The sequence below is a fragment of the Phacochoerus africanus genome, chromosome X, assembly GCF_016906955.1.
Source record: "Phacochoerus africanus isolate WHEZ1 chromosome X, ROS_Pafr_v1, whole genome shotgun sequence".
Classification (NCBI taxonomy): Eukaryota; Metazoa; Chordata; class Mammalia; order Artiodactyla; family Suidae; genus Phacochoerus; species Phacochoerus africanus.
In genome coordinates this window covers 89,289,022-89,433,200 of record NC_062560.1, presented here as the reverse complement: position 1 = coordinate 89,433,200, position 144,179 = coordinate 89,289,022, and positions in this window count along the sequence as shown.

Below are 144,179 nucleotides of genomic sequence, written 5' to 3'. Positions count from 1 at the left end.
TTCTGTGGGTTCATGAAGTTATATAAGAGGTTGAAACAGTACATTATGATGAGCTGAGAAAAAAAGCCTAGATGTCATTGAACTATGAGGAAAGCTAGTTAAGGGTATGTAAATCTACATAGGAAAAGAATATTAACATACCAAATCTCTATTGATGTACTCCTAGAGTCATTCATCTCTACAAAACATCTGTGCTGTCCATGGGAAAAAATGCATTTGGAGTCTTTTTTCCCCAGGAAGGGATTACATAGAAGCATCTACTCTTATTCCCTGTAGCTTCCACAGTAACTGACTGGCAATAAAGATATAACATAGAGCAAGGGTCTGGAGTACGGCCTATTTGTGGAGACACTAGCTGGTTTCTAGAAGGAATAGTTCCAACTTGCCTCTTGGCTTCCCAAACGTTATAGGTCTAACCAAGTGACCGACCCAGCCTGTCCATTTAGTTCCAAAAGTGGCAGAAAACCAGAGGCTTTCTTTTACCCTTGAGGAGCTCACGCCTCCAGCTAAATACCTGTTCATCCTTTTGGCCTCTCCATCTTTAGTCTCAGGACCATGCTAGAGGAGAAAACATTATTGCAATGGAATCTGCCTTGATCTCAAACTCCCTTTCTGTGGAGAAGCTCCTAGTTTGCTCTCTCCAGTTCTACTGCCAGATTGTAAACTAGTAAATCTCAGCACAAGCAGCTGAAGGCCACATAGGCCCAGCTGCCCTGGGTTGGCCACGAGAGAATCATTTTTCATGTGTTACATACCAGGGGCTTGAATTACAGTGTGCAGTGCTGAGAAGGAACCATTTATAAAAAGGAGGTGTTTTTTTTTTCCCCAAAAAGTATCTCCTGTTAACTCTGATACCATCTATACCTAAAAGTGGAATCTTTTCTTCCCTTGGTGGGAAGAGGGTGATAAGCAGACAGGGTCCAGTGAACGCACCTGCCAGAATGCCGCCATTATACAGAATGCTGACAAGGTAAATCGTGGTGCAAACCCAAGTAGGTTCAGTCAGGTTTTCCAGTTGTCAGTGGCTTAATGAAATCATTAGTGAATTCCCTCAACACCCCAGAATGCAGTCATCTGGGCCTGTTGATTGGTATATATTTCAAGTTTGTTCACTTGCCTGCATGTTTTATCAATTGCTATTGTTTGGATTTTTCTTACTGCCTAAATGTCTCCACTTTGTTTTTTCCTAAAGAATATAAATGTATACAACAGAAAAAAATATATATATACCATATATATATATATAATAGAAATTCTATTATATATAATAGAATATAATAATAGAATACAATTTGTATTGTATCATATATATACAACAGAAATGTATTATTTATGTATATGTGTGTACACATTTATACACTCATACACATACATATATGTGGTTAAGTGTTGTAATTGCATGTGTGTATAGTATTTATAGCTACTTTCAGGAGAGTTGCTATTTAAAGATCTAATCTCCCTCAAGCACAAATACCCTAAACAAGACCTTTACAATTGATTCAGTCCACATTGCAATGTCCATGTTTTTCTGCGCAAATCAACTCCCTCTTTACTGTTCCAGCAGCCTCAAGGTTTAGAGAGCGTGCAGTTTGGGGTAGAAAATGCTTTAGGGCAGTAGTTCTCAAGCTTCTCCATCAAAATCCCCTGAAGAGTTTGTTAAAACACAGATTGCCAAGTACATACATTCCAGTTTGATTAAGTAGGTCTAGTGGGGAGGAGGGTGTTAAGAGTTTGCATTTCTAACAAATTTCCATGTGACACTGATGCTGTTGGTCCAGGGACTGCATTTTGAAAAACAGTGCTTTGGGATCTCTGGTGAAGAGGCTTGGACACTTGCTGATGTAAGCCTGCCTTACTCTGACTCCATAGATAAAAAATGGCTCCCATGGCCAGTAGGCACATGAAAAGATGCTCAGCATCGCTCATTATTAGAGAAATGCAAATCAAAACTACAATGAGGTACCACTTCACACTGGTCAGAATGGCCATCATTAATAAGACTACAAATAATAAATGCTGGAGAGAGTGTGGAGAAAAGGGAATCCTCCTACACTGTTGGTGGGAATGTAAATTGGTGCAGTCATTACGGAGAACAGTATGGAGGTTTCTCAGAAAACTAAATATACAACTACCATAGGATCCAGCAATCCCACTCTCAGGCATATACCTTAACAAAGATATAACTCAAAAAGATACATAGGGGTATGTTCATAGCAGCACTATTCACAATAGCCAAGACATCGAAACAACCTAAATGTCCATTAACGATGAATAGATTAAGATGTTTTATACACACACACACACACACACACATATATATATATATAAAATGGAATACTACTCAGCCATATAAGAAAATGAAATAGTGCCATTTGTAGCAACATGGATGCAACTAGAGATTCTCATGCTAAGTGAAGTAAGTCAGAAAGGGAAAGGCAAATGCCATATATCACTTATACATAGAATCTAAAATATGGCACAAATGAACCTATCTACAAAACAGAAATAGACTCATGGACATAGAGAATAGACTTGTGGTTGCCAAGGGGGTAGAGGGAGATATTGGAATGGACTGGTAGTTTGTGGTTGGTAAATGCAAACTGTTACATTTAGAATTGATGAGCAATGAGGTCCTATTGTATAGAACTGGGAACTATATCCAATCTCCTGGGATAGACCTTGATGGAAAATAATATTAAAAAAGTGTATATATATATATATGTATATACACATATATATATATGTATATATATATGTATATGACTGAATCACTTTGCTGTACAGCAGAAATTGACACAGCATTGTAAATCAACTACACTTTAATAAAAAGTGGCTCCCAGGACACAGATCAAGAGAGAAAAATAAGGCTTCTGTTTACATGTGCCAATCTGAGGGAAAGGACTACACAGTTTTATACCCACCTCTCTCCTACAAATATCAGATTTTGCACAGAATGGAGTAACTAGCACTTGTGAGAAATGAAGGGGGGGAAATAAGGAATAACATGCAGTTAGCCAGTCCATTTTTTGCTGGACACTGATCTTTAGATTACAACAGATAAGGAGAAGAATGATGAGTTTACCAGTTCACCTCTGCCCTTCTGCCCTACACAAACTTACTGTTGTAGGTCTCAAACTTTAGTGTAAAACTTTAGACTGCAGGAGTATTCATTAGACCTTTTGATGTGAACCTTGGGGCACTGGTCCAAGAATCTGCACTTTTACAACTGGTTTTGGTGCCAGTGGCATAAGGACCATGCTTTGAGAAGCATTGTTCTACGAGTTAAAAAGCAGAATATATAGGAATGAGAAAAGAATAATGTTTATAAGAAAATCTGGAGACAACTGTCACTTCATATAATACATACAATATACTCAGGGCTGGCAAACGAATGGAGTGATCAGAGTGCAATTTCTTTTTTCCTGCAAATGGACTTTAAGGTTTTGGGAAACATAAGCAGGGATTTGTTTAATAAAGGAACTATCTCCAGCACTAAATGAGACAGTGAAAAGTGAGTGAATTGTGCAACGATTTTGTATAAAGATTTACACATTTTCTTCAAAGCACTTTTATTAACTAAGTGCAACCTCAATAGCACCTCTGTGAACCCACCTTGCCCTGTTGGAAAGATGAATAAATAGAAACCTAGAGATCACTTGGCCCACAATCACACAAGATAAGTGACTGAGCTAAGATTAGAACTCAGCCCTCAGGACTGTCCTGGAGATGCCTCAGTGGTGCCAAGCTGAAGACACAGGAAGAGACAATTGAAAAACACACTTCATGGTCTACTAGTTTGGCATCACATTGGGATCTACACCATGTTTTCATGCTGGAATCTCATAAATCACAGTGCTAGTTAATAGGACCAAGAATAAACAAGCAGATTGCCTCCTCCACTTAGCTATGTTTTACCTACCACACCATCCTTCAAAATTCTCCAAGACTGCAGTCACAAAATGGGGGTGGGGAGGGAGAAGGGAAGAAGCCCAGGCCCATGACTCTTGCTATTCTTTGCATTATCACTGTTTTAGCAACACAACAGAAGACTCTACCCTGCTGATTATTAATTATTGGGGGAAATTAGCATAATCTGGTGTTCCTTTGCCATCTGCAAACTGCATTTACCTGTAGCAGCTGTCTCTAATTACTATACACCCTCATGTACCCAGTATGGCCTCATCTGTCTACAGTGAAGAGCTTGTGCAAAATGAAAAATCATTGAGGAAAGATAGGCCAATCAGGACCATGCTTAAAGAGCTAGGACACAGTTGTTCTCCTGTTTGTTAGAACCTGCAGCACCCTCTAAATTGAAAGACCCCTGGGAGTTCCCTGGTGGTCTAGTGGTTAGGATTTGGCTCTTTCACTGCTGAGCCCTGGGTTTAATCCTGGTCTGGGAACTGAGATCCCACATCAAGGTGCTGAAGGCAAAAAAAAAAAAAGACCCTGATACAGAGAACTGGTTTCAAAGACCACCCAACCACAGGAATTAGAAGGCACAAAGGCACTGACCAGAAGAATAGACTGTATAAATATCCAATGTTGGCTGGAGCTTCTAAATCTAACTGCATCCTTCCCATCCTACAGATCAGGTCAAAGGCATTTATTCATCCCCACCTGCCCTCCTGATCCTGAAACCTCAGTAGGTGTGAAAAAGAACCATTGTTCTCCAATTTCCTACCTAATTATTGAGGGAAGATAGACATTTTGGAATGGGTTTTTGTTCACTGGCTTTTTGCATAATCTATTACCATTCCAACTTGTGAGAATACTTGTTGTTCTGTATCATTTGGGTGAGGGGGTAGCTATAAATAAACTGAGCTGTGAGAGTACAGCCCGCTGTCAGCATGGCTTGCAAGCCATCCCATTACAAAAACACACTCTGGATCTTGCCTTATTACCTTCCATGTTCAGTAGCTGACCTCTGCCCAAGGTTAGACTGGAATAGCTTAGGTACTTGACATTTCACCTTTGATTTCTTCTAGCTCTTATTTTTTCCTTCTCTACTGCAGGGAGCAGGAGAAATTAGACTCACTTTACAGGATACAGAGACAATTTTAATGAAAATAAGGATGTCAGATGCAAGAAAAAAAACACAGACACTATTTTTTGCCTATTGTACAATAACGCTCAGTATCAAAGACAGAAGCAGTAGGTAAGTAACAAACTTTCATCAGAGCCCAATCTTTAAAGCCAATTATTCCTTCCTTTTCAAGATACAAAAGTAATGCAACAGATCAAATCAATATGAATTTCCCCTTTCCTGACATACCTCAATCCTCTCCCTGGGCAAACAGTTCTTTGCAAACCAATGTCAAACATGCCCTTCACTTGTGTCCCACCCCCACATATAGCCATGAGCAACTATCCTGCTTGGACTTCATGGGGTCGACAGCCTCCAGTTTGCTTTGATTTTACGCAAAAATTGCATCGTGGTACCAGGATGCAGGGAAGGTGTTTTGGGAAGAGAAGTTTATGCTGTATTCTTGATTGATTTCTGAGGGAACGCCACTCTGCATTGCCTCCTCTTCCTTTATTTTCTGCTTCCAGTGTGCCCTTTCTACCGTCATGGCAGGTGAAGTGAGTTTTTGAAAAGGGAAAAAAAAAAAAAGAGCGAAAACCCCTACAACCTCTAGTCTTGCATGTAAATTAAGACTTGCACAATTTCTCCTACATTTCTTCTAGAGTAAATGATTTTGGGTTGACATGACAGGTCAGATCTTGAGATAGTGACCCAGGGGCAGAATCTAGGTCATTTGTTCAATAAGTGTACTGTTGTTGCAAACAAACAAAAAAATAAGTAGCTGTCGTTTATTGATTACTTAACTGTTGTAAAGCACTTTACATGCTCCATCTCATTTGATCTTCATTAATTACTATTATCATCTGCATTTCAGAAACTGAGGCATGGAGAAGTTTTTTAATTTCTGGTAGTAGAACTGAGACTTAAAACCAGATATGTATGACTCCAAAGCCTATGCTTTTGATCACTACATTTTATTGCCACATATACTCAGATCAACTCTGCCAAGTGGTATTTTCCATTTAAAAGGAGAAACAGTTTGAAAATCATTATTGTGCTTTTCTCTTTTGCCTTTTTGAGTACTTAACTTACACTCTAGTCTGCCTGAGGTAATCATTTAGGGAGAAGGTGGGAGTGGATGGCAGAGACATTAGCATTTATGACAGGAGGAGGAAAATGAACAGAACGACAGGAAAATATTCACTTCTGACATACAAAATAGGATCGTGCAGTAGGGCAATAGTCTACTGTCTTATGACAATAATAATAATGTAATTAATAAGATTTTTGCTACAACCTAAATGTATCTTTTCCATTTCTTGCTAGGAATTATATATAGAAACACACAAATTCTATGTAAAAAAAAATATCCAAATTTATTTATTTCTGCCTTTAGAAAATCAAGAGTTAAGTTTTAAGGACCCAGATCATAGAGCACCCCCAGAAAAATAATCCATTTTCCTCTAACAGCTAGGCCAGCTCTATGACAGAAGCAGGATACAGTCTGGTGGGAGTGAAAGAACCTTTCCAGTCCTGGAAAATTGTGAGGGAAAAAGGGCAGAAAAGACAGATGAATCTACAGGGAGAATCACAGTAACATAAATCAGAGTAATACTACTGCCCAACTGAAGCTATGAGAGGAGGCTAACTCACAGAGAGAATGTGAGCTCAGGTATTCTGATTGCATGGGTACTGTGCTTCCTACCCTAACACAGCCAAATCACTAGGCATATCAATTCCAACTTAACGAAAGCAGAATCAGTATGTCCCTATAAACTTAGAAACTGGTTCTCCAGCTTTTTTCTCTAAGTTGTCATAGCAAAGTATTTAAGCCTGAATGTCAAACCAATACCTTTTAAGGAGTATGCTGTATTATTTATTTGCTATATGACAAATTGGAGAACTTGCCATCTGTTTTACTTGGAGCCCTTTTTCAAAGGAGTATGTAGGATAGTGTCATTGTTAAGAGAACAGACAGGCTCTGGAATCAGATTGGCCTGTGACCAAGTCCAGTTCTGCCACTTGCTAGCTATATGACCTTGAAAACATTATCTAACCTCTCTGGGCCTCAATTTCCTCATATGTTAAAATGGAGGGGTTTTTTTGAGAATTAAATAGGATGATGCATGTTAAATACTTAGCAGAAGCCATAGAGCATGGTATTGAAAAATAAATGACAGGGAAATTCCTGTTGTGGCTCAATGGAAATGAATCTTACTAGTATCCATGAGGACGCAGGTTTGATCCCTGGCCTCACACAGTGGGTTAAGGACCCAGCATTGCCATGAGCTGTGGTGTAGGTCACAGATGCGGCTCGGATCACATGCTGCTATAGCTGTAGTGTAGGCTGGCAGCTGCAGCTCTGATTTGACCCCTAGCTTGGGAACTTCCATATGCTGCAGGTGCATAAAAAGCAAAAAAAAAAAAAATGAAAAAAAGAAAAAAAGGCAAGACAGGCTCAAAGTTGACTCACTTGTGCAAAGCCCCATATAAGCAAATCAAGACTCAATATCTAACCTAATTGCAGTTACAACCTCCCCCAGCAATGCAGTCTTAACCACTCAGTCTTCAATTTTCTGGTCAGCACCAATGAAGTAATCTGCCACATAGCCCACTTCCATCCCGCATGTTACCTAAGTCTGAAACAATCCATTCTTTCCCCACTTCTGCCTATAAAAGCTTTCTGTTTTATATAGACCTCAGAGCCCCTTTCTACTTGCTAGATGGGATGCTGTCCAACTCATGAATCATTCAAAAAAGGCAATTAGATCTTTAAAATTTACTTGGCTGAATTTTTGTTATTTAACAGATTTGGTGGCAATGACGGGATCCAAAGTAAACTTCTGATGGCATTTGGGGACAATGTAAAACACAAGTGTGGTGTCCACAGGACCTCTTTTTTAAATTCACTGTCTTTCTCACCATTTCTGAGAGTCCTGGATAAGTTTCTCTCAGTTCTGATCTCCACTCTCTTTGCATTGAGCTCCCAACCTAACTGGTTCTTCAATACAGGGGGTATCAGCTTAAGCTGGCAGATGGCTTGCTTTGTCCAGAGCCCAACTGAGCTGGTGAATGGTTCTCTCCAGAGCCCAACTGAGCTGGTAGACAGTTCTGCCCAGAGCCAAGCCCCAGCCTTTCAGACTGCAATTCCAATGATTTCGAGTGGTAACCCCCCAGCCCTTGATCTTTCTAAAGATCTACATGGAAACTGTTAGTGGCAGTGCACGGTTCCCCATCCATGTGGAGTCCCCAGTCCCCAGTCCCCAGTTCCCATTGGTTGAGGTCTGCTGCTTAAATCCTTTCCCCAGTCTGAGGTTTCACAGGAAGTGTTGGTGTTGTACACAGGGCATTCTCTCAGCCAGACTCAGTAACATATCTTGATCACTGCCAATATATTGAGGTGCGTGTGTTGTCTTATTCTGTGTGGATAAAGACTAGACCAAAGAGATGGCATTTTAATTTCCAAAGAGTCAGGTGCACCCCTTCTGGCACACCTGCGTATTTTATGTCTAAGAACTATATTCTCAGAAACTGTAAATATCTACAAAAATGGCAAAACCTTTCTAAAAACATCCTAAAATTACAATGACCATTATGGAGAATATTCCAGTTAGATAAGATCATTCATTAAGAGTGCACTTGAAAGTAAGGGTTCTGAATTAAACAAACAGAATAGGATACCTATGCAGAAGCTTCTGCCTTCAAGATTCTAAAATGATTCATTTAAAGACTTGTTACAGAAGGCTAATGAAAAATTAAAAACACAAGGGATACCTAAAACAAAAGATGATAGAACAGACATGGTTCCTACTCTTCCCTTCTAGCCTTCTTTACCTGAGTACTCGCATTTTACTAACTTTCTGTCTGAACTGCTTTTCCCCTCTGAAAAGGTGTTTCTTTATTAAATTATAGCTGATTTACAATGGTGTGCCAATTTCTACTGCACAGAAAAGTGACTCAGTCATACATATATACACATTCTTTTTTTAAATATTATTTTCCATCATGGTCTATCCCGGGAGATTGGATATAGTTCCCTATGCTGTACAGTAGGACCTTATTGCTTATCCATTCTAAATGGAATAGTTTGAATCCACTAAGCCCAAACTCCCAGTCCAACCCACTCCCTCTCACCTCTCTCTTGGCATCCACAAGTCTGTTTGAAGAACTATTAAAGTTACCTTTTAAAACTAAACTATCCAAGGTTACAGATGAACCTCCTCAGGTATCTTTCACTCCTTCGTCAAAAACTGAACTAAGGGCCACAGTTAAAGAATTTCCTAAAACCTAGGGAAGAGCCACAAAAGTTTTTCAATGAATTTATAGTCATTATTGGGGCGTATGACCTGGGACTGTCAGATTTTTATCAGCTTGTGCACATTCTGGGAGGACCTAGTGAAGCCCCAAAGTGAACTCAGGAAGCAAATTGGCAAATTCCAGAAGATGATATGTGAGATCTTCGACCAGAGAAAGCTCATCAAATAGCAACTGACCTTTTACAAGCCATTCTGGGAGTCTTCTCTGCTTGCACTGATTGGCCAATCATTCAAACATGCAAACAAAAGAAAGGAATGTGTGACAGACAATAAAGCCCTTTCAGAAACCCTCTGCCTATGACATTCTGGGTTCTGGCACATTAAATAGGGTCACCCAACATGCTCTAGCTTCCCAATTTGTAAACAGATGATATCTTGAGATTAGTGGATTGATATAAAGACAGAAAATAGGGTGGAAGGTCACCAAGCTGACTGAACTTGTGACCACAGCCGAGCACTTTGAAAGGAAGATCTGTTAAACCTATAACCTGCCTTCACTGATCAAGCCTGCTTTAACTGTTACTGCAAAAAAACCTGCATGTCCTCCAAGCATTATATAAAGTCTGAAAAACAAGATGTTTGCCCAAACGTTTTTCAGGAACTTAGAGTCAGCTTGTTAGGACTGGTTACGGCCACTAAACGTCCAATTGGGCATGTGAGAGTGTCCATTCGGTGACCTTTTGACTTCAGAGTCCAAAAAATTCCACCCACAGGACATGCTAATGCCACCACTTTCTAAACATCCATCTCATGAAAAAGCCTGCAGTTTAGTTGAGCCTGGGAAGAACAACAATTATCTCACCTTTCTCTTATTTCCAATCACCTTTCCCCATATTCCCCAGGCCTTCAGCTTTATCACATAAATACCCCAAGGCCCTCAACTTTGGGGAGATGGATTTGGAATTTGTCCTCCCATCTCTTCACTTAGCTGCCTCATGAATAAATCCTTTCTCTGCTTCAAACCTTGGTGCCTCAGAGTTTGGCTTGCTGTATGTCCAGCAAATGAACCAGTTTCAGTAACACTTGGACCAAGAGGGTAAACAAAAATCTGCCAAGACATTAGCCTTATAGCTACCACAGCTCCTAGGTTACAGACCTAAAATAACACCTGAGCCCCCACACTGCACCCTTCTAGGGGTCCACCATTAAAACAATGGCCCAAAGATCAATGTTTTATTTGTAGTCAACTGGGATGCTGGAAAAAAGATTGTCCCTAAAGATCCTATGCAAATTCTTCAGCTCAAGTGCGCCCATACCTCCAGCCAAGGGAGGGCCCCATATGGGCCCCTCTCAGAGTTGACAGGACTCGTAAAGATTCTCTGGTAAACTGATATAAGAAATTTCCTTAAAAGGCTAAGGGAGGAGTTCCCGTCGTGGCGCAGTGGTTAATGAATCTGACTAGGAACCATGAGGTTGCGGGTTCGATCCCTGGCCTTGCTCAGTGGGTTAAGGATCTGGCGTTGCCGTGACCTGTGGGGTAGGTTGCAGACTTGGCTCGGATCCCGTGTTGCTGTGGCTCTGGCATAGGCAGATGGCTACGGCTCTGATTAGACCCCTAGCCTGGGAATCTCCATATGCCGTGGAAGAGGCCCTAGGGGGATTAAAAAAAAAGGCAAAAGGATAAAAAAAAAGGCTAAGGGAAATTAAAATGTATTTTTAAAATAATGATTTGTATTTTTTTCCATTATAGCTGGTTTACAGTGTTTTGTCAAAATTTATTTTCAAATAACCTTACCAGAAATTCCTATCATGGCTCAGTGGTAACAAACCCAACTCGTATCCATGAGAACACAGGTTCGATCCCTGGTCTCACTCAGTGGGTTAAGGAGCCAGCATTGCCTTAATCTGTGGTGTAGGACACAGATGAAGCTCTAATCTGGCGTTGCTATGGCTGTGGTGTAGACCAGCAGCTATAGCTATGATTCTACCCCTAGCCTGGAAACTTCCATATGCCTCTGGTGCAGCCCTAAAAATACAAATAAATAAATAAAATAAAATAAAATATAAAAATAACCTTACCAAATTCTGGTAAATATCAGAATTGCACTCTCCACCTCAAACTTCATTCAGAACCTACAAATGGAATCCTGGGAAAGCTAGCAGAAGTTATCCAAGGGAAAAAATTCTTACCAGAGTCAACTCTCTCAAATCTCTGTAAGACCTGGGAGAGAGAGGAAAAAATATATTTTGCATCCTTTTTGACAATGCCTCTTGAATCCTAGGAGCTGTTCGATACTGCCAGAAATATTAACTGTTTGTCCTGATTGAAAATCTGGCAAGATATTTAAAATGATTTTGGGTATAGCTCTGTGGTCAAAAGTTGGCCAGAGTTTGGAAGCTGATATTCAGAGCCTGACAGGAATTTTTTAAAGCCTTCTTCCCTAAGCAAATTGAAGATAATGTAGTTGGATGGGTAGATCAAACTATGATGTCATTTAAGTTGCAACCCAATTCCTTGAGGGATTAAAGGCAACTGTGCTTATCTTACAAATCTTTGCAAAATCAGAAATGCAAATTCAGAAACAATTCAAAGTCCTTCTTGAAGAAACTTACATTCTTTCCCTATGCCTTTAAGATATTTTACCTGGTCTCCTCTGGGAATTCTTGTCTAGACCATCCCAAATCCCTAAGACTGAAAGAAAAAAAAAGGAGGGAAGAGGCTTTTTAAAAATACAAACTGCTCCACAGTTTCCATAAGATTACTCACCAAGGACAAATATAAAATTTAAATATCTCCTCCACAAATATTAGGAGAAAAATACTTTTAGCCATCTGAGCAGGTAAATTTAACTACAACAGTTCTTTATGAGCTCTGCATTATCACACCTGTTTTCATGGCTAAAATTTTTCAATGAAACTATAATGTCTCCGCATCTTTCTGCACATTTATGTTTATCTATATATGTATATCTTAGATGTGTAGGATTTTCTACCTCCAGATGGTATTACTAAAATTAATTTGTAAAAGTTCTATTAACTTAAATAAGCACCTATACAAATTTAGTATTCATAAAAATTCTCAAAATCTTAATAGAAACTAACACAAATGCCTTTCAGGTTCATGTGATTTGGGAAAATATTCGATATTAAATCTAACTTAAGTTTGCTGGTTTGATTAAAAGAGACATGGCTTGGAGGTATCAACATTGAATATAATGCAAACCTGCAACTTTCATTCTACTTGGGTATATTAATCAAGCCCATGTTACAGAATTTGTTAGCAAGAAAAAATAACTTGGTAATATGAAATTTTCATAAGTAATCTAAAACTAATTGTTGAAAACAAGTCAATTAGGTAGAAATAAGTAGGATTAAAAGATTTTAAAATCACTTTTCCAAATTTTTTGATAACCTGAAACTGACGTTTTGTTATGTTAAAGATGAGTCAAATTAAATTCACTGAGTTTCTAGATTATTTCCAAATAAGATAAAATGCTGAAACATTGTTTACTGAATATAGGTTTATCCATTTTTTGCTTCCTTTCACAGAGAAATTAAAGATATTTGAGACTATTAGTAAACATATTTATGCCATGCTGAGAAATTTTCTGAGAAAGCACGTTTCTAGAAATTATGAAAAGTATCTGTCTGCCAATCCATAGAATGCTAATGTAAAAGAAAATTCATAATTGCTTGCTTCTTAGCTTTCCCTAGAAATTAGAAGTTTCTAAGGGTTAAAAATTCTAATATATATGATTAAAATTACTAAATATAATAAGGGAAAGAGATAATGTGTGGTCAGGACTGGCTGAGATTGGAATGAATTTAATTTAGTAAAAGCATATTCATATCAAAAATAAGCTGCTGCAAAATTAGAATTTGATTTTCCTCTATAGTAAAATAACAAAGTTTTCTTGGACTATTGGTCTTCTCTTGATAATAAGAGATTGTAAAATGATTTTCTTTACCTTTAATATAATCTGCCTATAAAAAGCAAATATCTTGTCTTTTGTCAAAATAATCATCAATGTTCCATGTTGTCTTTATCAGGTCTTTGATTACTTAAACTTGGTATTCTTAATATTCAAAGAGCTAACTTTTGTTCAGAACTATGTACCTTCTATATTTGCCTGTGAAGTGTTTGTTACTTTGGTTAAATAGATAACTAAGTATTTTTTCACAGTGCCCTATGATCATATTAGACCAGGCATTTTAAAACCTTTTGATGTTTTTAACAAAATTCCTGAAAATAAAATTCTAAATGAAAATTTTTTTGACCTCAAGCTAATTTGGGGTTTTCCACAGGATCCTGAAACATCTCAAAAGATTTGTTCTTCAAAACTACCATGAGATATCACCTCACACCAGTCAGAATGGCCATCATTAATAAATCCACAAAGAACAAGTGCTGGAGGGGGTGTGGAGAAAAGGGAACTCTCCTACACTGTTGGTGGGAATGTAAACTGGTACAGCCACTATGGAGAACAGTTTGGAGATACCTTAGACATCTATACATAGAACTTCCATATGACCCCACAATCCCACTCTTAGGCATCTATCTGGACAAGGCTCTACTTAAAAGAGACACGTTCACCTGCATGTTCATTGCAGCACTATTCACAATAGCCAGGACATGGAAACAACCCAAATGTCCATCGACAGAGGATTGGATTCCGAAGAGGTGGTATATATACACAATGGAATACTACTCAGCCATAAAAAAGAATGACATAATGCCATTTGCAGCAACATGGATGGAGCTAGAGAACCTCATACGGAGTGAAATGAGCCAGAAAGACAAAGACAAATACCATATGATATCACTTATAACTGGAATCTAATATCCAGCACAAATGAACATCTCCTCAGAAAAGAAAATCATGGACTTGGAGAAGAGACTTGTGGCTGCCTGATGGGAGGGGGAGGGAGTGGGAGGGATTGGGAGCTTGGGCTTATCAGACACAACTTAGAATAGATTTACAAGGAGATCCTGCTGAATAGCATTGAGAACTTTGTCTAGATACTCATGCTGCAGCAGAAGAAAGGCTGGGGGAAAAATGTAATTGTAATGTATACATGTAAGGATAACCTGGCCCCCTTGCTGTACAGTGGGAAAAAAAAAAAGATTTGTTCTCTCTCATTATAAAAAAAAAAAGAGATTCTATCCACCCTGCAGCATATGAAGTTCCCAGACCAGGGATCAGATCCCAGCTGCAGTTGTGACCTATGCCACAGCTGCCAGATCCTTTAACCCACCGTGCTGGGCCAAAACTTGAACATGCATCCTGGCACAGCCAATCCCACTGCACCACAGCAGAAGCTCCTGATATGTGTAGTTAAATAGAAAGCATTGTCAAATAAGAAGTAATACTAAGCCTTCTTTATAAGTAATACTAAGCCTTCTTTATGCCTGTATAGCTATATAAGTTTTCCAGAAATTGTGTGAAATTCCTGGAAATCTGATATCATCTAGCATAATGTTATGTCATAATTCTAGTTATTATCTTAAAATATTTATATTACAGAAATAACCAAATTCCTTTGTCAATTCCATTATAGTGTATTCTCATCAGATCTTTCATAATGGACATTTAAAGAGTTTTGCTACTTATAATAAGATACTGTTTTATTCTGATGCTTTTACAAAAGTGTTCCTACAAAAGTACTTCATCAAGCAGATTCATGGAAAGAACTTTTGAGAAAGACAGGTTTCTGATAACTTTAACATCATAAAACTGAACTGGTTAAGAATTTCCAAAACAAAACAAAACAAAAAAAAAAATCCAGACTTAAGCATTTTAGTCACATGGAGCTGAATAAATTGAGAAGGTAAAACATTACTTGTTCCTTAATGTTTTGTTTGTCTAGATTTAAGGAAATATTTTTTTCTCTTTTCTTTTAAAGCTAATAACAATTTGGTAAAGTATACCTTTATAAACAAAGATGAAGCCTTTACTTTTTCTCCCTACCTGATCCCTCCAAAGTTCAGAAATTCTTGAGTACCATTTTCATGGCAATATAATTAGTTATTTACCTAAGTTCAACACAAATTTGTTCTCATTGTAAGAGGATGAAATTAGAAACATTGGCTACATTACCAAGGCTTTGACTGGAATACCATAATTGAGAGAGAGTGCATAGATATGACCTGATAGCTTTAACTTTACACTTTGGCTTGGCTTCCTGGCCTTCAGGATTTTTTATTTGCTTGTTTTGTTTTGTTTTTTAAGAGATCAGTCTGATATTTCTTATAAACAGTTCCATCGAAGTAATCTTAGAGTTCATTTCATCAATAACTTGTCTTGCTTATGTAAATAATTAAGCTAAATTTCATGCAAACAAATTAAGTTTGACTGTGCTTATCCTTGGGGGAAAAATAGGGATAATTGTAGAGAGAAAAATTATGTTTGCACCTTTGTAAGACTGTGTATTCTAGTCCTGTTAATTGTCTTTGAGGTTGTGTTATATACTTGTAAACTGAACCAGATCCTGGATTCTTCCAGTTTTTTTGAATGACTACAACTCTCCAAATTAATGTTTTCAATCTTCTCCAACCCTTCTGATTTGGAATCACTGGAATAAAAACTGCCCTTGAATCTCCTTGGAAGGAACTATACCAGGTCCTTCTCACTACCCAGATGGCAGCAAAACTTCAGGGGCTCCAGTCTTGGGTACACATCTCACAGCTAAATAAGGCTCCACATGACATCTGTTCCTATACATGTTCTGGTGACCTCCAAATCAAATTGATTAGGGAGAGAAATATTTGACATGGAGGTAGACTGCTTCTTCCCAAGACACCTGGATCAAAACTTGATACTTTAATTAAACTCTAAATCCTTTCTTCTTCCCTTTCTTTCTTTTACTCTGGCAGTGGCCTGGAAAGGTCATGTCATGCCACCATCTGTATCTCCAAGATCATTGCTAAGAGGTGTAACCTTTCAAACTAGTGGATTTTCATCAAAACCCCTGATCTGTCCATGATGGTAAAGATCTTCTGGTCCATTTCCATGTCTCTGGTTAATAGCTCCAAACTTGGGGAACTTTGTGTCCAGGCTCTATTCAAAGAAAAGGACACAACACAAGGGTAATCAGAATAAAACTGCCTGTGTGATCTATAGACCCTTAAAATTTTACTAGCTTCTATAGCTGTCACCTTTCCAGTTCTGAGCCACATATTCAAACAGGAATTACTAGGAGGTATTCATGACTCAAAAATAGTTCCCTTTGGAGTTCCTTTGTGGTATAGTAGGTTAAGGATCTGGCATTGTTACTGCAGCAGCTTGAGTCACTGCTGTGTCAGGGGTTCATTCCCTGGCCCAGGAATTTCTGCATGCTGCAGGCATGGCCAAAAAAACTAGTTCTCTTTGACAGTCCTACTTCCTGGTTAAGAGTAAATGCAAATGAGGTTATGAGCAGGATCCTCTCCTTAACTCTTAAAAATATTGACGAATCCATTGCTAAGCAGAAATAGCTGCCCAATAAAAATTCTTAGACTCTTTGGCCAAAAGATATCCTTCTGGATAATAGGATAGTCTGATTATCTTTTAGATGAGCAATGAGGTGTTCTGTTCTATGGTCAACACTATACTGATTAACCCTTCTGGGGAACTTGAAACTCAGTTACATAAAATCACTGAACAAGCCACTTGGTTTTAAAAAGTAACTCCTTCAATGAGGTCTGTCTTTGACAAATTTTGATTCATTTGGATCTTGGGAACCATGGCTTCAAGGGCACACCATATACTAGGAATTATCCTGTTTATACTAGTCATAGTAATCTCCCTGTGCATTTTATTCTCTCAAAAGCTTTAAATGCACATTCACAGCTGCTAATCACCAACCAAATGATCTCCTTAAGACCAGAACACCAGAAAAGAAATGAAGAGAATGACCAACTTAAAAAAGAAATGAGCTAACCTCTAAAATATGCAAACAACTTATATAACTCAACTGCAAGAAAAACCAACAACCCAACTGAAAAATGGGCAGAAGACCTGAGTAGACATTTCTCCAAAGAAATGGCCAACAGTCACATGAAAAAATGCTCAACATCATCAATTATTAGAGAAATGCAAATTAAAACTACAATGAGATACCACTTCACATCAGTCAGAATGGCCATCATTAACAAGTCAACAAATAACAAATGCTGGAGAGGGTGTGGAGAAAAGGGTACCCACTTTCACTGCTGGTGGGAATGTAAATTGGTGCAACCACTGTGGAAAACAGTATGGAGGTACATTAGAAAACTAAATATAGAACTACAATATGATCCAGCAATCCCACTCCTGGGCATACGTCCACACAAAACTTTCCTTGAAAAAGACCCAAGCACCCCTATGTTCATGGCAGCACTATTCACAATAGCCAAGACATGGAAACAACCCAAATGTCCATCAACATTCAGTAAGGCCCCTTCTGCAACTGAGTGATCTTATATTTTACAATAGAAAAAATACAATAGACAATTTTTTAATGCTTTCTTGGGCTCTTGTATTTAAACTTTTGCCACTACTTATAATCAATTTAGTGTTGTGGGGGGTGGGTTCCCACTTTCAGTTTAACACTGGAGATCTAAAGAAACCCGTTAACCTTCACACCACTCACAAATCAGCACATATAGAAGTGCCTCTGTAAAATCTGAGATTTGCAATCAGCCAGACATGGGTTTAAACTCTCTGCAACCTCACTGACTAGCTTTGCAATCATGACAAAGTCATTGAACCTCATTATACCTGGTTTGTTAGAGGCTGCAATAAAAGACATTGGTGGAAAAGCGTCAAGCCTTTTAGGTGCAAGTATGTTTCTTCTACCATCCCTTACACATACATAGATCCTTAAAATTGTTTCCCTTTCATACAAATATGATGTAATCTTATATACATGAAAAAAATGAAGAAAATATTCTCTAGAGGCCTCAGATTTTTCAAGGAAAGTAGACTATTTTAATAAAAGTGACATGTCAATTTCCTGGTTGTGATACTATACTATAATTACGGAAGATGCAATCATTGGGCGAATGTGGGTGAATGGTATATGAGACTTCTCTGTACTAATTTTGCAATATTATATGAATCTGTAATTGTGGCAAAATTTTAAAAGTTTTTAAAAAGAGGGAAATGTGTCATGGTTCTGAGGTGATTGGACATTTCACATTCATCACCATTTAAAACTTTGTAAAACTGTGATGCCTTCTCTCCAAATAAATACCTCAAAATATTGTTTTTAATCCCAGTGTTGAGCAGGACCTTGGAAGCTATTCAGACTAGCCGATACAGAAGTCCCTTGTGCAATTTCCCTAAAATATTATTTTTCAATTTGAATCCCTCCAGTGACAGGAAACTCACTCCCTAAAAAAGGAATCCCATCTATTTACAAGCAGATTTAATACTTTGAAAACTTTTCCTTACATTGACTTGAAATCTGCCTCCATCTAGCTTTCACCTTTCGTTCATATTTTTCCCCACACCTGATTTCCAGAGAAGTAAAAAAAAATTGGTGAACTTTTAGTAGATTAAATAAATCATTCTTTATCCATGTGGATGAGGAAATAAGACAGGTAGCTGCTACTTCTCTCTTTCATCCCTAAAGGCAGATAACTACTATCATTTCCTGTAGAAATATCAGACAAATAATCAGCAGAATTCAACAACATATAGTGATAATAATAGGAAATGACAAGACTGTGCCTGGGATTTACATAACACCTTTTCTCTGAACGGCAGCTAATAACAAGGCTGTGCTGGTGCCTTTTCTGTCTTAGAAGCAAGGAGCTTCTTGCAAACACCTTGTCTTTGTTTTAACTTATGTCATTTGGATGGGAAATTTCCAAATTTGTGCTTTTTATTATCCATCGCATTATGAAAAGCTAAGGGGGGATAAAGGATTTCTCAGAGCACCATCCAGGTGTAAAGAATTAATACTCCTTTGGATTTGCTGGAAATTTACATGTGAAATCCTCATTAATGCTAATGTGGGTTCTGGAACTGTATAAATCTTCCATATCAAGGAAAAAACATAACTATCTGGAGGACTCCAATTGACATATCCTATTAACTCTCTGAGATTCCTAACTAATTGATTTTCCTTTTAATCACTGTCCTGTCCCCACTGCTGCCCCTACAATGAAAAAAAAATGTATTTTTCATTATGAAAATCAATGCAGCTCTCTTTCTCCTTGACCAAGTTCAGAATTGGAACTATATGTGTGACATGACCCTTTAAAACCTTCTTTTGCAGCCAAATTCTTTGCTCTTTCTGGTTCCTGTGTGACAGCAAGGGCTTCTGGCCCCTGGGGCACTAAGCACTCATAAAAAAAATCCCTTTCTAGTAATTATTGTTATTATTTTCCATTTGGTAAGTGGAAATATTGTCCATCTAAACTAAAAGGCCACATCCTGTGTCCTTCTCTCACCAGTTCATGAAATAGTGCTGAGATGGCTTTAAAATGTACACTTCCATCCTTGGTTGTTTTGGGTGGTGGTTGGGCAGCAGGAGTGGGGAAAGGACTGCTGGATCTTTAGCCTTAGGGAATATATATGGCAGTTGGTCATGGGTGCAAAATTGAGAGCCAGGCTCAGGAGAGCTGAGGAAAGTCTGAGGAGAGAGGAAAGGGAATTAGCACAGGAGTGAGGCAGCCCTGGGGAAAGACTTGGGACCCAGTGCCCAAGGCATAGGCTGGTTATGAGCATTCGAGAATTAGAGTGAGGGTGAGGAGCCAGAAGCAAAAGGGCAAAGCAAAGCTGCAAGTCAGAACCAACCAGGCAACATGGTGTCAGGGCTCAAAGGCAACATAAGTCACAGAGTTTCCGGGAAGTCAGAAGTCCAGTAGGTAGATTAGCAGTAGGAAATCATAACATCAGGGGTGAGACCAAGGTGGAAAAAAAAAGGAAATTCAAGCAAGTAGGCTGACCCCAGGAGGACTCCAAGAAGTGAATGAAGGTGAGGATAAAGCAATAGCAATGAAAAGAACATGGGCGACTGATACATTTTATTTTGCCCTAAGCAAAGGGTTTATATGATTCTTGTGAAGGGAGAAAATAATACTTGTATAGCCAAGTCTAGCTGAGCATATCACTGAGAATTTGTGACTGAGACAAGTATCAGCTTCTAACTGAAAGATCTTGGCTTGAATTGAAACAGATACACTGGGGAAAAATCTGAGGAGACAGAAAATCCTGCAGTATGAAGGACAAATGCCATATTCTATTATTTTGATTCTGCTGGGCAAGAAGACATAAGGTTGAGCTAACAAATTTACAGATTTCTGAAGTGACTACTGGTGGTAGAGTAAGGAAACCACACTATTCTAAAGTAGTGCTGGGCAACCAAGAGTGGGAGGGTGGCATTTGAATTTCCAGAGATGCTACACAGGCCTTAGCCCTAGGCCTGGGCACCATTTAGTGGTTGCATATGTGTGCATTTTATGTGTTTTATTCTCAAGTAAAGATACTTGAGTTAATCATATTCCTTGATTCATGATGTATTACTATAGTTGCTCACTATTTATTTACCTATTTATTTACCTATTTCCTTTTATCCTCATTCCCACCCCTATCTCCATATCCAAGAACTTTTGTTTTTTGTTTTGTTTTTTTGGCATGCAGAAGGTCCTGGGCCAGGGATCAAACCTGAGCCACAGCAGTGACAGAACCTGATCCTTAAATGCTAACCCACCAGGGAACTCCCCATGGCCAGGAATTTTAATGTTAATATAAATCTTTTAAAATGTTTCTGAAATATGTGTACCCTTGTATACAGACATTTTCCCTCACTTTTATTGAGGTCTTCCTTGACTACTGTATTTATAATTACAACTTTGGCATAATACTCTTGTGGCACAGCTGGTTAAGGATCTGGCATTGTCACTGCAGCAGCTTTGGTTGCTGCTGTGGTGCAGGTTCAATCTCTGGCTGGGAACTTCCACATGTTGCAGGTGTGGCCAAAAAAAATCATAACCTTATACTGAATATGTTCTATTTATCCTCCACACTCTCCACCCTTCTTCATCCTATTCTCTATTCCTCCCGCTGGGACTGACCAGGTAGATTACACCAAGGGGCTCCCTCACTCTTCTGGTTTTCTATTATGCTTGGCCAGTGGGAAGATCGGGAGAATATCTGAGGGAGGAAAGAGAGGTGGGGTATTTATTCACCCAACTCCCTCCCTGTAGAGTCATCTAGGGGTGACTGAGTCCCTTGGTCTAAGATCACAGTGTTTATCCGAAGGCTTCTCCATACAATCCTCAGTCTCTCCTCCTTCTGGTGACTCCTCCCTCCTTTTGACACTTCAAGTCCTAGAGGTGATAACTGAATCCTGCTGTACACTATCTTTTATGGTTTCTCTATATCCTGCCTACATCTTTGTAAGTAGTTCTTTTAGGAAACACTCCTCAAAGTATCCAATCTGAGTGTTCCATCTCCCAAGACCCTGACTGATTCAAATTGCCTCCTCCCACAATTATTCTCCCTATCCTTCCCTGCCCTTATTTTTCTCCATAGCATTTACTCTATCTAACCTGCTATATACTTTACCTTTTTGTCTTGCTTATTGTCTGCTTCTCTCAACCAAAATGTCAGGACAGGGATTTTTAATGGTTTTATTCACCTTGAATATGGTAAACACTTATTGCTATATTTGTTGAACAATTAAATAAATGCACGAAAATAGAAGTAGACAGGACCCAGATCATGAAAGACATTACAGACAATAGTTAGGAATTTGCATCTTATCCTGTGTGCAACAAGAAGCAATTTAAGAAGAATTTCATGCAAAAGAGGGACTGGTGGAGTTCCCTGGTGGCTCAGTAGGTTAAGGATCTGGCATTGTCACTGCTGTGGCTCTGGCTGCTGCTGTAGTATGAATTCAAACCCTGGCCTCGGAATTTCCACATACTGTGGGCATGGCTAAAAAACAGGAAAGGGATTGGATTGAGTTTACGTTTTAAGATCACTCTAGTGCTGTGGAGAAGTTGAGAGATCAGTTAAATGCCCCTTGCAACAGTTAAAGTGAAAGCTTAGAATTAGGTGATGGTGGTATTTCCTATTGTGGCTCAGTAGTAATGAACCCGACTAGTATCCATGAAGACACAGGTTTGATCCCTGGCCTCACTCAGTGGGTTAAGGATCCAGCGTTGCTGTGAGCTGTGGTGTAGGTCACAGATGCGGCTCAGATCCCATGCTGCTATGGCTGTGGCGCATGCCGGAAGCTGCAGCTCTGATTGGACCCCTAGCCTGGGAACTTCCATGTGCCATGGGTGTGGCCCTAAAAAGATACATAAATAAATAAATAAATAAATAAATAAATAAATAAATAAATAAATAAGGTGGTGGTGGCAGATATGGTAGAAGAGAAAAGTGATCCTATGAGGGAGACAATTACAGAGCTTTGGAACTTCTTCACTATTCACAGCTGGATTGATTTGGCTGAGGATGTTCTCAGAACCCCAATCAATGATCTCAGCAGGATTTGCCCAGCTTTGTAATGTTCTGGGCATATTTGCTAAATCTTAGGAAGTCAAAATATGTAGATTAAGTTTGAGGGGAAAACCGTTTGGATACTAATAGACAAGGATTTCCATGGGGGCATTAAAAACCCTGCATTTAAGAATGTATACATGTATGTGAGACTGGGTCACCTTGCTGTATAGTAGAAAACTGACAGAACACTGTAAACCAGCTATAATGGAAAAAATAAAAATCACAAAAAAAGAAAAAAAAAGAAAAACCCTACCTTCCTTATACTCAAAACTAAGATTCAAAAGCATTATAAGAGCTTCTGAATAATATGCTTTTAAATAAGAACTTGGGCACTTAAACACAATACAATGCGATATGGAAAACATTCATCCAAATGGTAATCCACCTATGTGGTGCAGCCAAAAGATTAGTTTTTTTTCCTCTCCAGAAAGTGTTCTATGATTCCATTAGCAGATAATACGCTTCAAAAAAGTGATTTTACATGTAAACAAATTCCAGGTTGGTAGCAAATAATTGTATATCAATGTTTCTGAAGTGGAATTAAAGTTTAAAAAATGATAGAAGTTCTTCTCTTGTCAGAGTAGATATTTAGAGTATTTTTCCCAAAGAGTTTCCTCAATACATTATCCATTACAGAAAAATGGAATTTTACCTCATCTATTATGCCAGGCAGGTTCAAAGGGCTTTTAGAAGACATCAAAAACCTAATGTCTCTATTCTTGGTGGATCAGGTTATTTTCTTAATAGCATCTATAAATTCCTAGTTTTTTTAGCATTTGAAAAAGGAATACTACACCACATTATTCTCTGGGTTTTTAGAGTAGATGGAAGACACACACTAGCACAGACTTACTCAACACTGACTAAATGGCAACTGTTCCTGAGATTCCTACCAATGATGTCAAACCCCAGCAAAGCCTAAATTGGTATGAGACCTACCTGCACCTAGAGATACGTATTATTCTTTGAGTTCTCGGGATCTATGGGATAAAATCTTATTCTTAGGAATTAGTGCTTAAAATAGCAATCCTGGAGTGCCCACAGTGGTGCAGCAGAAATGAATCCAACTATTATCCATGAGGACGCAGATTCGATACCTGGCCTCGTTCAGTGGGTCAGGGATCTGGTGTTGCCCTGAGCTGTGGTGCCCCAATCTGTGGTTGCTCTGGCTTTGTTGTGGCTGTGGCACAGGCCGGCAGCTGCAGTTCTGATTTGACCCCTTGCATGGGAACTTCCACATGCTGAGAGTGCAGCCCAGAAAAGCAAAAATAAATAAATAAAAATAAAATAGCAATCCCATAAGAGGGTTAGAAAAAGTCTAGAAGGGACAGGTCTCCTTGTCTTTCACTTGAAACAATCAGGAAACAGCACTAAAGCCAAAACAGTGGTTCCCAAATGCTTGTTTGTAAACTCACATGACAGTTCGTGATGATTTTGCCTGACCATGGTGAAATGTGGAAAACATGGACAGTGTATATTTTTCAAAATCATTCAATATTTTTATTGTAAGATTATGTTCTGTTTCTTTCTTTGAAACTATTCACTCTTTCATAAAATAATAATGTAAACAGGTGATAGGCGTTTTTTTTTTTTCTTTTTAGGGCTACACCTGCAGCATATGGAAGTCCCCAAGCTAGGGGTCGAATTGGAGCTATAGCTGCCAGCCTACACCACAGCCACAGCAACACAGGATCCGAGTCGCATCTGTGACCCACACCACAGCTTACGACAATGTCAGATCCTTAACCCACTGAGAGAAGCCAAGGATCAAACCTGAATCCTCATGAATACTAGTTGGGTTAGCAATCTGCTGAGCCATGACAGGAACTGCATTTTTTTTTTTTTTAAGGTCCTTCCTTGACAAGATAAAATGTTAGTGATCCTATATCAATCCATTCATTTGGTGGGGTAAGGGAAATTTGGTTAATTTGTAAAATCTAAATTTGGTTATCATTGGGCTAGATGACTTTTAAGATTCACTAAATATTCAATGATTCAGGCCTAGGATATAAATCTCTCTGTCCTTCCTTTGACCTTTCATAGCACCTTACCTGTACAAGTATTATGGCACTGACAATCTCTGCCCTCCCTCTACCTTCTATGAATGTGAAGTTATAGGAGAAAAAAAGCACTATCCTTGTCTCCTTGTCTTTACCAGTGTGACTCTTCAGCTGATCTTGCCTGTGCACTGGCCATGAATGCAATTAAAAACTCCCCATCACAGAAGGGACATCTTGGCATCTGACCAATGTGAAAAGATACTAGCTGTCTATGAACCCAGTCAAATTAATTTGCAAGACCATTCATACCACTTTGGGGCAGCCAAAGTGTTTAGAAAGTGTTTTGTTATACTGAGCCCAAATATTCCATCTGTAATTTTCATTTATTGGTCTTAGCTCTGTATTCTGGGGCAATATAGAGTAAGTCTAATTCTTCCCTTGCATCAAAGGAAAACTAGCATGTCTACCTCCCTCAAAGTATTTCTTTCCCCCAACTGCTTCTCAGGACACAACTTTTAGGCTTCTCTGAATTCCAAAATTGGCCTTCTTCAGGGAAGACTTCTCAACATCCTCTCCATGGTCAGATGTGACCCCAGGTGGGGTCTGGCCAATTCCTCCTTTGGCATAGACATTTGCTTGAATATTTTCTTGATTATAAATATTTTTTAACATATCAGTTATATTTGGGTCATAATATATATACATCTGGAAGCACTGCAAGGATCTCTTCATCTGTTCATTATTTCAGGAAACACTACAGACTTCCTGTATGCATGGCACTATGGGCACAGAAGGAGTATATTAGTCAAAGTTCAGAGAAACAGAACCAATGGGATATAAGGGGAGTTTTACTATGAGGAACTAGCTCAGGCAATTATGAAAGCTGGGACATCTTGCAATCTACTGTCTGCAAGCTGGCTATCCAGGAAAGCTAGTGGTTTAATTCAGTCTAAATCTAAATATCAGAGAACCAGGGGATCCAAAGATTTAAGTCTTAGTTCAAGGGCAGGAGAAGATCAGAAAAGATGTTCCAGCTCAAGCAATAGGGCAGAAGAAAAATAAAAGAGATGAATTCCTTCTTCCTCTGCCTTTTTGTTCTATTTAGGCCCTCAGTGGATTGGGTAATCCCACCCACATTGGGAAGCCAAATCTACTTTAATAAGTCCACTAATTCAAATGAATAATCTCATCCAGAAACACTCTCACAGACATAGAAGAAATAACATTTAATTAGATAACTGGATATCCCATGATCTAGTCAAGTTGACAAATAAAATGAATTATAATTAGAATGAATAAGCAATGAGATCCTACTGCACAGCACAGGGAACTATATCTAATTTCTTGGGATAGACTGTGATGGAAGATAGTATGAGAAAAAGAATGTACATATATGTATGACTGGTCCCTATGCTGTACAGCAGAAATTAGCACAAAATTGCAAATTGACTATATTTTAATAAAAAAATTATCACAGGGTATGTGAATATTGAAAAGGTACTTCTTTCCCTTAAACAGGCTTTAAAAATAATTCAGAAATGAAAAACATAACAAAATAGCTAACATTTATATAGTACTACTATTGGCCAAGTATGTGCTAGGTGCTGCACAACATTTAAAAATTTTTAATCCTCACAATCTCATGAGTAAAATGTTATTATTACCATCTGCATCTTGGAGAAAATGAAGCTGAGACATGAATAGGTTAAGTAAATTGCTCCAAATCACACTACTATTACATGGCAGAGCTAGTACCAAACCCTGACAGTCTGACTCCACAGCTCAAGCAATTAACTAGTGTGCTATAATGAAGAATGTAAGTATATAAAAATTACCATTAAAGTTAGAACTCTATTTATATGCCAAGAAATACAAATCAAAGTAGAATAATATTAAGGGACATGGGGGATATGGGTGTGGGGAGGGCTGTGGGTGTGTTTGCAGAGGTAGGTTGGGCAGAGAATTCCTCTTAGTTAGTCTTGTGCCAGACCTTGAATAAAAAGAAACATAGTTGGCTGTCACACTTGCTATTCCAAACCTCAGCCATTTTAATACAGAAAAGACATTAATAGGATTTAAAACAATTATCCCATGATAAGGTTGTCTGGTTCTTGGCCTTACATATAAATTTGAAGCAATGCTGGCACGTGCATTCTACAGGGAGATATAATTAAAAGGAAGTAAAGGCTGATTTACAAGACTTTATGAAATGGACCATAAACTTCAGAAATTGGCCATAGCAGTTGGAGATGTAGTTAATCTTGTAGGATTGAAGAGTGAGTTAGCTACTCAGAAGAAAGCACTGATAGAGAAATCAATGCATCCTGGATAAGATACTGGGGTAAGAGTGGTGGGAAAGTGTGATGGGAGGGGGGACCAGGGCAAAACGTGAATTCCTTACAATAGCAAATGCATTGGGCATTAACCACTCCCAAATGTTATTTGAAATATCAATGAAAAATCACTAGGGATTTTTCTCTCCAAAGAAAATGAATCATTTAAAGTTGATGAAGCTTATCGAGTTGTCATTTTGATGCCCCTTATTCCAGTTTATATTTTTCAAATACTAAATGGCATTGCTTTCTGACCTCTATTTGAAAACTTCTATATTGCATAAAAAAATTTAAAGAAAAAATCAGAATGACAGTTATCTTTAAAATACAGTTCCATATGCTTTCAGAACATGATTCTTCTGCAAGTTGTTTGTACAAATAATCAAACAATTGCTTTTCATCAAACCATGGTTTTGATCTTGGAGCTTTTCACTTCTTTTCAGCCAGCTTAGGCTAAAATTAACTATGAAAACTAAAATCACAATCACTTTAGAAGCTATTCATGGTATGTTCTTTTACCTATTATTAGCACATGAAAAAATAACTGACTCAGCAAAGAATTCCTTTAAAAAATAAACCATTAGGCTTTCAGCATCTTTGGGGCTAATTATGCATTGAAGATATTTAAGAGAGGTGAAAACTCAGCACCTAGCACAGCATGGCTATGTTTCTACAACAACAACAAACATTCCAATAAAAGTGAAATTTTCCCATTATCCAGGGTGTTTCAAGTAGCCAGACTGCTTACGGCCTTTAGCAGAACATCTTGGCTCTAATTTTTACTGCTACCTGAGTTTTTCCTGTTCATCCTTGCTCACCGAACACTTGGAAACTTTGATAACTATACTGTCCCTCATGACCACATGGCCCCATCTTACATTCAGCCTCTGAAGGCAGGAACTGTATCTCTATATTGCATCATGAGAGTCTAGCATAAAGTTTATCTTAGTCGATGTTGATGATGAGAACATGAGTATATTAATGTGTCCTTCAAGGCTCTCAGAGATCAACAAATGAGAACAAAACTGGCCAAATAGTTTGCATATATCAACCCCAAACTCCCAACTATTACATTTAGAATGGATAAGCAATGGTGTCCTACCACATAGCACAGGGAATTACGCCTGGTCTCTTAGGGTAGAGTATGATGGAAGATAGGATGAGAAAAAGACTGATTATATGTGTATGACTGGATCACATATATGAGAATGTATATACGTGCATGATGGGATATAGCAGAAATTGACACAACACTGTAAATCAACTATAATAAAAGAAGTGAAAAATTAAAAAAAAAAAACCCTGACCCAATAAAACTTTGCATTTGCACAGATTTATGTACAAGACTGTACTTTCAGGCATTTCCTTTAGCCATGCCCTACAAACAGCACTAAAAAAAGATACACGTAATGAGCATATATATATAAAGTTCCCATTGCTGTGCAAGCTTCAGAACAATACAACCAAACATAGAAGGAATAAACTTTTATTGAGCACCTGTTATATCTCAAGTCCTGTGCTGGGTACTTAGGTTAGGAAAAGGAATCAAAATATGATTCATTTTCTCAAAGTGCTTTCAAATCAGTAAAGAGACAGACAAGTAAATGAGCAACCATCGACCTTTTCTCATGGAGCCAGTCATAGGAAAGCTGTTATAGAACAATGCCAAAGTGTACAGCCTTAAAAGGATCCAACCCCAGTCCCAAACTGCTTTGACCTAAATATATCTGCCCCTGCACTATCTGAACACCATCCACAAAAACAGAAAACCCCCATCAGGGAAGCCCACTCCAAGTTAGTCATGCCCATTGTGGTAAACCAGCTCGGCAATCTTGTAAAAGTTGGGGTAGAGAATGGAGATGACAGAAGCAGACTGAGAATGCCCAGTTTATCACTTTACTGCTGCCTATGATGAGGATGGAATTGTATAAGTCATATCAGAACTCCTCAAAACAGTTACCAGAGTTGATGGATGTAATTGTTAGAAATTCTCCAGCACTGACATCATGTTCAACAGATGGTGTTTTTCAATGTATATTTCAATTAGAAGTTAACCATACTCCAGGAAAAGTGAACTTAAGAACTCTGATTTTCTATTCTTTTTTCTTTTTTAACCTGTGGCATATGGAATTTCCAGTGCTAGGACTACATTTCCCAGCCTAAACCACACACAGCCCAGCAACGTGGGATCCCAGCCTTGTTTGATACCTATACCACAGCTCACGGCAATGCTGGATCCTTAACCCACTGAGCAAGGCCAGGGATCGAACCCTCATCTTCATGGATACTAATCAGATTCGTTTCCCTTGAGCCACAAGGGGAACTCCCCAAACTCCAGTTTTTAAAAATCTCTTTTATCTATCAGCATCTGGACCAGGCTTGCTAGGTTCCCTGTTTAGTTCACCTCCAGCCTGAGAAAAGTGCTGCCACCTGCTGATAAGAATGAAAAATAGATCCCTTCCCCACCCCTTCGCAAATAATAATAGTAACCAATAAAATCTCCCAAAGAGTTCAAATTTCCCATTCTTCAGATTACAGTCAGTCCATTATTTGCTCTTCCTGTTCATTACTGAGGAGAGAGGGAACATAGATAAAAGTTACTTTCAATTTTTGGTCTTGTTAAATAGAAATAATAAGTATAGAAAGAAAGCAGCAACATGGAGTCGAAAAAAAAATCTGAGGCTTTGGAGGTACTTTAGATAAGGAACTGAGTTCCCCTTCTGCTATTCTGTCAGTCAGTCAACAACTATGAACAACAGGCACCTACCATGTGCCTTGAGCTCCTAAATGCGAGGTATATATTGAAGAAGTTAACAAAATTTCTTCCCTCGTGGCATTTCCATTCTAGTGTGGGAGAAAGATAGCAAACAAGGAAACAAACACATGTCAAGAATAATTTCAGATACTTAAGGGGTAATGGCTGTGAGGAGAAAGAAATAGAAAGCCTCTGAGAATGTCTGTGACTAGCTATGTGACAAGTGGCAAGTCATTAATCTCTGAAGGTCAGTTTTCTCATCTAGAAAATGGGGATAAAAATAGTTCTTACCGCAAAGATTGTGGTGAGAGTGAGAAACAATACATATAAAGCATCTAGCATATCCCTTGTCATATTATACAGGCACAAAATGAATGGTAAACATTATTATCATTGTTGTCATTTTGTTATTATAATAAACCTATGATGAACAGCAGTGGATACCAAATGCCCCTGTAAGTCAGAGTATTTTTATCTCCATAATGAATACCAAGCCTTTTATATTTTAAAAACACTGGATATATTAATGCAATTTAATGCTTTTCTTTTTCCTTTTAAGGCCACACCAAGAGCATATGTAAGTTTCCAGGCCAGGGATAGAATCCAAGCCGCAGTTGTGACCTATGGCATAGCTGCAATAACACTAGATCCTTAACCTGCTGCACCTCCGTGGGAACTCCTAGTGTAAAATACCTTTAATGTAGTTCATGCCTCTAATTCAGTGGTGCTCCTCTAAGGTCCTGGATGACTGTATTCCTTTCCCACAGTGGCCAAAACCATGACTATTTTCTCAGTAGGAAAATTCTGGAGAATTTTCCTGAAGGAGTGATTTCACCTGAGTGTTTCATCTTCAAATGGAGGCTCCTCTAAGTGTCTGTAGCTCTCAGAGTGGTGAGTGGTAGACACTTGCACAGCCTAACACATGATACACTCTGATTTCCATCTTTATTCCTTCTCCCTTCAAATGATGTTGTTCACTAAGAGCAACAAGAAAAGAACCAGCTCGGAGTTCCTGTCATGGTGCAGTGGAAATGAGTCTGACTAGGAACCATGAGGTTGCAGGTTCAATCCCTGGCCTTATTCAGTGGGTTAAGTATCTGGCGTTGCCATGAGCTGTAGTGTAGGCTGACAGCCGTAGCTCCAATTGGACCTCTAGCCTGGGAAACTCCATATGCAGTAGGTACAGCCCTAAAAAGCAAAAGAAAGAAAAAAAAAAAAGAAAAGAGCCAGCTCACTCTCAAAGCTGCCTTTCTTCTTTGTTTCCCTAACCCCGACCTGCTGGTCCACTTTCTAGTTTGTTAGATTCCTTTGGTGTGTGTGGAGGTCGGCTCTCTTCCTCCTTTCCTGAGCCTGAGCTTGAATTAATCTTAACTTTCTTTTAACATCGAGTCTGTTCTGTGTTTTACCTTCACTGCTGCCTAAGAGTTGAGACTCAGCAACCTACAGAGAAATTCAATAGAAACAGGTTTGAAACGATGAGCTACTTTCAAAGATCATTTATTTCACATCTCACAACAACTTATGCACGTGCGTGTGGCATTTCTGGTCCTTGGTTCAGGTCAGCTTGGCTCACCAGAATGTAACTCTAGTGGTAGGTCTTTGTTCACTGGTGAACACTCCACTGGTTGTTCTGTCCATATCAATAAATCTATATGAAAGGCTGGCAGCTTACAATGACGTCAGTTGTGTGCAACAGAGCAAAACACTATAAAGAAGCAATGCTGGTGACCTAGCGATAACTCACTAGTGAATGCTCAATTGGAGAGGGCCTCTGAGGTGATGGCCACAAGGGCAGCAGTTCACAGCACAATTCTTATAAGCAACAGTGGTTAGGTACCAACCTGGCCACCAGCTGCCAAAGCTCCCCCCATGGCCTGGGCACCAATACATGTATTTATTTGGACACTGTGTCTGCCTGAAATCTGAGAAACTGTGTACTCAGAGGCGAGGAAATATCATTCCATTCCATTTTAAATAAATGACAGGTCATATCCTATTGCCCAAAACATAACAACTGTGGTCAAAACTTCCAATTCCAGGAGTTTCCGTTGTGGCTCAGCAGTAACGAACCTGACTAGTATCCATGAGGATGAGGGTTCGATCCCTGGCCTCACTCAGAGGGTTAAGGATCCGCCATTGCCATAAGCTGTGGTGTAGGTTGCAGACACGACTTGGATCCTGTGTTGCTGTGACTGTGGTGTAGGCCTGCAGCTGCAGCTCCTATTGGACCCCTAGCCTGGGAACTTCCATATGCTGCAGGTGTACATCTAAAAAAGACCCCCCCACACAAAAAAAAGACAAAAAAATACTTCCAATTACAGTATTTCTCTTGTGGAGAACAGGTTAAGGATCCAGCATTGTCACTGCAGTGGCTCCGGTTGCAGCTGTGGTGTGGGTTTGATCCCTGGCCAGAAACTTCCACATGCCAAGGGCATGGCCAAAAAACAAAAACAAAAAGAAAATCTTTCAATTACAAATTTTGTGTCCAACAAGGATATTCCTATCCCCCAACTTCAGTGTTATGAAGGTGGCCCTATGGCGTGATGAAAGATTAGGACTCTCCAAATCAAATGTCAGTACTTCACCCTGCTTTGAGTAGTCTTACATAGTAGGAAAACATTCTATATTCCTCTCAGGGGGAAAATATTTGCAACATTTTACCTCGATAGGAATTTGCCTCTGTGGTGCATTTATGCTGCTGAACTTCCAAAGGGAATTGCAGCTGCAGTACCCAGAGAGGTACATCTGCAAGAAATTTACTAGGCAGGAGGAAAAAAATCTTCATGACATTCTCCCCAAAGGGAAATTTCTGTAACCTTTTTCTGACAAGCAAGTCATAAGTATTCACACAGGAGCATATTGCTTATATTCCCCTGACAGTCAAGAACGTTTTTTACTCTGGCAAAAATTATGGAGGATAAACTGTGGGTATATTTCTTGTGCTAATCCAGGTGCAAGATTTCATTGCTTGAGTGAAGCCAAAGGCAAAGAGTCAATAAAGTACTCAAAGACTATAATAGAAGAAAAAAGTAGATCTTGAGGTGAAGACAAAAGCCAGGTCTTCAGGGTTCCTAGGTACTTAAACTGGCTTCATTCTCTAGAAAACAGATGAACCTTCTGGATACCTCTCTGTTTATATCTAACATGGGGAAATGTGCCTATTAAGAATAATATCCCATAGATCATGGCTACTGTCCATCAATAAACAGTATTATATTGGCAGCCTCTTCTTGTAATAATATTCTATTCTTTCCTTATTTAAAAGAGGGTGGATGGATAGATAGATAGATAGATAGATAGATAAAAAAAAGCATCAATAATAATAAAAATTAGCCTTGAGAATGAAAATGGAAATACTATACCATAAAGAAGAATGAAATAATGCTATTTGCAGCAACATGGATGGAACTAGAGACTCTCATACTGAGTGAAGTAAGTCAGAAAGAGAAAGACAAATACCATATGATATCACTTATATCTGGAATCTAATATATGGCACAAATGAACCTTTCCACAGAAAAGAAAATCATAGACTTGGACATCTCATTTTTCAAATCCTTGTTCTTGCTTTCCATTTTAAGCTTCTCCTGCCTCTCCATTCTCTATTCCCATTGGTCCCCATTCCAAATTCCATTTCTTACTTTAGCTGTCCACCATTTCTGGCTCTATGGAAAATATACCTTCTCTAAGGCTCCACGAGATGAGGTGCAAGGTGCACCTTCCCAAGTTTCCATGGGTCTCTCACCTGGCCTCAGATATTCCAAGGAATCTTTTCCATTCAACCAGTACACTGCACTGAGGTTGACAGTGCTTCATTTTTTTCAGCTTTTTCCATCCTTTATACCATTCAATTGATGTCCTATTATTTTTAATGGCCACACCCACAGCATATGAAAGTTCCTGGACCAGGGATTTAATCCAAGCTGCAACTGTGACCTATGCTCCAGCTATGGCAACACCAGATACTTTAACCCACTGTGCCAGGCCAGGAAACAAAGCCAATCCTCCGCAGTGACCTGAGCCACTGCAGTTGGATTCTCAACTCACTGTGCCACAGCAGGAACTCCTCGATGTCCTTTTTTTTTAGGTAATGCTAATAAGCTCACTTTTGTTGGTGGGTAATGGGTTACCCTAGCTCTTGTAATTAATTGCATTTTACCTGGAAACTTTTGGAAGATAATGTTGTGGCCCCCAGAGTTACTTCAATAATGAAAATATCAGACAGTTTCTCAGGCCAGGGATAGATCCTTCTGGTCAGAGGAAAACTTTGGGATAGTACAGTGGCCTCCAGATCATACCTTCAACAGCATCCAATAACAATATTGGTCCAGATCACAAGCCCAATGCATGTTAGCAGTCATCAGGGTTCTGCTATATCCATCTATGGAAAAAGGGGGGGGGGCAGTGTGAGGAAGTGCCAGTCAACGAACTCTGAATTACACAGGACTAAATGACACCCATCCCACTGAAAGAAGGTCAGTGTCTTCTACTAAACACAATGATTAAGAAATTGGACAAATCCTTTGAAAAAAAATATGTCACCCATTTCCCATTACCAGGAACAATTAAATAACCAACTAATTATAGGAATTCAGATCACAAGACCCTCACAAGTTTCTAAGTCAGTTCCTAATATCTTTTCAGTGAACTTCTATGGAGTAGAGGCAGAAGCATCATTATGCCAAAGCTGTTTTTTATCAAGTACTTGAGGAGGTGCTTGAGTTTAATTGCAGCGAGCCAACCTACTTCCCAGGAGCCATTAGGCAGGTGTGGAGCACGGGAAAGGCAGGATGTGGGCGGGAGATGAATTAAGTCCTCCCCAATGCATGCTAATGAGCTTTCAGCTACCTTTGCCTTATCCAAGAAAGTTTTAAAGGGTCCAAAGAAATGGAACTCTCCTATTGTAGTGAAATGTTAGTTTTCAGATCCTTTCTTGCTTGGCAAAGGGATTTAGGGGTAAAGGAATGTCCAGCTAAGTGCCCTGATAATTAGAGGTCACAAATAGATGTCAAAAAACATCTTGAAAATGTTGATATGATTAATGAGACAATTTACCTAGGTGACTGCCTATACGTCTAGAGTCCATGCATTAATTCTGGGTGATAGTAAGTCTGAAAAAAAATCCTAAGAAGGACAATGATTACCCCCAGAAATGATCTGCCTGGTCCCTCCAATGTTAACATCACCCTAGAAGCTCTAACAGAAAAACCCTGAAATCTCAATAGCTGAACACAATAGAAATCTTAACTCCAGCAAAGTCCCAAATGGATGTTCCTTATGGGTAAGGGATATTCAGAGTTATTTGGACCCCCATACTGGTGGAGGGTCTGACAATTTCACCATGTTGATTCCAAGGTCGCCCAAGGCATCAAAACCTAGCCAGTGGATGGTCGCCCAAGGCATCAAAACCTAGCCAGTGGATGGAAGGAGAGAAAGAGTGGAGATCACATGGGAGGATTTTATGGGCCTGGACTAAAAGTGATACACAACTCCAGTCCACATTCCATTGGCCAGAACTCAGTTAAGTGGCCATGCTTCACTGTGTGAAGACTAAGAAATGTTGTCCATGTTTCTAGGAAGAAAATAGAATTGGTGAATAACTAGCCAGTCTCTATAACGTATCCCATTCTCACCCTCACTTTCTGTACCCCTTTTCATCATCTCCTCCCACCACCTCTTCTCCAAATTCTGCCCACCCTTCCATCCCTGGTTATTCCCAGTCCTCATATGTCTCCCCATTTTCTCAGCTACTTTTAGCCCACTGCTTCCCAAACTATGGTTTAAGGACACCCCCTCCTCTGCTAGCAAGAGAATAACCTAGGAATCTTGATAAATTGCAGGTTCCTGGGCACCACCCAAACCCTGCAAAGTCAGGCTGTCTTCAGTTCAGAAATGTGTGTGTTTAACAGGGATCTCAAGTGATTCTGAAGCACTCTAAAGTATGAGACCATTGATCCAGAGGCTTGCCATCTTGGCTCTTGATTATGTGAGATTTATAATGCTTCTTTAGTTTTTTTCCCATCTTCAAATAATCTCCAACAAAATCTTAGGTTTTCTCTGGGCTGAGGTGATGTCTTTTCCTTCTATAATTCTCCCCCACAGTGGCCAGAGCTGCATTGGACACATAATAGCCCGAAATGCATTGCCGGGTTGACTGTGGATTGATCAATGGAACGGGTAGCTGCCAAGTAAAATACATTAGACAAAGAGAATTTTTCAAACTGGAAAGATAAAGGCTGAGAAGGGACATGATAAGAGCCTAGAAAACCATGGCAGGCTGAAATGGAGGGAAAAAGAACTGGGTCATTTCTTCCCCGTAATACTAGAATTTATCTCTCCTCACTCGATAACAACCAAAAATAGCCAATCACATTCAAAAAAGAGTGAAAAGAAGCAAAGGGGAGGACTACTTTGCACCATGAACTCAAAGATTTGTTCTCCTCAAATGAGACTATATGTATATACACATATATAATACAATTCAAAATACATTCAAAATATACTATATATAAACAATTTGCAAATTGTATGCGCAATATAGCACACTAACAGAAACTAGGAAGTTGGACGACATCCCTAAGCCATGAGAGTTTTTTTTTAAATGGCCACACCTGCAGCATAGGAAGTTCCTGGGCCAGGGATCGAATCCAAGCCACAGTTGCCACCTATGCCACAGTTGTGGCAATGCTGGATCCTTTAATCAACTGTGCCAAACCGGATATCAAACCCTCTGCCTCCACAGCAATTGGAGCCACTGTAGTCAGAGTCTTAACCCATTGCTCCACAGCAGGAACTCCTCGTGAGTGTTTTGATGTCATTGACAAAGGACACACCTACCCTTCCATTATCCACTTGACCCTTTTGAAAATGAAATCTCTGTGTGGACTGTAGAGAAGACCAGGTAGAGTCTTTGCAGGAGTAGAGTTGTGGCAAAATTGGGTAAGTGTTGTGCAGCCAACCATGTCCATTTTGACTGGGTTAGTAACTCATGCACTCTGTGGCCATGAGCTCATAAAATAAGCCACAGGCACTCTGACCCTATTTCATTGTTTAACTCTACACCCTCATCTTCCCTCTATTCTTTCTCCTGTTCTCCTGCTCCAAACAAATCCTGCCCTGCTTCTGAGCCTTTGCTTTCATCTTCTGTTTCTGGTTCTACTCTCATTCTCATACTCAAAAAAAAAAAAAAATGAGCCTTGGCTTTGATTTCAATTTTTGGCACTCAATAAGCATATGACTCCCAATTCTTGTCACTTTGGAAATAAAACCTTGTATGCCCCAAATAAATCCCTGAGGCCCAGGTCTTAGCACCCAGACTGGGCTCATCTCAGCCCCTAGGAAGGAAGAATCAATCAACTCCACAACACTGGGCAGTTTCCACAAATGATCCCTCTATTCCTTCCCTATTCTACAAAATTTTCCTTGAAAAAGACACATGCACCCGCATGTTCAATACAGCACCATTCACAATAGCCAAGACATGGAAACAACCTAAATGTCCACAGACTGATGATTAGATAAAGAAGGTGTGATATATATGCACAATGGAATACTACTCGGCCATAAAAAAGAATAAAATAATGCCATATGCAGCAATATGAATGGAACTAGAGACTCTCATACTAAGTAAAATAAGCCAGAAAGAGAAAGACAAATACTATATCACTTATATATGGAATCTAATATTTGGCACAAATGAATCTTTCCACAGAAAAGAAAATCATGAACATGGAGAATAGACTTGTGGTTGCCAAGGGGGAGGGGGAGGGAGTGGGATGGACCAGGAAATTGGGGTTAATAGATGCAAACTATTGCCTTTGGAATGGATTAGGAATGGGAACCTGCTGTATAGCACTGGAAACTGTGTCTGGTCACTGTGATGGAGCATGATAATATAAGACAAAAGAATGTATACATGTATGTGTAACTGGGTCACCTTCCTGTGCAGTAGAAAATTGACAGAACACTGTAAACCAGGTATAATGGGAAAAAAATTTTAATAAAAAAGTTTTAAAAAATAATATCATAGAATAATGATTGCTATGATTAAATATGCCATTGTCCCCTGAACTCATCTGAACTGAAGAGGGGGTTGGAAAGGGAAATACTGTTAAGCTCTTTAACATGGAAAAAATCTCTTCTATTTCTCAGTTCCCTGGTCAGGGACCTATATGATCAGAGATTTTATAAGTACTATCTGCATTCATAGTATCTTACATTTATGGAGTATTTATCTTGGCCAAGCACTGTGTTACTTTACATTTAGTATCTAATTTTGTCCACACAATGACCCATGAGGTAGGCAATATCATCATTCTTTACAAAAGAGGAAACTGAAGCTCAGAGAAATTAGCTGACTTGTCCCAAATCACCCACTTGGGAACTGGATGATCTGAACTTGAGCATGGACTTGTCCAATTCCAGAGACCACACAATGACTACACTTAACTGCTAAAGAACACATCATTGGTATCACTGGAGGGAGTTCACATTGAAATATTCCAAGGAGGTATTTTTTCAATAAGCCTGTTTAGCCATGATATTGTCTTTCAATGAATATAAGCTTCCTGGAGACAAGGATCACATGCAATCTGTACATAAGAATTAAAAAATATATTACAAAGTTCCTGTTGGTGCAAGATGCTGGGAGAGGTGTTACTGCCTAAAATAACTTAAGTTTCAGATTCTGATTGGATAGTGAAGTGGAGAGTGAAGTTTGTGTGCAGGGGAAGGTGAAAAGGAAAAAAATTCAACACTATATCCAGAATACACTTAATCTGAAGATTCAGAGCAAGTATTTTCTCTGAAAGATCTTTCACATGCACTGGAATCAGATATAGCACTATAGGATGAAATTTTAATAACCTTGTCTTTTAATATCTGGGAAGTAGGGGGAAAACCAGATAAGAGAATAGAGCTGACTATCATGAAGACTATTAATTGGGAAGATATAAAACCTACATTATCCAAGATGGGGCAACAACTTTAAAAATCATCCTTAACAACTCCAAAGAGTCAAGCTCTTAAAATTTCACCAGCTCAACAATAGGAATATTACAGTATTTGCTCCTAAAAATGTGCCTCCAATTGCTTTAAGAAATTCTTTTAGTCCTAAAGTGACTGGATAATAGCCATCACTGTATCTGTATACTATGACATTGGTATAGGAAGAGAAATATTCTTAGCCCCCAGCAAGGATAGTTTAAAGGTCAGAGCCAGTTTCTGGAGAAAGAAATAAAATATCATTTAAATGAAATCAACTGACTGGTTAGAAATAAAGGCATGAATAAAGCTTATAAATTTATTTTATTTCTATTAAGTTTCTCAGTATCCAAATAAATGGATAAAGAAGCAAAGGAACAGAGATATTTGTTAATTTCCCATCATTGCTCAAGCAAAATAGAACAGATTCTTATGTAAAACCTTCTGGAAAAATTGCCAGTTTACATTTTTCAAACGTCCTTGATCCTAACTTTTTATGTAAAAATGAAATTTCACTAGATGTACTTATTCTATTTTTGAATCTCTTAGAGAATGTAAAATGTTAGAAGATGCTTGGCTTTAAAACAACTAAAGTCACTGATTCCTTATTAGAATAGATTAATAACTTAATGAGTGAACATTTAAGCAGCTGCTTTAGTGGCAAACAATACCAGAATCATAATCACAGCAGTACTCAGCAGAAATCCCAATTGAATTCAAGGGGGAAATACCCAAGAAAAGCTTCTCATTACTTTTTCAGTCATAATCATCATCATCATTACCATCCTGTGTGTGTCAGAGAGAGAGAGAGAGCGCAAAAGACAGGAATAGAGACAGAAAGATAACATTCTGTATGGCATAAAATGTATCTATTCTGTTATCACAAAGGATTTGAACAAGTATGGTCAGATAACCTTTGACATGGAACTGAAAGACAATGAAATAAAAGCAACCCCAATTTAACACACCAACCAGTTTTCCAACTATATATCTTTTTATCAGAAAGCCCCATTTGAAAAGAAAACACCAAAGGAGGGGTAATCCACTAACTCACCCCTTACTGCAAACGTATCAGTTATGCTTTAGTCATCAAGGCTTGCAGAGACTGACTAGTTATCCATCAAACCTATTTTTTTCTCTCCATCCTAAATACACATCTAGAGTCTACAACCTGAGTTGTAGCCATGGACTTTGTGCACAAGCTTACACTTCTAGTCCTGGCTCATAAAAACTTCACACACATGATTCTCCCTGCCCTTCCTTCTTCTGCCAACTTGACACAGAGGAGAATGGCAACCTTGGGGTAGATATTTCAAAGTTTATAGAGTCACAAGAAGAAAGTAGCATGAGTCCCTAAAGGAGGACCTTCCAGTCAATCAGGAGCACCCATTTGGAATTATTTTTTTCTTTTTTGAAGGCCACACCCAGAGCATATGGAAGTTCCCAGGCTAGGGGTTGAATAGGAGCTGCAGCTGCAATCTACACCACAGTCACAGCAATGCTGTATCTGAAACCCACATCGCAGCTCGAGACAATGCCGGATCCTTAACCCGCTGAGCAAGGCCAGGGATAGAACCTGCATCCTCATGGATACTAGCTGGGTTCTTAAACCATTTAAACTGTTGAGTCACAATGGGAACTCCTGGAATTTCTTTTCTTTTCTTTTCTTTTTCTTTTTTTTTTTTTTTGCATGAAAAATCAACTACTGTGTCAAACACTGAGAGTTGGCAGTTTAACTGTTACTGCAGCTCCATTACCTCACTAGTACTCCAGAAAAGGTAACGAAACAGAGGACAGATAAACCTTTGATGTCAGAGGCATTGGCATTGGCTGGGTCCCACAATACTGGGCAGCCACAGGGCAGCTCAGGGAGTCTCAAACACTTGGAAGGTGAAGTGGCAGCAAAGACAAACCTCTATGCTTTGCCACTTTGCCTGGGGACAGCCTTTGTTAAAGTCACAAACCTGAAGCCATAAAATGAATCACCTCAGCATGGAACTATTTATACCTCTGATCCCTACTCATGTTCCTGTTCAAAGAGCACAGATTTATAATTTTAATTATCTAAAACTTGTAGAGATTTAAACATCTGTTTTAAGTGTTCAATAAGTATTAAAAAAGCAATCCATTTTTCTTTAAAGCCAAGTCATGATTTACAGTTTTCTGCAGCTTGCGCAACTCATTGCAGCCAATGCCCAAGGGGGAACCTGAAAGAGCAGCAAGGAGCACTTTAATTAGCCTACGATTAATTCCATTTAGGCTTCCTGCATGAAATGTAACCACCCTAAAGAACAGTAAATCATTCAATTACTGATTGTGATGTGTTTTTCAGCCTGAAAGCCGAAAGTAATAGTGTTGATATTGAGTGTTCTCAGCATTGAATTTAGTGGCAATCCAATGGCACCTATTCAGATTGAGGAATAGTTAGGAGGCATTTTAATGATTAAGAAGCTGTTATCCAGTCCATAAGATGAAGGCTTGATCTAAGAACCTTTATAATCTGATTCAGGGGACTTGGTATACCACCTCCTCCAAGAAGAGTAGTTGTTTTTTGTTTTTGTTTTTGTTTTTTAATTTAAGGCTGCACCTGTGGCATATGGATGTTCCCAGTCCAGAGGTCGAAACAGAGCTGTAGCTGCTGGTCTATGCCACAGCCACAGCAATGTGGACCCAAGCCCCATCTGCAACCTATGCCTCAGCTTGCAGCAATGCTCCTTAACCCACTGAGCAAGGCCAGGGGTTGAACCCGAATCCTCACGGAGACTATCGGGTTCTTAACCTGCTGAGCCACAACAGGAACTCTCAGAAACAGAGTACTTTAAAAAGGGTGGGGGCAGGACCCCAACAGGAAAGCACAAGAGATTTAAAGAGGCTCGTTTTCAGAGCCAAGTAGCTGTCTCTTGGATTGCCCTTAATTACTACACCCTCTCTCTTTTCATTAGAGAAAAAACCACATTCAAATGGAAAGAAACTGTAACCAGGATCAGGTAAACTGGGATCAGCTTTAGCTAAAGCCAAGAAAGGTATACTCCTCCATTCACAACCCAAATCTGATCATATTACTCTACTGCTCAAAATTTTCCAATTACTTCACATTACTTTTGGAATGAAACCCCAAATCCTTACCATGGACCCAAATCATCTGGCTACCCCAGACTCATCTATAGGTTTCAATCACCTAGGCCTCTAAATTATTCATAAGTGTCATGCTTCTTCCCATCCCTGGGATTTTGAAGAGGTTTCTCAGAAGGCCCTTCACTCTTACCTTTCTTCATCAGAATAACCCCTACTCATCCTTCGGGTTGCTGTTCAAAATGTCCTTTCCCCAGCCAGACCTTCCATGTGCCCTCAAATCAGGCTAAGGCCACCTATTATATGTTCTCATAGCACTTCTTCTATTTCTTACATTCCTAGACTTCTATAATGTGATAATCTTACATTTCATATAAAAAATAAATTTTAAAAATGCTCACTACAAACACAGGATACATTACTATATGATATCAGCCAGCTATAGGATGAAACTATTTTATTTTCTTGGGGAGGGGAGAAATAAAGGACCAAGGCACTGGTTTTTTGTTCTGTTTTGTTTTTTGTTTTTTGTTTTTTTGCTTTTTAGGTCCGCACCCATGGCATATGAAAGTTCCCAGGCTAGGAGTCAAATCAGAGCTACAGCCTCCACCCTACACCATGGCCACAGCAACACAGGATTCACAACAAGCACTCCCCAGGGCACCTTTAGAGAAGGTAAAAAGGTGGAGTTCCCTTTGTGGCTCAGCGGTTAATGAATCTGACTAGGATTTATGAGGTTGCAGGCTTGATCCCTGGCCTCGCTCAGTGGGTTGAGGATCCAGCATTGCTGTGGCTGTGGTGTAGGCCAGTGGCTGCAGCTCTGATTCAACCTCTAGCTGGGAACTTCCGTGTGCCACAAGTGTGGCCCTAAAAAGCAAAAAAAAAAAAAAAAATGCAAAAAGGGAGGGAGAACCACCCAAGAGAGACAGGGAAAGTATGAGGGATGAAGGCCTTGAAAAAGCATCTAGAAGAAAAGGGGGAGAGAAGGAGGGGGAAAGGAAACTGAAACCCAACCTCATAATTTTGCTGCTTATTTATTCTGGTCCTCAACTTCATGTACAAAATAGGATCACAGATGAAGAGGAGATGAGGGATGGGTCATGGATCAGGTGATGGTCAGACACTTCTTGCAGTTGCTCCACATTTAACCAAGAGTCCCATGGTTATGGGATGTGCTCGTCTCAAAAACGGCCCCTGAGCTTTCCAAGTGGAGCATCTGGGAATTCACCTGCTTTCTGAAAGTTCTGATTCTCAAATTTTCCTGGCGTTCCCTCAGAGTTATAATTTCCTTTTCATGATCAATTTAACTACTTGATAATAAAATCTACAGTTTTCCATTTTAAAAATATAGAAGATGGACATCTTTCATATTTATAGGTTTCTTAATTATGAAAATTTTATCAGGTCAAGTATCTATTAGTATTATAGGAAAAGTACATGATTTTTTATTTTCATTTCCAGACTGAACAGTTCCTGCAGAAGTCTTGTTATTTATACATACATTTCATATGAGTACCTCTCTTCCTAGTGATTTTTTGAAACAGGACTAGATGCTAACTCAATTCTAAAAATTCTAAAAATTCTATTATTGTTTCCATTGAAGATTAAATTAAAATACTCATAAAAACAATGGAACAAAGTAATAACAAGAGCTGATATTGAGTAATCATTTACTAAGGTATATGCTAACTACCATATATCTGTAGGAATATTATTATCATTACTATTTTACAGAAGAGGAAATTGAAGCTTAGAGAGAGCATGCATCCTTCCTGAGGTCACAACACTAGTAAGTGATAGAGCCAAGCAGTCTACATTAACCTGGCTCAAGCATTGCTCCACATTGTGAGATAGTTAAGCATATGGTGAAGGTCTCTTGGCACAGAGTATGGGTTAGGCTGCCTCAAGGGTGGGTCAAGGATGTTTCTTGTGAACATTTTTGTGTGTGTGTCTTTTTGCCTTTTCTAGGGCCATTCCCGCGGCATATGGAGGTTCCCAGGCTAGGGGTCGAATTGGAGATGTAGCCGCTGGCCTACACCACAGCCACAGCAACATCAGATCCAAGCCGAGCTTGCAACCTACACCACAGCTCACGGCAACGCCGGACCCTTAACCCACGGAGCCAGGCCAGGGAACAAACCTGAAACCTCATGGTTCCTAGTCAGATTCGTTAACCACTGCACCACGAGGGGGCCTCCTTTTTTTTTTTTTTTTTTTCATTATTGACAATTAAAACAAACAGGAATCCTCACTGTGGTGGAGCAGAAACAATTCCAACTAGGAATGATGAGGTTGTGTATTTGATCCCTGGCCTTGCTCAGTGGGTTAAGGATCCAGCATTGCCGTGAGCTGTGGTGTAGGTTGAAGGCTCGGCTTGGATCTGATGTTGCTGTGGCTGTGGTGTAGGCCGGCAGCTGTAGCTCTGATTAGACCCCTAGCCTTGGAACCTCCATATGCCATGGGTGCAGCCCTAAAAAGTAAAACACAAACAAACAAAAAACAAAAACAAAAAAAAGCAATGCTTTTTTTTTTTTCACAAAGAACTATATCCAATCTCTTGGGATAGAACACATTGGAAGATAATCTGAGAAAAAGAGTGTATATATATGTGGGTGTGAGAGAGAGAGAGAGAGAGAGACTGGGTCACTTTGCTGTGCAGCAGAAATTGACATGAAATTGTAAATTAACTATACTTTAATTTTTAAAAAGAAAAGAAACAATGCTTTTATAGTTGGATGGGGCTCTCTCAATGCCACCTGTTTCAAAATGACTGTGTAAAAATGCCCTGCTTCTGAATTCACTACAAAAGCCCTTAGAGAGAAGGGTCCTGGGAATAGATTTTAAAAAAAATCCTTACAGCCAGCCAGTGCCCTGGCTTCCTGCTAGACCTGGAGGGACTCTTCCCTTGCTTTCCCAGGTAAGACTGTCATTATAGTGACCAAATCTCCAGAACTAATTAAGCCAAGAAAGCCCAAAGGAGGACTGGATTAAAGGAGATGAGATCTAGCTGCAATCCAAGACCTTGCGCTTGTTCAATGGGAGGGAAACTAAACAGAGCAGGGCTGTTGCTTGAATGGCACATAAGTTGGCTTACTCCTGCTCACTGTCCCTCCCTCTCTCCCCCTCCCTCCCTATGATCCATTACACACTGGAAAGGAATAATGATGGCCTTTCCAAAGATAAGAGAATTTTATTTCCCACCACCAAGCCAGGAAATGCTCTCAGGCACTTAACTCTCCAACAACTTCTCTGGAGCAATTGCACAGAAGGCAGCAGCTGACTGGGCCCCTTAAGGCTCTTCTTTGTGTGAAACACACACAGCAGGCCCACTGCTGCCCCCAGCCATTCACAGAGCACTCACTCCAGCTCTCTGACACCTCACGGCTGGTAGAGGAGAGCTGCAGGACCTCTGGGTCTTTTAGAGGGAATTATTTTCAAAAATGTTTTTCATCTAAACTGCCTCTATCTAGAGTTGCAACGATAACTGTTGGACAGCACCTAAGAAGATACTTTCTTAACTGGGTGAGAGTTTATTATCTGAACTAGAATTTTCTTTAAAAAAAAACAAAAGTTGTCTTAATTATTCTTGTGTAGTACATACACACACACACACACACACACACATACACACACATCAATATATGAAAGTAATCAGGGAAGAGAAGAACAAGGCATATGGGAACTGAAATAAATTGTGGAAGAATAAACTAGTGTAAACCCACTCAGGATAGTGTTCAAATTCATTTTCAGTCTATCATCTGAGATTTACTTTACTAGTGTTTTCTTCTACTACAGAGGTCAACTCATAGTTAGCTAAACACACCTTGGCGTTTTTTCTTCATTTCTTGAGTTTATTCGTGCTATCCCATCCAGAATGTTCTTCCCCCATTCCACAACACCTCTCCTTCAACCATCACCTATCACCATCATCTGCTGGTTGAAATCCTAGCCATAAACCAAGATCCAACTAAACTGACCCATCTTTTTGTAATCTCACAATTGAACCTCTGCTATCTATGGCCTGTGATCATTTGGAAATATATTTTGTCTCTATTTTATAATGAAACACTTTCTGATTCATCTAATGTTCAGTTGTGCTTATAGCTATTTAAAAATGCCCTAAGGGCAAAGGCTGTGTATTATAAATGTTTTGCGTTTTGTTTTATTAATCCACTAAAGTGTTTATCGCTTATCATAGTATCTTGGATGTAGAAATTACTTGGTTAATATGCATTGGACTGAAGTATAAAAAGAAAATCTTAGAGTTTTCCATTTGTATCATTGAAAAGAACAAACAAAAGAGGAGTTCCCATTGTGGCACAGTGGAAACAAATCCAACTAGTATCCATGAGGATGTGGGTTCAATCCCTGGCCTCATTCAGTGGGTGGGGAATCTGCCATTGCTGTGCTCTGCGGTGCAGGTTGCAGACACAACTTCGATGCCAAGTTGCTATGGCTGTGGTGTAGGCCAGCAGCTATAGCTCCAATTCAACCCCTAGCCTGGGAACTTCCATATGCCTATGGGTGTGGCCCTAAAAGGTCAAAAAAAGAAAAAAAAAAAGAAATTGTGGTGAACAGCACTTCCCTTGCAGCTCTGAAGTGGCAGCTGATTATTTCCTCGCACCCCAAGTACCCTAGGACCAGAAGTGTGGTAGGTATCATCCTTGCTCCCCATTGCTATTCCTAGTGCTCCTTACTCTTATAAACTTCTCTTTTGGCTTATGTCATCTGACTATACCAACCTCTGTCCTCCTTTTTGGTAGCTGTCAAAAATTATTTCACTTATCAGACCTCAACATCATCCTCCCCCATCCAAGCCCTGTCATATTTCCTAGTGACATCAACATTCATATAGATGGCTCTTGCAAACACATAGTTTCTAATAATTGCTTGACTTCCAAATTTCTTTTTTTTTGTCTTTTTTTTGCCTTTTCTAGGGTCACTCCCACAGCATATGGAGATTCCCAGGCCAGGGGTCTAATTGGAGTTGTAGCTGCCGGGCACAGCCACGGCAATGCCAAATACAAGCCACATCTGTGACCTACACCACAGCTCACGGCAACGCCAGATCCTTGACCTACTGAGCAAGGCCAGGGATCAAACCCGTGACCTCATGGTTCCTAGTTGGATTCGTTAACCACTGAGCCATGACGGGAACTCCCTTGACTTCCAAATTTCCATGGGTCTTCCCCCACACCCCAACTTAACCATCCATCCCTAAGATCCCTGAATCTGCTTCCTCTTCCAAATCACTAACTCCAGTATCCTGCCCTCTGTCCATAACTTCTTCCACTTTGCATATTCAAATATTTCCTTTATGACCATTTTCTGACTTAATTACGATTTCCACAGCCAAAAAATACACGAAAAGATGTTCAACATCACTCATTATTAGAGAAATGCAAATCAAAACCACTATGAGGTACCACTTTACACCATCCAGAATGGCCATCCTCCAAAAGTCTACAAACAATAAGTGCTGGAGAGGGTGTGGAGAAAAAGGAACCCTATTACACTTTGGTGGGAATGTAAATTGGTGCAACCACTATGGAAAACAGTATGGAGATTCCTCAGAAAACCAAAAATATAACTACCATTTGATCCAGCAATCCCACTACTGGGCATCTATCCAGAGAAAACCATGACTAGAAAAGACACATGTACTCCAATGTTCATTGCAGCACTCTTTGCAATAGCCAAGACATGGAAACAACCAAAATGTCCATGGACAGAGGAATGGATCAAGAAGATGTGGTACATATACACAATGGAATATTACTCAGCCATTAAAAGGAAAGAAATAACAGCATTTGCAGCACATGGAAGGACAAAGAAATTATCATGCTAAGTGAAATCAGTCAGACAATGAGACACCAACATCAAATGCTATCACTTACAGGTGGAATCTAAAAAAAAAAAAAACACAACGAACTTCGTTGCAGAACAGCTGCTGACTCACAGACTTTTAAAAACTTATGATTTCCAAATGAGACTGGTTGGGGGGTAAGGGGATGCACTGAGGGATTGGGATGGAAAAGCTGCAAAATTTGGTTGTGATGATTGCCATACACGTATAAATGTAATAAAATTCATTAAGTAATTTAAAAAAAGATTTCCAGTTCATTGACTTCTTCACTTTCTCCCAATCCATCAGCTAGTTTTTCTTTTCCTTGCTTTTAAGCCAGTTTTGATTCCTCAGTCCATCTTTTCAATACTTCTCATCAATATTCTAAACTCTGTTGCCTCGCTCTCATTTCATTGCACCCATCTAGCAAAACCTTAACCCCAGATAAACACTACTGTCCACTTTCACCAGGTCTGTATCAGCATGATCAATAGGTGCTACATAAAGTCATATATGAGGAAGAGTAGGACAATGATGTGTTCAAGACCACCAGCCTTGTACATGTTCTCAACACCACCTGAAATCCTTTGGTCAATTCCATTTCCCAGTCTCTACAGACTACTTCAAATTTTCTTTGTTATCCTCGAATCTGCATCCTTTTACTCCATTCCTCTCCCTTTGTCTCAGCAAATGACAGAGAAAATTAAACCATTAGACATAACTGCTCTCTTCTTCTTGATTATAAACATAAAAGCTGACCTATACCTGTAGGTGTCCTCTCACAGTTAAGAGCCACTTGCTAGCTATGTGAATTTTATCAAATCCTGTGGCCTTTCTGTGCTTATGTTTTCTATAAAGTTTGCACAGTGGTAATAATTAATTATTAATTAATAGTTTTGTACAATTTAACAAGTCAATATGTGTAGTGTTTGGAATTAACTATTAGCAATTTTGAGTGTTGCTACACTATCCTCCCTTCCTCCTGTTATAATAAAGGGATTATCATTCCTCCTAGCTAAGGCAAATTTCTCCACCTGTGCATAATATCTCTTCTATCTATACCATGAACCTCTCCTTGTTTAGTAAACATTGGTTAAATGCCCACCATATTCCAAACCCTTTTTCTAAGCTTGGTATACAGCCAGGTATGAACTTCTAGTATTCAAAGTGTAGCAATAAGTCCATCAGGGCTACAGCAGAATGAGAAAGTCACATGAGATGGGAGTGATAACTGGACCATAACACAGAAAGACTTGTATGATTAATGTTTGCTGAAATCTCATTGGCTGCCATTTTTTTCCCAAGATTATGGGCAAAGCCATAAATTGAACTTTACATTAAGACTTGAGAGCAGATATTAGTGAACCATCTAAATGAGTCAACTTCTTCAGAAGGTGCTATGGAATGTTAGGATCCACCTTAAAATCAAGTTGGCTAATGGAGCTCATTCAAAGACTAAAAGAGGCTCACTTAAGAACCTAATTGTGGCCTTCTCTTCTCAAACCCATCTACTGCCACCCATCCTTGTTAGTTGTGAATTACATGCCATGGTCTCTCAATGATCCATTCTTCATCTTCACAGCTTACACAATCTCTTCACTTTGGAATTTTCCTGTTTGCCTCACATAGTGTGGCTTGTGTTTGTAGAGTAATGGATAAGAGCACTGTATCTACTTTATTAAATAGACAAGTTTCATAACTTTGTGTGTCTCAGTTTTTCCACTATAAGGTCAGGATAACCATAGCAGCTCTGTCATAGCCTTGTTGTTAAGGGTTCAATGCTATAGTACATGTAAATGCTTAGAATGGTGCCTGGCTCATCATAAATGGTTAAGGGTGATCTCAGGAGACAAGTTTGGCCTAAGTATTATTCTCAGCACTATAGCTTACTGGCTCTGTGACCCCTTGCCTCTCTAAGCCTCTTATTACCTCATTTGTAAAATGGGGATAATATCAGTACCTGCCTTACAAGTTGTTGTAAGGATGAAACGAAATATAATGCAGGGAAAGTGCTCAGCACACAGTAGTTACTCTTGTTATGATTAAAGTCTCAAACGTTGCACTTAAGAAACCAGGTTCCCTGTGCCCCTTCTCTATGTAAAACTGTATTATTTACTGCCACCTATTTCCCTCCTCATGCCTTGGTCATGTTCCCAAACCCTAATTATCCTTCTTCTCAATATAGGATCCCTCCAAGGCTAATGTTCCTACCCATAATCTAACAGCCTACCTAACATTATATGTACTTTCTGTCACCCTAAACCAGGACATTGGACAGGAGTAAGCACCTTTCAACTGTCACTTGTTCCATCTTTATCCCATTTATTTTCACAAGTAATTATCACATTTTGGAAGTCATCCTCAAATCAGAGTAGTTCCAGTTTCCCCTATGGTGCAACGGGATGGGTGGTGTCTCTGGAGCACTGGGACGCAGGTTCAATCCCTAGCCCGGCACAATGGGTTAAGGATCCGGTATTACCACAGCTGTTGTGTAAGTCACAACTGTGGCTCAGATCTGATTCCCCAGCCCAAGAACTCCATTTTCCATGGGGAAGACAAAAAAGAAAATCAGAGTATTTCCCTGTCAGCAAGACAGAGCAGGCCTGAGAAAGGGCTAGAAGCTGACCATGGGAAACTCATCACACAGAAGATGACAAAGGAAATACAGTTAAGTACACAATGCCTGGAGTCCAAAGCAAAACTGTATCAATCACCCAAAGGGCCAGTGGTATTTGGGGTTTGCTGGATAGGGCATGCCAGGTAGAAAGATTTCTGCCAAGGACAAGGAAACTAGGGAGAATGAGGCAGCAATAGTCTGGAATGAAGGAATAGAAAATGATTTCATCTCTTCTTTAGTATGACTTGAAGAGTCCATTATAGTTTTAGAGTTTTTAATGTTCCTTTTATAAAGGAATTATATATCCTCTCTACGAGCTACTTTGCCCTATCCTGTGTGCTAGAAAATTCCACCACTAGAGATTCATTTCTGTAGGTTGAATGAGTATCCCTAACATCATCCTTAAAAATGCTTGTATTCCTGGGAAAGACATATACGATTCCATTAGTGTGAACTAGGTGAGCAACTGTTGTGTCACCCAGGGGAGCTCTAAAGGAATGGGACCTAGGGCTGAGAAGTTTTAGTGGGGATGTTTGGTTTCAGGAAGGATCAGAGCAAGAAAGCAGGCTCAAGTAGTAGCACTTCTGTGAGGGCAAAGAGCATGCAATGTAAACAGAAAGGAATACTATGAGCCAGGAGTGATTGTCCATTGGATACAAAGCACCAAAGGCCCAATAGCTTCCTAAATTTCCCCATTCAATGGATATTTATTACTTAATCTCTTACTTGACTTCATCATGGGAATGACTTGGTGACTTCTCTTACTCACAAAACTCTATCTTCCCTGGAGAGTCATCTTTGCCCTCTCCTTCTCCTTTATCTTCTGTATCAAAATAAACAGTGTCTTACTAAGTCTATTTCAGAAGTATTTTTTCAAATATCTCCCCTCCATTCTATCCCTTTTTTCACTGTCTTAATGTCATCCCTCCTTACTTAGCATCAGAATACTATGGTAATCCTTTCTTTCTGTTTATTCTTTTCTTTCTTTTTTCTTTTTTTCTTTCTTTTTTCTTTTTTTTTTCTTTTTTATTTTTTATTTTTTTGTCTTTTTAGAACCACACCCATGGCATCTGGAGATTCCCAGGCTAGGGGTTGAATCGGAGCTGAAGCCGCTGGCCTATACCACAGCCAGAGCAATGCCAGATCTGAGCTACGTATGCGACCTACACGACAGCTCACAGCCATGCTGATCCATAACCAACTGAGCAAGGCCAGGGATTGAACCTGCGTCCTCATGGATGCTAGTCAGATTCGTTTCTGCTGATCCATGACAGGAACTCCCCCATAAACCTTTCTTAATGGCTACTTCTGAAAAGCTCCGATCCCATTTCTACACTAATACCAGAGCATCTGAAATCTTAAATCTAACCATGTCTTGCCACTGCTGAAAATCCTTCTGGTACCCAAATGTCTTGGCCTTTGCCAATCACTGACTATAAATGAGGCCACATTAATACTATTACCAAAATCACAGTACCTCCCAGATCCTCCCTGTTTAAATGCAAGAAGTTCAACCTCTTACAGAATATTTCTAGAAACCTCAGGGGTGCTAACAGGTATCCACAAACCCTGCCCAGCCACCTCTTACTGGCACAGATGTGTGAGCCAGGAGTCTGCCACCTGAGATCTCTAAAGTACCTAGGTAGAAGCACTTCAACCTGGAAGTTCGCTCTGACTGAAGTCACTAGTGCCTCAGGGCCCTGAGCCTGAGAATCTACTATGTGAGCTAACTGGTACATTATTTGAATATACATCATTTGAATGTGGCAACTACCACAGCCTCTGACAAGCTAAATCCCAAAGGCACACAGGTCACTAAGAAGAGATGTCAAAAATAGAGGTCAACCGCAGTCCATTCCATAGTCTTTAGCCTACAATAGGGCAAGTGACTATCCAGCCTAGGGGATCATCAGCCAGCCCTTCCTTCTACCCTGTGAAGCTAAACATGAGTGAGAGAAACCCCTGACTTCGACTCCCCCTCCTCCCACCCTACATAAAACATTTCAGGAATACCTCTTTTCACTCTGATCATCTTCTAGGGTGCTCATATTTGTCTCAGGAACTGAAAAAAAGTCCCAGATGAAAAGGGAGGCTCTTGCTGAGAATTGCCTCAGGAGATCTATATACCACATATAACTAGCCTAAGACAGAAAGAATTTTAAGAGCTAACACTTACATGGTACATACCATTTGCCAGACACAGTTTTAAGTACTTTACTGCCATATGAGATATATAAATATCACTCCACTTTATAGATGAGAAAACTGAGAAATATAGAAGGGAAACCTTTTTCCAAGGTTATATAGCTGATAAGATATAGAGCCAGGATTAAAACTCAGAAAGTCGGCTCAAGCCTCTACATACTAAACCACCAATTTTACTGGAAATGTCTAGATGTATCTCTGAGAAGCAGTGCTGATTTAGCTTATCCTAAGTGTGTGTTCTCCTCTTCTTCCCCCACCCCCACCAGCCATTGTCACCCCACTTTGCTGATAGATATCCTTCTCAAATCTTTTGTTATACCTATGTATCCAGAGCCTTAAAAAACCTGTTCCTAACATGTGTGGGGAACTGGGACAAGTGTACAAAACAAGGTCTGTATATCATGTGTCCAAATAAGTTAAACAAACTGTTGGGAGTTCCCATTGTGGCTCAGCAGGTTAAGAACCCAACATAGTATCAGTGAGGATGCGGGTTTGATTCCTGGCCTTGCTCAGTGGGTTAAGGATCCTGCATTGCTGCAAGCTGCGGTGTTAAGTCACAGATTCGGCTTGGATGTGGTTTTGCTGTGGCTGTGGTGTAGGCCTCAGCTGCAGCTCCAGTTGAGCCCCTAGTCTGGGAACTTCCAGATGCTACTGGTGTGGCCATGAAAAGAAAAAAAAAAATAAAACAACAACAACAAAATCCCTGTTAAATAAAATGTGTTCTGTCTTCCTACTTTGACAAATACACCTTCATAGCAACCTGGAAGTTTGGGGTGGCAAAATTCCTAGGTTTCTCATAGTTCTTCATAAAAATTTGGCCACACAGGGAAAGCTTCCTTCTCTGCTCACTCCTGGCTCCGTAGCACATCATCCTGTCATGATTGGACTACATCTAGTCCAATGGGTGGAAACGCTAGTCTGACTGTGATGGATCCATCCACACATCACACAAACAGTCACTCTTGGACCTAGACACATGCACACTGGTGCTACAGTCTGCCTTTGGGAGAACAAACCTAAACAGAGGCTTATGGGAGCTCCTAATGTGGCTCAGGGGGTTAAGAACCCTGCTAGCACCCACGATAATGAGGGTCTGATCCCTGGCCTCACTCACTGGGTTAAGGATTAAGCATTGACATGAGCTGTGGTATAGGTTGCAGATATGGCTTGGATCCTGCATTGTTGTGGCTGTGATATAGACCAGCAGCTCAGCTCTGATTAGACCCCTAGTCGGGGAACTTCCACAAGTTGCAGGTGAAGCCCTAAGAAAAATAAATAAATAAAATAAAAATTAAAAACAGGCTTATGAAAACTCTGGAAGTAGGTTCCCAGCCATTTGGTATGAGAGAGATTGAGGATTACAGCAGTACCTGGTACATAGTAAGCACTATAGAAATTTTAGCTATGATGAATCCACTCATGAAAATACATGGATCAATGTGCAAATGAGGCAGAGGCCCACCCCTCAAAAAGTCATAGCAGCTCTGACTGCCCATGCACAGAATCCAACATATTTTGGTGAGAGTAACTTTCTGAGCTGTGGAAACACAATCTTGTAGTCCAAACCTCCTCAGTTTCTATGTGTGAATTCAAACACATTAAAAAAGAAGTGGCAGAATATCATGTTGTAGGCAACTTCTTACTCTGTTGGTAAAGAAAATTAAGCAAAGAAAATTAAGTAAAAACATGTCCTCAAGCTCATTCTGATGAATACGACCATCCTTTGACACAAATGCAGAGGTTTTTAGGGTTTTTTTCTATTACATAAAGTGCAAAGAGTTGGGGAAAAAAGACATTTAATGTGTGAAAATCAAATAAGTGAAGTGCAAAGCTTCCCAAATGGTATGGAGAGAAAACTAAAAGTTGACCCACTCAAAGTGAATTTCCCTTAGGTGCCATAAATTCCACCAATTGAAATTCTTTCTTTTTTTTTTTTTGGATTAAGGTATCTTTTCCAGGAATCACACTTTGGAATGTAATTATGAGTTGGAAGGTGATTTATTACTCCTTTATTAACCTTAAATTACTAGTGTGAAATCCTCACCAGATGGCTGAGAACTGAGAACAAGGTCCTAAATTCCCCAAGGTCCTCACTGGGTCTTCACGGAAAAGAACAGAGCTCTAGGGACAGAACCAGAAAAGCAGAGAACGCCCAGAATGTCTTTGTTTCAAGGGTTGTATCTTTCCAACTCAACAACAAAAACTCACAAGCACCCCAATTTAAAATGAGCAAAGAACTTGAATAGACATTTGTCTAAAGACATACAGATGGGCAATAATCACATTAAAAAAGTACTCAACACCAACAAATCATTAGGGAGTTGCAAATCAAAACAATAATGAACCATTCATTACTTCATACCCATTTATATGACTTAACAAAAAAACAAACAAACAAAATGGGAAATACCAAGTGTTGGCAAGAATGTGGAGAAATTGAAGCCCTTGTACACTGTTGGTGGGAATGTAAAATGGTACTGCTGCTGTTGCTATGGAAACTAGTCTGGCAGTCCCTCACAAAATTAAACAGAATTACTCTATGATCTAGCAAGTCAATTTCTGGATATATACCTAAGAGAATTAAAAACAAGGACTCAAACAGATATCTGTACCCACCCATTTATACCAAATTTATTCACAATAGCCAAAAGGTGGAAACAATCCAAATGCCCATCAGTAGATGAATGAATAAACAAAATGTGCTATATTCACACAGAAGAATATTATTCAGTCTTTAAAAGGAGGGAAATTCTGACACACACTACCACATAAATGAACTTTAGAGACTTTATGATAAGTAAAATAAGCCAGGCACAAGAAGACAAATATCATAGGATTCCACTTTTATGAGACCCCTAGAATAGGCAACTTCACAAAGATAGAAAGTAGAACAGTTGTTCTGGAAACCAACAAGGTTAGAAACTAAGGAAGAATAAGGAGTTATTGTTTAATAGGTATAGAGTTTCAGGTAGGGAAGATGGAAAAAGTTCTGGAGATGGATAGTGATGATGGTTACACAACAATGATTGTGTACTCAATGCCACTGAACTGTACACTTAAAAATGATAAGATGGTAAATTTTATGCTGTGTATATTTTACTGTAATTTAAAAATATATTACTACCTAACTACCACAATTCTTCTAACCCTCATGAGAATACTATGTGACTGGTATTTATAAAATTTTTATGAAGAGTTGTTTTGTATTCCAGACTTTAGTATATCCATGTTTGTTTCAATGCTCCTAAAAGGGTCCCAAAGTCTTGGACCAAACTTAATATTCTAGGAAGGTGTTTGCCCAAAGTCTGCAAAACAGGACACATTGTCCTCTGCCAGCAAATTAAGAAATGAAGGCACAGGGCAGAGTTTCTTAATTGTGGAATTATTGACATTTTGTGCCAGACAATTCTTTGTTGTTGGAGGGCTGCCCCATGCATTATAGGATGTTTAGCAGCATCCCTGGGCTGTAGCCCTTAGTTGCCAATAGTAAGAGATGCAGTTAGACTGAGCCCTGGGAAACGTGGTCCTGGAAAAGCAGAAAAGTGAGATATACCCTGGACAAGCAGAGTATAACTTGAACATGTCAGATGCCAGTGAGGATAAAGAAACAAACTCTGCCTACTTTAAAATATGCCTGTGGAGTTCCCGCTGTAGCTCAGCGAGTTAAGAACCCAACTAGTATCCATGAGGATGTGGGTTTGATCCCTGGCCTCGCTCAGAGGGTTAAGGATCCAGCATTGCCACAAGCCACAGTGTAGGTCGCAGATGCAGCTTGGATCTGGGATCTGGCATTGCTGTGGCTGTGGCATAGGCTATAGCTCCAATTCGACCTCTAGCCTGGGAACATCCATATGCTGCAGGTGCAACCCTAAAAAGAGAGAAAAAATGTGGCTAAGTGGGTGTAGGGAGAAATTCTATTAACTAAAAATGTTTTGAATGATTCTTAACTCATTAATCCTGCTTATTCTCCAGTTAGACAGAAGAGTTCTTCCTCTCTGAATTTTTTTTTCTGTGACCTAATGGATTTCTTTGAGATCTCTTCTGTGCTTTCAATGGGTTCGTTAAGCCACAAGATGAAGTCAAACTACTTCACATCAGTGACTGTACAATTCTTTGGAGAGGGGCAAACTTTCCATTTTTGCCATGTTCCTATGCAATCCAATAATGGGCATTAGACATTGGGATTTTTATGATTATATCTTCCATTTATTTTGGGCCTACTACGTGCTAGGCACCATATATATGACTTAATTCAAACCCTTGCTTCAATCCTCACTACTTCTTATAATAATGCCTATAAAGAAGATATCTGAATTTTTATTTTCTACATGAAACAAGCTCAGAAAGGTTGAGTGCCTTAAGCAATGCTGCACGGCTGCAAAGTGTCATATTCAAATGCGTGTCTGTCTGACTCAGGAGTCTGCTCTATACACATTACCTCCCATATGGAGCTATGCTCCCTACTTCAAAGCACTGTCTACCTGGAGAACAAGAATTGCTGAACTGGAGGTCCCTTCTAGTCTAGGGACCTGATTGGAGGAGTGAGATGGGTCCAAGTGCTAGAAAGAGCCAAGAGAGCACACCAGACCATTTTCACTGAATTTCCAAGTGTAAGTTCCTCCTTACTCTATGAATGGGCTCAATCACTGAGTTTGGCTACCTAAAGTTGAGATAATATGGGATACTGGTATTGTCTGAACATGTAAGGTTAGTTACCTTCTAATTACCATTCAACCTTCAAGACTAATGGTTCTTTTTTGTCTTTTTAGGGCCGCAAATTTCCCACACTAGAGGTAGAATTGGAGCTATAGCCACTGGCCTCCACCACAACCACAACAACTCAGGATCTGAACCATGTCTGTGATCTACACCATAGCTCACAACATCATCAGATCCTTAACCCACTGAGTTAAGGATCCTCATTGATACTAGTTGGGTTTGTTACTGCTGAGCCACAGTGGGAACTCCAAGACTAATGGTTCTTAAAGTCTGGTCCTGGACCAGTAAGAGGACCAACCACCCTAGTTTGCCCAGAACTGTCCCAGTTTTAAGCACTGTAAGTCCCAAGTTCTGCAAAACTCCTCTGTCTCAGGCAAGCTAGGATGGTTGGTCACCTATGATCCACAGCAACAGCATCACCTAGAAAGTTGATAGAAATGCAAATTTGTGGGCACTGCCCCAGAGCTAGTGAATCTGAAACTGAGGGTGGTGCTTGGCAATCTGTTTTGACAAGCACTCCAGGAAATTCCGATGCATGCTACAGTGTAAAAAACGCTGTCCAAAATAAACCTTTTGGATGACTGGAAAAAGTGCTCAGTTGTCCTTTTGCCTTTTTCTCTGAACCTGCAAATAAAACATGCTGTTGAGAGAAAGTCTGTTGCTTCAGTCTCGTTTTATTTTCTATCTCCAAGGTTATGTGGAATTAATAAGTCAGAGCTTGTGTGAAATGAAAAAAAACATTAGGGAAATATTTATTTAAACACTTATTATGCATCACTATGTATACCACCACTGTTCTCAGTGTCTTTCCTTCTTAATTTTGGCAGTTGTGTTGGCCACAGTATTAGACACTACATCATTTGATATCACTTATATGTGGAATCTAAAAAAATGAAATAAAAGAACTTATCTACAAAAGAGAAAAGGACTCACAGACATAGAAAACAAACTTACAGTTAGAAAGGCGAAAGGGGAGGGGAAGGGATATATTGGGAGTATGAGATTAACAGATACACACCACTATATATAAAAGAGATAAACAACAAGGACCTGCTGTATAGCACAGGGTACTAAATTCAATATCTTATAATAACATATAGTAAAAAAGAATCTGAAAAAGAATATGTATTACTGAATCGCTTTGCCTTACACCTGAAACTAATACAACATTGTAAATCAACTATCCTTCAATAAAATTATTATTATTATTATTATTATTATTATTATTATTATTATTATGAAAAGAAGAATATGCCACTTTGGACAGGATTTTGAAGGTTTTGTGGTCAGCTAGATAGAGTTTTTCTATTTTCTCTCTGCAATCTTAATGTACTCCTCTACAGGGTTAAGGGGCTGGACTAGAAAGGAAAATTTTTGTGTGTGTGCATGTGAATGTGTGTGGGTGGGTGTGTGCATGTGTGTAAGTGAAAACTTTGGTAAAATAAGATCACGGTACCTTGCAATTCTCAGCTTTAACCTTAGCAGGTGGAAATTGTGCCATGAATATCATAAGAAAATGCATTGACACAAATCAACAGGAACCATGAGATCTGGGGTGTTAGAACTGAAAGCCTAATAGAGCAAAGGGGCTTGAGAACAGCAAAAGTAAACGACCATTAATGAAATTGCATCGCTAAAAGAGGAAGAGTGATCTGGAGAACACAGGATTCTAGATCATGCCAGGGGTCATAAAGGGCACTGGGGATCCTACCTGGCATTTGGATGGGAGCAGCCCTATCTTCAAGACCCCTGCCTGGGGTACAGGATGCTGGAAATATCTTTCAGTCCCTTCCAAAAGGGTCACACCCAACTCAGGATCAGGAAAGCTCCCAGGCATCTTGGCTCTACATGTGATTGTACAAGACCCAACTGTTCTATGATTTTTTATACTGTGTGCTGCAAACTGTAACTGAATTATAACTGACCAATAGAGGTGATGTATACTTAGAGAGCTCAGGGTGAAAAATGCTACATACCTGTTCCCATAGGTCTGCTATTATCAAGTCTGGCTAACAAAAGAGTAAGATAGCAACCATGCACTTTTTTTTATTAAAGTATAGTTGATTTACAGTGTTGTGCCAATTTCTGCTGTACAGCAAAGTGACCCTGTCATATATATATGTACATATTCCCTTATATTACCTTCCATCATGGTCTAGTCTAAGAGACTGGATATAGTTCCATGTGCTGTATAGCAGGACTTTATTGCTTATCCATTTTATTTTATTTTATTTTATTTTATTTTATTTTATTTTATTTTATTTTATTTTATTTTATTTATTTTGCTTTTTAGGGTCATGCCTGCAGCATATGGAGGTTCCCAGGCTAGGGGTTGAATCAGAGCTACAGCTGCCAGCCTACTCCACAGCCATAGCAACGCAGGATTCAAGCCGTGTCTGTGACCTACCACAGCTCGCGGCAACAAGGGATCCCTGACCCACTGAGCGAGGCCAGGGATGGAACCCGCAACCTCATGGTTACTAGTCAGATTCGTTTCCACTGCACTACAACAGGAACTCCTCCATTTTAAATGTAATCGTTTGCATCGACTAACCCCAAACTCCTAGTCCATCCCACTCCTTCTCCCTTCCTGCTTGCTTTTAACTCCTGTTCAGTGAAAGTGAATGAAGAGTAGGAATGGTTCAAAATGCAACATGCTTGATTCTATTCGATATTTCAATGATCTCTATTAAATTATGTTGTAAGCTGGGCTGATTAGCACTACATTAGTTCATTAACTTTGCCATTCCGACCACCTTGTGCTCATTAAGGATGGCATCTAAGTGCCCTCACTTATATGCATTAGAGTCACTCATGAAGGCCTCCCTGGGAGAAAAATAAAAGTCATAATAATAAAAAAAATAACCACTAGGAAAACAATACAATAATAATTCTGAGGAACAGTATCACAATTTTGCCTTCAAATTCTGTCAGCATAAATGCAAACCTACTTCAGGCAGGAACTGGTAAACATAACAGGCAGATGGTGTGTGGAAATTCATACAGCTTTAGAAAAATGCAATAATATTGTGCTTTGTGTTGACAGAGCTCCTCCTTTGAAAGGAGCTCTAATTCGAAGACATGTGTACTGTCTCTTCTGCATAGGACTGAGAGTCTGGGTGTCGGGTAGGTATGAAGTAAAAGGTCTTGGCAAAGTCATATCCTGCACATCTTTCCAGGATCTGAGGAAGCAGGGGGCCTTCAGATAAAACTGACACCTCCTGCTTGCTCTACTCCACACACTATGGCTGCTTGCCAGGCAACAGAAGCAAGACTGACCTCCATTATACATCTATTCACTGATTCATTTAATCAGAGTTTACATAGAATACAATAATTCATTCCCTTAGCAAAGAGCTTCTCAGCCATGGATGCTTATTAGAATCAACTGGAGAGTTGGTTTTTTGGGTTTTTTTTTTTTTTTTGGCTGCACCCTGGGCATGTGGAAGTTCTCCAGCCAGGGATGGAACTCATGTCGTTACATCGATGATACCAAATCCTTAACCTGCTGCACCACAAGAGAAATCCAACTGGGGAGCTTTTAAAAATTACCAAAGCTTGTGTCCCACACCCAGATCTTCTGATTTTTATCATTGGAAGAATAAATATAATATCACTTATTAAGCATAAACTTTGGGGTGTTTTGCTAACAGACTGATTGAGATATAATTCACATACCATACATTTCACTCATTTAAAGTGTCTAATTTAATGGCTTTTTGTATATTCACAGAGTTGTACAACCAACACCACAATATGTTCTGGAATATTTCTATCAAGCCAAAAAGAACCCCTGACCTAAGGTAATCCTAGTCCTGACTTAGAATATCTGTGTAACTTTGGGCAAGTTACTTAACCTTCAGTATTTTGATCCCTTGGCTGTAGAATGTGAATAATAATACCTTCCTGGAGTTCCTATTGTGGAACCAGAGTTGCCACAAGCTGTGGCATTGGTAGCAGATGCATCTTGGATCTGGTGTTGCTGTGGCTATGGCATAGGTCTGTAGCCGCAGCCCAAATTTGATCCCTTGCCCAGGAAATTCCATATGCCACGGGTGCAGCCCTAAAAAGAAAAAATAAATAAATACCTTCTTTTTGGTACTTGTGAAAATTAAATAAAACGATGTGAGTAAAAATAAAGAAGTCCTTCATTCTTTAGGTATTACCATCACCCCCCTCCAGTCTTGAATCCCCATCCTAGTACTAGGAAAATTCAAATCTACTTTCTGTCTCTATAGATTTACTTACACTGGACATTTCATATAAATGGAATCATTCGATACATGGCCTTTCATGTTTGGCTTCTTTCACTGCCATAGTGCTCTCAAGGTTCATCTATATTGTAGCATGAATCAATACTTAAGTCATCTTTATGGCCATATAATATTCCATTGTATAAATATACCACATTTATTTCTTCAGTAGTTGATGGACTTCTGTATTCTTTCCATTTAGTGCTATTATGATTATTGCTGATATTCACATTTGTGTACAGTTTTTGTATTGACATATTTTCAACTTTTGGGGGCATATACCTAAGAGTGGATTTGCTGGGCCAAGTGGTAACAAATCTGTATTTAATTATTTTAAACTTCCAGAATAATTTCCAAAATGGCTGCACCAATTTACATTTCCACAAGTAATATATTAGGTTTCTAATTTCTCAACATTTTCACCAAGACTTGTTATTATCTATCTTTTCGATTATAGCTATTCTAGTGGGTATGAAGTAGTATCTCACTGTGGTTTTAATTAGCATTTCCTCTAGGACTAATGATGTTGCACTTCTTTTCATGAACTTATTGGTCATTTGTTTATTTTCTTTGGAAGAATGTCTTTCTGATCCTTTGCCTATTTTAATTGAGTTACTTGTATTTTTATTATTGAGTTATAGTCTCTATATATTCTAGATAAACGTCTTTTATCAGATATATGATTTACAAACATCTTCTCCCATTCTATTGGGTACTTTTTTCACTTTCTTGATAGTGTCCTTTGATTCAGACAACTTTAAAATTTTCAAGAAGACCGATTTACCTATTTTTTTTAATATTGACACTCATACTTTCAGTATCATATCAAGTAATTTATTGCCAAGTTCAAGGTCATGATAATTTAGTCCTATGGTTTCTTCTGAGAAGTTTGTAGTTTTAGTACTTACATTTATGTCTTTGATCCATTTTGAGTTAACTTTTATATATGGTATGAGGCAGGGGCCCAGCTTTTCCTTTGTATGTGGATATACAGTTGCCTCAGCACCATTTGTTGGAGAGAATATACTTTCTCCTCATTGAATGATCTTGGCACCCTTGTTGAAAATAAATTGACCATAGATGTATGAGTTTGTCTCTGGACTCTGAATTCTGGTCTATTGACCTATAAGGTTATCCTCAAGTTAGTAATACACTATTTTGTTTACTGTAGCTGTTCAGTGAGTTTTTAAATAGAGAAGTGAGCATTCTCTCTTTTGTTCTTCTTTTTCAAGATTTTTCAGGTATTCAGGGTTACATGTAATTCCATATAAATTTTAAGATAAGCACGTCAATTTCTACTAAGAAGCAAGCAGAGATTCTGATAGGGCAGAGCTTCTTATGTAATTGGTCATTCTAAAAGATTTACTGAACAATTACTGTGGATAAGGACTGCTCTAGGTATTGAGGATACAGCACTAAACACAAGACAGTGCCTACCTTTGAGTAATTTACAGTCCATCAGTCACTCAAGGATATTTATAGAAAACCTAAGTAGGATACCAGACACATGATTAAGGTCCAAAATTTTTTTTGTCTTTTGTCTTTTGAGGGCTGCACCCATGGCATATGGAGGTTCCCAGGCTAGGGGTCTAATTGGAGCTGTACCCACTGGTCTACGCCACAGCCACAGCAATGTCAGCTCCGAGCCACATCAGCAACCTATACCACAGCTCATGGCAACACCAGATCCTTAACCCACTGAACGAGGCCAGGGATCAAACCCGCGACCTCATGGTTCCTAGTCAGATTCGTTAACCACTGAGCCACTATGGGAAATCCAAGGTCCAAATTTGCCCAATACATGGTTCTAATTTGCCTTCTGCTTAGTTCTACCCCCAGAGCCAACAAGGAAAGAAAGGAATCATGATGAATGAAATGAATAACAGGCATCTCACAAACAAGGACCACCAGTTTTGAAAGAAGAAAGGATCTTGGTCAATCTTCACCTTACATAAAAATACACTGAATTTAAGACCATGACTCTTTATTTAGCATTTCTTGGGCCCTTTAGCACTGCACTAGGTGCCTCAATAGATAGGGAGATCAGAAAGAGGAGAGAAAAAGAGAAAGGTGAGGAAAAATAGAAGGAAGGAAATATATTTTGAGCTCCTACTGTGTGCCAGACACTATGCTATGTGCATTTATATTCTTTTACATTATTTTTCTTTTGTATTTTTTCAGTTTCATTGATATATAACTGACGTATACCATTACATAATATTTTTTTTTTTTTAGGGCCTCACACATGGCATATGGAAGTTCCCAGGCTAGGCGCTGAATTAGAGCTGCAGCTGCCAGCGTACACCACAGCCACAGCAATGCCAGATCCGAGCCACTTCTATGACCTATACCACAGCTCACAGCAATGCCGGATATTTAACCCACTGAGAGAGGCCAGGGATTTTAGTCGGGTTCATTGCCACTGAGCCATGACAGAAACTTCCATTATGTAATTTTTAAATGTACAATGTGATATATGTATATATATATATATATATATACACATATATATATACACATATATATATGATTACAATAAAGTTAGTTGACATGTCCATCACCTCACATTTTTTAAAATTTAATTTTATTGGAGTATAGTTGATTTACAATGTCGTATTAGTTTCAGGTGTACATCAAAGTGAATAAGTCACACATATAAATACATCTATTCCTTTTCTCCCATATAGGTTATTACAAACGATTGAGCAGATTTTCCTGTGTTATACAGTAGGTTCTCATTAATCATCTATTTTATATAGTGGTGTGTATGTGTTATTTGAAAACATACATGCACCCCAATGTTCACTGCAGCAATATTTACAATAGCCAAGACATGGAAACAACCTAAATGTCCATTGGCAGATGAGTGGATAAAGATGTGGTACATATTTACAGTGGAATACCACTCAGCCATGAAAAATAATGAAATAATGCCATTTGCAGCACCATGATGGACCTGGAGATTATCACACTAAGTGAAGTAAGTCAGACAGAGAAAGACAAATATCATACGATATCACTTACATGTGGAATCTAATAAGAATGATACAAAAGAACTTATTTAAAAAACATAAATTTACAGATCTCAAAACCAATCTTATGGTTACCATAGGTGAAATCATTGGGAGGAGGGAAGAACTGGGAGGGTGGGAATAACATAATTACCTTTATATGTAGTGAGAACATTTAAGACATACTCTTTGAATAACTCTCAAGTATATGATGCAATATTATGACCTATAGTCACTATGCTATGTATCTCACATTATTTTTTTAAAAATGAAAAGATGTCCTCAAAGACCCCAATTATATTCTAATTGAAAACAACTACAGAATGATCCACACCATTGAGGAAGCAATCATGAAATTATCTGGAAGGCTGTTAAGTGTCAAGAGTCCAGAGAAGAAAAAAGCCAATATTTATCAGAAGAGGATGAAAAGGCACTGGACCTGCTGCATCGGTTACCTAAATTCACATCTGATAGGCTTCCAATTGGCAGAAGAGTGAAGCTTCTAGGAAGCAGAGAAGCAGGAAAAAACATGAGCATAGAAACCTTTCATTAGGAATTTGCGACAGGACAGGTACTACCTTAAGCCTTTTATGCCTCACTGCATTCTCAACCCAAACCCTTGAGGTAGGTGTGTGTTATTATACCCATTCTACAGATAAGAAAACTGGGGCTTAGAATAGTAAATTATCCAAAGGCACACAGCCCAGAAGTGGTAGAATGAAAATTAGAACACGAATGTGTTTAACTCTGCCACATTGCCTCCAAGGTTGATAAAAATGAAGGGACATCTGGGAGGCAGAGGCAAAAACAAGAACAGTTGAGCTTGTGGTTAGTTTGTTCCATGATCCTGAGAGGGACAACACAACTTCTGGCTGCCGCTATCACTGTCCTTGAGATCTGATCTATACAGATCCTGGTGGCCTCAAAATGACTCCCTTACAGAAATGAGACAGGGTCAGATTCACTCAAAAAGCACACACCCAGGGTTCCCACTGTGGCTCATCAGGTTAAGAACCCAACATAGTGTCCGCAAGGATGTGGGTTTGATCCCTGGCCTTGCTCAGTGGGTTAAGGATCTGGCATTTCCGCAAGCCGCAGCATAGGTTGCAGAGGCAGCTCAGATCCTGTGTTGCTGTGACTGTGGCATAGGCCAGTAGCTTCAGCTCCAATTCAATTCCTAGCCTGGGAACTTCCATACGCTGCAGCTGCAGCCATTTAAAAAAACAAACAAACAAAACAAAAACAAAAAACCACCCTTGGATCCTATATTTATCTAGAAACAGAAAGGAGAAACCATGGTAGGAACTCCCCAAAATACTGCATCACAGGGCTTGGCCCAGTGTTAGAGCAAACCAACTTCATCAATCGCAGTTTCTGGGAGAAAAGCATTACCCTAATTCCTAAAAATTCCTATTTCCTAATTCCCTAAACACTCCTGATCACTCTTTACATTCTTTACTTACTATTCCCTGTCAGAGGAGATCTTAACTAGGTGGTAAAATTGAGGGAGAGTAAATGAAACAGGCTTCACTTGACTCCTCATTCCTTCCTCTTTGCAAACCAGCCTACTATCTAAGAGCACTTTGGGGACCAGGCTCCAAGTTTAGCATTTAAAATGTTGCCCCTGCAGGATATACCTGCAGTAGTACAGTGTTTGTTGTAGCCAGAAAGGTACATCTGTCTAAATCCCAGAGTTCAGTGAGCCGGCCTGTTTGGCTCATATCCTTAGCTATTCCCCCTAAACTAGACCTAAACTACACCCCTAAACTAGAACTAAAAGCAATGTTTTGTACCATCTACTCTACAATCAATTGCTTCAGAACTTGCATAGGGAAGAAAATGCAATTTCTTCTCCCCCCTCAAAATCTCAACTCCCAAACTGCTTGGGCTCCCACACTCCGAAAGTATACACAAAATATAGGGTTTTCTCTCTCTCTCTCTCTCTCTCTCTTTTTTTTTTTTCAATGGCCACATCTGCAGCATATGGAAGTTACCAGGCTAGGGGTCGAATCAGAGCTCCAGCTGCTGGCCTAAGCTACGGCCGTAGCAATACTAAATCTGAGCTGCGTTTGCAACCTACAGCACAGCTCTCAGAAACACTGGATCCCTAACCACTGATCAAGCGAGGCCAGGGATCAAACCTGCATCCTCATGGAGACTATGTCAGGTCATTAACCCACAGAGCCACACCAGGAACTCCTTTTTTTTTTTTAATGGCGACATCTGCAGCATATGTCTCTCTTTTTTAAAAAATCCATAGGTGAGGCTCTGGGGCAGAGAGAACAGTAAGAAATACAGTCCACATTCCCTGAAGGCCCAGATTACATTACTATACAGAACGGCAGGCAAGTCTGATTAACAAGGCATTTAGCAAGATCCTCTCGAGCCTGTGTTTTGGTGAGGCAGCATAGTGTAGTATATATTTTTCCTTTATGGCTGCATCTGCAGCATATAGAAGCTCCCAGGCTAGGGGTCAAATCAGAGCTGCAACTGTCAGCCTATGTCACATTTACAGCAACGCCAGATCCGAGCCACATCTGCAACCTACACTGCAGCTTGCAGAAACTCTGGATCCTTAACCCACTGAGTGAGGCCAAGGCTTAAAACCACATCCTCACGGACAATATGTCATACTCTTAACCCACCGAGCCACAACAGGAACTCTAGTAGTGTAGTATCATAAGAGCATCAGTTCTGGAGCTAGAATGGCAGCTCACTGAATGCTAGCTCAGTACTGGCTACATGACTTTGAGCAACTGATTTTACTTCTCATTGCCTCAGTTTCCTCCTGTGAAAAATTAAATGGGTTGTTATGAAAATCAAATGTGTTAATGAATGCAAATTTCTTAGGACAATGTCTGGCATGCAGCAAGTACTTTGTCAGTGCTAGTTAGCACTGTCAGTGGATGGAGTCTGCACACAAATCCATGGAATAAGAGTTGGCCCCTGTGCAAAAAGGTGACAATCACTCATTCTAGTGGAAATTCAAAGAATATTCTTGTTCCCTGACAATATTAATGACAGCAGTGAAAGCAGGAAAGCTTAGGTCAGATAAGTTATTACTACTCACCACCAAATTATATTCAAGATTCTAATGAATGAACTTGTTCATTACTCTTCTCCGCTTAGATGGTAGATCAGACTGTCCATCCTTTACTGAGAAGGAATCGAGGATCAGAACCTATCTTTGAGGAGAATCACGGTATTGTCTTAGTTTTTTTTTTAAAGTGCATCCTTTATATTTAAGGTAACAATGAGCATTTATCCTGTGCCAACCTGGTATTCAATTTTTAACTCAAACATTTCCTGCTCCCTATTGTAACTTTGTGTGTTACAACAAAACTCAGAGCTTTCAAATTGTACAGCCTTTGGTTAAAATGAAATTATACATTGCGCACATGCACGTGTGTGTGTGTGTGTGTGTGTGTGTGTGTGTGTGCGCGCGCGCGCGCGCGCGCGCACGCGCGCACATGCTTATTTATCTTCAAAAATAAGTAAACGGGTTTCTTTGTATCCTTGATGCATCTTTGCTTTTGGAGGGGATTTTGAGATAAGGACTTTTGAAGGTTGCTTGGACGTCATCAAGTTTCTAAACAAAGGTAATAATAATAATAGCCAACAGTTCTTGAGTGCTTGCTATAATATGCCTGGCCCAGCGCTCCATGCATACCTCATTTGATTCTCCTAACAACCTCATAAGGTGAATACCATTATGATCTCCACTTGACATATGTGAAAATTGAAGCATAAAGAGGTTAAGTAAATTTACCAAAGTCAGAGAGCTGGCAAAAGACAGAACTGAGATTGAAACCCAGCCTCTCCCTACAATGCCCTCTGTCAACAGTGCTCTTCTTTCCATTCAGATGGGACCTGACTATGTGCACTCTAGCCATTTGCTAGACACAAAGGCGATAGGAGATGGAAAGAATGTGTTGCTAAGCCAGAGGATAAAGGCTAGTTGAATTCATCTCCCTGCCATGAAGAAGAAAGAAAGATGTGGCTGGCCCTTACCTGCTAAGTCTCTCGCTGCAGCCAACAAATAGGAATTGAGGGTGTGCAATTCCCCAGATATTGTGCCAAGCCCCTACACCAAATGTCCTCCTTTTTGCTAAGCTATGTCTCTCATGCCCTTCACCAGCTCATGTCAAGACTGCTCTTCCAGGATGCTGAGCCTGAATCAACTTATTCAGCTCTGCTGAGCATGCTCTCAATATCCCTCTTCACCCTGCATGCTCCCCTCGCAGCACAGAGGATGATGCACACAGTAGGAATTCACCAAATACCTATGGATCACCTGGCCCCTAAATAAAAAGTAGGGAAGAGTTCATTGTTAAATCTATGCAGAGACATCAGGCCCAGATGGCGGAGAGAACATCCAGGAGGCTAGGGATACAGAGAGGGATGTGGGATTTGGAGTCAAGCAGACCTGAGTTTGTAAACTGGCTTTGCCACTTAGAGCTGCAAGTAGCTTGGGCAAGTTACTTAACCTCTTGCCACCTCAGTTTGTTCATTTGTGAAATGGGAATAATAACAATAAAACTCTCAGTGCTTATGGGAGAATTCAATGAGAAGTTGCACATCAACCACTTAGCACAGAGCCTGCCATATAAAAACCATTCAATGGGAGCCACTCTTATCATTAACATCAGGTAATGAAATACCCACAAGCCCTTCCCAGGAGCATGCCTTGGGCAGGTGAACCATCTGGCTTCCTTAATGGTAGGCACAGCATGGGGGCGGACACCAGGAGGGATGGGGTATAGATGCTTTGTCCACCACGTGACCAGATGTGAGCACTTCTGAGCTCTATGGTTTACCATACCAATGACCAGGAGAGCCAGCAAAGGAGCCCTGGCTGGGCACACATATAGCTCTCGGCTTCCCACCATGTCCAAAAGACAAAGGGAAAATTCCTGGGATGCTTCCTTCCACCAGTAATGCCCAGAATTTTTCTGTTGTTAGGAATGATGCCCAAGTGAGCTCCACGAAGCAAGCCCCACAGTGGGGCTCAGCTTTTATACTATGAGTCCAATACTTTCTCAGGCACCAGTCCTCGAAACCCAAGGCTGTCAAGGACTATTCCTGCCTCACTGCATTTAAACTCTCAGCCAACTTTCTACAAGGGGGCAGACATTTTTGGAGTCTCACCCCAACCCCTCTCACTCGGCTTAACTGTGCAGGAATGGCCACATGTGAAGTGGCAGAAGTAGGGCTCACCACCCTGATAGGGAGAGAGTAGGCACAGGTAGTTGTAGAAGTCCCAATAAAGGATCATAGATAGAGAGGGAAATCTAGGGGACTTTGGGAGATCACTATAATTTAATAAATTGCTCAAAAAAGCCATCAGAACAAGGCAGGCTTGCTTGACTAGTAGAGATTTAAGAATTGCCTCAGGTCATTAGGTAGGGGATGGGATGAGGCCTGCATTCAGATTCAGATCAAGGGCAGGAGTTTGAGAACTGCCCTGCTGCTGATTTGAATACACACCTTACCAGATACCAAAGAGGAGCTGGTAAAGGAAGAGGCAGTCTTTTCCAACCCCGACTCCCCTTAGATGATAAAACTATAGCCCACCGGATCCTGGGGCAGAGCTTCCTTGCCTGCCCACTTGCATCTCTCACAAGTGTCCTATCTTAATAAATCTATTTCTTGCCTATCACTTTGTCTCTCACTAAATCTTCTGTGCAGAGGCATAAAGAACCTGAACCTCAGTAAGTCCAGACACAGGGTGAGTGATTCCAATTTAAAACCATGGGTTTAAGTCCCAATCTGGGTTTAGGCTGAATTCAAGTCCCAGCATGTGGGTTCAAGTCCCAATCTGGGTTCTGGATAGGTTCAGGCCATTAGTGCTATCAGTTTCAACCCCATTTGGTCTTTGGTATCCATTCCTTTTCAGTTCATTGAAGTTATTTTCATGACACTCACAATATCACCGGTTAATGAAGTCTCTGACTGATAACAGTAATGCAGTGGCCCAGCCATTTTCTTACTGAATATACTGCTATCAGGTTAACAGTATTGCCTGAGACCCAGCCAAGAGGCCCTGTTCTAAGTCCCACATTTGAGAGGACCCCTCTCTGGCTCTCCTCTGGCTGCACCTCTCCCCACAAAGTGACGAGTCTAGGGGGCCAAGCGGACATGCCTCTTAAAAGTCCAGGCTCTCAGCTTCTTCTAGACAGAAGTCCACATAAATAAACCCCAGAATTCTCTGCCCCAAAGCACGAAGCCTGTTCTGGGGGATTTGTACAGGCCTCTTCCCCGCAGCTATCTTCCCAGGGGTGGGCAGCACCACAGCTGTACATACTCACAGCCTATTTGGGTGATCCAGGGCCAGCTGGCATATCTATGTGCATGTGTCTGGTGCCTCTGGTGGTACATAAAGAGGGCCAAGAGCAGAAAGATGAGGGGAAAGTAGTTTGTAGGCTACAGGCCAGATGCCTCCATTTATAACTTTGCCCTGTGCCCTACCAATATAAGAAGCAAGACTTCATGTTGAGGATTTCCCCTTGTGGCTTAGTGGGTTAAGAAACTAACATCGTGTCTGTGAGGATGAGGGTTTGATCCCAGACCTTGCTCAGTGGGTTAAGGGTCCAGCATTGCTGTGGCTATGGTGTAGGCCAGCAACTGCAGCTCTGATTCAATCCCTAGCCAGAGACTCCCATATGTGGCAGGTGCCGCTGTAAAAAGAAAAAAAAAAAAAAAAAGACTGCATGTTGATGCCATTTCATTCTTATGAATTACATGGAAGAGGCAGAGGGGTGGTTTCCCCATCTCCTAACCTCCCTAGCAAAGTAGAGACGATGGCTCTCTAAGTGGAATTTTCCTTTTGGTAGAAGAGAGGAACCCATAGCAAAATCAACCATAATGTTGAGAATTTCCAGAACAGGCTTAAGTTGAAACATTCTCTTGGAGCTCCCTGGTGGCCTAGCAGTTAAGGATTCAGCATTGTTTGAGCTGCAGCTCGGGTTCCATACCTGGCCCGGGAAATTCCTCATGCCACAGGTACAGCCAAATAATAAATAAACTATACATTTTTTAAAAAGAAATACTGTCTCCTAAATCAGATATGTGTCAGTCTATATGTTCCCATTTGGGGCTCAGTAAAGCCCTCCATATCCACAGCTAGTTCCTTATGGAAGCTCTCCTTACCTCTGTGTTTGTCACTGAACATGGTGACATTCTGTGATTGTTACTGAACAGATCTGCTAAGGCCCCTCCCAATAGGGGAGCATTGGGCAGCCCAAGCATCCTCATAAGTGTCCTAACCCTTGGAACCTTCCTCTCTCCTTTGCACACAGTCCAAGCACTTCCCTGTCCTTTATTCAACACTTGGTTCCCACCAAGAGGACACTGCCATTGACTGGCTCTAGATCCCTGTGACCTGGTGCTCACCCTCCTTGGGGAATATGATCAGCGCTCGACACCAACGATTAACTTTTACTGCGGGGTTGTCAATCTGTTCCAGAGTAAATCTTGAAGCATGAAACTTCCTTAATGCCAAACACTTAAACTGGATCCAAGAAATCTCAAACCACTAAAAGCTGATGGTCTCCAGTAAAACAAGACCCCATCCAAGAGTCTGGGCATTGCTAATGCTGTCCATAGAGGCTTATTAAGATTCAAGTACATTTGAAACAGTGATTATTGTACCATGAATAGCTACCATATGTCCAATGCACCACACTTCCGAATAATAAGAAAATCACTCACCTGTTTCTGTGCTGAAAAGGCTGGCTTATCTGTGAGCAGTTTGGCCAGCAAAAGCCTCAGGGAGCCCAGAGAGAAGCAGAAGTTGACTGATTGACATTTCATCTAAGTACTAAGGACATCCACTGAAGAAAAGATGCTAGATTGTACTTCTATTGGCAGGTTGGCAAAAGGCTCTCAAGGTTGAAGCTTTTACAGAGCTACCCTTGCCTTCTTGCATTCTGCCCTCTGGCCTATGACTCAGCAAACTTGGCCTTCTGGGACACAGTTCTGGCATTTCTACTGCAGGGCTGGCTACCTCAAGACAAGCCCTTTGGACACAGGTCAGCCTGACTCCAAGCTCACTTCCCAAGCCCCTGTCTCCTCTCTCACTCTCTAAATCTGCACCAGAAGTTCCTGTTGTAGCTCAGTGGTAATGAACCTGACGAGTATCCATGAAAATGCGGCTTTGATTCCTGGCCTCACTCAGTGGGTTGGGGGTCTGGTGTTGCTGTGAGCTATGGTGTAGGTTGCAGACATGGCCCGATCCCACATTGCTATGGCTGTGGTGTAGGCTGGCAGCTTCAGCTCTGATTTGACCCCTAGCCTGGGAACTTCCATATGCTGCAGGTGCGGCCCTAAAAAAAAAAAAATCTGCACAAGCCCTACACTATAATATAAATTAGGAGAAATTTTCTTTTGCTTTTGCCATCTGTTAACACCTAATAGGTGACTCACAACTTGCCCCTTCAGTGGTACCCTCTTGCCTGTACTCTTTGTAAAAGTTCTCCAAGGCCAGATTCCCTTCTCCCTTAAAACGGTCATCTCCCTGGCTTCCCAATTATCTGTACTCACCTCATAGTGGGCCCTTTGAGATGATAAGAACAAACCAGCCAGTGTGTACAACAATCAGCTATGAACAGAGGACAATACTCTTTCCCCAAGTGGAATACCTAGAATTTAATTGGGACCTTCAATATCTTTAGGGAGAAAAAGTAAGAGTTAAACATTCACCTAAAGCATCTATAGTTAGCCATCTGACATGATAACCATTAAATGCTACCTCTACCTATTTTATATTAATTAACTTAAAATTTAGTTTTAAAGTGTTTAGTAATTACATGTGGCTAGTGACTACTATATCAGATGGTGCTGATTTAAAACATCACCATCATTCCAGAAATTACTATTGGCCAGGATTGCTCTGGGGTGATAACCCTAATGATGGGGCTTTTGGGCATTGTGGTAAACTATTAAGACTGGTAGGAGAGAGGTAGGGAACAAAAGAACTATTCTGAACCCTCTGAGAGCTATCTTTTTCATGCACAAAATGTTACTCTCTGCTGTTGCTGCTGCCCCCAAAGACTCTTAGACTTTGCCAAAAAACCTTGTATGCCCCAACCAACTATAAGGATAGATGGAAAAAGTGACACAATGCTGCCTGGCCCTTGCTTTTATAAAGAAACAGAGTAACCTTCGACTGAATTCTTACCTTGGAGACATGAAGAATTATAAAGCCCTTAATTGTCCCTGTATTGTAGGTTACTAAAATGATGAAAAACAGTCCTCAGCAAAGTCCAAACAGAAAACTAGGAATCCCAAGAATTCTACAGCACCCAAGGGCCACCATGCTCATTGCATTCACAGACTACCTTTTGTCAAATGCATCACCCTGGCATTGGAGGACCCTTTGCCTCAAAGGCAGACTTGGAGATAGTCATTAGATTCTATTTACTAAACTGTGAAAGTGGCTACTGACATTTAAGAAAGATTTTCAGCCACAAGTGTTGAAACCAATAGGCTGTTCTAGTAACCCTTGGTTAATTAACTAGAAAATTAAGCTCAGCATAATACCCTGGACTGGATAATCAAGGTTTTGCTGTAAGCAGAGTACAGTCAAAAGGTAAACATCACCTCCAGGTTCAACCATTTCTGTAACTCAGTCTCCAAATTAACGTTATCTCCATTAGCACTGGTAAGAGAGCAAACCATAATAATGGTAACTACCAAAACTCATTGAGTGATAACTGCATCCTATGGATGATTCTAAGTATTTAGCATCCTTTTTTTGGTCTTTTTTGTCTTTTTAGGGAAACACCCATGGCATATGGAGGTTCCCACGCTAGGGGTCTAATTGAAGCTGTAGCCACTGGCCTACACCACAGCTCACAGCAACACCAGATCCTTAACTCAATGATCAAGGCCAGGGATCAAACCTGAATCCTCCTGGATACTAGTCAGATTCATTAACCACTGAGCCACCACAGGAACTCCAGTATCTTTTAATTCACTTACTCTTCATAAAAATCCAATGAGATATATATTATTATTACTCCTATTTTACAGATGATGGACCTGAAACACACAGAGATTAGGTGACTTGCCCAAGAACACATAGGCAGAAAGTGATAGCAATTGTATTTGAGCCAAGGTGATCCAGTGTCAGTCTGTGCTCTAGGCCATTACACTATACTACCTTACAAATATGGGTGACAATGAATGTGTCACAGGGGTTCCTTGAATGCTGGCCTCATCTCCAGCTAGCACAATGCATGGCAAACAGTAGATTCTCACTAAATGTTTGGTGAATGAATAGCTGACATCTATTAAGCATTTACTATCTCATGTAATCCTCAAAGGAATCCTATTGCTATTATAATAATACTAAATCAGGTCTGGCTGCTTGCTGCTCAAAAATCATTACTCAAGAGAGAGAGAAAAATGTAGGTAGGAAGGAAAGTTGCTTTTCATCAGAATGCCTGCTCTCTGGGGAGATGGTGGACTCAGTGTCTCCTAAAACCACCTCCAAAGTTTCTGCTTGGCCAGGGAAGTTTTTCAAGGGAAAAAGGGAAGTCAATGGGGGGGGAGGGGTTCATAGTCATCACCATCCCCCACCACGTGCAGGCTTGTCAACTTCTTGTGATCTTTCCTTAGATGCTATCTTGTTCACACAGCTTGTTTTCGAGATTACCGAAGGGGAAGATAGGGAAGAGATGTGGTCATCTGTTAATTACTTATCCTTCATTTCTACTTCTTTGATCTACAGAAAGAACAAACAGTTTAGGCAAGGTGTTGTGTGACCAGAAGATGTGAAAGTGTGCTAGGGCCGGAGATGAGTAGAGCAGGGGGTGCCTGGTTTAAGGTTAGTGACAAGAGAAAGGGGTCTCCTGCAAAGAGCACTTTCCTGCCAAAAGCTGCTCCCAAATCCCCACTTAGAACATCATTCCGTTTCTTTTTTTTATATGTAATGATTTTTTTTCCATTATAGCTGGTTTATCGCGTTCTGTCAATTTTCTACTGTACAGCATGGTGACCCAGTTACACATACATTTATACATTCTTTTTTTTTTCACATTATTATGCTCCATCATAAGCGACCAGACATAGTTCCCACATAGGGTCATGGGAGAAGGTCTGTCTTCTGTAACTTCATGTGGACATAGTGCACCATCTTATTATAGTAGGAGATGTCAACACAGGTCTGCAGCATCCCTTTGATGACAGTGGTAGTTGTCTGTTTACATTTACAGGCAGAATAATCTACAATTATTTTGATGCCCACAAAGATATAGATTAGTTAATCCCACTCTCTTAACGCCAGTTTTTGGAACTGTACTGGCCATAGACTCAGTACTGATCAAGATGGAGCAGTTTATGGCATGACTGAAGTCTGGTCATTATGCAGTCAGCCTTTTTCCTTCTGGTGACATTTATAGTACCTGTGAAACAACTCAAGAGTTTGCCTCAGACCCTGAGTCTATGACTCTATTGCCCTAACCATTAGCTGCCTAAGCCTGCTCTTTTGTGACTAGGGGAGTTCAGCTTTCCTAAAAACAAGATGCAGGAGATATGGAGCCACCTTTATACTTGGGAGGAGGGGTGCAGGGTTCTGCTCAGTTCCACTGTCAGTTTTTATAAATGAGAAAAACGAGACATAGAAAGACTAAGCCAAGATCACAGAGCTAGAGAATTATGGAGAAGAAATTTGAATCCAAATCTAGATTCCCTTCTTCAATGATGAATGAGCTCTTGCAGAACAGTCTGCCCTATCACACTCTTAATTATTTGCTATGTCAAGTGAGAGCCATAGCAGCCTCAACCTAAGTCTGAGCTCTTCAAGGTAACCGTGAGCTCCTTGAAGCAGGAACCATGCCTGACTGCTCTTTTCCCCAAGCTCTTAATCCAGTGCCGTGCAAGGAAACAGTGTTCAATAAGCGCTTGCTAATTGATTCAGTACCCTAATGATGGGCCTTTCCAGTCTAAAGCCCACTGAATGGATTCCTGTGTTCCCTTCTGGCCCTAAGCAGCATCTCTGGCACTGGATGGACAGCATGAGAAGGCTTGCCTCACAGGAGGGAGTGGCAGAAATGGTTTACTCCATCAGGGAGAATTATTTTATTGCTGATACTGTTTAGAGTTGTGAAGGCATCATGATAATAAAGAGCAGACTGACTTGGAGTTGGTTTTATTGCTGTTTTCGTAGTCTCGACAATGCACTCCCTTATTGTCTGCACCTAAACAGATCACTCCCACTACCCTCTTCCTAACAATAGTATGTCATTGTGTCTTCCTACCAGAAAGACTTTAGATGGGATTTCTTGTTGTGGCTCAGTGGGTTAAGAACCTGACTAGTATCCATGAGGATGTAGGTTTGATCCCTGGCCTCTCTCAGTGCGTTAAGGATCTGGCATTGCCACAAGCTGCATTGTAGGTCACAAATGCGGCTCAGATCCCACATTGCTGTAGCTATGGCATAGGCCTCAGCCGTAGCTCCAGTTCGACCTCTAGCCCTGGAACTTCCATATGCCACAGGTGCAGTCATAAAAAGAAAAATAAATAGGAGTTCCCATTATGGCTCAGTAGTAACAAACCTGACTAGAATCCATGAGGATGAAGATTCCATCCCTGGTCCCACTCAGTGGGTTAAGGATCCAGTGTTGCTGCAAGCTGTGGTGTAGGTCACAGATGCGGCTTGGATCTGGCGTTGCTGTGGCTGTGGTGTAGGCCAGCAACTGCAGTTCTGATTAGAACCCTAGCCTGGGGACTTCCATATGCCTCGGGTATGGCCCCAAAAAGACTAAATAAATAAATAAATAAACCATTAGAAAGTATAAATTTATTTTTTTTTAAAAAAAGGAGTTTAGAGAAGCAGGACTATAATCATTCTAAACACTAGGCTTGGAGACCAAAGGTTAGGATTCGAGTCTCAATTCAGTCAATAACTAACTGCCCTTGGGCAAGTCATTAGACTTATTAATGTTCTAATCTGTAAAATGGAGGTACCATCGCTGATTCACACATTGGTCCAAAGAGCAAAATAAAATGGTGATATGGATATGTTACACAAAGTAAAGGAATGGTTGTTATTTTTGTTCTCCACTAAATTATTGGTCACTTTTGCTGACTTACTCATTGGCCTTCCTTTAGCAATTCCCAGAATTACATGGATTTTTTTTTTTAAATAAAAGCATTTACTAAAGCAAAGTAAACCCCTGGTTCAAGCTGGTTTGGATTTATTCTGAATAAGAATCACAGAGCCCTTAATAGAGGATGTTACCAAATATCGGTGCAATGCCATAGCCACAAAGAGACCCACCACCACTGAGAGCCTTTAAGCCAGAAAGTAGTCCAACAAGGTAGAGCATGAAGAAGGAAATTCTGCTTAGCCAGAGGCCCCATGGCTTCTCTCAGTCATCACTGCCCAGCAGTTTGTTTTTTTTTTTTTCTTAAATAATAGCATCAATAGCAGGAGTTTCAAAGGAAGTGAAGAGGGGTTGGTAGACTAAGGTATCCCCAAATACTCCTTCACTAGGATATAGAACTGGTGAAAACACCTCATTCATCTTCATACAGTTCTTCAATGACAATTGATGGGGCTACTCGGTTGAAGTTAGTCTCAAAGAAAGAAGCCCAATGCAGCGTCATTTTAGAAAACATTCCTAAGGCTTACCATCGCTGACTAAGGCAGAGATGCATCAAAAGACCTTTGTTTTTTAATAAAAAGCAGTCAATCTAGACATGACATTTCAATGAAAACTGACGTCTCAAAATTTAATTTGGCTCCACAAATGGGTGAGGGTTCATCAGACAGCTTTGTTTCTCCCTCACATACCATAGATGGTTGCCTCAGACTCAGGCCCCAGGCAGAACTTCACGGCTCTGGACAATAGAATATTCAGACCAAAGGGACCCCTTTGAACTCGTCAAGTCCAGTCTTTTCAAATTACGAAGGAGAAAAACGAGGCCTGGAGAATTTAACCGATAGATCCAAAATCAGTAACAAGGGATCAGGTGTCTGGTCTTCTGATACTTGAACATTATTTTCTTAAAACACATGGCTTCACTCTTCTAAATTCCCTGGTAATGCTAGCACCTTGATTGGACAGACTGACAACTTATACACTTTTTCACTTAACCACATTCCTAATAGACCACTTTTATATGTTTGATAGGTCATTTAAAACCAATTCTTTCCTCTCAAATAAGGTTTCATTGTATCAAATACATTGCCAGTTTCTCGCCCAGTCAAGCTTACAAACTCCCATTAATAGCAATTTATCTATCTATTTCTCTGTCTTTCGGGTCACATCTGTGGCATATGGAAGTTCCTGGGCCAGGGGTCAAATCAAATCTGCAGCTGAGGCCTATGCCACAGCCAAGGCAACACCGAATCTGAACTGTATCTGTGACCTACAGCAGATGCTTGCAGCAACGCTGAATCCTTAACCCAATGAGTGAGGCCAGGGATCAAACCCACATCCTCAAGGAGACTAGGTCGGGTTCTTAACCCACTGAACCTCAATAGGAACTCCTCAGTAGCAATTTAAATGGATCATAATTAAGAAGGCAAACATCCAGCTGATAAAAGAAATTCAAAGATACTCAGGTTATTCATTTTTCATCCTTTGAATGATCCCTGACAGATATGGTATCATTTATAGTGCTGGGAATTGGGGATTCAATGTATTTTAAAGACTACCCATTACATGTAAGAAGAGATACTGTAGTTCAATATTCTTTTTGATTGCATACAATTAATCTTTCTTTGAAACTTTATTCTTTTGCAGTAAGATGGTATTAGTTGTGAGGCTTTTAAGCTGTATAAATTCCCATACTTACATCACTTTATTCCTGGTCCCTAGGAACCCAACCTTGTACTACCTCTGTGAGAGGGGATTGACTTATATTTGACTATGAATGAAAACATAATTTCATTCATAAGACTGAGAGTCCTGCCCACTAGGAATGCATATCTAGAGGGTTGTTTTCAAGGCATAGATTTAACTCTAGGGAGTAGAATATGCCTCCTGAGCAGGTGAGTGCTTCTGCTAGGTGATAATCACTGTGTTCAAAGAGTCTAGTTACCCACTAAAATGGCACAGAGGAAAAAAAATGGTTCATTATTATCAGTATGTTTTATATTTTCTAAACCATTTTAATGGAAAATGACTAACATTTATTGAGCATTTACTATGTTCTAGATTCAGCGCTAATTTTTTTTCTCTGTATTTAATTCACTTAAATCCCAGATGTACCCACTGAGGAGGGTATCACTATTTCCCTCATTTTACTGATAAGAAAATTGAGGAGGAGAGAAGTGAAATCATTTGCCTAAGGTCACATAGCAAGTGAGTAGCTGAGTCCAGACTGACCCAAGGCAAGGTGAAATCAAAAGTCCTTGATCCCAATTTAACCTCTGCATTCCTAATCCCCTCCCCAGAGGTAACCTGAGTTAACGGTGTGGTGTGTATACAGTTTTCCCAAACTCATGCTATGTATTTATATACCTAGGCATGGTACCTATGGGAAATAAACATTTTGTTTTATTCTTTCTTTTTTGTCTATGTAAATCATACCATCTGGTGTTCTTTCTCCCATGGTGTAATGCCTCTTCAAGAAGGATAAGTTAGGCATTATTTAAAAATGATTTCAAAAACTGTTTTGAATATCAGATTTTTCCCGTGTACTATGTTGAGACCCTTAAGAGTTTGCAGTTTCATGATTTACAAAAAGATCTAGGTGAAACGTGGAGCTAAAAAAAAAAAAAAAAAAAAGTTCTAGACCAATAGTTTACTCTCAGCCATGGCAACACATTAAAATCGCCTGGGAAGCTTTTAAAAAGAACCGATGCCCTAGACCAACTGAGTCAGAACCAGATTCAAGTCACATCTGTAACCTATACAACAGCTCACAGCAACGCTGGATTCTTAAACCCGAGTGAGGCCAGGGATCAAACTCGCATCCTCATGGATACTAGTTGGGTTCATCATCACTGAGCCACAGTGGGAACTCCTGGTCAGTAGGTCTTAAAGGCTCCCCTGATGACCTCAGTGACCTGTGCACTGGGGCTGAGGGGTTGGCAAACTACAGCCCTTGGACCAAGTCCAGCTGGCCACCTGTTTTACTGCAAACCACAAGCTAAGAATGGCATTTACGATTTTAGCTGGCAAAAAAAAAAAAAAAAAAAATCAAGAAAATAATGCTTCAGGAGTTCCGGTTGTGGCGCAGTAGTTAACGAATCCGACTAGGAACCATGAGGTTGCGGGTTCGATCCCTGCCCTTGCTCAGTGGGTTAACGATCCGGCGTTGCCCTGTGAGCTGTGGTGTAGGTTGTAGACGTGGCTCAGATCCTGCGTTGCTGTGACTCTGGCGTAGGCCGGCGGCTACAGCTCCGATTAGACCCCTAGCCTGGGAACCTCCATATGCCGAGGGAGCGGCCCAAGAAAAGGCAAAAAGACAAAAAAAATACTTCATAACACATAAAGCATATGAAATTCAAATAGTGTCCATAAATAAAGTTTTATTGGAACATAGCTATGCCCATTTATTTACATATTATCTATGACTGCTTTTGTGCTCCTAATTTAGAACTGAGAAACTGCAACAGAGACCCATGGCGTGCAAAGCTGAAAATACTTACTACATGGCCCTTTACAGGAAAAAATAAATTGCTAACTCATAGTCTAGGTCATCACCTTTCTAAGAGACCCACCTTCACAGACTCTGTAATCTCAAAAGTAACAATACACCATTGTCTAACTGAGGTTCTAAACCTGGGTCATGGCCTTCCTTGGGATCACTCTATGAATGCAATTATGAACAAAATATTGAGTCAGTTTGCAGCTTTCTGGGGAGAGGATCCATAGCAGGAGCAATTTCTTCACAAATTTTTGCAGATAATTAGTAAGCCACCTAACTGCATAGGTCAGATAGAAAGTAGTCAGGAGGGAGTTCCCATCATGACTCAGTGGTAACAAACCTGACTAGTATCCATGAGGATTTGGGTTTGATCCACGGCCTCACTCAGTGGGTTAAGGATCTGGTGTTGCCATGAGCCACGGTATAGGTAGCAGACAAGGCTGGGACCCAGCATTGCTGTGGCTGTGGTGTAGGCCAGCAGCTACAGCTCTGATTCCACCCCTAGCCTGGAAACTACCATATGCTGAGGATGTGGCCCTAAAAAAGACAAAAAAAAAAAAAAAAAAAAAAAGAAGAAGAAGAGAGAGAGAGAGTAGTCAGGAGTGCGTTGAAAATGAGTGGTAAGAATTCCTATTGTGGCTGAGCTGTAATGAACCCAACTATTATTCATGAGGATGCATATTTGATCCCTGGCCGCACTCAGTGGGTTAAGGATCTGGTGCTCCCACCCATGAGCTGTGGTGTAGGTTACAGATTTGGTTTGGATCCTGCATTGCTGTGGCTGTGGCGTAGGCTGGCCCCCAGCCTGAAACACTCATACAATGGACATGGGGCCCTAAGAAGCAGAAAGAAAAGAAAGAAAAGAAAAGAAAAGAAAAGAAAAGAAAAGAAAAGAAAAGAAAAGAAAAGAAAAGAAAGAAAAGAAAAGAAAAGAAAAGAAAAGAAAAGAAAAAAGAAAAGAAAAGAAAGGAGGGAGGAAGGAAGGAAGGAAGGGAGGAAGGGAAAATGAGTAGCAACTGGGATGGGATATTAAAATTAAGTTGCACCAAATTAAAGATACTGCTGTCAGCTAATTAGAAGTAGAAACACCTCAAGCCTAGGCATCAGCCTGAATGTCACTAAATTTGCTCATCTGGGCAAAGTAAATGATCAATTCCAATACCAGAGGATTATGCGGACCAGGTCAGATTACGAATAGGAAAATGCTTAGAAAAACAATAAAGCATGATAATTATAATCATTTCTGTTTAAAAGTTCATTTCTTTTAATTATCAAAAAACCAAGCTTATCAGATCAAGAAAAAAAAAAAGGTGAGGTAGAAGAGAAAAAGTAGAATATCCTGAGGAGCTCTAGGAAATAATTCACTTAGACTGTGGCATTAGGGCTATGAACTGGATTTTCCAACTATCTGTCTTGTGTTTTTGGTTTTTGTTTTGTTTTGTTTGTATGTTTTAGGACCCTGCCCGCAGCATAAGGAAGTTCCTAGACTAGGGGTGGAATCGGAGCTACAGCTGCCGGCCTACACCCCAGCCATAGCAACGCCAGATCCAAGCCGCATCTGTGACCTACAACACAGCTTATGGCAACACTGAGTGAGGCCAGGGATCGAACTTGAATCCTCATGGATACTACTCAGATTCATTTCCACTAAGCCACAACAAGAACTCTGGATTTTCCAAATATCTGGAAAGTTGTCCAAGAAATCAGTCACCCAGGGATATCAGTCACCCAGGGACCCTGGTGACCACATTCAACCTGTTTCTGGAATTCCCCAAAGGTATTAATAGGAAAAGTTCTCTTAGGCCTTCATCAGTTGCTATGAGAGTTAAATGGCCATATTCTCCTTCAGGTCTCTTTCAAATAGCTTGGAAAACATCCTTCCCTCTGCCCCTATCCCCTTCGAAAAAGCAAGCAAACAAATGAACAAACAGAAAAGAAGATTCTCCATCCCAGAAAAGATGGCACACTGATTTCTGGAAAAAGTATTCTAATGTGGTTGGCACATTCATTTTTTTTTTCAAAATGTTTGCCATGTTTAGATTTTGTAATAAAGAAGATCTCATTATAAGATTGATTTCATAGACAATGTGTCTGAGGAAAGACTGATAAGTGTGAGTTCTTTAAGATTCACCATGTCAGGATGCTTCCAATATATAAATATCATCATAAGCATGTAACGCAACGCACTTCCCTTATTTAACCTCGTCCATTGGAACGGTGACCTCCCCACCCCCCACCCCCACAACCAAGCCAGAAGAATCCAAGGATCATGGCAACCCTAGCCTAAAAGGAATGAAGGGCTGCTGGGCAAGTCTCCCTGTGCATAGGGCTGTCAGATGCTTACATTAATATTTCAGGCTCTCCAATCCCCACTGTGATTCTCTGATACAGTTTACCTAAAGGGACCCTCATAGCTTCAAACAGTTCAACTACCTTTCTCTGAGTAGTTCACTCATGCCTGTAAACAAATTCCTAATGAAAATCTGGATCAAATAAAAATTTGTAAAAGGCCCACTCCTTAGATTCCTAGGAGATTTATGGTATGTGTCTCCTCAACTTTGTTATTGCTGAAGTAAGACAAGCAAAAATCAGCACATGGCTCATTAAGAAAAACCAAATGGTATAGATGTTAGCATTTTAATTGTGGGTGGGCTTTCAGATTTCAGGGAATGGCCTATTTAAAATAATTTCTTTGCAATACAAGGTGAATTTACAAGGAATTCCCTTTAAATGGGTCACCCCCTTCTTGGTCCATACCTGGGAAGGGAACAATTAAGGACCCAGGCTTCATTTCCTAAGTAGTTTAGGGAGGTGATCCCATTACCTTAGAGTCATAATTCAGATACTCGGTCATTGAGGAGAAATCTAAGAGCAAGGAGCTTTTCTGAAGCCCATACCATTTTCTATTCTGATCCACTGCAAATGTTCTCTCCCCAAGGCACAGGAAGGACACATGGAGCACATCTTGGCTACAACATATGGTGCTGAAGCAGCAAGCTGATAAGTCTTTAGCAGTACTTGACAGTGGTAAGAGATCAATTATTGTCACATAAATATTAAAAAGCTCCCCTAGTACTCTGTTGCAAGGAGAGTATATTTAACCATGATAACTACTTCCCTGTTAACAACAACCAAATTTGCCTGAGAAACAAAATGTCACCCCATCAGGTGAAGTTCAATTAAATGCTCAGTTGGTCCAGGGTTGTATTGCTGCTATTGCTGCTGCTGCTTCTATCAGTGATGAAAGCCCAAACATGAAACAAGTACTTATTACCTTCCCTGAGGATCGTGATTCCTCCATCCTGCAGGTGAAAGGACTTTCTGGAGACTACCCAATGTGGATTTTGTCTAGGAAACTCTGACCTCCTAAATCCCATGAGGAGATTGACCCCGACCCTGGGATCTGAAGTACAATCTCTTTTGCCCTTGAGGTTCCAAATTTTCTCCTGGAACAGATTCTAGCAGTCAACTCACCAGCAAGTGCAACCTGATAATTATCTCAAACCCCTACTCCCCAAGGCCCATCCTTCTCCTGGGAAGGACTGGGGGAAGTAATGAGGGAAAAATGGATTCTCCAGCTGGTTGAAACTTCCAAGATTCAGATGGTTACATGATCTCTTATGATTCCAAGAGAATCATGTAGCCTGAGCACACATCCCAGCTCCAAAGAGAACAATAATTTCTGCTTATACTAAATCAAGAAGAAAAATATTTTAGTTATTTAAGAGTGCATGCAGGTGTGCATATTACAGGTGATAAAGTGTTCAAACCATCAAGAGATTCTTGACCGAAATGAGAAATAAATACCAACACACACATGGTTGTAGAAAAGATATCTATGTGCTGTAATCACAATCCTTTGGCTGCTGGGTAAAAAAAAAGAAAAAAAAAAGAATGAAAGCAAGAAAAGAAAATCCTTTCTCTGAAGTGAACAGGAGAGAGCAAAGCAGAGTATGTAGTAGTTAAGAGCATGCGCACTAGAGCCAGACCACTTGGGTTCAAATTCTAGCTCAGCCATTTCCTTGAGCAAGTCACTCAGCCTTCCCATGTCTCAGGTCCAATTCAAATTTAAAATACAAAATTTTCAATCCTCAACACTAGAATTCATCTTTATTTCTAATTGATCTCCAAAGAACAGCAGCCCCACCGTGTTAAGTCCACTATCCACCTTTGCATTTCTCTGGGCACAAAAAGCTCAAAGATGAGTTCCCATTGTGGCTCAGTAGGTTAAGAAACTGACTAGTATCCATGAGGATGCAGGTTCGATCCCTGGCCTTGCTCAGTGAATTAAGGATCTGGTGTTGCCACAAGCTGAGGTGCAGGTCGAAGATGCTTCTTAGATCAGGTGCTGCTGTGGCTGTGAGTGTAGGCTGTCAGCTGCAGCTCCAATTGGACCCTTAGCCTGGGAACTTCCATATGCCGCAGGTGCCACCTTAAAAAGAAAAAAAAGCTCAAAGACTTGTAAGCAAGGAGTAAGCTTGGGGGAGGGGTGCCAGTTCCTTCCAGGAAGACTGGGGTGAGCCCTTTGAAAAGATAAAGCTTTACCCCTATTTGCAGGTGGGCTTTGGAGGGTGGCTTCAGGTCAGTATCAGATGTTCTCAGGGTGGACCCGCCCTATTGCTCTGGATGGGAGCACAGTCACGCAAGAAGCTCTCCCAAGGAACAGGCTCCCCTCAGCCTGGCAGAGTTAGGGAGAGACTATTCATTTCCAGGAGTGTTATTAATTGTTTTGACACCTGCCTCTGGAGTCTGCACCTTATGGTGTAAATAAACGATTGGCTAGGGCCAGAGCGTTGCCTGCAACAAGATGATTAGAAGAAGCAGCGCCTTGGTGAAACCGCCCGCACAGCTCTTCCCAACAGCCCCTCTGCATCAAGAACACATTTTTTCTCCCTGTCCCCACTCCCCTACCCTTTTTTTTAATGAGAAAAAAAAAGAAACCTGTCTTTTCTTCATATTCTCATCCCAGCTGGTGTTTATTCCCTCTCCCCTTCCCTCCCCCCTCACCCCACTTAGGGGGGAAATTAAAGGAAAAGTGGTTTCTATGCAGTGAAATGAATGCCTTGTTCTGTGGGTAAGGTGGGTAATGTGGGCATGGTGGGGGCGGGGGGTTAGAAAGGAAGGAGAATTCAGTGAAACCACCAGGAATGAGCAATAGCACTTTGCACTGAAAGCAACCTCCCCGGCATTTCATCCACATTCAGGTTATTTGTGCTTCTATATCTTGACTCATTTTGAGCACAAGCCCTCAGAGGTTAGGGGTGTGGCTGCCTTTACACTGTGACAAGCTCCTAGCATAATCATGTGAATAATGGGTAACACTTGCCAAGTGCTAACTCTATCCTAGGCACGGAGATAAATGTACATGCATCACCTCCTTCAGTCCTCACAGCAGCCCTGTGATGATCAGCGTTCTTGATCCTTCTTTGACAGACACAGATATGGAATCAGAGAGGTGAAGTGAGCTGAGGTCACACAGTGAGGAAGAGAAGGAGGTTCCAAAGTGCACATGGGTAACCACGTCTCAGACAGACTAGTTTCCTTGTTCTGGGTCACACATAAGCTCATGATGAATTCAAGCCTTTAGAAGGCAGGCTGCAGTTACTTTTCCATGAGTGGCTAGCTTATTGGAGGCACCCAATCCACACAACATTTCAAAATATTATTATTATTATCCTTGTCATCCCTGGGAACAGCCCAGCTATACTTTCGAATCTGCTTGATGGGTTTATAAAAGATGATGAATTCGGAGCTAGTTACTCTAGCGCTGGTTGCCTGACAACAAGAGGTGAGCTATGAGCCCAAAGGGATTATTCTGTGGTAGAGAACTGCCCTTTGTATGGGAGTATTCTTCATTCCCCCTCCTCAACATAAGGTGAAGAGAAACATTATAAGCAAAATTAGGAAGCTATATTTAAGAAATGGGGAGAGTAAATTTAGTGCTCCTGAGAGTGAGGAATTCAACAGGATGATCTGGAGCAGACCACTGAGTTTCACAACTCATACTCTGCCAATCTCCTCCGTAAATACCCAGGCTATTCCAGGCCTGCTTCCTCTCTGGAGCAGATGCCACCAGTCTCAGAACATCACGGGGGTAGAGATGTAACAGGCAAAAGAGGCTAAAGACCATGTGGTGACACCACTGCACATTCATTTGGGGCTTTATAGTTTGCCAAGCGCCAGCGTCTACATGATCTCATTTGCTCCACTTAGGTTGGGGGCCAATTAGTACCAACCCCATTTTTCACAATAGCATCACGAGACTCCAGATGGTGACAGGACATGGCCCAGCTTCCACAGTGACTTAGATAACAGAATTGGGATTGGAAACTGAATCCCTGTGTTTTCTGACAATGCGATTTCTTCTTTTTTAAAAATGATTTTTATTTTTTCTATTATAGCTGATTTACAGTGTTCTGTCAATTTTCTACTGTATAGAAAAATGACCCAGTCACACATACATATATGCATTCTTTTTCTCATATTATACTCCATCGTGCTCCATCATAAGTGACTAGATATAGTTCCCAGTGCTATACAGCAGGATCTCATTGCTTGATAATGTGATTTAAGTGCTAGGAATTGAAGTTTTTTGTTGAAGCATACTGGAGTGTTCTCAGAGACCAGAGAGCATCTAATGTCCAATGTCGATATTAAGGGCATAGTACACACCCTATAGGTTCCCTGAGAAGTCTATATACACTTACTAAGTATGGTTAGAACATGTCTGGGACATATACTATTCCCCAAAACCTTCATTTTTCTGGCTCCAGTCTTCCTCTTCTGTGAACTCCTAGGGAACTTAAGTCCAGAAGTGTCTCACTCCGTGCCTTTGCACATATGCTTTACTTGCTTAGTAGTACACGCTCCATCTTACCAGGGTGGATGTTGTTTCACATGAGTCCTATCTCTCCAGACAGACTGGAAAGCTCTTATGTGTTTTGCTACTGTACCCAAGACTATCGGGACCACACTAGAGAATAAGAGTATATGTTGTTTTCCTAGTAAACAATCATAGATACATGTCCATATTACAAGTTAATAAGGGGGTTGGCTGTAGACCATCAGCAAATCCAAAGTAGATGATCAATAATGATACTGAAAAAACATTGGGCCAGGACCCTTATGTGTATCATCTCATTTAATCACCTTGCAATTTTATAAGGCTGATACTGTTATCATTCCTAGTCTGCAGAAGAAACTAAGGCCTAGAGCAATGGTCCTCAAATTTTTTGAACTCCAAACCATTTTACATTCATAAAAAGCCTGAAAGACCCCAAATGAGCTTTTGTGTATATGACATATATTTATCCCAATATTTAGCACATTAGAAATTAAAACCCAGGAGTTCCCATTGTGGCTCAACGGTAGTGAACCTGACTAGTAACCATGAGGATGCAGGTTCGATCCCTGGTCTCACTCAGTGGGTTAAGGATCCAGCGTTGCAGCGAGCTGTGGTGTAGGTCACAGACACAACTCAGATCCTGCTTTGATATTGCTGTGTCTGTGACATAGGCCAGCAGCCGCAGCTTCAATTCAACTCCTAGCCTGGGAACTTCCATATGCTGCATGTGCAGCCCTAAAAAGAAAAAAAAAAGAAATTAAAACCCAGACCACACTGAAAACTATTGGCCTACATGGTTGAATTAGTGTTCACAATCACTTTAAAAGTGATCAGATTTGACCACTGCACTCTGAGTCCAGATGACTCTAAGCTTTTGATCACTTGATTATATTGTCTCCCCAAAAGAGATTTCATTGATTTGTGCTTGAGTCAGAGAGGAAAGGGGATGCTACATAGGTAGAGAACAATTATCACGATGGCAATGAGAAAAATGTTAGAAAAGCCCAGTGGACTGCTGCATTCTTTGCTCAGCTGGGGTGGGGGGTGGGGGCTGACTGTCCAGGGTCCTTGGACCTCCCTTTTCAGTCTGTCCTTTGGACAGAGCAAGCACCTGGCCTGGAGCCTTGATAGCCCTCTCTCTTTTCCACAGCTTCTTCCCTTCTTACCCATGTGGGGGTGGGGAGAGGGTTCTACTACTTAGTGGTTGCATGACCCTGGACAAGTGACTTAGTCTCTCAGAGTCTCAGTTTTCTCATCTGTGCAACAGAGATAAGACTAATACCTATCTCACATCTGTGATTGAAAGGACTAAATAGGATAACATATATAAGCCTTTTAGCCCAGAGATAGCCACAGACTCAATAAATTTTCCAAAAGGGTATCAAAAAACAGGACACAAATAAAATTACTAAAAATCATGTGTTGAGCATTTACATGATACAGTGTACTATTGCTTTATAAGAATAACTCATTTAATCTTCACAACAACGTTTACAATTGGGATAATTTTGCCAATGAAAAAACTGGAAGGGAGAGGTTAGGTGGCACGGCCAAGGTTACAGAATTCACAATGATGGCACTAGAAATCAAACCCGGGCTGTCTCATTCCCGAACTTGAGCTTAGAACACAGAGCTCCACTCAAAGTCAAAGCTGCTATACCCACTGGAAGCAGAAAAACAAATCTTTATCCTAAAACCTCTGGATCCAAAATTAGCATAAGAAGAACAAATGAGAGCCCCTTTCATCAACAGTGTAAAAGGAGCAAGGAGATGAGGATTTGCAGTGCTCGTGAATGGGACTGCCACCATGGTTGCCTATGGGTGGCAGGATTAGAAGGCACAATGTCCTTAACATCACTTAATTGTTTCAAAGCCTAGTAACCTCATGCATAAAATCTCTGCACCAAATAAATGGGAACCCCTTGCTCCACTCAATTCCTCTTCATTGACTAATATAATGGCCAGTGTACTGAACTGCAGCACCTGGCTGGCTCCGAGGCAATCTTATGGAAGCCAAAGCCCCTCATCAGTGATTTGCTACATAATTGGTGGTTGATGGGCCACTTATTTTCCTGTCATTTCAAAGTAAAATGCCCAAGTCCCATTTCACTTTCCCACTTTGCAACCTAGACTGTGAAAGCAGCTGCTGGATTTCTGCTTTGTCCTCATATTTATTCCTCCTCTAGAAACATTAGAGACATTCCCAAGGCAGGAGCTGCAAAATCCAAAGGATCCCTTCACTATCTGCCTCAGTGACACTGAATCAAGTAGTGGTATGAAAGAGAGAATGCGGGGTGGGTGTAAGGAGTTGGACCAAGGAGGCTGAATCAAGATGCAGTACAGTATCTCTGCCCCTGGTGTCAGAAGGCTGAATTTGAGTAATGCGCATCTGTACACAAAGTGCTAAGTGTTGTGTGAAGCAAGGGCTTTAATAAAAGCTCACATTTATGGAATGTAGTCAATATTCCAAGTGTGTACTTTACACATACTAATTCATTTAGTCATTGCAACAAAACTGTGACAAAGGGAAAAGTCAGGCAGAGACATTAACTGATTGTACCATGGTTAAACAGCTAGCAAATGGGAAAGTTGGGGTTTGAACTCAAGTAGTCTGACTCTAGAGCTGCATTCATATGCTATATGGCCTCTCTGGACAAAGAAAATGGTGAAAGATGTTCTACTTTCATTTACTGGATCTCGTTTGATGAGTCATTCATTTATCCAGTGAACCACTGCTCAGCATCTAATGTGCAAGAAGAATTACACCACCATGGAGGGTCCTAAAGGTCAGGGGTAAGGTTCCCAAAGTTCCTGGACTTGTGAAACTTTGAGTCTAATGTGGGAGACAGGCATTCCTCCAATAAAAATCACCAGTAAGAGTAAACTCACAACCATAACAGGCAATCCCAAAGAATATATGGTTTTCTGAAAATAGGTAATAGAGGGACCATGACCTTGAAGGAGAGGATGTCCAACCACTGGGAATGCCTCCCTGAAAACAGTGACAACTAAGTTGCAGTCTCAGGAGGTGGGGGAAGAGCATTTCAGACAGAAGGAACTGCACGTGAAAACTATTTTTTCTCCTTTTTTCCAAGCTTCTTTGACAGCTGCACTGGGCTCGTTCTCTGGCCTCAGTTTGAATTAGATGGTTCACTTTATCATGGTGAGACAAACAGGACAAACCTAAAAATAATGGCTTTTTTTTTTTAAGCAGCTTGATTGCATAAAAAGATTTCAAGCTCAGGGCTCACCATTTTTTTTTCTCTTTTCTCTAAATGCCCAAAGATGAGCAGGGGTGTCAATGAAGACTGATTGTTCCAATTGCAACTTAATTTGTCCTTTCCTTCCTAACTGACTCTGAAAGTTCCCAGGTGACAAAGGAAGAAGAGCGAGTCAGAGTGGGAGGGCAGAGGCTCTGAGGGATGGTGAGGAAGGGTAAGGAAGAAGCTCAGAGGAACTGGACTTCATCAGTCTCTCTGCTAACTCTTCTGCCCACTCCCCAAGCACATGGCCCTTCCCCTTCCTGCTGGCATCTAACCCCCAAACTTGGAGACTGAGCAATGAGCAGGGACTCTTAGAATCCATTTGAACTTGAGCTGCCAGCTTCACTGGGACTTAGAATCAGGCTGGCCTTCCAGTCAAGGAAGATTTACACAGCCCAGGAATGGAGACACATCAGGCAAGCAGTCTCCTATCCTTAGAGTCCCCACGCCCCCCGTATCCCTCTGACTTGAAGGCAAAAGCTGCTTGCACATCCTTATCCCTAACCATGGAGTCCTGGAAGTGTCCTGACACACAGGTCATTAAACTTGGTACCATAGGGTGCTACCCAAATAGCCAGGGGCTGGTTTATTTATTTACTTACTTACTTTGGCAATAAATAAATATTAAAGATAAATAAAGATCTGAACATGATGAGCTTAATAACTCCTATTCCCACAGCAGCCATAGCCCCTAGGCTACTGATTTTCCCACTCTGGACTTGAGATTCACTATCCCCACAATACGGATATAGGACAGTGGGATGAACTTGGTATAAATCATCTATAAGTTTCCCTCCAGTAGAATATGAAGAGCAGTAGCCCTACTCCTATGGATGGTTATATACCCAGAATTAGAGTGCCTGGGTTTGAATTCCAGCTCCACCTCTTGCTAATTATATGTAACCCTGGGTGAGTCTTTTTTTTTTTTAATTTTTGTTATAGTTGATTTACAGTGTTGTGCCAATTGCTGCCATACAGCAAAATGACCCAGTCATACACACACACACACACACACACACACATTCATTTTCTCACGTTATCTTTGATAATGTTCTATCATAAGTGACTGGACATAGTTCCCTGTGCTATATGGTAGGACCTCATTGCTTACCCATTCTAAATGTAATAGTTTGCATCTACTAACCCCAAATGCCCAGTCCATCCTACTCCCTCCCTCTCACCTTTGGAAACCACAAGTCTGTTCTCTATGTCTGGAATCTTAGTTATCTTTTCCATAAAATGAGGATAATAATGTTAAAGGGTGACTATAATAGTACTTACTCATGACATAAAACATAAAATTGTTGTAATGCTTAAATGAGGTAATACATGTTAGAAGGTACCTGACACACATGAAACCCTCAATATTTCTTAACTACTATTTATCATGAACCCATTTGCTTTAATGCCATGAGGATAATTAAACAATTCAATAAAGACCATACAAGTACACATCACATCTAGTGTTACCTGAGATTCTCTTCATTTACCTCAGTTATACCAGGGAAATATTAAATAATTATATTGTCCCATCCAGCACTTTTGACAATTTTTGCTACCATTAGTCCATTCTGGTACTTGTGTGGTTTTTGAGCTTGGGACCCATAAAGAATTTTATCCTTTCTTCACTGTGAACCTCTTAAGCACATTTCAAATCATTTTTTTCCTCAAATACAGTAATACAATAGATTTCTTATAATCTCATGCATGTAGTTGGAGTTAAATGTGGCAACACTGAAGGGACTTTTATTCTTCCTTTTAAAAGAGTCATATTGCATGCGTATATTTAAGCCCCAAGGTTGAGGTTTTCCTCATTTTCTTTAGATGCCTGGAGATCAGCGAGAAAAAAAATCTGTGAAGACTCATTGTTGTTTTTTTTTTTCTTCCTGAATCAACAGTGACACTGATTTATAACTTAATAGTGATTCCCTCGAGTACTTAATAATATAGGTTACCCCCTAATAAATGCATTTCCTGTAGGCTTAAGTGACTAACATGCTGATCTATTAGACTGGTATAATAATATAGGAACTTTCTTCTTGGTTACTGAGAAAATTTCTAAGGAATTGGTGCCTTCTAAAATAAGAATATTAAATCAACGTTTTTCTACTGGTGGATTCTTTCTACAAATTAATTCTTACCTGGGAAACAGAAATGTATAATTTCATATTCTTGGAATATGCTCATCATGTGTATTTTGAAGAGCAGTCCCTTTTATTTTAGTTAACATTAATTATCCTTAAAACATTCAGGATCATTAAGAGAATTAAGATGTTTAGTACTCTTCAAGTGTAGTTAGCAATGTCAAGATTCCTGTTTTGCATTTTATTTTCTGGTTCCTGAGTCTAGGTCAAATCTACATGCACTACACATCCCCAAATGTGCTTTATCCTTCTTTTCCAAGTCCTCAGGCCCTGTTATGTGTTGATCAGTTAAAAAAAAAAATCTTAACATACAGATGCTTGTACTTAGCATCTGTCAGTAACCCTGTGATTAATGACTCCGGTGTTGCCTAGCATGTCCAAACATCATAAGGCTTGGCAAATGTTTTGATCAGGTCTGAACAGCGTGTTTAAGAGCCTCTCTTATGGACAGCTAGAGGGTAGGAAATAATCACATTGAACGAAGAGTCCAAGTTCTTTCAACTTGTGGTGAAATCTTTCTGAATATTGATTCCCTTTGCTAATAAGCTCAGAAGTTCAAAGCAAGGACCGGAGGCCATGGTTCCCCCTTGCCTCCTTCAGACAAACTGTGCTCCTCCTCCTTCTAAATGGATAGGATTATGAAACAGAATTTTTTAAAGCTATGTTACCCCCTTGACCTCTTTTCAAGAGGCTCTGTTACTAACATTAACTTAAATCCCCTCTTCCAGAACCGAGTTTTCAAATAAATTTTACTCAGATCATTCCTCCCACCTCATCCTAGTGGTATTTAAAAAATGATGCAATGTGGATAATTTTATATCTTAGAGTGAGGCTTTTAAAATTCAGCCTCAGGTAACTGAGCATTGCTTTTGATGAGTACCAGGTAGGTGTGGCAATGGATTGCTGAGCCTATAGAGGATCTGGCACTGGTAACTCAGATGCTAAGACAATTTGAAGGTTTGCTTATCTCTTGGTCCTTACAGGAGCAGAAAGAAGCATCACCCCATCCCAGAGATCTGTGGGCCACTATCTCACCACGTGATAGATACATAAAAAATATATGTCAAATAAATCAATGAAAGAATGAATGCCTATGCGGTTTTTACTCACAGCAAGGAAAGAAAACCCATAGCTCCTCCCTACCCTCACCACTCATGTGCCCTGGTGCCATTCCAGAAACAAGCCTCATCATCATGAGTTCTCATTTATTCCTCAGAAATAAGGACTGGGCTCCTGTTTCCACTGTGGCACAAGAGGATTGGCTGCCTCTCTGCAGCACCAGGACGCAGGTTCAATCCCAAGCCATCACAGTGGGTTAAAGGATCTGGCATTGCCATAGCTTCAACTGTGGTGTAGGTAGAAACTATGGCTTAGATCTAATCCCTGGCCCAGGAAATCCATATGCCACAGGGTGGCCAAAAAAGAAAGAAAGGGAGTTCCTGTCGTGGCCCAGTGGTTAACGAATCTGACTAGCATCCATGAGGACAAAGATCTGGCATTGCCATAAGCTGTGGTGTAGGTTGCAGGCTTGGCTTGGATCCCACGTTGCTGTGGCTGTGGTATGGGCCACAGCTACAGCTCCAATTCAACCGCTAGCCTGGAAACCTCCATATGCAGTGGGTGAAAAGCAAAAAAAAAAAAAAAAAAGAGAGAGAGAGACAGACAGACAGACAGACAGACTGAGCCTTTTTGTATTTGACCAGTAACTGAAAATGTCAGTGTATTTAGGAACCCTTGGTTAAAGTAAAGGCTTAAAAAGAAGCCAACTAGATTGAACATGCAAAAGAACATTGGTTACCTTAAAAAGAGCAGTGCCAGTGGAGTAGTGAAGGAAGAAGCCATCCTGCAGTGGGGTGAAGCAAGTGGGTGGGAAGGCAATAGAGGCAAGAAATGTAAACACCTAAAAGAAGCAGGTGGTTTAGAGAAGGCATCTATTTTATTTTAATTAGGTAATCCCTGAGCCTTCTTTTAAGCCAACGGTAAATAAGTTATGGAATCAGAAAGGTTGAGGATACAGGAAAAAGAAAAAAGTAAAATCAGAAGAAGGTCCTAAAGAGCAGTTGAAGGTTAATCTTCTCCGCTGGGGCGAGAGTGGGGCACACGTCTTCCTTTGTGAGGATACGGAAAGAGGAAAGAATATATTGGAACCCATAGAAGTGTTGAGAAGAGGTGGGAGTAGTGTCAGGAATATGATAATTATACAATAAAGGGATTCAAAATTCAAAAGAGACAGGAGCTGTGAGGCTCAAAGGAGGTTTGATGATGGTGGTGACTGGGAGAAAACAGGCCTTCTTATCTCCTGGTGAAGGGTGGCCAAGGGCGGGGTGGTGGCACTTGAAGCCTTTTCTCAAACATTGGTTCCAGTAAGAGTAAGACTCTGGCCTCAGATGAAAATAAATGCTATCTTGCCAGACCCTACTCTCCAGGTTTCTGCTTCAAGAATCTCTATAGAGACAAGTGACCCAGTGGCACAAGAAGCCTAGCTGCTATATTTTGCAGGAAAAACTAGAAGAATTATAGTTTTTAGCCTGCAAGGATCATAAGTTCTAGAACTGTCTTCCTGTCAGTGGAGAGGAAATGGTCTGTCTGATTTATATGAAGAGCAAGTCTTGGTCAATAAGTGAGGTCAAGTGGCAAGTTTTAATGCCGGGCTCAGATCATTCCAAATTCCACATCGCCCCCTATTCTAAAACTTCACCACTGTGTTTGAACTATGTTGCCTCCCCACCTATTCATTCAGAACATTATCCCCCACAGCCAGCCATTTTGCCTGAATTTCCAAGTATTAAGTCACTTACTTGGGTTAAAGCTATGTTTTATGAAGCTATGTGGAAATGAGAGACATCTCTTAGCAACACACAGGCATGAGTGATACCCACAAATACATTTGTATGGAGCTCAGTGTCAGATTAGCTGGCTGTCACCTTGGGAGCATGGACCATAAGACAATGGAGAGGTCTGGAAGAAGTAGGACATGATGGGCTGCCAGGAAGACAGACCATAAGGTGGCAATGCAGTGTGGGGAAAATCAGGGCACTGGGCCCTGGAAGCAGCTCTTATCTAGGGTGTCTGAAAAAGGATTAAGAGGCCCTCCAAGAGACAACTTTTAGGCATCATATATTTTTCTAGGTCCAATATGGGCGCCTACAGGACATTATTTCTATGAGAGCATATGGAAAAATGATTCATCCTCCTGCTGATACTAACACCTTCCAGGTTACTGTTTTAATGGAACCAAAGTAATACTCGGATAGCTTCCATGGAGAGAGATCAGTTAATTCAAATGTCTCAACCTATAAACTACCTCAATTCAGGCCCAGGGCCAAAGAGCTATTCAGAAGGCCAGGGAAGGTTCCACTGCCGAAAGGTCTCGCCCTAACCCATGATGACAAATATCATCTTCTCCCTGGAGAAGATCTGTCACTTCTCAATGACACAGATGTCTTAGGAGGCAGATACCCCTGAAAGGGATAACACACTTCCTTTTACATATGTTGTTATTTTCGTGACTGAGACTAGAGCCTATTCTGAAAGCAATAGTTTCTTTGTTTCAAAATGGAAGTCCTAGCCATAGCAGTCAGAGAAGGAAAGGAAAGAAATGAAATTAAATTTGAAAAAGAAGTAAAATTATCACTGTTTGCAGATCGCATGATACTATATCTAGAAAATCCTAAAGAGACTACCAGAAAACAATTAGAGCTCATCCATGAATTTGGCAAAGTCACAGGATACAAAATTAATACACAAAAATTGATCACACTTCTATATACTAAAAATGAAAGATCAGAAAGAGAAATCAGGTAAACCATCCAATTTACCTTTGCATCAAAAATTATAAAGTACCTAGGAATAAACCTATTTAAAGAGACAAAAGACCTATACTCTGAAAACTATAAGATGCTGATGAAAGAAATCAAAGATGACACAAACAGATGCTCTTGGATTAGAAGAATCAATATTTCAAAATGACTATGTTCTTGGATTGGAAGAATCAGTATTTCAAAATGACTATACTAGCCAAGACAATACAGATTCAATAAAATCCCTATCAAATTACTGAGGACATTTTTCACAGAACTAGAACTTAACATTTTAAAATTTTTATGCAAACACAAGAGATCCTGAATAGCCAAAGCAAAATTGAAAAGAAAAAATGAAGCTAGAGGAATCAGGTTCCCTGTCAGAATAATTGTCAACAAAAAGTCCCCTATAATGGAAAAAAAAAAAAAAACATTACATATATATAAAAAAGTCCCCTAACAACTAACGTTAGCTAGGATGTGGAGAAAAGGGAACCCTTGTGCACTGGTTTGGTGAATTTAAACTGGTGCAGCTACTACTGAAAACAGCACAGAGTTTTCTCAAAAAAACTGAATATGGAGCTCTCATGTGTTCCCACAATTCCACTCCCGTTTTTTTCCACTATCTGCAATAAAACCCCAAAACTAAAAAAAAAAAGGAAATATCTTTGTTACTGTGATTATTGAAGTAATACATGTTCTTTGTAAACATTCAAACAATACAAATGCATAGAAAGTAAATAGTAAAAGTCCTTCATGAGGCCACTTTTTCATAAATAACAACTTGTGTATATCCTTCCAGATTTTATTAAGCTATAGAATCATTTCATTTATATTTTGTACCTTAATTTCTTTTTGCTCCACAATATGTCATGGACAATATGGAAAAGTAAGCTCCTAACAAACCTACCTTCCTGCAGATAATAATCATAAATTCTGATCAAAGCACAAACAAACAACTACCTGAGGGATCTAAACAAAAGAAGTCAGAAAAAAAGCATTCCCCTGAGAATTTGTAACCACATACTGGCCACCATTTGAGTTTCTGGTTGGGATTTGTGCTATTTTTCTAAAAACCCTCAAGCAAAAAATCAACTTCAAATGGCCCAAGGTTGGTAGTGTCCTCAAGGCTCCTGGCAGAAGCAAATGCCAAGCATAACTGGAAAAATTCTAAATGAACTCAGGTTGAATACATACATATCATGTAACCAACCCAGGAATTCCTTTTCTAGCTATATACCAAAATTCTTACATAGGTACCAGGGCAAACATGCATAAGAATGTCTATAATACGAATAATTTTAATATCAAAAAACCTTGCAATAACCCATACATCCACATACAATATGGAAAAATCCTAATATAATTATATAATTGAATATCATACAGTAGTTATAATGAACTACAGCCACTCACATCAACATGAATCTGAACAATATACTATTGATCAAAAGAACAGGTATGACTTTCAAAAACATATAATGAAACAATATTTAGGAATGCATACATGTGTGATAAAAATAATGAAAAGCAAGGGAATAATTTATGCAAATTTCAGGCTAGCATCTACCTCTGGGTAAGAGGGAGGGGGATGCACTTAGATGTAGACATGTAACTTCAGAATTACTAGCAATTTTTATTTTCATAAGCTGGGTGGTGATGACTTAAGTGCTCTTTTTATTTCACTTAGTTTTCATTCTTTAAAATAAAAATTAAGGAGGGCACGAATAAATGAAAAGATATTCCACGTTCATAACAGTATTAGTTCAGAAGAATTAATATTGTTAAAATGTCCAAGACACCCAAAGGGATCTACAGATTCAATGCAATCCCTATCAAAATTCCAATGGTATTTTTCACAGGAATATAAGAAATAAAAGAAAAAAGAAAGAAAAAATTCTAACATTTATATAGGGCTACAAGAGACCCTGAATAGCCAAAGCTAACTTGAAAAGGAAGACTAAAGCTGGAGGCATCACACTTCCTGGTTTCAAACTATATGACAAAACTATAGTAATCAAAACAGTATGGTACTGACACAAAAACAGACACATAAACCAATGGAACAAAACAGCCCAGAAATAAAGCCACACATATATGGTCAACTAATCTTTGGCAAGCGTGCCAAGAACACACAATGGGAAAAGGATAATTTCTTTAACAAATGGTGTTTGAAAAACAGTACAGCTACATGCAAAAGAATGAAATTTAAACCATTCCCCAAAGTTAACTTGGAAATGTAATTAAATTAAATACAATATCTGAAAATATAAAACTCCTAGAAGAAAAATAGACCAGAAAAACTCTTTTACAATGCTCTTGGCAATGATGTTTTGGATATGACACCAAAAGCACAAGAAACAAAAGCAAAAATAAACAACCAGTACTATATCAAACTAAAAGGCTTCCACAGAGCAAAGGAAACACAAAAAAATGAAAATGCAGCCTATGGAAAGGAACAAAATGTGTTCAAACCACCTATTTGACAAGGGGTTAATATCCAAAATGTATAAGGAACTTATGCAACTTAATAGAAAAGAAAACAAAGTAATCCAATTCAAAAAAAAAAGAAAAAAGGTGGGTAAGATGCCTGAATAAACATTTTTTTCAAAGACATACAGATGGCCAACAGGTCCATGAAAAGGTACTTAGGATCACGAATCATCAGAGAAATGCAGATCAAAACAATGATATATCACCTGACACCTTCCACAATGTTTATTATAAAATAGACAAGAGATAACAAGTGTTGACAAGGATGTGGGAAAAGGGAACACTAGTACACTGTTGATGGGAATGTAAATCAATGCAGCCACTATGGAAAACAGAATAGAGGTTCCTCAAAAATTTCAAAGTAGAACCACCATATGATCTAGTAATCCTACTCCTGAGTATATATATAAAAGAAATGAAATCAGAAACTCAAAGAAATATCTGTATTCCCATGCCCATTGTGGCATTTTTCACTTTAGCTGAGAAGCAGAAACAACCTAAGTATCTGTTCAAGGATGAATGACAGATGAGTGGATAAAGAAAATGTGATAGATATAGATATATCACATAGTTATCCCTTTTTTCTTTATTTCCAAAGTATTTTGGCCATGCCTACAGCATGTGGAAAGTCCTAGGCTAGGTATCAAACCTGATCCACATCAGTGGCAACACCAAATCCTTAACCACTAGGCCACCAGGGAACTCCTCTAAAATAGTTTAAAACAAATCTCAAGGATGTCCTTTAGCCCTGGTGGCATACTTCAGGATGCATCTCTAAATAATATAGGTGGAGTTCCCGTCGTGGCGCAGTGGTTAACGAATCCGACTAGGAACCATGAGGTTGCGGGTTCGGTCCCTGCCCTTGCTCAGTGGGTTAACGATCCGGCGTTGCCGTGAGCTGTGGTGTAGGTTGCAGACTTGGCTCGGATCCCGCGTTGCTGTGGCTCTGGCGTAGGCCGGTGGCTACAGCTCCGATTCAACCCCTAGCCTGGGAACCTCCATATGCCCCGGGAGCGGCCCAATGAAATAGCAAAAAGACAAAAAAAATAAAAAATAAATAAATAAATAAATAAATAATATAGGCATTTTTGTTATGCAGCCCCAATGAAATATTATTCAGCCATAAAAAAGGAAATCTTGACATTTCAAACAATGTGGATGAATTGGAGGACATATGCTAAGTGAAATAAGCCAGAGAGAAAAAGACAAATACAATATGACCTCAATTATATATGAATTCTAAAAAAGTTGAAGTCATATGAACAAAGTATAGAATGGTAGTTGCCAGGTGCTGGAAGAGGCGGGGGAAATGATGAGATGGTGGTCAAAGGGCACAAGCCTTCAGTTATAAGATGAAAAAGTTCTAGACATCTAATATATGGCATTATAGTTAATGATATAGTATAGCATACTTGAAATGTGCTAAAAGAGTAGACCTTAAGCATTCTTACGACAAAAAAAAATGCTAACTATGTGAGACGATGGATGTGTTAATTAACTTTATTGTGGTAATAATTTAACAAAGTATATGTATATCAAATTATCAGGTATAATTTAATATATAGTATTTTGTCAATTAAAAATAAATATGTAAGTAAGCATATAGATGTTATATATATTCTTATAGGTATATGACTATTAAAAAAAAGGTGTTTAGGAGTTCCCATCATGGCTCAGTGGTTAACGAATCTGACTAGGAACCATGAGGTTGTGGGTTCAATCCTTGCCCTTGGTCAGTGGGTTAACAATCCGGAGTTGCCCTGTGAGCTATGGTGTAGGTTGCAGATGCGGCTCAGATCCCACGTTGCTATGGCTCTGGCATAGGCTGGCAGCTACAGCTCCAATTCGACCCCTAGCCTGGGAACCTCCATATGCCACAGGAAAAGCCCAAGAAATGGCAAAAAGACTAAATAAATAAATAAAATAATAAAAAATTTACAAAAAAATAAAGGTTAAAAAAAGGTGTTTAGGGAGTTCCCCTGGTGGCACAGTGGGGTAAGGATCCAGCATTGTCACTGCTGTAGCTCAGGTCACTACTATGGCCTGGGTTCAATCCCTGGCCTGGGAACTGCTGCATGCTGCGGTACAGAAAAAAAAAGGTTTTGAATCCAATAAATAAACAAACAAGGGGGCAACTGGCCACTTAAATAAGTTCTGAAATAAATTTTTTAGTTTTTACAAATGTCCTTTACATAATGTTATATGTCAAATATACTTGATTAAAATAAAAATAAAAAATTTAATTCCCTAAATGTTACATCTATAAGAATTAAGGTTTTCTTACCTTAGATTTGAATACAGATACCTGTGCCTGGAGTACCATGAATAGCAATGCCAGAGTAGACAGTCAAACGTCATCTAGTCCACCCCCCAGTCTTTTTGACAGACCCGAATTAAATCCCACCAGAGAATAGAATATCCAACTGTACATTAAATTATTTTAAGAGATGAATCCATAGTCTCCTTTGGTAGGTTGCTTTGGATGTGCCTTCTCTCCAAGTTGATCTTTATCATGCCTTCTTTATAAATATACATTATGAACGCTTTCAAACATAGCAAAAATATAGACAATAATGTAATGAACCACATAAAAAGTCATCACCCAAAGCAACAAGTAACAAAATATCACAATCCTCACTTTAGCTATCCCTCTTTTCTCTATTTATAGAGTATTTTAAAACAAATCTCAAACATCCTTTAGCCCTGTACTTTAGTATGCATCTCTAAATAGTATAGACACTTTCATTTCACATCACCAATGACATTATCACAGCAAACGTCAAAAATTAACAATTCCAACTGGGTCACCATGCTGTACAGTAGAAAAAATAAATAAATAAAAGGTAAAAAAATTAACAATTCCTTGGTATCACCTAAAACCTAGCACATATTCCTATTTCAAAGATTTCCTCAAATTTTAATTTTATAATTATTTTAATTGAACTGCATTTATTTATTTATTTATTTGGCTGCACCCGCAGCATGCAGAAGCTCCCGGGCCAGGAATCAAAGCTGCACCTCAGCAGGGACCCAGGTCACAGCAGTGACAATGCTAGATCCTTAACCTGCTAAGCCACCAGGGAACTCTGAACTGTATTTATTTTTGTATATTTTTTATATTTTTTTGTCTTTTTTGTCTTTTTTGTTGTTGTTGTTGTTGTTGTTGCTATTTCTTGGGCCGCTCCCGGGGCATATGGAGGTTCCCAGGCTAGGGGTTGAATCGGAGCTGTAGCCACCGGCCTACGCCAGAGCCACAGCAACGCGGGATCCGAGCCAAGTCTGCAACCTACACCACAGCTCACGGCAACGCCGGATCGTTAACCCACTGAGCAAGGGCAGGGACCGAACCCGCAACCTCATGGTTCCTAGTCGGATTCGTTAACCACTGCGCCACGACGGGAACTCCTATTTTTTATATTTTTATATATATTTTTATCATTCGCTGTTTGGGTCCAGCCTCTATATTTTAAGATGGCTTACCATCCACTGACAGCAAAGCTAGATTTTCAGTGGTTTTGCCTGAGTGCATAGAAATGTGCCCCTAAACCTTCTAAACTCATTCACTTACAGTCTGTCAAGGCTAACAACCTGTTTGCCAGCTGGCTTTCGGGAGCACAGAGTAGAGCAATCAGAATCTCATGGTCACAAAGCCCATGAGAAGGTTCATTGGGTAGCAAGCAGCCTTACCTTACCTGCTGCTGGTCTAGCTACAGTGTTGTCCTGCAATCCCAAAACCACACTGAATTCCACCTAGGGCTGTATGGTGGCCATAAAATCACACTGTTTAGGAGTCTCCAAATAACAGCTATAAAGCTCAGGAAATAACTTGTATGAATGTTTTACTGACTCCTTACTGACAAGAATTAAAAAAAAAATAATCCCATTGATGCCATAAGTAGTATGTCTTAGGGAAAGACATGTTCCCAGCTCCTTCCTCCTACATGGGCCAGAAAGGCCTACATGATCCACACTGGAAGGCTTTATTTTTTAAAAAAATTCAAAAAAAAATACCCTGTGACCTGACAATTCCACTTTTTGATATTTTCTCCAGACAAACACATGTGTGCTCAGGGAGCTGTGTATAAGGATTTTTCATTATACTCATTTATAATTAAATAAAAAATTGGAAAAACACGAAATGTACGTTGAGATCAAGACATCCATCCTATGGAATACAATGCAGTGGTTTAAAAGAATGTAGCGAACCTGCCTTACCTGGTAAGATCCCCAAAATGCTGCCTGATGGGAGGGGGAGGGAGTGGGAGGGATCGGGAGCTTGGGCTTATCAGACACAACTTAGAATAGATTTACAAGGAGATCCTGCTGAATAGCATTGAGAACCTTGTCTAGATACTCATGTTGCAACAGAACAAAGGGTGGGGGAAAAAATGTAACTGTAATGTATACATGTAAGGATAACCTGACCCCCTTGCTATACAGTGGGAAAATAAAAAATTATTATAAATAAATAAATAAATAAGATTCCCCCCCAAAAAAATAAAATAAAATAAAAAAATAAAAAGAAAGCTGCAGAATAATAAGATATTGACATCCATTTGTGGGAAAATACAAATCTCTATAGAGTAGTTTCCCCTTATTTGCAGGGGATAAGTTCCAAGACTGCCAATGGATATCTGAAACCACAGACAGTTCCAAACACAGCATATACTATATTTTTCCTTTATACATACATACCTATGATAATGTTTAATTTATGAATTAGGCACCTTGAGAGATCAGCAAAAATGATCATAAAATAGAACAATTATAAAAAATACACTAATAAAAGTTAAGTGAATTTCATCTCTCCCTCTCTGTTGCAAAACACCTAATTGTACTATGCTCACCCTTATTCTTCTGGTGTGAGATGATAAAGTGCCTACATGATAAGATAAAGTGAGGTAAATGATGTAGGTGTTGTGATGCAGCATTAGGCTACTATTGATCTTCTGATAATACATCAGAAGGAGGATTATCTGTACTGGGTGATCCTAGATCATTAACAATGATCAGTGTCATGGTGGGATGTTAGGAGCAGATGATGTTGATGGTTGGGCATCGGAAAGAGACCAAGAAGGACTGCATGAGATTTCATCATGTTCCTGATAATGGTGCACAATTTAAAACTTATAAATTGTTTATTTATGGAATTTTCTATTTAATATTTTTGCACTGCAGTCAACTGTGGGTAACTGAAACCACAAGAAAGCAAAACCATGGATCAGAGGACTGCTATATATATATATGTATGCATTATGCATACATGTATATGAATGCAGAGAAAAATATTTGGGAGTATACCTACTTACCAAACTGTAAATTGTGATTATCTCCCTAAAGAGGACTGGGATGAGGAGAGTGGTTAAGCCAAAGAGCATTTAAAACCATCTACATCATTTGAAATTTAACCATGACAATTTAGTCATATGTTACATCATGTGTCCAATTTATAAGAAATTAAAATGTTAAAAATAAGGAAAGTCCTGCATGCATTTTCCAGGGGCAGAGTTAAAATTGCAGGTTTTTCTAGACAAGATTTCAAATATTTACTGAGAGCAGATTCCGTGGCAGTTGCTGTGGCGCTAGAAATATGAATGGGCCATTGGCCCTGGCCTCCAAGAGCTTCTCTTCTAGGCAGGAAGATAAGAGGTGAATCCATGAAAAGATTCTCTAAAATCAGATTCACATCTATACCCAGTATGTAGTTCTCAGGGGGAAAGAGCACTATAGACTGGGGTGGGCAGGGAAGGTCCCAAGGAAGAGATGGCTGCTGAGCTGAACTAGGAAGACAAGAAAACATCTCAGTAGGACTGAGAGCCAGTTCTGTTCTGCTTGGAGTTCCACTGAAGAGCAGATGGAGGCAGGGAATCCCAAACGCTCCTTATAGTCTTTATAGGCTCCTTAGGCAGCTCTTCCCACTGATTTACTCCATTCCCTGGGCTCATGACCAAAGAAGGCACAGCCAATCTACAGCTTCATTTCAAACTGTGAATAATCCAAGAATTATTTCAATTTGTCTTAGGAAGGTATCATGTATATTTTTTCTTTTTTGTTTTTTTAACCAGCAGATTTAACTTCCCTAATTATGTTCTGTTCCCCCAATGTTAAAATGAGTTTCTACTTTCTAAGCCCACATTGTCAAAACTGTTCCTGCTGGATTCTCCCTACCACCTTCCCCCCACTCTGTACCACTATGTGCATCAAATCTTAACCTATCTCATGTCCAACCCAAGTACAAATCTCACAGGTCCCCATTCTCTACTGCTGAGTCAGTGGGTGCTAATGAATTAGTCATTAAATCATCTCTATTAATGTATTATCTTGCCCACATAATATACTGGCTTCATCAGGCTAAAATGAATGCCTCCCAAAACCCCTTAAGAAATAATTAATGGTGGAAATGTTAGACAATAGCTTCAAGATTGAAGCAGATGCTATTTGGAGAACTTGACTCATCCTAAAAGTGCAGGGTCCTATGCTGGGCAGGGCAAATTTCTGGGCCCAAGGTGAGAAAAGACTCCCAGAGGGCTGGGCCTCTGGCATATCACTTTACCTGAAGCCCTGGAGCATTCCAGAAGGAATACATAATGCTAGACTCTCAGTAGTTTTCTGGGCCGGTTGGTGCCATGGTGAGAGCCTTCTGTTAGTGAATTCCGGGCCCAGCCTGTGAGAAAATTCTTTCCCATAGACTTGTCATGCACTTTAATACTAAACCAGGTGCTTCCTTCATTCTTACTACCTTGGTATCTAGAATAGTCTCTATCCAGCACCCAGCAGAAAATTATGGGTTTTTCCTTCCCTCTGCCTTACTACTGAGATCTGAAGAATTTCCAGTGGAAAAGAATTGATTCCTTTTCTTGTTCCTTCTAGAGAAGTCATTCCATTTTCCAGAATAAGCAGGCTTTCCTCTCCCCAAATTGAGAAGAAAAGTCACTTGGTGCAGAATCACAGCTTTACCAGGTGTCTACAATGGAGCAGAGGTTGGGTTAAACCTTTTTCCTTTCACTTCCTCCCCAGCCCCTTAAGCAAAAAAAGAAAAGGGTGTCTTTTCCATTAAAGTGTGACAGAAAGGTGGACCAGGTAAAAGGACCAGGGAAGCAGAGATGAGACAAACCGACCTGGGCATAACAGGTGATCTAGGAAGTTCCCAATGTAACAGCCAATGTTTATTGAGCTATGCCAGATGCTCCAATAAGCACCTTGCACAACAGCCTCATAAGGTAAGTACCATTATTATCATTAAAAGAGAGAGGTAAAAATGAAGTTCAGAAATGTTCAGTATCTTGCTAAGGTTCACATAGCAGCTAAGTGGCAAATTCAAACTTAGAGAGTCTGGCACTAGCATCAGAAGTTGTATGACCCTGACAGTGAAATGCCCCCTTACCTCGCTCTAGTCCTGGTCCTTATGTGAACAGTCTTATCCATTAAAGAAGTTAAATTTGTCATCTAAAACCTTCCCATAAAGAATGTTCCATTCGCAGATGGCTTCACTGGTGAATTCTATCAAATATTAAGGAAGAAACAACATCAATCCTACCCTAACTCTTGAAGAAAATGGAAGAGGGAGGAATATTTCCCACCTCATTCTGGGACATTAATATTACTCTAATACCAAAACTAAACAAAGGAGTTACAAGAAGCAAACCAAAGACCCATATCCATTATGAACATAGATGCAAAATTCTAAACAAAATTTTAGCAGATAGAATTCAGCAATATAGAAAAGTTTGATACATCATGACCAAATGGAGTTTATCCAAAGGAATGCAAGGCTGATGTAATATTTCAAAATCAATGTAATTCACCATATCAACAAAATGTTTTTTTAAAAAACATGATAAGAGGTACAAACTACTATATATAAAATTAAGCAACAATGACATATTATTGTACAGTACAGAGAAATATAGCCATTATTTTGTAATAATGTTAAATGGAGCATAATCCATAAAAATGTTGAATCAATATGCTGCATACCTGAAACTATATATTATTGTATATCAACTATAATTTTTAAAATTAAAGAAAAAACAGGATAACTTCAATAGAAGGAGAAAAAACATTTGATAAAATGTAATATCTATTTCTCACCAAAAAATTCTCATGATGCTAAGAAATTTCTTCAACCTGATAAAGAACAGCTATGAAAAATTACAGTTAACATCATAATTAATGTTGAAAAACTGAATTATTTCTCCCTTAAGTCAGAATCCACCAAGAATTTCCATTCTCCTCATTTCTATTCATCATTATACTGCAGGTCCTAGTCAGTACAATATGGCAAGAAAAAGACATAGAAGACATCCAAATTGGAAAAAAAATAAGTAAAACTGTCTTTGAGGATGACATGATCATCTATGTAGACAGTGCTATATAATCTACATAAGAGCTACCACAATAAATAAGTGAATTTATCAAGGTGGAAAGATACATGATTAATATACAAAATTCAGGCTTAACTTAATACTAGTGATAAACAATTGAAACTGAATTTTAAAACGAAACCATTTACAATAGTATAAAAAATATGAAGTACTGATGGATAAATATGACAAAATATATGCTGGATCTGTAGGCTGAAAACTACAAAAACGGTGATAAAAGAAATCAAGAGGGCCTAAATAAATGGAGGAAAAATATGTTGGTCATGGATCAAAAAACTCAAAATGTTAGATGTCAATTCTCCTCAATTTAGCTATAGATACAATATCAATCAAAAGTCCAGCAGGACTCTTTTTTAGATAGGAAGAAGCTGAGTTTAAAATGCATATGGACATACATACCACCTAGAATCGCCAAAACAACTTTTTTAAAAAGAGTAATGTTGGAGAATTTCCAGTATCTCATTTCAAGATTTATAAAACTATTGTAGCCCAAACACTTTGGTATTGATATAAAGATCAACAAATAGATCAATGAAATAAACAACTGTGAAAACTCAATAATAAGAAAACAATCTAGGAGTTCCCGTCGTGGCTCAGTGGTTAACGAATCCAACTAGGAACCATGAGGTTGCGGGTTGGATCCCTGGCCTTGCTCAGTGGGTTAACGATCCGGCGTTGCCGTGAGCTGTGGTGTAGGTTGCAGATGTGGCTCAGATCCCGCGTTGCTGTGGCTCTGGCGTAGGCCGGCGGCTACAGCTCTGAGTAGACCCCTAGCCTGGGAACCTCCATATGCTGCGGGAGCCGCCCTAGAAAAAGGCAAAAAGACAAAAAGAAAAAAGGAAACAATCTAAGAAAGAAATGGACAGAAGATTTGAACAAGCATTTCACAAAAGTAGATAATATTGACCAATAAGCACATGAAAAGATCCTCGAAATTATATGTCATTAGGGAGATACAAACTAGAATGACAATGAATGTCTAAATTTTTTAAATGACTATACCTCACTGTTGGTGAGGCTATAGAGCAACAGAAACTCATACACTGATGGTACGACCACTTTACAAATCAGCCTGGAAGTTTCTTTAGGATGTTATTTATACAAAATAAATGAAAAAGTATTCATACGGAAACTTGTATACAAATGTTCATAATCACTTTAGTTGTGATGGCCCTAAACAAAACAACCCAAATGTCCATCAATAGATGAATGAATAAACAAATTATGGGATATCCATAAAATAATATTATATAACAATAAAAAAGAATGATCTACTGATAAAATCAATAGCATGGATGAATCTCAAAATAGTTATACTGAAATAAGTCAGACAAAAATATGTACAGTCTGATTTAATTTATATAAAACCAGCAGATGCAAAAATAATCTATAATCTATAATCAGAGAGATGATAAATAACTGTCCAGGGACATAGCAGGAAGGATAAAGAAGAATGAGAGGGAGGCTTTATAAAGGAGGCACAATGTAACTTTTATGGTGATGGAGATAGTCATTATGATTGTGTTGATGGTATACATGTATTAAAACATCAAATTGTGGAAGTTCCCCTGTGGAACAGCAGATTAAGGGTCCAGTGTTGCTACAGCTGTGGCACAGGTCACAACCATGGCATAGGTTCAAAACCTGGCCCAGGGAATTTCCACATGCCATAAAAAAACCATCAAATTGTGTAAATTTAGGACATATTCACATATGTATAGGCTGCATATTGCATCAAGAAATGTCTGAAAACAGATGATAAATACAGGATAAAGGTATTCCCCTTCTTAGATATTTGCAACTGTAGCATTAATTCTAATGCATTCACTCAAAGGACTGATTAACTATCAGGTTGTTCTATGGGATAACAGAGTGCTATAAAGACTAGGGTGCATGTATCTTTTCAAAACAGCGTTTTTGGTTTTTGGATATAATAAGGCTTGTTATTCATTCTCTCTACCTGTGGAAATCAGCTTCATTACACTTTCAGCCATTTTTACCTTGAGTGTGATGAAGCAAATTGGTCCTAGCTCAAATAAGACCATTTACAAATCACTTAAACTCAATTTAGGTAAATGTACATTAGTGAGATATAACGGTGAAAATGATAGGGGATCCCAGATTTTCAGAAAGGAGAAAACCTGAGATAATCTTTAGAAAGGTGTTTAAAACTATGTGTAAAAAACTAAAAATAAAACTAACATATGACCCAGCAATACCACCCCTGGGTATATATGCCAAAAAAACCCAACAACCCTCAAAAAACCCCCACTAATTTGAAAAGATAGATGCACCTCAATGTCCATAGCAGCATTACTTACAATTGCCAAGATATGGAAGCAACCTAAGTGTCCATCAACAGGAATGGATAAAGAAGACGTGGTATATACATACAGTGGAATACTACTCAGCCACAAAAAGAAGAAAATTTTGCCATTTGCAGCAACATCGACAGATTGGAGAGCATTCTGCTAAGTGAAACAAGTCATACAGGGAAAGACAAATATTGTATGATATAATTCATTTGTAGAATCTAAAGAATACAATAAACTAGGAAATATAACAAAAAATCAGCAGACTCACAGATATAGGGAACAAACTGGAAGTTACCAGTGAAGGGAAGGGGGAACTCAAGAGTGGGGGAATGAGGGGTAAACACTATTGGGTGTATGAGTCTACAAGGATGGATTGTACAATATAGGGATTATAGCCAATATTTTGTAATAATTGTAAATGGAGTTAACATTTAAACTTGTATAAACTCTTTTTTAAAAGATATAGTACTGCCCTCAGTCAGTTAACAAGTTTGTGGGGAAGACAGGGTACCCCTCAAATAACATAACTTGGGGGTAGTTCCCATTGTGGCTCAGTGGTTAACGAACCCAATTAGTATCCCTGAGGATGAGCGTTCAATCCCTGGCCTTGCTCAGTGGATTAGGATCTGGCATTGCCATGAGCTTTGGTGTAGGTCACAGACTCGGCTTGGATCCTGCATTGCCGTGACTCTGGCATAGGCTGGCAGCTACAGCTCCGACTGGACCCCTAACCTGGGAACCTCCATATGCTGTGGGTGCAGCCCTAAAAAGACAAAAAAAAAAAAAAAGACATAACTTGGGAATTCCGTGGCAGCTCAATGGATTAAGGATCTGGCATTGTCACTGCTATGGCTCAGGTCACTTCTTGGCAAAGGTTCGATCCCTGGCCCCAGAATTTGCATGCCACGGGTGCAGCCAAAAAATTAAAAATAAAAACAAATATTTTAATTTTTTAAAAAAATAACATAACCCGTCTAGGAAAGATTGCTGGCACTGCTCTCACAGAGCATATGTGCCTGCAAAACTAAATATTCCCTGACTACCAGGTCATCTCCATAGATAGAGTTGGGGAGCATGTGAAGCAATGAGAGGGAAAGAGTGATTTTTTTTTTGGTTGAACCCAGGGCTCAAACCCACATCACAGCAGTGAGCTGAGCCACAGCAGTGACAACACTGGGTCCTCAACTTCTAGGCTACCAGGGAACTCCAGGATAGTGTGATTTTTCATTCACTCATGATTCCCTTTCATGCAAAATTGCTTGAGTCCCTAAAAAACTATGAAGATAGCAAAATCCCATTCTAAAAGTAATGGGCATGAGTAGTGTCACTCACCATCCTTTCCTGAATACTTCCTCGCCTGCCTCCTGCATCTCCTCCCCCAAATCCCACCTATTACAGCTTTTCTTCATTTTATCGGGTGTGCTTTGTTTAGCAATTGTCAGAGCATGCACTTTTCTCTGCATTCTTGCTCAGCTGTCAGTCTGTAATTAGACACTATGTAAAGATTATTGGGAACCAACACAAGCAATACTATCCCAACCAGCACTCCTGAGGGAGTGGAAATACCGCTGTCCAAAAACAACAACAGAGGAAGCCAAACCCAAATCTAATCTCTCCCCAGCACACTTTAGAAACCCCACCACCGCCACTATATTCACTCAAAGGCAAATCTGTTTGGGGAAGGCCCTTTCCCTACCATGCCACCCAGAGCCTTCCACAGGACCAGCTCCTAGGTAGTCTTGGCCTTTTGTTGATTTTTGCTCATTTTTCCATTTTTTATTAAAGTATAGTTGATTTACAATATTGTGTCAATTTCTGCTGTACAGCAGAGTGACCCAGTCATACAGACATATATACATTCTCTTTCTCATATTATTTTCCATCATGTTCTATCACAACTGATTGGATATAGTTCCCTGTTCTATACAGCAGGGAGCCTTGTCCTTTTGAATATACACACACACACATCACTCAGATAAAGAGGCAGAAATTATCTCATAGCTACAGCTGCTGGTACCAGGGCTGGGACTAAGATTCTGCCCTTTAAGCTTCTGTAAGCTGCGAAGCCTATAAAACCACAATTCAGCCATATGCTCAGCCACTCTAGTGAATAAGAGTCAGGGAAAAGATGTGAGCTGGCACCCAGTGTACCAGTATAATTTGGATAGGTTGAGAGCAGAAAGAAGAGCATTCCAATCATGTTACCAGGGCAAAAGAACAATGGGAAGGCCCTCAGGAAGAAAGGTATAAAACATCTTTGGGAGACAGCTCAGTTTGACTACAGCATTGGGTACACAAAAAGTTGTGATGGGGATGAAGGCTGGTGCACTACATGGAGAACAACATAGTGCATGGGCTTTGCTGCTAGACTGCCTTGCCATGGATTTTAGCTCCTGAATATTCCTGGCCACATTACTAAATCCCTGTGCCTCAGTCTCCTCACCTTGAGAATGGGGACAATAACAGAATGGTCTTACTGTTGTTTTGAGAGTTCAGTGAGTTAATATAGAGAAACTTGGAACAGTGCTGACATACGGGCAGTACTCACCAGATGTTAGCTATTATCATTACTGTGAAGACAGATTGTAAATGGCAGTTTAAGAGAACAGCATGGTCCTATCTCAACCTCAGCCTCGCCTCATTCCTTCCTCAAGACTGGAGAGACTGTATGGGGGTCTCCCACTCAAAGATGCACACTCAGCTCCACCTCAGGCCCCAGGATTTACCCCAGCCATAGGCCAGAGGAGTATCAGTCCAGGGCTTTTCCTTGAGTCACCATTTGCTGCTGAGGCATCGCTGACCTCAGGTCCCAGCTCTGAAAACTAGGCCTTCATTTCACTCTTGAGACCCAGTTGCCCCCATGATTCTTCCTGAGTTCTTGCTATTACCTTTTTCCCTTCACATAAATCCCAGTGCAGATAATGTTCCTAGCCCTCCCATCCTTCAAGGACTAGGGCATTGCATTACTCTTGCCAATTCCCTCTCTCTCAAGGACTAGTTCAGGTCCCAAGCGCCAGTCCAGTCTAAGTTGGGTCTTTCTACTTCCTGACAGATTTTCTTGATATTGGCCAACTCCCAGCCTATATATACCTTTATCATCTATGCCTGGATCCCTGTCACCATGCTCCACCCACCTGTCATGTAATCTGTACTACTTTGCATTAAAGTGCCTGATACAGAAGATGTGCCAGGATTATCACCTGCCAAGCTCTGTCATGCTGTGTTCTGCCTGCTGGATCATAATTACTTCTATCATCTGTACTCTATGCACCCCAGGGTTTTCTCCTGCCCTTTGGGGAGGGAACAAGCAGGACCACCAATGCCATGCTAAGGAACTTGAACTTGTTCCTAGATACTAGTTGTCTCTAGCACTTTTGGTATATCATTCTCCTGACATCAAATAATTTGAGCATGTAACTCTGATTTACATATATATTAATTCATACTTTATACCAGGTGTACCTATACTAATATATTATGCACATGATGGCACACACAAATATAAAATCAATGAATAAAAATAAATAGAAGCTCTAATACTTTCTTTTCATAGAGGTTGTACACCTTAAAAATGTCCCTGAGGAAGTCAGAGCATAGAATATGGCTTGAGGAGGGCAAACAAGGAGACCACTTGAAAGCGTGATCCAGGTAAGAGAAAATAGTGGCCTGAACTCTGGGCTGTGATATAAGAAATGAAGTAGAGTCATGGAATAAAATGTGAACAAACCTCTTAAGAAGTTCACAATCAAATGGAGGAAACAAATAGGCAAAGCACCATTATCTATGACAAATGTTCTTGTCATTTCCACCATTAGTTCTGAACAAGAGCAGACCTGGCCTGAGCCCTATGCTTTAGAAGATTATACATATCACTAGTACACGTGCGAACATTCACACGTGCACGCACACACACACACACACACACACACACACACACTACGTTTATTAAGAATACTTAGCTCCCTCTATCACTTCAGATCCAGAATTTAGCACTGTCATGACTCAACCCATAACCCTAAATATGCACTCTCATGATTAATGCTATTCAGGAACTATTTTTTTTAGTTTTATTGAAGTGTAGTTGACTTACAATGTTGTAATAATTTCCACTGCACGACAGAGTGATTCAGGTATACATGTACACATACATTTTTATTTTCAGATTCTTTTCCCATACAGATTATCACAGAATATGGGATAGAGTTCCCTTTGCTATACAGCAGGTCCCTGTTGGCAATCATGCCATATAGCACAGTGTGCATATACCAATCCCAAACCTCCAGTCAACACCCTCACACCGTGCACAAAAATAAACTCAAAATGGCTTAAAGACTTAAACAGAATACAAGACACCATCAAACTCCAAACCCCCAGTCCATCCCTCCCTCTGCCATTTGTCCTTTTTGGCTACCATAAGTTTGTTTTCAAAGTCTCTGAGTCTGCTTATGCTCTGCAAATAAATTCATTTGTATCCATTTTTTTAGATTCCATATATAGGCGATATCATATGTTTGTCTGACTTACTTCACTTAGTATGATAATTTCTAGATCCATCCATGTTGCCTCAAATGGCATTATTTCATTCTTTTTATGGCTGAGTAATGTTCCATTCTATATATGCACCATATATTCTTTATCTATTCCTCTGTCAATGAATATTTAGATTGTTTCCATGTCTGGACTATTGTAAATAGTACTGCTATGAACATTGGGGTGCATGTATCTTTTCGAATTAATGGCTTTCTTCAGATATATGCCGAGGAGTGGGATTGCTAGATCATATGGTAGTTCTATTTTTAGTTTTCCATAGTGGTTTCACCAATTTACATTCCCTTTTTATCTTTATTACTGTTTATTCCTTAAGTCCTTATGTACTACCACTTCCGGCAGGGCTTCCAGCTTCTCCCACCCACCCTCTCCCTTCTCTCTTGTAGTAGAATGAGTACCATCTCCAATTTCTCGCTCTAGTCTCTTCCTCCAAACTTGCCCATGTGTCATGTCTCTTCTCAGTTTTTCTCCCTGAAGAGGTGAGGTGTCTTTCCCCTCATTTTGGTTCTCATTGTGTCCGTGTGATTTGTTTTGTCCAATAGGATGTTAGCAGATTGATGTTTGTAGAGGATTACAAAGCAACATATGTGTTTCTGCTTCTTTTCTTGCCCTTACGCAAATGCCATGAGAACATGCCTGAGCTAGTCTATGAGAGGATTAGAAGTGTGGAGCAAAACTGCATCATCCATTACACTTTAGCCAAGTGCATACCAGATGGGTTAATACCCAGCCAACACCCAGGCATTTCCAAAAGTAGTGTAGGAGGGTTCCCTTTTCTCCACACCCTCTCCAGCATTTATTGTTTGTAGATTCTTGATGATGGCCATTCTGAATGGTGTAAGGTAATACCTCATCATAGTTTCACTTTGCATTTCTCTAATAATTAGCAATGCTGAGCATCTTTTCATGTGTTTTTTGACCATCTGTATGTCTTCCTTGGAGAAACTTCTCTTTAGATCTTCTGCCCATTTTTCGATTGGGTTGTTTTTATACTTGATATTGAGCTGCATGAGTTGTTGCTGTATTTTGGAGATTAATTCCCGTTGGTTGCTTCATTTGGAAGTATTTTCTCCCATTCTGCAGGTTGTCTTTTTGTTTTGATTAAGTGTTCCCTTGGTCTGCAGAAGCTCTTTAGTTTAATTAGGTCCCATTTGTTTATTTTGGTTTTTATTTTCATTACTCTAGGAGGTGGATCTGACAAGATATTGCTGCAGGTTATGTCAGAAAGTGTTCTGCCTATGTTTTCCTCTAAGGGTTTTATAGTATCAGATCTTATATTTAGGTCTTTAATCCATTTTGAGTTTATTTTTGTGTATAGTATTAGAGAATGTTCTAAATTCATTCTTTTACATGTAGCTGTCCAGTTTTCCCAGCACCACGTATTGAAGAGAATGTCTTTTCTCCCTGATATATTCTTTCCTCCATTGTCACAGATTAGTTGACCACAGGTGAATGGATTTATCTCTGGGCTTTCTACCCTGTTCCATTGAACTATATTTCTATTTTGGTGCCAGTACCATACTGTTTTGATTACTTTAGTTTTGTAGTATATTCTGAAGTCAGGGACCCTGATTCCTCCAACTCCATTTTTCTTTCTCAGAATTGTTTTTGCTATTCAGGGTCTTTTGGGTTTCCATACAAATTTAAAAAATTTTTTGTTCTAGTTCTGTGAAAAAATGTCATTGGCAATTTGATAGGGATTGCATTGAATCTGTAGATTGCCTTGGGTAGTACAGTCATTTTGACAATGTTGATCTCTTCAATCTAAGAATATGGTATATCTTTCCATAGGTTTGTGTCAACTTTGATTTCGTTCAACAACATATTATAGTTTTCAGAATACAGATTTTTTTTTTGGCTCCTTAGGTAGGTTTATTCCTAAATATTTTATTCTTTTTGTTGCAATGGTAAATGGGATTATTTCCTTAATTTCTCTTTTTGATCCTTTATTAGTGTATAGAAATTCAAGAGATTTCTGTGTATTAATTATGTATCCTGAAACTTTACTGATTTCATTGATGAGCTCTAGTAGTTTTCTGATAGTATCTTTAGGATTTTCTATGTATAATATCATGTCATCTGCAAACAGTGACAGTTTTACTCCTTTTCCAATTTGGATTCTTTTTACTTTTTTTTTCTGATTGCCAGAATTAGGACTTCCAAATGTATGTTGAATAAAAGTGGCAAGAGTGGACATCCTTGTCTTGTTCCTGATCTTAGGGGAAATTCTTTCAGATTTTCACTGTTGATAATGATGTTAGCTGTGGATTTATTGTATATAGCCTTTATTATGTTGAGTTACATTCTCCCTATGCCCACTTTCTGGAGGGTTTTATCATAAAAGTTTTTCTGCATATATTGAGATGATTATATGGCTTTTATCCTTCAATGTGTTGATATGGTATATCACGTTGATTGATTTATGGATATTGAAAAGTCCTTGCCAGAATTCCTGTTGTGGCTCAGCAGGTTAAGGACCTGATATTGTCTCTGTGAGGATGCAGGTTCAATCCCTGGCCTTGATCAGTAAGTTACGGATCCAGCATTGCTGTAAGCTGCAGCATAGGTCACGGATTTGGCTCGGATCCATTGTTGTCATGGCTGTGATGTAGGCCCCAGCTGCAGCTCCAATTCGGCCCCTGGCCTGGAAATCTCATATGCTGCAGGTGAAGCTATAAAGAAAAAAAATAAATCCCATTTGATCATGGTATATGATCTGTTTAATGTATTGTTGGATCCAGTTTTCTAGCATTTTGTTGGGGATTTTTTGCTTCTATATTCATCAATGATATTGGCCTATAGTTTTCTTTTTGTGGCATCTTTGGCTGGTTTTGCTATCAGGGTGATGGTGGCCTCATAGAATGGGCTTGGGAGTGTTCCTTCCTCTGCAATTTTTTAGAATAATTTCAGAAGGATAGGTGTTAAATCTTCTCTAAATGTTTGATAGAATTTGTCTGTGAAGCCATCTGGTCCTGGACTTTTGTTTGTTGGAAGTTTTTTTTAATCACAGTTTCAATTTAAGTATTTGTGACTGGTCTGTTCATATCTTCTATTTCTTCCTGGTTCAGGCTTAGAAGATTGTACATTTCTAAGAATTTGTCCATTTCTTCTAGGTTGTCCATTTTATTGGCATATAGATATTTGTAGTAGTCTCTTATGATCCTTTGTATTTCTGTGATGTCCATTCTAACTTCTCCTTTTTCATTTCTAATTTTACTGATTTGAGCCCTCTCCTTTTTTTTCTTGATGAGCCTAGCTAAAAGTTTATTAATTTTGTTTATCTTTTTAAAGGACTAATGTTTAGTTTCATTGATCTTTTCTATTGTTTCCATTATCTCTATTCCATTTTTTTTCTTCAACTCTGATCTTTATGATTTCTTTCCTTCTACTAACTTTGGATTTTGTTGGTTCTTTTCCCTCTACCTGCTTTAAGCATAAGTTTAGGTTGTTCATCTGAGATTTTTCTTGTTTTCTGGGATAGGCTTGTATTGTTATAAACTTATCTCTTAGAACTGTTTTTGCTGTGTCCCATAGGTTTTGGATTGTTGTGTTTTCATTTTCACTTGTCTCTAGATATTGTTTTATTTCCTCTTTGATTTATTTTTAAAACTTTTTTTTCTTTTCTGGTTGCCCCATGGCCTATGGACTTCCCAGGTCAGGGATCAGATCCAAGCTGCAGTTGCAACCTACTCTGCACTGGATCCTTAACCCACTACGCCAGGCTGGGGATTGAATCTGTGTCCCAGGACTCCAGAGACACAGCTAATCCCATTGCACTACAGCAAAAACTCCTCCTCTTTGATTTCTTCAGTGATCCATTGGTTTAGTAGCATATTGTTTAGTCTCCACTTGTTTGGGTTTTTTTGCAATTTTTTTCTTCCCTTGTAGTTCATTGCTAGCCTTATAGCATTGTGGACAGAAAAGGAGCTTGATATGATTTCAATTTTCTTAAATTTATTGAGGCATTTTGTGGCCCAGAATGTGACCTATCTTGGAGAATGTACCATGTGTGCTTAAGAAGAATTGTATTCTGCTACTTTCAGATGGAATGTTCTATAAATACCAATTAAGTCCATCTGGTCTAAGGCATCATTTAAGGCCTGAGTTTTCTTTTGATTTTCAGGCTGATCTGTCCATTGCTGAAAGTGGGGTGTTAAAGTCCCCCACTATTATTGTGTTATTGTTGATTTCTCCTTTTATGGCTGTAACCAGTTGCCCTATATAGAGAGGTGCACCTATGTTGGGTGCATATGTATTTACAATTGTTGTATCTTCTTGGATTGATCCTTTGATCATTATGCAATGTCTTTGTCTATTGTAACTGTCTTTAAAGTCTATTTTGTCTGATATGAGTATTGCTACTTCAGCTACCTTTTGATTTCCATTTGCGTGGAATATCTTTTTCCATCCTCTCACTTTCAGTCTGTATGTATTCCTAGAACTGAAGTGGATCTCTTGTAGACAGCCATATATGGGTCTGGTTTTTGTAACTATTCAGCCAGTCTATCTTTTGGTTGGAGGATTTTGTCCATTTACATTTAAGGTAATTATTGATATGTATGTTCTTTGTTGCCTTTGTTCATTGTTTGGATTTGTTATTGTTGGTCTTTTTTCTTTCCCTCCCCTCTTTTGTTATCATCTCTTGTGGTTTGATGACTATCCTTAGTGTTGTGCTTGGACTACTTATTTGTGTATCTACTATAGATTTTTGTTTGCAATTACCATGAGGTTTTTATATAGGAATATATATATATATATATTATAATATATAATATTATATATTATATATTATATATATTATATTATATATATTATAATATATAATATATATATATATATATACACACACATATATACACACACACACACACACAAGATTGTTTTAAGTTGCTGGTCTTTAATTTCAAATGCATTTCCAGAATCCTGCATTTTTACTCTCCTCACAATTACTGGTTTTGATATCATATTTGTGTGTGGATGATTTTCTACCTTTACTGTGTGTTTGCCTTTACCAGTGATCCTTCTCATTTGTAATTTTCTTACTTCTAGTTGTGGCCTTTTCTTTTCCAACTAGAGAAGTTCCTTTAGCATTTGTTGTCAAGCTGGTTTGGTGGTACTGAATTCTCTTAGGTTTTGCTTGTCTCTAAAGCTTTCGATTTCTCTGTCAAATCTGAATGAGAGCTTTGCTGGGTAGAGTATTCTTGGTTCCAGGTTTTCCGCTTTTATCACTTTAAGTATATCACACCACTCCCTTCTGGTCTACAGAGTTTCTCATGAAAAATAAGCTGGTAACCTTATTGGGGTACTCTTGTATGTTATTTGTCACTTTTCCCCAGATACTTTCAATATTTTCTTTTATTTTTGTCAGTTTGATTAATATGTGTCTTGGGGTGTTTCACCTTGAGTTTATTCCTTATGGAAATCATTGTGCTTCCTGAACTTGAGTGAGTGACTCCTTTTCCCATGTTAGGGAACTTTTTGGCTATTATCTCTTTAATATTTTCTCCAGCCCTTTATCTCTCTCTTCTCTGTCTGGCACCCCTATAACATAAATATTGGTGCATTTAATGTTGTCCCAGAGTTCTCTTAGACTGTCCTAATATTTTTTCATTCTTTTTTCTTTATTCTTTTCCACATCAGTGATTCCTACCAGTCTGTCTTCCATCTTGTTTATTCATTTTTCTGCCTCCTGTATTTTGCTATTGATTTTTCTAATGAATTTTTTTTTTGGTTATTGTGTTGTTCATCTCTGCTTCTTTGCTCTTTAAATCTTCTATTTCTTTGTTAAACATTTCTTATCTTTGCTTCCAGTTTTTGTCTAAGATCTTGGATCATCCTTACTATCATTATTCTAATGTCTTTTTCATGTAGGTTGCTTATCTCCACTTCACTTAGTTGTTCTTCTGGGGTTTTGTCTTGTTTCTTTGCCTGGAGTGCATTTTTCTGCTGTTTCATTTTGTCTAGATTTCTGTGTTTGTGGTCTCCTTTCTGCAGGTTTCAGGGTTGTAGCCTCCTTTACTTATGATGTCTGCCCCCTGGTGAGTGAGTTTGATACAGGGGCTGGTAGCAAGTTTCCTGATGGGAAGGACTAGTGCCTGTCCACTGGTAGGTGGAACTGAGTCTTGTCCTTTTGGTATGTGGGGCTGTGCCACTGGGTATGACTAGATGTGGCTGTGTGCCTGGGAGGACTTGAGGCAGCCTGTCTGCTAAAGGGTGTGGATATGTTCCCACCCTGTTTGTTGTTTGGCCTGGGGTTTCTCAGCTCTGGTGCCAGCATACTGTTGGGTAGAGCCAGATTTTTTCAAAATGGCAGCCTCCCAGGAAACTCATACCAATGATTATTCCCTGGGACCTCTGCCTCTGGTATCCTGTCCCCAAACTGAGACACAGCCAATCCCTGATCCCCAGGAGACCCTCAAAAATCCACAGGTAGGTCTAGCCTAGATTTTTATCAAGTCCCTGTTTTGCCCTGGGACTTGGTGCATGTGAAATCTTGTATGCGCCCTCCAAGAGTGGAGTCTCTGCTTCCCCTTGTCCCATGGTTCTCCTGCACTCAAGCTCCACTGGCCTTCAACATTCTGAAGGTTCCTCTTTCCAATGCCATACACCCAGGCTGGAGAACCTGACATGGGGTTTGGAATTCTCACTCCTGTGGGAAAGCCTCTGCAATATAATTATTTTCAGTTTGTGGGTTGCCCAACTGCTATGTATGGGATTGCTTATATCACAAAACACCCCACCTACCATCTTGATGTGGCTTATGCTTTGTCTTCAGGTATAGGATATCTTTTTTGGTAGCTTCCAGTGTATTTTGTCAATAGTTATTCAGCAATGAGTTGTGATTTTTGTGTTTTCATCAGAGGAGGTAAGCTCAATTCCTTCTACCCTGCCATCTTCCAGCTCTGAAGATCCAGGCAATGAGTTTTGTATCTCTTGCCCTGTATACTCAAAACAAAAGGCAACCAAGTCTGAATGCAATTAGGATTTGGAGGTTGCACCTCTGCCAACTTTGAAGATTGACAATGTCTTAGCATATGGGTGGGAGAAACACATTGGAAAGAGAAAAGACAAATTAATCATTAAATTAATTTCCACATGAATGTAATAGATGCTTGCATAAGGAAGCATTGTTTCCAAATAATGCCAGTCATCCATTTTCCTGTTTCTCTTTGTATTCCACTTCACAGTTCCAGAAGTATTCATGAATTAGCACAGTGTTTGTGACAATTGCACATGGCCTCTAAGGAATATTTTACATATATTAAACAATATTTATTATTCTTATTTTATTTTATTTTTCCACTGTACAGCATGGGGAGCAAGTTACACATACATATATCCATACTTTTTCCTCCCATTGTTGTGTTGCGATGCAATATTCTTTTTTTTTTTTTTTGTCTTTTTGCCTCTTCTTGAGCCACTCCAGCGGCATATGGAGGTTCCCAGGCTAGGGGTCAAATCAGAGCTGTAGCCGCCGGCCTAGGCCAGAGCCACACCAACACAGGATCTGAGCCGCATCTGCGACCTACACCACAACTCACGGCAACACCGGATCTTTAACCCAGTGAGCAAGGCCAGGAATCGAACCCACAACCTCATGGTTCCTAGTTGGATTCGTTAACCACTGCGCCATGACGGGAACTCTGTGATGTAATATTCTTAATACATACATGTAGATCTATATCTAATATGCATCAAGCATGACACCAATACTTATATTGGCAACTAAATGGACACTGAACATTACAATTAATAATAGCTTTATCCTATTAAGGCATTTAATAATATTAATTAAATTTTCAAGGAATTAACATTTTTAGTCATATTTTTAAAATTGTATTTAAAACTTATTCCTAGTTTGTTATAATTTTGCCTTTAATTTTACTGGATAATCTTGAATATTTCTAAAGAAAAATTACTTTTATGAAAACATGGAAAATAATTTTAACTTTTTCGTTTCTACATGCTTTGTTTTACATTTTGATGAACATGTATTCAAATTTTACACTTTGAATAAAATTATGTTTAATTTCATTCTTTAGAAAATTATTACCCATAAAACAATTTCTTGATTATAACAATATATTCAATGAATTTATGGACATAAAAGCAAGAAAAATAAATTTTATGTCATAAACATGTAATAATGTATTAATTATATGTGTATTTTTTTTATTCATCCTAACATCACCAGAATAGCCAAACATGCTCAATAAAAAATCTACTTATCTTGACATTTTGTTAACTTTCAGTCTTATGTAAATGTTCCATACGTTTTTATAGTTTTCCACTAAAAAGTATATTTGTCAAGATAGAAGGCTAAAACAAATTTTTATTTAACTTGATTGATAACTATTAAATATTTAGATATAAGGTTCACGGGCTTTAATTTTTGTCCTTTTTTTGTTTTGTTTTGTTTTTGGCTTTTTAGGGCTGCACCCACAACACATGGAGCTTCCCAAGCTAGGGGTCTAATCAGAGCTACGGCCACTGGCCTACATCACAGCCACAGCTATGCCACATGTGAGCCACGACTCTGACCTAAACCACAGCTCACGGCAATGCTGGATCCTTAACCCACTGAGCGAGGCCAGGGATTGAACCCACAACCTCATGGTTTCTAGTTGGATTTGTTTCCACTGCACCATGAAGGGAACTCCATTTATTCTTATCTCAATATATATAAAAGAGTAACATGCTGACATGAGTGGAGCTATGCTAACAATCTGCTCTGCATGTTTGAAGTTCAATTTTATAATGTAATTGAGGGTTCAATGGGGTTATTTAACCTTCTCAAGGTTATCCAGCTAGTAAGTAGCAGAGATAAAACTCAAACTCAAGAAAGCATTTTTATAAGATTATTAAGAGCACAGCCTATGCTCTAAACCATTATGTTATGCTGTCTCCCAAAGAGGAGGTGTGGACAAAGAATCAAAATACTTAGGAAATTATTATTATCATTATTATTTGTCCTTTGTCTTTTTAGGGCCACACCTGCGGCACATGGATGTTCCCAGCCTAGAGGTCCAATAGGAGCTATAGCTGCCGGCCTACACCAGGGCCACAGCAACACCAGATCCAAGCCACGTCTGCAACCTACACCACAGCTCATGGCAACGCCAGATCCTTAACCCACTGGGCGAGGCCAGGGATCAAACCTGCAACCTCATGGTTCCTAGTCGGATTCATTTCTGCGGCGCCACAATGGGAACTCCTACTTAGGAAATTATTATGATGGTACAAATGAGAAGTGATGGGGCCTTGACCTAAAGTGTCAACTGTGGAACTGTAAAGAAAGGGTCAGAGTAGACTTCTAAGTAAGGCATGTCTCATCCAGATCCTAGGCCCTCTGATCAACCATTTTTGGCTGCCACTAATGAGGCCAAGGCTGCCTGAAAACATTAGACTTTGACTCATGAGATCTGGTTCTAGGCCCCAGCTCTGTCTCACTGAGCAGTTGCTTGACTTTGGGCAAGTCGCCACCCACGCCCTACCTAAAGGGGCATATAGTAGTAGATTATGTTTCCTTCCAGCCGTTGGATTTTAAGACTTGTATAATGCAAAGCAAAACCTCTGAGAGTTGTTTTGTTTTATTTGAACAGGGTGTGATATGACAAAAGGCACACTTGAATCTACAAAATTATCCAGGAGTATACAAGACAGAGTGGGAAGAAATCAGAGAGAGAGAGAGAGACTCTTTAGGAAATTATTGCAATAGTCCAAGTAAGAAGTGATTAGGAACTGAGTCATTGCCTTTTATGTTATTAATTTTTCTTTCTTCTAAGTTTGCTCAACCATAATATGTCAAGCAACTGCCATTTTACAAAAGAAAAACTTTGCTTTGATCTAACCGCTGTCCCAAGTCTCCACTTCCCTCAACTGAAATCTCGAAATAATCATTTATAGTCACTGTTTTTACTTTCCTACTTCCCATTTTCTCTTCCATCCACTCCACTGGAGCTTCCATCGCTATACTCCACTGAATCTTCTCTTGCTGAAGTCAGCAGTGATCTCTGTGTTGCCAAATCTAATGGTCATTTCTTTTCATCCCTGTTTTGATTATCTACTGCTGCATAAAAAGTCTCCACATAAAAACTTAGTGTCTTAACCCAACAATCATTTATTATCTCTCCCAATTTCTGAGGGTCATATATTTGGAAACAACTCATTTGGGTAGCTCTCATGTCTCATACAGGATTAGAGTCGGATGATGACTGGGGCTGGAATCATGTGAAGGCTTGTTCATTCACATGTACTGTGCCTGCTCTGGAGAGGATCAAACAGCTAGAGACTAGAATATCAGGGTTCCTTGGGCATCTCTCCCTATCTCTGTGCAGTCTCTTCCCCTGTTTCTCTAGCATGCTTATATTAGGCATGCCTGGTTTATGACATGGTGGCTGAGGGCTCCAAAGGTTTATGTTCCAAGGGAGACAGAGACAGAGAGCTTAAGAGAATCTGAATTACATTTTATTACCTAGTCTCAGAAGTCACATAATTCCACTTGTATCATACTGTATAGGTCAGGGCAATCAAAAAGTCCATCCAAGTTCAAAGAAAGGGGATATAGAATCCACTTGTTTTTGGACCATGCCCATGGCATGTGAAAGTTTCCAGGCCAGGGATCGAACCCATGCCACACCAGCAACCCAAGCCACTGCAGTGACAATGCCAGATCTTTAAACCACTGTGCCACAAGGGAACTCCTAGAATCCACTTCTTAATGGGGAAGTGGCAAGGTCACATTGTAACAAAAGCATGTTACAAAAGCATGGAATGTAAATTATCATTATGGCCATCTTTGGAAAAGACAATCTCTCCTTCTTGAAATATGCTTTTCTCTTGGTATCAAGGAGGCTTTCTTGGTTTTCCTCTTACCTCAATGACTCATCTTTCTCATTCTCCTTTGCTTGTTATTGTCCTTTGCTAGGTTTCTAATAGAAGGCATTGCCCAAGCTTGGTCCCAGGTGACTCTCCTCTATCTGTACTTTCTGACCCTTGGTGACTTTATTCATCTACACAGATTTAAATGACAATCCCCAGATTTCTATCCCCAGCCTGACCACTCCACTGAGTTTAAAATTTATATAATCAATTGTCTAACTGACATTTCTCAGTAACATACATCTCAATATGTTTAAAACTAGTCTTGATTCCCATATCGTACCACCATCCAAACTAAAAGCCCACTTCTATTGAGGTGAGTGATTTTCCTACCTCAGTAAATGTACCACAAGTTACCCAGTTGCATAGGCTCAATCACTGACTCTTCATTTCCCCTCATATCTAATAAGTAACTAATCTATAAATCCTATCAAATATACATTCACAATACATACTATATCCTTCCATATCCATCTCCAACTACCATCACCTTTCTCCAAGTCACCATAATGTCTTGCCTGGACTTTCCCAATAGCATACAATTGGCCTTTCTGTCTCTGATCTTTCCCTCTTTCAATTCATTCCTCATATAGTAGATGGAGGGATTTTTTTTAATAAATGTATACTAAATCCTGTAACATCCCTTCTTAAAGCCTACAAATGGTTTCCCATTGCTCTCAGAATAAAATCCAAATTCCTTCCTGAGCTTACAGAGTTCTGGTGTAGCTCAGAACCTACAGAGTCAAGAATTCTTAGTTCTTGCCCCTGTTCACATCTCTGACTTCATCTCCTACCATTCTCCCCCTCGTTCAATAGACTGTAGCTATACTGGCCTTCCTGCTGCTCCTCAAACACACAGAGCTTGTTTCTGCCTCAGGGCCTTTGCACTTGCTTTTCCCTACACATAACACGTTCTGCCTCCAGGTCTTTGATTAACTGGCTCTTTCTCGTCATTCAAGTCTCTGCTCCAACATCACTTCCTTGATGCATTCTTTTACTCTTCAGACTAAATTAGTTTAAACATGTGCACACACACACACACATGCATTGTGCATCATTCTATTACATACACCTATTTTCTTTTCTTCATAACATTTACCATTATTTGAAATTATCTTTTGTTATGTGTTAATTATTTTCCTCTCCCATCAGAATATAGAGTCCACTAGAGGAGGGATTTGTGTCTATTTTGTTCATTAACGTGCACCACACATATTAATTGAATGCATGAAGAAAAAACATTGGGGTAGTGGTGATTTAAAGTGGCAAATGCCAGAGATGTCTTAAAGAATCAGTCTCCAGGTTGATGCTACCAACATTTAGAGAACATCAAGGTCCCAGCCCACTTGTAAGCCACAAATGCCGCCAAAAGTCTAAAACAGGGAAAGAGAATCTATCTTATTAGCACTTTGGGTGGCGCTTGACCCATGTACACTGCCTTCTCTCTGCCTCTTCTCTTGGGTCTCTCTTTCTTTGCTTTGCTATTTTATTTTCCTCATCCCTTTGTTTCATCCTTTTCTGATTATGCCTTGAGTATGCCTGTGCAAACCCAGACATCTTAGTTCTTCTTAGAGCCCTTGGAGCTCCAGGGGTTTCTGGATGCTTCCTGGAATCCATTCCCTGTATATTCTTTTCTTCTCCCAAATCTTAGTGATGAATCTAATTTCTTAAACAGAGCACATCACTCAGGGGTTTGGCCAAGATGATTGTTGTAATTAATTTAAAGAAGCCAGACATTCTGAATGTGAGAAAAGCATTCTCCTCTCATTCATTTAAGCAAAGCTACTCAAGAACTCTTTTCTAAAATTTTATAATAGGTTACTGGATCCACTCTAATGTCACTGATTTTCAATTCCATCAGAATTTTTCAAATAGAAATCGAACTAACAGATGGGCCCTGGTGGAAATCAACTATCCCAGACTCATGTCCTGCTGAGTTGCCACCAAATCAATTCAGTTAGTCAAGTCACCATAAAACAGGAAAGAAAAACTGAACCATGTACTTTTAACAAACTGCCTAGTTCCATGGATTCACATCACCAATTTCAGGCCTTTGCAGATTAAGGAAGAGTCTAGAACAGGCAATTCTTTCAACTAGATATTAACCCTAGCTGAGACTCAGCCTCAAGTCTGTGGGATGTATTCTGATTTTGAACTCATGAATGTTTGATTCACTGTTATTGACAATTTAGAGCAACTGCTCAGCACCTTTTCTGCTTCATCTGTTCCAAAATCTCAGGAAGTTCGGGTGTGCTCCTGCATAAATTCTTTCTTATGCTGACCTCAAAAAAACCACCTCTAGCCTCTTCTATATATTTCTATATCTAGCCATGGTTGCTGAGAGCTATGTCACTCCCCCATCTGCTCTTCCCTGGTGACAGCACTCACAGCATTCCACACCCAGTGTGATATTGCAAAGAAGAATCTCTATTCAACAGACTTTGGTATGGCACTATTCCCATCCTTTCCCTTCCTTATCCAGCCTTACTTCTCTTTGTTTACCAGTTGAATTGCCAGAGGGGGTGTGCTACTCTATCCAGTCAAGGAAGCCTCTGGTTCACTCCTAAAGGATTCCTTTACCAGAGATTCCAGGACAATGTGTAGATGAACATAATTGTGACTGCCAAGGAAAGGCATCCTGATTCTTCATCTTCCTAGCAGTCAGTGAGCTGTTCTCTGTGCTTCCAGAATAGGAGGGGGTTTAAAGCTCAGCCTCCAGGTTCATCAGCCAATTTGAAATGGACTCCATAAGTACAATACCCTAACACACACTATCAACTATCAAAGTAGGGAGGGGTGTGGGGGGGGGGGGGGTCAAAGCAAAGTGCTCCCATGTGTTCAATGCAGAGAGCTGGGCACCCAGAGTTTTATATGTAATCTCACACCTATGACTGGATGCTATGGGAAGAACAATGAACCAAAGAGGCACAGGCAGGGGTAAATGGCTGTATTGCGGCAAATGTCTTAGATATTTCCTGGAGAATATCAGCACCAAAGGTTTAAAAGTCTTCTAATGTCTTTAATTCACCACTATAAACTTCACTGTTCAAAAAAAAATCATACCTGAGACCAACCTTATGCTATCTCTCTACCTCTACCACACTCCCATTGAACCAGAAGAACAGAGGAGAGATTGGGGTTCTCCCAAATCTACTCCATTCCTCAGTACATGATGGAAACAGACCCCAGCTGATGCTCTACTTGAAACTCACAATATGATAACGAGACCTCAGAAATCCATCAAATTGGGATTCTGGTGATTTGGCCTGCTTGAGAAAGGCAGTAACTGAGAAATGGGTCTTTCAGGCACCAATAAGCATTATGTAGCTTTGTCCATGATGTTCCAGCCCAATTCAAATTTGAGTCTTCCCCCAAACTCCCTTCTTAAGCCAAAGCTGATAGTACTTAAAAATTTTGAAAAGGAAGTCTAATTGTGACTTTCAGTTCAGGATTCTCCCACAGATATTCTCCTTTTCATGGGCACTTCATTAATCCAGCTGTCATGCACAACACATTCACCCATTTCTTGGCCTACTCCCTCCTGATTATTAGCATGCATTCCTGTGACATGTTATTCTAAATTCCAATAGGAACATCACACACACACACACACACACACACACACACACACACACACACACACACGGAGTTCTCTTTTTTGGTTTAGTACCTCTAAATACTTTTGAATAAATTTATCTAGTCTCCAACAATAATTCAAATCCCATATCACATTCCCATTCTGATTTCTTATAAATTCTATTTAAAATAAACCTATTCATTCTCCTCTTTTAGAAACTCTCTTCTACCTATCCTATTTGTGAAAAATACTAAAGATCTCATGTCACCTTTTAGCAGGGATGGCAGGGAATCAGAGTAGCCAAATAACAAAGACTTCTCATCTTTCTGGAACAACAGAGACACAGAGTCTAGACTTTTCTCAGGGTAATATTTGGCATATCACTTTCCTTTCCTGGGCCTCAGTTTCCTCATTGTAAAACTAAGACATTTGACTCACACTGGAAAAGCTAGTTTCTGACCTAAGTGTCACCAAGTAGCCTTTGGCTGAGAATTTTTAGTTTTCTTGTTTATTATTCGATGGCCTACAGAGCTTCACTGAATATAATGTGGTTTGAGGGCACTAGGAAGGCCACTTCTCCCTCCTTCTAGAGAAAAAAGAGATTCCCCCTTTTTCCTTGCCTTATTAACAGAATTTCCAGCTGTTTTGCTGCCTCTAAGCAGCTGCTTCTAAAATGTGTACTGCTCCAGAAAGAGTAGCATGTTAAAGTGTCATCCAAAACTGTAAACTTATTGAAGGGGAGAGGAAATGAAAAGGGATAAGTCAGCTTCTCATCTTTGGATGCCAACAAGCAGGGCAGATCCTAACTAGAGGGCTTGTGGACAGCAGGAAACCAGCAGGAGCTTTGGGTATGACATGGAAAGAGGACAGGATTTCCAACATCCATTTGCCACTTTCTCCACCAGTCTGCTGCCAAGTATAAGGGCTTAGGGCTTTTCTAGTTCTCCTAAAAAGAATCATTTTCATTCCTTCCTCATGTCAGCGATCTGATCAGTGCTTGACAGGACCATAAGAGATCAAACAGCAATCGGTCCACTCAGATGATTAAACGTGGACTACAATTAGATGAGGATAATGAAGATGTCCTTAGAGAGGACAGTAAGTCAGGCCCTTAACCACCTCTGAAACCCAAATTTTCTCCAACATCCCAGGTTTGCAAGTCTGTAAATTAAACCCAGCAACCCTACTTAGTAACTACTAGGGTCAAGCTCTGTTCTAGGTGCTAGAAAGGAAAATCAGGCAGCAAAAAGCCTGATCTCTGCCTTCAAGCAGCTGGTGATAGAGGTGAGATGATGATATATCTTTATGCCAAACATTGGAGACTTGTTTGAATGCACAAGTTGAGCAAGGGCAAGATCCAAGGAGCTAGAAAACATCCTAGGATGCTGAGATAATCCAAAACCATGCAGGTGCCAAGTCCCAAGATTTAAACTTCTGGGAGGAAGTAAAGCAGGGAAGGGGATCTTTATAACATGGCAGAGTCAGAAACCTGAAAATAGAATCAGACTCCAGGTGAAAGGAAGTCTTAAAGATGGGGAGATCATAGCTAGAAACAGAGTCAGGGAAGAAGCTTGGTTCAAAGAATGGCAGACATGGTGACAGGAGCCTGAAAGTCAAGGCAAATCCAACCAGGCAGTTATGGGATGGCCTCTCAGACAGGGCAAAGGCCCAGCAGCAGACAGAAGAATATCAAAGATCTATGTCAAGGCGACCGTCAAAAGTCACACGAGTGGAGTTCCCATCATGGATCAGCAGTAATGAACCTGACTAGTATCTATGAGGACACAGTTTCAATCTCTGGCCTCGTTCAGTGGGTTAAGGATCCGGCATTGCCATGAGCTGCAATTTAGGTTGTAGACGTGGCTCAGATCCTGCATTGCTGTGGCTGTGGTGTAGGCCAGCAACTGTAGCTCCAATTCAACCCCTAGCCTGGGAACTTCCATGTACTGCAGGTGCAGCCCTAAAAAGTCCTAAAAAGGTTCACATGAAGAACCAAGAAAGAAAGGAACAATTCTGGCCACTTAGTGCTTTCCCAATTTGCTTGATTTTCTATTCCCCAGAGAGCCATTAAGACAAGGCTTCTCCATATTGGCTGACCATGAGAATCAACTTTTACCAAAGCCCAAGGCCTACCACAAACCAACTAAATCAGAATCTCTATGATGAGCCCAGGCAGTAGTATTTTTTTCTTTATTTTTTTTTTTGGCAGTAGTATTTTTAAGTTACTTGGGTATTTACAATGATTAGTGAGGTTTGAGCACCACTGCTTGAAGTTGCTAAACAGTTTTAAGAGATTAACACAGGATAACCTTAGTCAGGAAGGCTTCTGATAGAATGTGAATGCTGATCAGAAACTTCACAGGTAAGTGTATTAGAGTTCTCCAGAAAAACAGAACAAACAAGAGGATGGATAGATGATAGATAGATAGATAGATAGATAGATAGATAGATAGATAGATAGATAGATAGATAGACAGACAGACAGACAGACAGACAGACAGACAGACAGGTATGTTTGTAATTTTTTATGGCCGCACCTGCAGCATATGTTAAGTTCCGAGGCTAGGGGTCAAATCAGATCTGCAGCTGCCACTCTACACCACAGCCACAGCAATGCAGGATCCAATCCAACCTACACCACAGCTCATGGCAAAACTGGATCTGAAATGCACCTGTGACCTACACTTTAGCTGTGGCAATGCCGGATCCTTATCCCACTGAGCAAGGCCAGGGACTAAACCTGCATCCTCACAGACACTATGTTGGGTTCTTAACCTACTGAGCCACAACAGTAACTCCCTAGATTGGTAATTAAACAAAACATGTAGGAGTTCCTGTCGTGGCGCATCAGAAATGAATCCGACTAGTATCCATGAAGAAGCGGATAAAAGTAACCATCACAATAAGCAACATTTAGGCTGGATAGAAGGAAGTGGGTCTTCCATAGTAGAGGAATAAGGAATGCGAAGGCAAGCAAAGATATGATGGGAGTTCCAATTGTGGCTCAGTGGCTTAAGAGCCAGATATAGTGTCAGTGGGGAGGTAGGTTTGATCCCTGGCTTCACTTAGTGAGTTAATGATCCAGCTTTGTCACTGTGTGGCTCAGATCTGGCATTGCCATAGCTGTGACATAGCCTGGCAGCTGCAGCTCTGATTTGACCCCTGGCCCTGGGAAATTCCATATGCAGTGGGTGCAGCCCTAAAAATAAAACAAACAAACAAACAAAAAGATATGATGGAGATATGTGCAAGAGAAGGAACTGTCTGATAAGATACAACTGAAAGGCTATAAAAATAGGCTAAAGAGAGAAAAAGGAACCTGGTGGGGGGGACCCTTAAATTTGCATGCAACCAAGTTTGTGCCATATCAGAGGTCGTTCAAATAAGCAATATATATTCCTGAAGGCTCTCCACTTCTCTGTTCTTTGCCCCCTTGCACCAATTTTCTAGTAAATGTTCCTTTTGAAGAAATCCAAACTTGTTTCTGACTAAAGTAAAAGGCATGTTCTCCCAATTGGGGAAACTAGGCAGGCAATGCTGATACTCTGCTCTCAAATGTTACAGGCCTTCTTCAGAGATCAGGAAATGATAGGTTTCTTGATCAACACTGGCTGGATGGGCCACACTCTAAATATTTGGTGAGGTCTCCCTGCTCAGCTGCTAGGTAAACATTGGTCCCAAACTCAAGATTAAAATCTCACAGCACAAAGCACCCCCAACTCTCTCCCAAAGCAGATGGTATATTTCTTGGCCCAGATAAAAACCACTGGGTGTAACCTCCCCCAACACCCTGGGCCCCTCCCTACCTACTTATTTCTTCTTCCGCACTTGTGGCATATGGAAGTTTCTGGGCTAGGGGTGAAATCAGAGCTGCAACTGTGACCTAAGCCACAGCCACAACCACGCAGGATCCGAGGTACATTTGCAACCTATACCACAGCTTGCAGCAACATCGGATCCTTAACCCACTGAGCAAGGCCAAGGTTCAAACTGACATCCGCACAGAGATGACACTGAGTCCTTAACCTGCTATGCCACAACAGGAACTTCCTCCTACCTATTTTTCTGTATCTGTTTCAATGCCAACCTTCTTGTCTCTTATGGGGAGGAAAGGTCCTCCTTTTTTTTTTTTTTTTTGCTATTTCTTGGGCCACACCAGCGGCATATGGAGGTTCCCAGGCTAGGGGTCCAATCGGAGCTATAGCCACCGGCCTACGCCAGAGCCACAGCAATGCGGGATCCGAGCCAAGTCTGCAACCTACACTACAGCTCACGTCAACGCCAGATCGTTAACCCACTGAGTAAGGGCAGGGACCGAACCCGCAACCTCATGGTTCCTAGTCGGATTTGTTAACAACTGCGCCACGACGGGAACTCCGGGTCCTCCTTTTAACTCAGGTCAAACCTCTCACTGGGCTCTTAATCCCATCCTCTGTCTCCCTAGAAATTATACTCCAATGATTAGCCTTTATCTTTCCCGTATCTTTAACATTTGATTGGCTCATTCCCCTCCGCAAATAAAAATCTAAAAATCTTACTCATCTTAAATAAACAAATTCCTACTTCCCTTGATACTCTATCCCTTCTTGATACTGTTCATCATCTCTCTTCACATGACCATGCTTCTAAGGCAAGTAATTCTGCACTTGATAGCTCTACTTCCTCACCACCTATAACCTATAACCTGGCTTTCAGTCTCACCAATCTACTGAAATTGTTCTCACTGAGGTCACCAATGTCCTGTTTCCCAAATACCTGAACCCTTTTCAGTTCTTATCTTCACCTCTCAGCAACATGTGATGCTTGACTGCTCTCTCCATCATTATGTTTTCTCTTCCTTTGGCTTTTATGATGCCATATTCTCCTGGTTTTCTTCCTATGTCTCTGTTCTTTTTCAGTCTTCTTTCCTGGCTTCCTAACTTTATCCACACTTAAATTTGGGTGATCTTCAGGATTCTACCCCAAACTCTTGTGTCTTATTCTCCCTGGGACTTCTCTTCAACTCCCAAAGCATCTACTAACACCTTAGACTTATGATCCCCAAATCTAGATCCCAAGCCCAAGGATTTCCTATAAACCCTATATTCATGCATACAAATACTTTCTAGATACTATCACTTGTAGTATTTCACTTTTTTTTTGGTGGGGGGAATCTTTTTGTCTTTTTAGGGCTGCACCCACGACATACGGATGTTCCCAGGATAGGGGTCAAATCAGAGCTACAGCTGTCAGCCTGCACCACAGCCACAGCAATGTGGGATCCAAGCTACATCTGTGACCTACACCACAGCTCACAGCAATGCCAGATCCTTAACCCACTGAGCGAGGCCAGGGATCAAACCTGCAACTTCATGGTTCCTAGTTGGATTTGTTTCCACTGTGCCATGACAGGAACTCCTATTATTCCACATTGAAGGGCAATGTGGACTACTTGTTTACACTGCGGACTCTGATTGAAATTCTAGCTCTGCATTTACAACAATGAGCAAGCAATGGCTCCGTATTCTCACCTGTCAAATGGGGATGATAACAGTATGTATCTGTGAGAATTAAATGAGATGCTGAACATAACATGCTCATCACAGAGCCTGACACAGAATAAAACATTCAATTAATGCTAATAATTCTTGTTATTTATTACCACTGCTAATTCTATATAGCCAAAAATGAAAACATAATTTCCACTTCCACCAGCCTTGTTCTTCTTCCTGCATTCCCTAAAATAGTGGTACAACCATCCTTCCAGTCCAAATATAGAAATCCAAGAAAGTCTCTCACTTCCTCTCCTCTTCTCTCCTCTTCTTCTCTTTCCCCTTCCTCTCCTTGCCCCACCCCCGCCATATGACACCAAGTCCAGGTGTTCCTGCCTCCTGAATATCACTCACCTCTGCCCTCTCTTCTCTATCTTCTCAACCCACTCCTACTCCTCAGTAATTCTATTCTTCACTTCTTGCTCACACTTTTGCAATGACTTCCTGGCTGGTCTCCCTCTTCCTGTCTTACCTACTGCCAATCCACCCTCCACTATGCTTCCAGAGTAATCTTTGCAAACCACAGATCTCATCATTTTACTTCCCTGCTCAAGATTCTTCAGTGGGGCTTCATCAGTTACAACACAAAATCTAAACTCCTTTGTGTGGTGTAACTACACCCTTCATATAACCTGGTCCCTGCCTAACTGGCTCTTGTCAAATCTCCCACCACTTTCCACCTCACCCATTCTGCCCTCATACTATAAACTCTAGCAGGTCTGAGTCATGAGTTTTCAGGTCTTGGAACATTCCCCTTTCTCATATATGCATTTGGCAAACTCCTTTTAATTCTAAAGGTTTATTTCAAATACTTCTTCTGGCACTCATGGATCTTAAAATCATGGGAAGGAGATGGACATCAAACAACTAAATAGATACATGAAATTATTTCAAAAATGATGAGTGGCATGAAGAAAATAAAACTTGGTGATAAGAAAGAGTAAGTGACTATACAGTAGCTAGAGTAGACCTCTCTGAAGAGGTAGCGAGTGAGCAGACACCTAAGTGACTTGAAGGAGCCAGGCCTGAAAAGATCTAAAGGAAGAACAATACAAGATCCTGAAAGAGTAAACATGTCTGTTTATCAAAAATAGCTAGGGAGAGCAGAACAAAATAATCAAGGTGGACAGTGTTGAGCATAGGCCAAATCTCAAAGGATCCTTTAGTAAAAAGACTTAATTTAGGAGTTCCCATTGTGGCACAGTGGAAATGAATCTGACTAGGAGGCATGAGGTTGTGGGTTCAATCCCTGGCCTTGCTCAGTGGGTTAAGGATCTGGCATTGCTGTGAGCTGTGGCGTAGGTTGTAGTCGTGGCTCAGATCTGGTGTTGCTGTGGCTGTGGTGTAGGCTGGAAGCTGTAGCTCCAACTGGAGCCCTAGCCTGGGAATTTCCATATGCCATGACTGTGTACCTAAAAAGAAAAAAAAAGACTAAATTTATTAGCAAAATTATTTTTTACATTAACTCATTATAATAGAGTTTTTATTTTATATGTGATGTCAAAACTACTAGAAGACAGACAAAAATGTGATTTATATTTTTAAAAGATCAGTACAGAAGATGAACTGTGAAAGACACAAGGGTGGAAGCAGGGAGACTAGGTAGGAAGTTATTTCAGTGTTCCAGTTAAGAGATGAAGGAGGAATGGCCAGGGTGATGGAAGTCAAGGTGGAAAAGTTATAGAGTTCACGACATATACTGAAAGTAGACAAGACTGCAAGGTTTTAGAAGTTGAGAGTGAGAAATCAAAGATGATGAATTTTCTGGCTTAAACAAACTAAGTGAGTGGATGGTGGTACCTTTTACTATGATAAAGACTACCAGGGAAGGAATACCTTTTGGATGAGAAAGTGAGAATCAAGGCATTTTCATCTCTGTAGGTGTTCTAGCCAAATTATTTTAGACTTTGGAATTCCAGTCTATATCACACATTTGGCCAAGCTTCTCTTCCACAGTCTCAATCCAAACTCATTTGTCTTTAGTACAATATCTGCAGGTCTTCTAAATTCTCTAGAAGTGGATTCTTTGGTGCCACTTCAGCTACCACTAAGACAAGGTAAATTTACTTCTCTCCTACTGGCATCCAAGATACAGCTTAAAATCATGAAGGTCAGAAAAGATTCCATGGCAACAATCTCCAAGAGCCTCTTCAAATTAGATTGGTTATACATCTGAATGCCTCTGTAATTCTCAAATCATTCAGGGCATTGTTTATCCATTTTCTAGCCCCCTGCACAATTCCCACAATTGTTAGTCTGGTAGTCTACAAAGTTCAGGTTTATTTTGAACAGGTCTGTCTGGACTCCTGGCCCCTAAGGCCAAGGAATCTATCTAATAGCTTGTGAAATAGAAAGGGTATGGTGCAAAAATTTGCCATCTACATCCATATCCTTGTTAATGAAGCCTTTCCACTGCAAAAAAAAAAAAAAAAAAAAAACACTACATTTGATCCCCCTTTCAAAGGGTTCCTGGATGAAGGAGATGCTGCCCAGTTTCAAAAGAACTTCTATCTACCTTAAAAGAGTAGCAATGCCTCTTGAGGAAGTAGATAACAGAGAAATAACAAATAATAACAGCATGGATGAGTATGGATCATGTGCCAGATACTGCACGATGTGCTTATATTTTATTTATTTTTGTCTTTTTAGGGCTGTACCCATGGCATATGGAGGTTCCCAAGCTAGGGGTCAAATTGGAGCTGTAGCCAATGGCCTACACCACATCCACAGCAATGGTGGATCTGAGCTACATCTTCGACCTACGCCACAGCTCACAGCAATGCCAGATCCTTAACCCACTGAGCAAGGCCAGGGATCGAACCTGCAACCTCATGGATGCTAGTCAGATTTGTTTCCACTGAGCCACAAGAGGAAGTCCTGATGTGCTTATAAAAATGCTTTATAGGAGGAGACAAGATAGCGGAAGAGTAGGGGGACACACTCGCCCTCTCCCACAAACACAAAAAAACCACATCTACAGGATAAATGACTCGCACAGAACAGCAACCAATCGCTGGCAGAAGAACCTAAACTCCAATAATGGCAACAAGTTCGTGACATTACTAGGTAAAACAAGAGAAAAGAGAAGAGTGAGAGAAGGTGAATCCAAGCTGGATGGGCACTCCCAAAAGGGAACTGCGGAGGAGAAAGGGATCCTGCACCCTGGAAAGTCACCTACTTGGGGGAAAGATCAAACAAGTCGGAGGAATCTCCAGATGCAGAGAAGAGTGTAGCAGTAAGTTAGAGTACTGAAAAGCAGATGGAAAACTGAAAAGACCATCTGAACTATGGGCACAGTCACCAAAAATTGAGACGCCTGGGTGGGGGCTGGGCACCGAGACCTCGGCTCCAGAGTTAGTCCCCGGGAAAGGGCTGGGGGTGGGGGTGGAGCAGATACTGCTTGGGAGGTCTAGAAACTGGTCTGTCAAGTTTGACGGGGCAGAGACTGCCTGGGAGACTAGAAAACAAAGCTGTTGCAGAGGAAGGGAGCAATACTCTAGGGGCGAGGAAGTGGAAAGCCACATCAGAGGGAACCTGGGAGAAGAGCCTGATCTGTGCCTGTGCTGGGGAGAGGAGAGAAAAAGGGGTGGGTCCCCACGGAATACTCCCCACGCCAGAGCAAGCTTACAGGCCCGCTAGCTAGCTGAAAGCTGTGCATCCCAGTGCATCCCCTCCCCCCACCCCCGCCACCCCCTACGCACTCGCCAGACCTGGGGCTGCCTGCCATCAGGGAGGGCTGGCCTCAACAATTGCCTGAAGCTTACCACTGCAGGGGCTGTCCCTGCACAGGCCTGCTTGCCCTTTGGAGGTGCTACACCCCCACAGAGCAACACCGCACACCACCAGCCGAGAAAAGGCCTGCAGCCCAGAAAAGCTAGAACAAGCCTAGCCAGGGCGTGAAAAGATCTGCCTAATTCTCGGAAGGTCTTTCTGAGTTGGGCTGCCCTGGGGAGGAGCCTCTTGGGTGTCCAACGGCCCTGCTACCCGCCCTAGCCCCCAGGGGGTGCCCTAGTGGATCAGCTGCATAGGACTGCCAGCTCCAGGCAGGACCCCCTGCAGCCCAGAAAAGCTGCAACAAGCCTGGCCAAGCCGTGAAAAGGTCTCAGACGGTCTTTCTGAGTCGGGCTGCCCTGGGGAGGAGCCTCTTGGGTTGGCAGCAGCCCTGCTAGCCGCCCAAGCCCTCATGGGGTGCCCCACTCCCACAGAATATCTGCTCAGCACCACCAGCCCCCTGGAGGAGCCCCTGCATCCCAGAAAACTACAACAAGCTTGGCCAGACTGTGAAAAGACCCGCCTACATTCTCAGGCCATCTTTCTGAATTGGGCTGCCCTAGGGAAGAGCCTCTTAGGTTCTCAGTGACCCAGATAGCTGCTCCAGCCCCCAGGGGGTGCTGCACTCCTGAGGAACAGCTGCCCAACACCACCAACCACCTGCAAGAACCCCACAGCCTAAACACACCAGAGCAAGATCTGCCTGACCGAGTGAAATCTGCTACCATCGTGGTGTGGACCTCCCAGTCATGTCTGCCCTCAGGAAGTCCTCCTTTGCTTCAAAGAAACACTGTTAGCCCCATCAACACTCCAGAAAAGCCACACTGCCTCAAAAAAGAATGACCAACAACACCAGCCCTCAGGAAATATTCCACGGCAGTGACAAGGCAAACACTGCCCAATAACGGAGAGTACAACTCCCTCAGGAGAAAGAAAACAACAAGCAAGATGAAGAAGCTGAGAAACCACCCCCAGTCAAACCAACAGGAGAACTCACCTAAAACAGTCAACAATGAAACAGACCTCTGCAGTCTGACAGACCTGGAGTTCAAAAGAGAAATAGCGAAAATACTGAAGGAATTAAGAGAAGATAGGAACAGTAATGCAGATACCCTCAGAAAGGAACTAGAACATATAAGGAGGAGCCAAGAAAAACTAGAATATTCATTTGCAGAGATGCAAACTGAACTAAGGGCAGTAAAAACCAGAATGAATAATGCAGAAGAACGAATCAGTGACGTGGAAGACAGAATAATGGAAATCACCCAATCAGGTCAGCAGACAGAAAACCAAATCAAAAAACTGGAAAGCAATATAAGAGACCTATGGGATAATATAAAGCGGGCCAATCTATGCATAATAGGAATTCCAGAAGGAGTACAAAAAGATAAGGGGATGGAAAATATATTTGAAGAAATTATCGCTGGAAACTTCCCAAATCTAAAGGATACTGGGTTCAAGATACAAGAAGCACAGAGGGCCCCAAACAAATTGAACCCAAATAGACCCACAGCAAGACACATCATAATAAAAATGGCAAAAGTTAGTGATAAAGAGAGGATCCTAAAGGCAGCAAGAGAAAAACAGAATGTTACCTACAAGGGAACCCCCATAAGAATATCACCTGATTTCTCTAAAGAAACACTACAGGCCAGGAGGGAATGGCAAGAGATATTTAAAGTGCTAAAAGGAAAAAATATGTAACCTAGAATACTCTATCCAGCAAGAATATCATTTAAAATAGAAGGGGAAATAAAAATTTTTTCCAACAAGCAAAAACTTAAAGAATACAGCAACGCAAAACCCAGGTTAAAAGAAATACTGAAAGGGCTTCTGTAAACCAAAAAGAAAGGAAGGAAAGGGAAGAAAAAAGAAAACAAAAAAGAAGAAGAAGAGGAAGAACTAGGACTGAGGAAACCACAATCAGAGAGAAGTCACTCAAATATGCCAGCATACAGATTTAATCATGAACAGGCCTCAAACAAAATAAAATTAAAAAGAAAAAAATAAAAAAGAGTCATCAAAACCATAAAATGTGGGCAAGGGATGTTAGGAAATAAATAACCCTTTTTGTTTGTTTGTTTGTATGTTTCTCTTCTTAATTTTAATATATTAATGAAGTGTTTGAACTTACAGGACCATCAGGCTAAAACACACAATTATAGGAAGGGGTTAGCATACTTAAAAAACAGGGCAACCACAAGCCAAAACCAAATATTGCATTTGCAAAAAATGAAAAAAAAAACACTCAAGCAGATAATAACAGGAGACCATCCAACCAAAAATAAAAGAAAGGAAGAATGGAGAACCATAGAATCAACTGGAACACGAGGTTCAAATGGCAATAAATAATCATCTATCAATTATCACCTTAAATGTCAATGGACTGAATGCCCCAATCAAAAGACACAGAGTGGCTGAGTGGATAAAAAGGCAAAAAACTTCTACAAGGTTGCTGCCTACAAGAAACTCACCTTAGGACAAAGGATACATATAGATTGAAAGTGAAAGGGTGGGAAAAAAATATTTCACACCAACACACATGACAGAAAAGCAGGAGTCACAACACTCATATCAGACAAAATAGACTTTAAAACAAAAGACATAAAGAAAGACAAAGAAGGACACTACTTAATGATTAAGGGATCCATCCAAGGAGAGGATGTTACTATCGTCAACATATATGCCCCAAATACAGGAGCACCCAGGTACATACAACAAATATTAACAGACATAAAGGGAGATATTGATGAGAATACAATCATAGTAGGAGACCTTAATACCCCCCTCACATCAATGGACAGATCCTCTAGACAGAAAACCAATAAAGCAACAGAGATCCTAAAGGAAACAATAGAAAAGTTAGACTTCATTGATATCTTCAGGACACTACATCCAAAAAAAGCAGAATGCACATTCTTCTCAAATGCTCATGGAACATTCTCAAGAATCAACCACATATTGGGACACAAAGCGAATCTCAATAAATTTAGGAGCATAGAAATTATCTCAAGTATCTTCTCTGACCACAATGCCATGAAATTAGAAATCAACCATGGGAAAAGGAAAGAGAAAAAACCTACTGCATGGAGACTAAACAACATGCTACTAAAAAGCCAATGGGTCAATGAGGAAATCAAGAAGGAAATTAAAAACTACCTTGAAACAAATGATAATGAAGACACAACCGCTCAAAATCTATGGGATGCTGCGAAAGCAGTGCTCAGAGGGAAATTTATTGCAATACAGGCCTTTCTCAAAAAAGAAGAAAGATCCCAAATGGACAACTTAACCCTCCACCTAAATGAATTAGAAAAAGAAGAACAAAAAAGGCCTAAAGTCAGCAGAAGGAAGGAAATTATGAAGATCAAAGAAGAAATCAATAAAATAGAGACTCAAAAAACAATAGAGAAAATTAATAAAACCAAGAGCTGGTTCTTTGAAAAGGTAAACAAAATGGACAAACCCCTGGCCAGACTCACTAAAAAGAGGAGAGAAAGAACCCAAATAACCAAAATTAGAAATGAAAAAGGAGAAATCACAACGGATACAGCAGAAATACAAAAAACCATAAGAGAATACTATGAACAACTATACGGCAACAAGTTTGACAATCTGGAAGAAATGGACAATTTTCTAGAATCTTACAGCCTGCCAAAACTAAATCAAGAAGAAACAGACCAACTGAACAGACTGATCACTAGAAATGAAATTGAAGAGGTCATACAATGACTCCCTACAAATAAAAGTCCAGGACCAGATGGCTTCACAGGTGAATTCCATCAAACATATAAAGAGGAATTGGTGCCCATCCTCCTGAAACTCTTTCAAAAGGTTGAAGAAGAAGGAATACTCCCAAAGACATTCTATGATGCCACCATCACCCTCATTCCAAAACCAGACAGAGATACCACCAAAAAAGAAAACTATCGGCCAATATCTTTGATGAATATAGATGCAAAAATTCTCAACAAAATCTTAGCCAACCAAATCCAACAACATATCAAAAATATTATACACCATGACCAGGTAGGGTTCATCCCAGGTTCACAAGGATGGTTCAACATACGCAAATCAATCAGCATCATACACCACATTAACAAAAAGAAAGTCAAAAATTATATGATCATCTCAATAGACGCAGAAAAAGCATTTGACAAAGTCCAACATCCATTCACGATCAAGACCCTCGCCAAAGTGGGTATAGAGGGAACATGCCTGAACACAATCAAAGCCACTTATGATAAACCCACAGCAAATATAATCCTCAATGGGGAAAAACTGAAAGCCTTCTCACTCCAATCTGGAACAAGACAGGGATGCCCACTCTCACCACTGCTCTTCAACATCGTTTTGGAAGTCCTAGCCACAGCAATTAGACAAACGAAAGAAATAAAAGGCATCCATATAGGAAGAGAAGAGATCAAACTGTCACTGTATGCAGATGACATGATACTATACATAGAAAACCCTAAGGACTCAACCCCAAAACTACTTGAACTGATTAATAAATTCAGCAAAGTAGCAGGCTATAAGATGAACATTCAGAAGTCAGTTGCATTTCTGTATACCAGCAATGAAATATTAGAAAAGGAATACAAAAACACGATACCTTTTAAAATTGCACCTCACAAAATCAAATACCTCGGAATACACCTGACCAAGGAGGTAAAGGACCTATATGCCGAGAACTATAAAACTTTAATCAAAGAAATCAAAGAAGATGTAAAGAAATGGAAAGATATCCCATGTTCCTGGATTGGGAAAATCAATATTGTAAAAATGGCCATACTACCCAAAGCAATCTACAGATTCAATGCAATCCCTATCAAATTACCCAGGACATTTTTCACAGAACTAGAACAAACAATCCAAACATTTATATGGAACCACAAAAGACCCAGAATCGCCAAAGCAATCCTGAGAAACAAAAACCAAGCAGGAAGCATAACTCTCCCAGACTTCAAGAAATACTACAAAGCCACAGTCATCAAAACAGTGTGGTACTGGTATCAAAACAGACAGACAGACCAATGGAACAGAATAGAGAACCCGGAAATAAACCCTGACACCTAGGGTCCATTAATCTTTGACAAGGGAGGCAAGAACATCAAATGGGAAAAAGAAAGTCTATTCAGCAAGCATTGCTGGGAAACCTGGACAGCTGCATGCAAAGCAATGAAACTAGAACGCACCCTCACACCATGCATGAAAATAAACTCAAAATGGCTGAAAGACTTAAATATACCACAGGACACCATCAAACTCCTAGAAGAAAACATAGGCAAAACACTCTCTGACATCAACCTCACGAATATTTTCTCAGGTCAGTCTCCCAAAGCAATAGAAATTAGAGCAAAAATAAACCCATGGGACCTCATCAAACTGAAAAGCTTTTGCACAGCAAAGGAAACCCAAAAGAAAACAAAAAGACAACTTTCATAATGGGAGAAAATAGTTTCAAATGATGC